Here is a 144179-nt window from a genome sequence, read left to right as displayed (position 1 = left end):
AGCAAGACCAGTATGGCCCAACTGTGGCACAGTTTTGTGTGCCCGCCACAAAAGTCTACACCATCACAGACGGCTCCAGTCAGCAGGAGGCAACGGTTCCGTCAGATGGTGACAGACTACATGTCTTGCCCTCTTGCTGTACTCCCAGACGGCTCTTCCCCTTTCAAGTTTTGGGTCTCAAAGCTGGATACCTGGCCAGAGCTAAGCCAGTATGCATTGGAGGTGCTGGCTTGCCCTGCGGCTAGTGTATTATCGGAACGCGTCTTTAGTGCTGCAGGTGGTGTACTAACTGACCGTCGCATGCGACTATCCTCCGATAACATTGACCGGCTTACTTTCCTGAAAATGAACCAGGCCTGGATCTTGCAGGAATTTGCCACTCCTCTTCCTGATTAAATAATTAGGTGACTGTCTACAGTATCCAGGTTTCCTGTTGTGTTCATCTTTCTACCACCTGAACTTTAATTCCTGGGCTCCAACACCGCCAGTTGAGGCTCAGAAGTGCCGTCTGCACAGTGAAAACATACGACCCAGTGTTATTGGGTGTCAGTAACGTCAGCTGATCCCCAGCTGTGTAGCCAGCAATGTGTCCTGCGACCGCCACGCTGACACAACAACTGAAATGTAAGGGAACCCGTCCCCCCCCCCAGACGTTTGTTACTGAAGAGCCACCTTGTGCAGCAGTAATGCTGCACAAGGAAAAGGTAGCTATTTTTTTTTAGCTCCTTGCACACGCAGAACTTAACACTTATAAAATGTGTCCACTGATACCGTAAAACCGTCCCGTAGGTGGGACTTTCCTTCGTAATGTGACGCAGCACAGCCGTCATTCCTACCCCCTTGGCGCCGTGCGCCGGCTCCTCAGCGTTGTTTGATTCTGTCCCGAAGCCTGCGCTGTTATGTTATCCCTTGGCCAGGCACACTTAGCGCTGCCCCTCTTCTGACATCATTTGGTGTCAACCTGACTGCGCCTGTGCGTCCGTGCTGGCCGAGATCCCGCCTCGCAGTGTCTTCTGATTTAATCACACTGCGGGCCTGGGATCCATGGGCATGCGCAGTGCATATCTTCACCTCCGCCTCTCACTCATCTCCCTACGCCTTCTTCAGACTGTGCGCTGTCAGCTGATCCCTAATAGCATGCCATGGCCGTGACACCGCACAGTCTGAAGAAGCCGGAGGGAGGGGAGTGAGAGGCGAGGATATGCACTGCGCATGACCACGGATCCCAGGCCCACAGTGGGATTACATTAGACGACACTGCGAGGCAGGATCTCGGCCAGCGCGGATGCACAGGCGCAGCCAGACTGACACCAAATGATGTCAGAAGATGGGCAGCGCTAAGTGTGCCTGGCCAAGGGATAACATAACAGCACAGGCTCCGGGACGGAATTAAACAACGCTGAGGAGCCGGGGCACGGCGCCAAGGGGGTAGGAATGATGGCTGTGCTGCGTCATATTACGAAGGAAAGTCCCACCTCCGGGACGGTCTCACGGTATCAGGGGACACATTTTATAAGTGTTTAGTTCTGTGTTTGCAAGGAGCATAATGAAAAGAGCCACCTTTTCCTTTTGCATCCTTTGTGCTGCACAAGCTGGCTCTTTCAGCTACAAATGCCTTGGGGGGGGTTTAAAGGTTCCCTTTCGACTTTCTCCAATCAGGCTTCGGCCTACACTGTGTTCCTCTGCTCCTCCTGCTGTCCCTGGGCTCCAACACCGCTAGTTGGTGCCCGGAAGTGCTGTCCGCACAGTCAACACTTGCTGCCGTGTTATTGGGGTTCAGTAACGTCAGCTGCTCCCCTGCTGTGTGTTCTGCAATACCTCCTATCTGCTCCTCCTTCTATCCCTGGGCTCCAACACCGCTAGTTGTTGCCTGGAAGTGCTGTCCGCACAGTCAACAGTCGTTCCTCTGTTATTGGGGTTCAGTAACGTCAGCTGTTCCCCAGCTGTGTGTGGCAATCCCTCCTCTCTCCTCCACCTCCTCCTCCTTCTGTCCCTGGGCTCCAACACCGCTAGTTGTTGCCTGGAAGTGCTGTCCGCACAGTCAACAGTCGCTCCTCTGTTATTGGGGTTCAGTAACGTCAGCTGTTCCCCAGCTGTGTGTGTGGCAATCCCTCCTCTCTCCTCCACCTCCTCCTCCTTCTGTCTCTGGGCTCCAACACCGCTAGTTGTTGCCTGGAAGTGCTGTCCGTACAGTCAACAGTCGCTCCTCTGTTATTGGGGTTCAGTAACGTCAGCTGTTCCCCAGCTGTGTGTGGCAATCCCTCCTCTCTCCTCCACCTCCTCCTCCTTCTGTGCCTGGGCTCCAACACCGCTAGTTGTTGCCTGGAAGTGCTGTCCGCACAGTCAACAGTCGCTCCTCTGTTATTGGGGTTCAGTAACGTCAGCTGTTCCCCAGCTGTGTGTGTGGCAATCCCTCCTCGCTCCTCCACCTCCTCCTCCTTCTGTCCCTGGGCTCCAACACCGCTAGTTGTTGCCTGAAAGTGCTGTCCGCGCAGTCAACAGTCGCTCCTCTGTTATTGGGGTTCAGTAACGTCAGCTGTTCCCCAGCTGTGTGTGGCAATCCCTCCTCTCTCCTCCACCTCCTCCTCCTTTTGTGCCTGGGCTCCAACACCGCTAGTTGTTGCCTGGAAGTGCTGTCCGCACAGTCAACAGTCGCTCCTCTGTTATTGGGGTTCAGTAACGTCAGCTGTTCCCCCAGCTGTGTGTGTGGCAATCCCTCCTCTCTCCTCCACCTCCTCCTCCTTCTGTCCCTGGGCTCCAACACCGCTAGTTGTTGTCCGGAAGTGCTGTCCGCACAGAGCCAAACACCTCGCCAATGTGTTAGTGGGGTTCAGTAATGCCTGCTGCTCCCCTGCTGTGTATACGGCAACGTGTCATGCGACCGCCACGCAGGCACAACAACTTAAATTTAAGGGAACCTGTACCCCCCCCCAGGCGTTTGTTACTGAAAGAGCCACCTTGTGCAGCAGTAATGATGCAAAAGGAAAAAGTGCCTCTTTTTGTGGTGCTCCTTGCACAAGCTGAACCTAACACTTATGAAATGTGTCCCCTCACACCGTTAAACCGTCCGGTAGGTGGAACTTTCATTTGTCATGTGACGCAGCACAGCCATCATTCTTACCCCCTTGGCGCCGTGCGCCGCCTCCTCAGCGTTGTTTGAATCTGTCCCGGAGCCTGCGCTGTTATGTTAGCCCTTGGCCATGCACACTTAGCGCTGCCCGTCTTCTGACATTATTTGGTGTCAGGCTGGCTGCACCTGTGCGGCCGCGCTGGACGAGATCCCGCCTCGTAGTGTCTTCTGATTTAATCCAACTGCGGGCCTGTGATCCATGGACATGAGCAGTGCATATCTTAACCTCCGCCTCTCACTCATCTCCCTATGCCTTCTTCAGACTGTGCAACATCAGCTGATCCCTAATAGCATGCCACGGCCATGACGCCGCACAGTCTGAAGAAGCTGTAGGGAGGGGAGTGAGATGCGAGGATATGCACTGCTCATGCCCATGGATCACAGGTCTGCAGAGTGATTACATTAGATGACACAGCGAGGCGGGATCTTGGCCAGCGCGGCTGCACAGGCGCAGCCAGCCTGACACCAAATGATGTCAGAAGACGGGCAGCGCAAAATATGTGCATGGCCAAGGGCTAACATAACAGCGCAGGCTCCGGGACAGATTCAAACAACGCTGAGGAGGCGGCGCATGGCGCCAAGGGGGTAAGAATGACGGCTGTGCTGCGTCACATGACAAATGAAAGTTCCACCTACCGGACGGTTTAACGGTGTGAGGGGACACATTTTATAAGTGTCAAGTTTAGCGTTTGCAAGGACCATAATTAAAAGAGCTAAGTTTACCTTTTTCAGCATTAGTGCTGTACAAGAAGGGTTCTTCAGCTACAAACGCCTTGGGGGGGGGGGGGATAAAGGTTCCCTTTCAACTTGCTCCGGTGAAGGCTTCGGCCTACACTCTGCTCTTCCTGCTGACCCTGGGCTCTAACACCGCCAGTTGGCGCCCGGAAGTGCTAGCTGCACAGAGCCAAACACCTCGCCAATGTGTCGGTGGGGTTCAGCAATGCCAGCTGTTCCCCTGCTGTGTAGCCGGCATCGTGTCCTGCAAAAGCCACGCAGACACAAGAACTGAAATTGAAGGGAACCTGTCCCCCCCCCCCAGGCGTTTGTATGTATAACAGCCACCTTGTACAGCAGTAATGCTGCATTTGTACAAGGTGGCTCACTAAGTTATTCTCCTTGCACACGTGGAACGAAACACGTCTAAAATGTGTCCCCCGAGACCATTAAAACGTCCCTGAGGTGTAACTTTCCTTTGTAATGACAGGCAGCGACCCCCTTGGTAGTGCAGCCCTTCTTCTGACATCATTGTTTGGCTGGCTGCGCCTCTGCGGCCGCCCTGCCCCACACAACGCCCCTCGGTGTCTTATTTATTTTGACTGTGAGGGTGTGATTGACGGGCATGAGCAATGCATATCTTCGCCAGGCTGTCACTCATCTCCTTCCGCCTTCTTCAGACTGTGCGGCTTCATGTCCGTGGCATGCGATAAGGGATCAGCTGACGCCGCACAATCTGAAGCAGGTGTAAGGACCCGAGTGTGAGAGGCGAACATATGTACTGCGCAAGGCCATGAATCCCAGCCCCGCAGTGTGAAACACTGTAAAGGCACTGCGGGGCTGAGATTCATGGGCATCGCGAACCGCACCGGCCGACATTAAATGATGTCCAGAAGATGGGCAGCGCTAACAGCGCAAGGCTAAGGGATAACACGACAGCGCAGACTCCTGTACAGCAAATAACGACGCTCAGGAGGCTGCGCCCAGCACCAAGGTGTGATTTTTGACAGCTGGGCTGCGTCTCATTAAGAAGGAAACTCCCGCCTCCAAGACAGTTTGACTGTATAAGGGGCTAAATGTTATACGTGTTTCTTCCAGCGTGTGCAAGGAACAAAATTTAAAAGAGCAACCTTGGACTTGTGCAGCCTTACTGCTGCCCAAGGTGTGGCTCTTCTAGTTTGTAACCCCTGAGGGGGGGTTAAAGGTTACCTTTAAAATTGGTTCAATTAGGCTTCGGCCTACACTCTGCTCCCTCTCCTCCTGCTGTCCCTGGGCTCTAACACCGCCAGTTGGTGCCCGGAAGTGCTAGCTGCACAGAGCAAAACACCTGCCAATGTGTCAGTGGGGTTCAGCACCGCCAGCTGTTCCCCTGCTGTGTAGCTGGCAACGTGTCCTGCAAAAGCCACGCAGACACAAAGCTGCCGCCAGTGCAGGCTTTGGCCTACCCTCTGCTCCCTCTGCTCCTCCTGCTGACCCCGGGCTCTAACACCGCCAGTTGGTGCCCCGAAGTGCTGGCTGCACAGAGAAAAACACCCGCCAATGTGTCAGTGGGGTTCAGCACCGCCAGCTATTCCCCTGCTGTGTAGCCAGCAACGTGTCCTGCAAAAGCCACGCAGACACAAAGCTGCCGCCAGTGCAGGCTTCGGCCTACACTCTGCTCCCTCTCCTCCTGCTGACCCTGGGGTCTAACACCGCCAGTTGGTGACCGGTAGTGCTAGCTGCACAGAGAAAAACACCAGCCAATGTGTCAGTGGGGTTCAGCAACGCCAGCTGTTCCCCTGCTGTGTAGCCGGCATTGTGTCCTGCAAAAGCCACGCAGACACAAGAACTGAAATTGAAGGGAACCTGTCCCCCCCCAGGCGTTTGTATGTATAACAGCCACCTTGTACAGCAGTAATGCTGCATTTGTACAAGGTAGCTCACTAAGTTTTTCTCCTTGCACACGCCGAACGTAACACGTCTAAAATGTGTCCCCTGAGACCATTAAAACGTCCCTGAGGTGTGACTTTCCTTTGTAATGACACGCTGCAACCCCCTTGGTAGCGCTGCCCGTCTACTGACATCATTGTTTGGCTGGCTGCGCTTCTGCGGCCGCCCTGCCTGACACAACGCCCCTCGGTGTCTTATTTATTTTGACTGCGAGGGTGTGATTGACGGGCATGAGCAGTGCATATCTTTGCCTGTTGTCACTCATCTTCTTCCGCCTTCTTCAGACTGTATGGCTTCATGGCCGTGGCATGCGATAAGGGATCAGCTGACGCCACACAGTCTGTAGCAGGTGTAAGGACACGAGCGAGAGGCGAACATATGTACTGCGCAAGGCCATGAATCCCAGCCCCGCAGTGTGAAACACTGTAAAGGCACTGCGGGGCTGGGATTCATGGTCATCGCGAACCGCACCAGCCGACATGAAATGATGTCAGAAGACGGGCAGCGCATGGCCAAGGGATAACGCAACAGCGCAGACTCCTGTACAGCAAAATGCGATGCTCAGGAGGCTGCGCAAAGCACCAAGGTAGTATTTTTGCCAGCTGTGCTGCGTCTCATTAAGAAGGGAACTCCCTCCTCCAAGACAGTTTTGACTGTATAAGAGCCTAAATGTGGTACGTGTTTCACTCAGCGTGTGCAAGGAACAAAATTAAAAGAGCAACCTTTGACTTGGGCAGCATTACTGCTGCCTGCCCAAGGTGTGGCTCTTCTAGTTTGTAACACCTGAGGGGGGGTTAAAGGTTACCTTTAAAATTGGTTCAATTAGGCTTCGGCCTACACTCTGCTCCTCCCGTAGAGCCTGGGCTCTAACACCGCCAGTTGGTGCCCGGAAGTGCTGGCTGCACAGAGCAAAACACCCGCCACTCTGTCAGTGGGGTTCAGCACCGCCAGCTGTTCCCCTGCTGTGTAGCCGGCAACGTGTCCTGCAACAGCCACACAGACACAAAGCTGCCTCCAGTGCAGGCTTTGGCCTACACTCTGCTCCCTCTGCTCCTCCTGCTGACCCTGGGCTCTGACACCGCCAGTTGGTGCCCCGAAGTGCTGGCTGCACAGCGAAAAACACCAGCCAATGTGTCAGTGGGGTTCAGCAACGCCAGCTGTTCCCCTGCTGTGTAGCCAGCATCGTGTCCTGCATAAGCCACGCAGACACAAGAACTGAAATTGAAGGGAACCTGTCCCCTGCCCCCAGGCATTTGTATGTATAACAGCCACCTTGTACAGCAGTAATGCTGCATTTGTACAAGGTAGCTCACTAAATTATTCTCCTTGCACACGCCGAACGTAACACGTCTAAAATGTGTCCCCTGAGACCATTAAACCGTCCCTGAGGTGTGACTTTCCTTTGTAATGACACGCTGCAACCCCCTTGGTAGCGCTGCCCGTCTTCTGACATCATTGTTTGGCTGGCTGCACCTCTGCGGCCGCCCTGCCCGACACAACGCCCCTCGGTGTCTTATTTATTTTGACTGCGAGGGTGTGATTGACGGGCACGAGCAGTGCATATCTTTGCCTGTTGTCACTCATCTCCTTCCGCCTTCTTCAGACTGTACGGCTTCATGGCCGTGGCATGCGATAAGGGATCAGCTGATGTTGCACAGTCTGTAGCAGGTGTAAGGACACGAGCGATAGGCGAACATATGTACTGCGCAAGGCCATGAATCCCAGCCCCGCAGTGTGAAACACTGTAAAGGCACTGCTGGGCTGGGATTCATGGGCATCGCAAACCGCACCAGCCGACATGAAATGATGTCAGAAGACGGGCAGCGCATGGCCAAGGGATAACGCAACAGCGCAGACTCCTGTACAGCAAAATGCGATGCTCAGGAGGCTGCGCAAAGCACCGAGGTGGTATTTTTGCCAGCTGTGCTGCATCTCATTAAGAAGGGAACTCCCTCCTCCAAGACAGTTTTGACTGTATAAGAGCCTAAATGTGGTACATGTTTCACTCAGCGTGTGCAAGGAACAAAATTAAAAGAGCAACCTTTGACTTGGGCAGCATTACTGCTGCCCAAGGTGTGGCTCTTCTAGTTTGTAACACCTGAGGGGGGGTTAAAGGTTACCTTTAAAATTGGTTCAATTAGGCTTCGGCCTACACTCTGCTCCTCCCGCAGAGCCTGGGCTCTAACACCGCCAGTTGGTGCCCGGAAGTGCTGGCTGCACAGAGCAAAACACCCGCCACTCTGTCAGTGGGGTTCAGCACCGCCAGCTGTTCCCCTGCTGTGTAGCCGGCAACGTGTCCTGCAAACGCCACGCAGACACAACAGACCTACAAATGCCTCCAGTGCAGGCTTCGGCCTACACTCTGCTCCCCCTGCTGACCCTTTGCTCCAACACCGCTAGTTGGGGCTCTAGGAAGACAAGTTTGAATAGGTCCCCATCCTGGTTCCAGCACCGTCAGCTGGTTCCGGGCAGAGCCTTTGGCATAGGTGCCTCCTTCTGGGTATCCGAGTTCCACCAACGTCAGGTGGTCCTTGGTAGTGCTTTCAGGCACGGGTACCTCCTGTTTAGTAACCGGGTTCCAGTAACGTCAGCTGGTCCTCGGTACTTCCATTGGCTCTTGGACCTTCGGCTACCCATCCGGGTTCCAGTACCGTCAGCTGGTTCTCGGCAGTGTCTTTTGCTCTTGTACCTTCTGCTCCCCATCCTGGTTCCAGTACTGTCAGCTGGTTCCGGGCAGAGCCTTTGGCTTAGGTGCCTCCCTCTGGGTATCCGAGTTCCACCAACGTCAAGTGGTCCTTGGTAGTGCTTTCAGGCACGGGTACCTCCTGCTTAGTAACCGGGTTCCAGTAACGTCAGCTGGTCCTCGGTAGTTCCATTGGCTCTTGGACCTTCGGCTACCCATCCGGGTTCCAGTACCGTCAGCTGGTTCTCGGCAGTGTCTTTTGCTCTTGTACCTTCTGCTCCCCATCCTGGTCCCAGTACCATCAGCTGGTTCCGGGCAGAGCCTTTGGCTTAGGTGCCTCCCTCTGGGTATCCTAGTTCTACCAACGTCAGGTGGTCCTTGGTAGTGCTTTCAGGCACGGGTACCTCCTGCTTAGTAACCGGGTTCCAGTAACGTCAGCTGGTCCTCGGTAGTTCCATTGGCTCTTGGACCTTCGGGTAGCCATCCGAGTTCCAGTTCCATCAGCTGTTTCTCGGCATTTTCTCAGCCTTCTTGTACCTTCTGCTACATTTCCAAGTTCAAGACCCTAAAGACGATGACCCGGAAGACCACCCCTAAGATGACGACGACACCAGAGACGACAACCACTGAGATGGCGACGACCCTGGAGACGATGACCCTGAAGACCACCCCGATGACGACGACCCCGGAGACGACGACCCTGGAGACGACATGGGACATGGGAGACCGAGAAGCAGAAGAACAAGAGGCTGCAGAACAAAGAGCAGAAGAACATTAAGCATAACACTAAATATCATAGCAAAAGATATTATCTAAATTATAAGCAGAAGAAGACTAAGCAGTGTATGGGGGTGAGTCCGTTCCTCCTCGTGGTGCCCCTGGATAAAGCCTGATGCTGCCGGCCAAACTGAACGCGGACAAATGTAACTCTTTTGTGACAGGCAGAACGGAAGGTGTAATCTTCAAACTTTTATAGATAACAACTACGGGAATGCCTGTCACAAATAAGAATATGATGAAGAAGTTGAATATGAAGAAGAATAATAGTTAAATAAAAAGAATATGAACAATGTAACAAAAAAAAATTATAGGTAGAAGATGAAGAAGAAGATGAATAAGGTGAAGAAGAACTTGATGTCAAAGATGCTGATGATGATGAAGAAGAAAGTGTGGGAGAAGTAAAAAAGAGGGTGAAGGGCGTGGAAGTAGTGAAACATCAATATCTGACAAAATAAAAAAAATCTTAACATAGTCAATATCTTTGTAACTCCGAACGTCTTTAAAAAAAAATTAAAATTCCTGCTATTCTATTTGATTGGGCTAAACCTCTATGCCTTTAATGTCTCCGCCACCTCCCCCAATACATCCTACATTATTCTTATTTGTTTTCCTTCATATAGAATGAACCTACAAGGAAAGAAAGGGTTTATTTTAATTCCGATATTTTCGTCCCATTGACTTGCATTGGGATCGGGTATCGGAATCGGCGAGATCCGATACTTTGCCGGTATCGGCCGATACTTTCCGATACCGATACTTTCCGATATCGGAAGGTATCGCTCAACACTACTCAGTAATCTTCCTGCACAAATGGTTTTGGGTTTTCCATGGTTATCTATGCACAACCCGGTGATTGACTGGAAAACTCAGGACATAATCCAGTGGAGCGGATTCTGCCAGGAGAATTGCCTGGCCACATGTGTGTCCGCTGTAACTCCTAGCATTCCTGAGTCACTGCTGGATTTCGCGGATGTGTTCTCAGAGAAGGGTTGCTCAGAATTGCCACCACATCGCCCCTATGACTGTACTATTAGGTTTAAACCAGGGGCCAAATTGCCGAAAGCAAGGATGTTTAACATCTCTGGTCCTGAGAGGCAAGCTTTAAAAGACTACATTGCTGAGAGTTTGAGCAAAGGGCACATCAGGCCTTCATCCTCGCCTGTGGCAGCAGGGTTCTTTTTCGTTAAGAAGAAAGATGGCGGACTACACCCGTGTCTGGATTTCAGGGAGTTAAACCAGACTACGGTTCGTGATCCATACCCTATGCCACTGATACCTGACTTGTTCAACCAGGTGGCTGGTGCTAAGTGGTTCTCCAAGCTTGACCTCAGGGGGGCGTGCAACCTCATAAGAGTCCGTCAAGGTGATGAGTGGAAGACGGCTTTTAATACTCCTGAGGGTCATTTTGAAAATTTGGTGATGCCATTTGGGTTGACAAACGCGCCTGCAGTATTTCAACATTTCATAAATGATGTGTTCTCGCATGTCCTGGGGAAATTTGTTATTGTGTACCTAGATGACATTCTCATTTATTCATGCGACCGTGATACTCATTTAGAGCATGTTAGGCAGGTGTTACAGCTACTCAGAGAGAATAAGCTCTATGCAGAACTTGAGAAATGTGTATTTTCGGTTCAGGAGTTGCCTTTCTTGGATTATATTGTGTCTGCTTCAGGGTTTAAAATGGACGGTGCTAAGGTGCAAGCGGTGCTGCGTTGGGAACAGCCTGATAACCTAAAAGCGCTTCAGCGGTTCCTTGGGATTTCTAACTATTATAGAAAGTTTATCAAAGATTATTCTACCATTGCTAAACCGCTTACTGACATGACGAAAAAGGGTACCAATTTCTCTGCCTGGTTTGAGACTGCTGTGCGCGCATTCGAATTTCTGAAGAACAGTTTGCTTCGGCCCCCATTCTGGTGCAACTGGACGTATCAAAACCATTTACCATGGAAGTCGATGCGTCTGAGGTTGGAGTGGGGGCGGTGCTGTCACAAGGCTCATCCTTGGGCGAGTTGCGTCCATGCGCCTACTTTACCAAGAAGCTGTCGCCCGCCGAACGTAACTACGATATCGGCAACAGGGAGTTGTTGGCTATCAAGTTGGCTTTTGAGGAATGGCGACACTTCTTGGAGGGGTCGGTCCACCACGTTACAGTTATCACCGACCATAAAAATCTGCTTTATTTAGAGTCAGCCAAGCATCTGTCCCCCAGGCAGGCTCGCTGGGCGTTGTTTTTCACGCCATTCAACTTTTTTGTTACTTACCGACCGGGGTCTAAGAACACTAAGGCAGATGTTTTATCCAGGTGTTTTCCGGGGGGAGAACCTCGGGAAGATCCGGTACCCATCCTCCAAAAGGGTGTAGTGGTCTCAGCTCTCATGACAGAGGTTGAGGCTGAGATTGCCGAGGCTCAGGAGGAGGTACCACCAGAGCTTCCCATTAACAAATCATTTGTACCTCTCCATCTTCGCCTAAAGGTGTTGGGTGAACATCATGATACTGTTCTGGCTGGCCATCCAGGGGTTAGGGGTACCTTGGAGTTGGTGTCGCGTCAGTTTTGGTGGCCCAAAATCTGACAGGATGTGGTCTCGTATGTATCAGCATGTACTACGTGTGCTAGGGCTAAGACGCCTCGCTCCGGTCCTGCTGGCACATTACATCCTCTAGGGGTACCAAGTAGGCCATTGACGGAGATCTTCATGGATTTTATTACAGACCTGCCCTCCTCAGCTTGGAACATGGTCATCTTGGTGGTTGTTGATCGGTTCTCAAAGATGTTGCACTTTGTGTCCTTGCCTTCGTTGCCTAACGCGAAGACTCTGGCGCAGGTATTTGTGCAGGAGGTGGTCAGACTTCACGGGGTTCCGTCTGACATCGTGTCTGATAGGGGTACTCAGTTTGTGGCAAAATTTTGGAAAGCATTTTGCTCACGGCTGGGGATCAAGTTATCACATACTTCGGCGTTTCATCCTCAGTCAAATGGTCAGACCAAGCGTATGAACCAGAATTTGGAGCAGTATTTACGCTGCTTTGTTTCTGACAATCAGGAGGAGTGGTCGACGTTCCTTCCGTTGGCGGAGTTTGCCATAAATAATCACCGCCAGGAATCGTCTGGGGAGTCCCCGTTCTTTTGTGTTTACGGGCATCATCCTCAATTTTGTACTCTGCGTCAGGGGGGGCTCTGCTGGCGTCCCAGAGGAGGACCAGTTAGGAGCACAACTGTCATTTGTCTGGAGGAGAGTGAAACAGCGCTTGTTGAGTGTGGGTGCTAGGTACAAACGTGTGGCTGACAGTAGACGTGTGCCAGGTCCGGACCTGAGTGTGGGTGACTGGGTGTGGTTGTCCACAAAAAACATAAAACTCAAAATACCATCCCTGAAATTAGGTCCAAGGTTTATTGGTCCATTTAGGGTCACCGCCATCATTAACCCGGTAGCCTACCGATTGGAGCTTCCTACGGTTTATAAGATACACAACGTGTTCCACAGATCGTTATTAAAAAAGGTGGTGGGTTCCGTGGACGCGACACCGACGCCATCTCCAGTTTTGGTGGATGGCGATTTGGAATTTGAAGTCTCCAAGGTGGTTGACTCTCGTGTAGTGCGTCGCACATTACAGTACCTGGTACACTGGCGTGGTTATGGGCCGGAGGAGAGGTCTTGGGTACCAGCCTCGGACATTCATGCGGACCAGCTGGTCAGTATGTTTCACCACCACCTATAAGTCATGAGGGCCCTTGGGTCCCTCATAGAAGGCGGGGTACTGTCATGTCGGACGCTATTCACACTAGGGCGTCCGGCAGACAGCGGTAATTCCGCATTCGTCCACTATACGCTCAGTGGCGCCTACTAGATTTTATCTAGGTTGTTGGGGTTTAATTTAGCTGGTACTCGGGTTGGAGGCTGGGTCACGCCCACTGCCTTTAAATAGTTCTGCTGGACTTTGGGCGTCGCCGATTATAGCTTGTGCCTCGTGCCTAGTGATTCCGGTCTGGAGTGGTGGTCTTGGAGTAGAAATATCGTATCTGGTGGTGTATTATCCTTTGTCATATTTCTCCTTCCTATATTTGTATTTGTTTTGCCCTGTGCACGTTATAGTGTTTTCCTGTGTGTCTGCGGCGTGGTGCGTTTTTAGTTTTCCCTGTCTGTGCTTTCTGTGGAGGTTGGTGTGTGGTCTAATCACTGGGTGGCAGGTGCAGGTTTCAGCATAGGGCTGAAACAGGAGTCAGGGTCAGGCGTGGTGGCCCAGACAAGGACACCATTAGTGTAAATTCTGGGAGAGGGACAGACAGGGTTTTCCCTAGTCTGAGGGATATCGCAGGGGCCCGGGTAATCAGCCTTAGTCTACCCAGTAACCCCGTGACAGTATTTTACCTCAGTATTTGTAAGTAGAGATGAGCGAATATGTTTGGCTCCCTCCTTATTCAGCAAGCTATAGTGCTTCACTGCTTACCGAATAAGCTGCAGCGGGAACCTGGCTACCTTGATTGCTTCTGATAATCAACTGGCATTTGAAATCACACAGGCCCATGTTGTCCCCGTCCCCATGAACCAGATGGGATATATTACTAATACTACCCTGGATTTGCTACAAGGCCAATATTTCTAATGATACCCGTGGCCTGCTGGGGTAAGTGCCAGAGTCAGCGACTTTGTGCTCCGTCACAACACTTAACAGTATGAGTGTTTTGAGAACACCGATTCTGTTAACAACATAGCAGGCAAAGCAGCCCATGAGCAGACAGGTCCTCTGGCATTTGCCAGAATTGCCATATGGCCAGTCCAGCCCTGGTTGTGACTGCCACATAGCCACATAAGAGAAAACCGCATGCACTATCCAGATATGGTGCCTTAGTAGGGTAGTTTGGCAGACTAGCGGTGGATACCGCGTCGCACTAGTACAAGCCGGCACCGGTCTCTTGATATCTTGCTGTGGACATTTTTACCAGGACTTCATTACCTCGAGCAGTTTACACTGCACTAGTGCCGTACATTTCACACCACGGCCAAGGGACGCCTCTATATCTTCCTTATGGAAATTGTTACTGAAGAAGGCCAGGCATTGAGGCCGAAACGTTTATTTTGATGACTACAATAAAATCACAAAAAACCTCATTTAAGTTGAGAGCCTAAGTTTATCTTTCTCTGTCACATAGCCATGACACATGCAGCTGCGGCTCGGAACAGCTGATTATCAGGAGTGATCCAGGTAGCCAGGTTCCCTCTGCAGCTTATTAGGTAAGCACTATAGCTTGCTGAATAAGGAGGGAGCCGAACATATTCGCACATCTCTACTTACAAATACTGAGGTAAAATACTGACCAAATACTGAACGTGTAAATGTGGCCTTAGACCAGGGGCGTTGCTATTGTCCTACAAGACCAGTGACCCAAGCCCCAAAGTGCATGTCTCCCCATACGACCCTTCTACAGCCATTTAAAAGAGGATATATACATATATAATTACAGTATACCACTGTTGCTAACCAATATACACTATACAAAGACCAATATTTTCAAAATACTATTATAAAAGGCCAAAACAATACGGCTGCACAACGCACACTACCATTACCACTACACAGAAAATACAGGTGCTTCTCACAAAATTAGAATATCATCAAAAAGTACATTTATTTCAGTTCTTCAATACAAAAAGTGAAACTCATATATTATATAGAGTTGTTACAAACTGAGTGATCTATTTCAAGTGTTTATTTCTGTTAATGTTGATGATTATGGCTTACAGCCAACGAAGACCTAAAAGTCATTATCTCAGTATAGAGATGCTTTGTAACACCAGCTTGAAAAATTATTTTAAAATCCAAAATGTTGGCCTACTGAAATGTATGTTCAGTAAATACACTTAATTCTTGGTCGGGGCACCTTTTGCATCAAATTACTGCATCAATGCGGCGTGGCATTGAGACGATCTATGGGGTAAGGTCAGGCGAGTTTGCTGTCCAATCAAGCACACTGATACCTGGTTTAAAAAACAACAGTATTGGTACTTTTGGCAGTGTGGATAGGTGTCAAGTCCTGCTGGAGTATGAAAGGGAAGCATGAAGTGCTCAAAAATTTCTTATTGGATGGCTGCGCTGACTTTGGTCTTGCTAAAACACAGTGGACCTACACCAGCAGGTGAAATGGCTCCCCAAACCATCACTGATTGTGGAAACTTCACAATAGACCTCAAGCAGCTTGGATTGTGTGCATCTTGACTCTTCCTCCAGACTCTGGGACCTTAATTTCCAAGGTCTACTGTGAAGTTTCCACAATCAGTGATGGTTTGGGGAGCCATGTCATCTGCTGATGTAGGTCTACATAATATTATTATATCACCATTACCTCTACATAGCAAAACACTCCATATAAAGACCAATGATACCACCATACACCTTTTACTACAGAATTACTGAAATACATTAAGCTGTTATTAAATAAAAAAATAAAGCTACTAAAGAAAGCAATATTACCACCATACAGTGGCATATAGTGGTAGATACCAGTCCCACAGAACATACATGTAATTACAGTACAGTTATAGATGATGACTTAAAGCTGACGTTGTTCAGGGGTTGTCCACTTTTCCCATCTTTTCCATCTGGTCCAAACCTCCATTACCACTTCTTTAAGCCAAGACTCGATTGCAGAAATTATAACAAAAGCACATTTGGCTTCACACATTTCAGCAGCTGTTTCCATCTATTCCCAAATTACAAAAACTCCCCATTCTGTGTACACCTGCGGCGTCGAACAGTGACCCCAATATTTAAAAAATTTAGTCATTACTGTGATTACCCCCAAAAAACAAATTAAATGGTATCCCATAGAAAGTATTAATGCACCTACTGTGCTACATAGAAAGGCCCTGTATGCTCCTTTGAAGGATATAATATTCCAAGTGCCCCCTTCCAGCAACAAATACACTTGAGTGTCCACTTAAAGTTAACAATACCCTCCCAAAAAATAATAATGGAACCTGAGTGCCCCTATCAAAACTAATAATGCCCTCATTTATAACAAATAATGTCCTCTGAGTGCCCACACAGCTCTGTATATACATACAAACATAATCAGAAAGCACTGATATATAATCAATTTGGGAGTATAAAACTCTCCCCGAATGCCCCAAGGGCATCCACTCAACTGGACAACTCCAGAGATAATGAAACAGAAGAAAATGGAGTAAAACAGTCCAAAACAACATAATTAAAAAACAGGTACAAAGTTTATTAATCAATAACAACTAACTCACAAATACATATGTATATCTGCTGTGTGCAGTATATACCAAACAGGAAAGTGAAATACGGAGAACATGACGGTACGTCAGGTGGCATGTGGTTTAACAGGATATCATCCCTAAAAGATGCACACAGTATAGATCTACAGGTCCTTCTCAAAAAATTAGCATATAGTGTTAAATTTCATTATTTACCATAATGTAATGATTACAATTAAACTTTCATATATTATAGATTCATTATCCACCAACTGAAATTTGTCAGGTCTTTTATTGTTTTAATACTGATGATTTTGGCCTACAACTCCTGATAACCCAAAAAACCTGTCTCAATAAATTAGCATATCAAGAAAAGGTTCTCTAAACTCATTACTCAAAACCCCCATCATGTGTAAGACTAGCGACCTGACAGATGTCAAGAAGGCCATCATTGACACCCTCAAGCAAGAGGGTAAGACCCAGAAAGAAATTTCTCAACAAATAGGCTGTTCCCAGAGTGCTGTATCAAGGCACCTCAATGGTAAGTCTGTTGGAAGGAAACAATGTGGCAGAAAACGCTGTACAACGAGAAGAGGTGACCGGACCCTGAGGAAGATTGTGGAGAAGGACCGATTCCAGACCTTGGGGAACCTGAGGAAGCAGTGGACTGAGTCTGGTGTGGAAACATCCAGAGCCACCGTGCACAGGCGTGTGCAGGAAATGGGCTACAGGTGCCGCATTCCCCAGGTAAAGCCACTTTTGAACCATAAACAGCGGCAGAAGCGCCTGACCTGGGCTACAGAGAAGCAGCACTGGACTGTTGCTAAGTGGTCCCAAGTACTTTTTTCTGATGAAAGCAAATGTTGCATGTCATTCGGAAATCAAGGTGCCAGAGTCTGGAGGAAGACTGGGGAGAAGGAAATGCCAAAATGCCTGAAGTCCAGTGTCAAGTACCCAGTCAGTGATGGTGTGGGGTGCCATGTCAGCTGCTGGTGTTGGTCCACTGTGTTTCATCAAGGGCAGGGTCAATGCAGCTAGCTATCAGGAGATTTTGGAGCACTTCATGCTTCCTGGCACCTGGTCACAGTGCCAAAACCACTGGTAAATGGTTTACTGACCATGGTATTACTGTGCTCAATTGGCCTACCAACTCTCCTGACCTGAACCCCATAGAGAATCTGTGGGATATTGTGAAGAGAAAGTTGAGAGACGCAAGACCCAACACTCTGGATGAGCTTAAGGCCGCTATTGAAGCATCCTGGGCCTCCATAACATCTCAGCAGTGTCACAGGCTGATTGCCTCCATGCCACGCCGCATTGAAGCAGTCATTTCTGCCAAAGGATTCCCGACCAAGTATTGAGTGCATAACTGAACATTATTATTTGATGTTTTTTTTGTTTGTTATTAAAAAACACTTTTATTTGATTGGACGGTTGAAATATGCTAATTTATTGAGACAGGTTTTTTGGGTTATCAGGAGTTGTAGGCCAAAATCATCAGTATTAAAACAATAAAAGACCTGACAAATTTCAGTTGGTGGATAATGAATCTATAATATATGAAAGTTTAATTGTAATCATTACATTATGGTAAATAATGAAATTTAACACTATATGCTAATTTTTTGAGAAGGACCTGTATATCGATAGGTCAAGGGAATAGAAAACAGCTCAGCAGAGCGTCAATAACGCATCAGACTATTCCCAAGATAGTGACCATACAACGCATAGTTGCGCTATCAATTGTGCACACTTACCCATAAATCAAAGAGAAACCCAACCACACTTCACCCGATTGCCCCGGATGCGTGTTTCGCGGTGAGCTTTTTCAACAGGGGTTAGTATAGTGCCCGTCTATTGTGCTTATATATCGATGATACCGGAAGTATGGCCGGTAAGGGGCGCATGCGCAATTGCAGCCCGTGCGCGTCCTCTCAGTGGCCGCCACAACTGAGTGTCCATGTGGGCGGAAACCTGCCTAGTGACGTCATCTTACATAGGCGCACTGTTCATGATGTTCATGTATGATGTTCCTACAGACCCCAAAACACAATATGATAGTTCCCAAAACCCTTCATTACACATTGAGGACCCCAGCGCTCCCTATATGTAGTAAAATGGATACATAGCCCCCTATATATATGACCCCTTCATCCCTATCCTTGTATGCATGGCCCCCTCTTCCCCATTCTGTTATGCATGGCCCCTCATCCTTATCTTGGTATGCATGCCCCCCTCATCCTGTTCTTGGTATGCATGGCCTTATCAGAAAAAGCATTAAAAAAACCCATAAACCATTCTACTTACCTTCTCTGCACAAAACCTACAAGAAACAAAGCGAGCAAAAAATCGCTCTGTAACTAAATAAGTAAAAAGCAAAAGTGCATTTGAATAACTCAGGGTTCTTAGTAATACTGTTTTTGATCAAAAATAACACTTTGTGGCCAGTGTCAACATGCATTTATGTGCTGCATGTATACCAACTTAATCCAAGCTCAATATGTGTGTTTTTTCTTTGTATTTTTGCATTTTGCGCAAGTTGGGGTGTGGCCTCCCTTTCCTGAGCTGGCAATTACATTTAAAAGCTTCCCCACACTGGAGTCCATAGATTGGGACTCGGTCCTTCTGTCTGCCCTTAATCACACACTGAGGTAAATTCCGACACATGGTAAGGTTTTTAATATTAGATAGTGTAGGTTCCGTCCCGATCAGGGGCACCTTAACGATGGTGGGATGGCTTTTATGCTATTTTTGATCAAAAACAGTATTACTAAGAACCCTGAGTTATTTAAATGCACTTGCTTTTTACTTATTTAGTTGCAGTGTGTTTTTTTGCTCATTTTTGTTTTTTGCAGCTTTTTTGTGCACTTTGTGGCCAGTGTGAACATGCGTTTATGTGCTGCATGTACACCAATTTAATCCAAGCTCAATTTTTGAGTTTCTTCTCTGCATTGCGTCTTCCTCTGATGCCAGCAGCTGATTTATGCTTGCTAGAAGCGCATGGCAATGACGTCATGAGCTGCTTTCAAGTAGACGACAGCTGTCAGAATACTCACTGCTCATCACGCTGGGACTATAGGAGTGGAGAGCAGTGAATATTCATTGCTCTTTAATAGCGGGCACAGTAGCCAGCTCCCATGGCCAAGCAATCATGTGTGCCCGCTACTTAAGGGAATGAATATTCATTGCGCTCCACTCCCATGGGTGTGGAGAGAAGTGAATATTCATTCTCTTTAGTAGCGGGCACATGTGATCGCCTGGCCCCTGTAGGAAGCTGGCGGCAGCGCTTACTGTGCCCGCTGTTAAAGAGAAATGAATATTCACTGCTCTCCCCTCCCAGGAGCATGCAGAGCCATGAATATTCATCACTCTTTCGCAGGGGGTTTGGGGGTTAGCTGGCTCCTGCCTCCTGTGACCCACAGCTCTGCCACTGCCGCTCCCTCACTGCCACATCCACATCCACAGCAGGTACATCATTTTGATTGAATGTGCATCTATGGATGCACATTCAGCTGAAATAAAACACTGCCATCGGTGGCCCCCTGAACCGGGAAGGTATTGCCAAGGGGTATACAGTGCCTGCAGGCGGCATGAAGCAGCCTCAGAGGCCGCATGGGCTGTGTATTTGAGACCCCTGGTCTATACCATATCTTAGAATTATGACCTTAAAGGGACTGTTGTAGCTATCTGTATTATATTGCTCCATTCCTCATTTAAATTCTTTAGGTCTAATATGTCAGTATGCTGCTATATATTTTCTCTTGGTTAACTGTGCTATTATGGTTACTCTCTAGTCACGTTCTGTGTCTTGTTATGTGTCAGTAGGCACTGCTTTAATTCCATTCTAACTGCTCTTCAGTATTATATAACTCAGGGGCGGACACACAGACAGCTTGGGGCCCCTGTGCAGGAAATGTGTCTGGGCCTCCCCTCCTTTTAAGGCAACAAAGCGATATATAAATACTGTATATATATATATATATATATATATATATATATATATATATATATATATATATATATATATATATATATATATATACATATATATATATACAGTGGGGCAAAAAAGTATTTAGTCAGTCAGCAATAGTGCAAGTTCCACCACTTAAAAAGATGAGAGGCGTCTGTAATTTACATCATAGGTAGACCTCAACTATGGGAGACAAACTGAGAAAAAAAAATCCAGAAAATCACATTGTCTGTTTTTTTATCATTTTATTTGCATATTATGGTGGAAAATAAGTATTTGGTCAGAAACAAACAATCCAGATTTCTGGCTCTCACAGACCTGTAACTTCTTCTTTAAGAGTCTCCTCTTTCCTCCACTCATTACCTGTAGTAATGGCACCTGTTTAAACTTGTTATCAGTATAAAAAGACACCTGTGCACACCCTCAAACAGTCTGACTCCAAACTCCACTATGGTGAAGACCAAAGAGCTGTCAAAGGACACCAGAAACAAAATTGTAGCCCTGCACCAGGCTGGGAAGACTGAATCTGCAATAGCCAACCAGCTTGGAGTGAAGAAATCAACAGTGGGAGCAATAATTAGAAAATGGAAGACATACAAGACCACTGATAATCTCCCTCGATCTGGGGCTCCAAGCAAAATCCCACCCCGTGGGGTCAGAATGATCACAAGAACGGTGAGCAAAAATCCCAGAACCACGCGGGGGGACCTATTGAATGAACTGCAGAGAGCTGGGACCAATGTAACAAGGCCTACCATAAGTAACACACTACGCCACCATGGACTCAGATCCTGCAGTGCCACACGTGTCCCACTGCTTAAGCCAGTACATGTCCGGGCCCGTCTGAAGTTTGCTAGAGAGCATTTGGATGATCCAGAGGAGTTTTGGGAGAATGTCCTATGGTCTGATGAAACCAAACTGGAACTGTTTGGTAGAAACACAACTTGTCGTGTTTGGAGGAAAAAGAATACTGAGTTGCATCCATCAAACACCATACCTACTGTAAAGCATGGTGGTGGAAACATCATGCTTTGGGGCTGTTTCTCTGCAAAGGGGCCAGGACGACTGATCCGGGTACATGAAAGAATGAATGGGGCCATGTATCGTGAGATTTTGAGTGCAAACCTCCTTCCATCAGCAAGGGCATTGAAGCTGAAACGTGGCTGGGTCTTTCAACATGACAATGATCCAAAGCACACCGCCAGGGCAACGAAGGAGTGGCTTCGTAAGAAGCATTTCAAGGTCCTGGAGTGGCCTAGCCAGTCTCCAGATCTCAACCCTTATAGAAAACCTTTGGAGGGAGTTGAAAGTCCGTGTTGCCAAGCGAAAAGCCAAAAACATCACTGCTCTAGAGGAGATCTGCATGGAGGAATGGGCCAACATACCAACAACAGTGTGTGGCAACCTTGTGAAGACTTACAGAAAACGTTTGACCTCTGTCATTGCCAACAAAGGATGTATTACAAAGTATTGAGATGAAATTTTGTTTCTGACCAAATACTTATTTTCCACCATAATATGCAAATAAAATGATAAAAAAACAGACAATGTGATTTTCTGGATTTTTTTTTCTCAGTTTGTCTCCCATAGTTGAGGTCTACCTATGATGTAAATTACAGACGCCTCTCATCTTTTTAAGTGGTGGAACTTGCACTATTGCTGACTGACTAAATACTTTTTTGCCCCACTGTATATAGCCACACACACATAGATGTATATATTACATAGTCTCCTTTATTGTGTATATTGCCATCCCTTATTATACAGTGCCCTCTCTTGTTATGCACAGCACCGTCCCTTACATATTGGATTTTATAGAGCCCTGTTTTTTTTATGACATACCGTCCTGTCTTGTTAGCTGTATAATGCAATGATGGCTGAAGGAGCATGGGAAAGCTTCTTTCCTAAAGGAGGAGCTGATGGACTGGTAGTCTGGTCACCGGCTCCTCTATCAGTAGTCATTTTATATCTAACAAGAGAGGGGACTATGTAATAAAAGAGGGCGCTGTGAATAACAAAAATAACAAGAATACACTATGCAAGAGACAGCACTGTACATAACAGCAGAGGAAGCTATACAAGGGAGGGCATCATATATAACTAGAGAGGATGGTACGTAATAAGGGACTATGTTTTACATAACAAAAGAGGAAACTATGTAACTAAGGATGTATTATACATAATAAGTAAGTACGCTATACATTAAGGGACTGTGCTATACATAAGTGAGTACACTATATACTAAGGGACTGTGCTATACATAATAAGTGAGTACACTTTATACTAAGGGACTGTGTTAGACATAATAATCAATAATAACGTCTTCTTCCACCTCTCCCTGTTCCTAAATACATTATAAATCCCACTTCCTCCCATCCCAATCCCCACACCCCTCATTGTCCTCCTCCTCCTGCATTTCATTATTGCCCTCTCCCCACCTCATGATTGCCCTCTTCAACACCTCCATCATTGCTTCTCCCCACCACCCCATTATTGCCCATTCCACCACCTCCATCATTGCCTCCTCCCCACCCCCATCATTGTCCTTTCCACTGCCATCATCATTGCCTTCTCCCTCATCACCACATCATTACCCATTCCACCACCCCCATCATTTCCTCCTTCCCCACCATCCCCATCATTGCCCTTTCCACTACTATCATAATTGTCTTTTCTTCACCACCCCATCATTACCCATTCCACCACCTCCATCATTGCCTCCTCCCCACCACCCCATCATTGTCCTTGTCCCCACCACCCCCATCATTGCCCATTACACCACCTCCATCATTTCCTCCTCCCCACCACCCCCATTATTGCCCATTCACCACCTCCATCAATTCCTCCCCCCACAACCCCCATTATTCCCCTTTCCACCACCCCATCATTGCTTTCTCCCCACCACCCCTATCATTTCTCTCTCTGTCAACCCAATCATTGCCTTCTGCCCCATCCTTGCCCTCTCCATCAACCCAATCATTGCATTCTGCCACATTACCCCCATCATTGCCCTCTCCTCCACCTACACACACACAGCACCATTCACCTCTCTGCATACACACACACACACCTCACCTCTGCATACGGTATCCTGAAGCCGCACCATTGCCGGCAGCCACCTGTCTTGCACATGATGATGTCATTCAGCCGCTGCTGTGTGAGACAGGGGCACAGGCAGGAAGCAGGATGGATCCATTCCCTGCCGTTTCACTGCCATTTTCTCTTGCAGGCAGCGGAGCTGAAGGTATTGCTCCCTGCCCACCAAACATGAGGGCAATCTGGCCAGGGGCCCCCCAGAGCCTCAGGGCCGGATAAACTGGCCAGAATGCCCTCATTAATAGCTGCTCTGTAGGGGCCCCACGGAGCCTCTGTGCCCCAGTGCAGCCGCACCGGTTGAACAGGCGTTATGTCCACCCATGATATAACTATACTATAGACTGTGTTTCTCAAGCTGATTACGATTATTTATATGATTATTTATATGAGGGGTAACTATACTGAAGCTATATAGAACCTCATCTGTTATTATGTATTCCACCAGTAGTTGTTGTAGTCAGTGCATAGTGGTCCCTCACTAGAAGCACTCATAGTTTATTACATTTAGATTTAAATGAAGATGTATTACTTTTTATCATGGCTCGCTTCTTATTTTTTGGGCTAATTAATGTTAGCCTTCATGTGTTTGTGAAATAGCAGTATGAATTGCCATTTATGTTACTTATTGGTCATTTGAGGTATACTAAGCCCTATATATATATAATATGATGGCCGCACATATATATAGTATGATGGTCAGTCCCCACATATATACAATATGATGACCCCACATATATAAAGTATGATGGCCCCCACATATTTAGTATGATGGTCCCCACATATATATGGTATGATGGTTGGTCCCCAAATATATATAGTATGATGTCGCCCACATATATACTATGATGGTCCCCACAAATATAGTATGACGGCCCCTACATATATTACGTAAGATGGCCCCCACATATATAGTATGATGGTCCCTACATATATATGGTATGATGGTCGGTCCCCAAATATATATAGTATGATGTCCCCCACATATATAGTATGATGGTCCCCACATATATATAGTATGATGGTCCCCACATATATAGTATAATGACACCAACATATATTGTATGATGGTCCCCACATATATAGTATGATGACACTAACATATATAGTATGATGGTCTCCATATATATATATATATATATATATATATATATATATATATATATATATATATAGTATGATGGCCCAGCCCCCACATTAATAATAGGATGGTCCTCACATATATATGATATGATAGCCCCAGTCCCCACATATTTAGTATGATGGTCCCCACATATATATGGTATGATGGCCCTAGACCCCACATATATAGTATGATGGTCCCCACATACATAGTATGAAGGTCCCCACATATATATATATAGTATGATGGCCCCACATATATAGTATGAGTGTCTCTACATATATATGGTATGGTGGCCCCAGCCCCCACACACAGTGGGTACGGAAAGTATGCAGATACCTTTAAATTTTTCACTCTTTGTTTAATGGCAGCCATTTGGTAAATTCAAAAAAGTTCAGTTTTTTCTCATTTATGTACACTCTGCACCCCATCTTGACTAAAAAAAAAAACAGAAATGTAAACATTTTTGCAAATGTATTAAAAAGAAAAACTGAAATATCACATGGTCATTATTGTTGAGCGATACCGTCCGATACTTGAAAGTATTGGTATCGGATAATATCGGCCGATACCCGAAAAGTATCGGATATCACCGATACCGATACCCGATACCAATACAAGTCAATGGGACACCAAGTATCGGAAGGTATCCTGATGGTTCCCAGGGTCTGAAGGAGAGGAAACTCTCCTTCAAGCCCTGGGATCCATATTACTGTGTAAAATAAAGAATTAAAATAAAAAATATTGATATACTCACCTCTCCGGAGGCCCCTGGACATCACCGCTGGTAACCGGCAGCCTTCTTTGCTTAAAATGAGCGCGTTTAGGGCCTTCCATGACGTCACGGCTTCTGATTGGTTGCGTGCCGCTCATGTGACCGCCACGCGACCAATCACAAGCCGTGACGTCATGGAAAGTGCTGAACGCGCTCATTTTAAGCAAAGCAGGCTGCCGGTTACCAGCGGTGATGTCCAGGGGCCTCCGGAGAGGTGAGTATATCAATATTTTTTATTTTAATTCTTTATTTTTTACATGGATATGGATCCCAGGGCCTGAAGGAGAGTTTCCTCTCCTTCAGACCCTGGGAACCATACACTGGGAACTTCCGATTCTGATTCCCGATACCACAAAAGTATCGGATCTCGGTATCGGAATTCCGATACCGCAAGTATCGGCCGATACCCGATACTTGTGGTATCGGAATGCTCAACACTAATGGTCATAAGTATTCAGACCCTTTGCTCAGTATTGAGTAGAGCCACCCTTTTGAGCTAGTACAGCCATGAGCCTTCTTGGGAATGATGCCACAAGATTTTCACACCTGGATTTGGGGATCCTCTGCCATTCTTCCTTGCAGATCCTCTCCAGTTCCGTCAGGTTGGATGGTGATTGTTGGTGGACAGTCATTTTCAGGTCTCTCCAGAGATGCTCAATTGGGTTTAGGTCAGGGCTCTGGCTGGGCCAGCCAAGAATAGCCACAGAGTTGTTCTGAAGCCACTCCGTTGTTATTTTAGCTGTGTGCTTAGGGTCATTGTCTTGTTGGAAGGTGAATAGTGTTGAGCATTCCCATACCGCAAGTATCGGATATAGGCAGATACTTGCGGTATCGGAATTCCGATACCGAGATCCGATACTTGCCGCATATCGGATACCGGAATCGGAAGTTCCCAGGATTCAAACTGCACAAATTCAGCCAATGAGGAATGATTCCAAGTGTGGGCACATCCTGTTCAGCATGGTGGGCATGAAACTACTGGCAAGGCTGTGATTGGCTGCTGAAATGATTTTAGGCTCACTCTGCTGTGAGTTCAGTTAGTGGCAGGACGCTGTGTTCTGACTGAGGGCCAGTTGAGATAGCGATTTGCTTCTTTGTGCTTTTCCCAGGCTAATTTAGCAACCGCTGTGTGTTCACCTTGCTTTTACCTTGCAGCGCTGTTTTCACAGCGATCTGCAAGGTCTCTGTGTGTGTGTGTGTGTGTGTGTGAGTGCAGCCCACTCTGTAGTCTGTGTGCAGCCATAGCTGGTTGTATTCAGGTCAGGGTGGTTCACTGCCTCATACTGTTCTATCCATTCCATTGTCCTTTTTTGCAAGTAGTGCAGGCTGCTGCACATTTTTTTCAAATAATTCCTATTAGTGACTTTCCACCCGTATCCAGCTAAATTGTGGAAAAACACTACATAGGATAACGTAGAGGAGGTTTTTGGGGCCTTGCAGCGCCGTTTACGGCTGTCTGCACGGTCTCCGTGTGAGTGCAGCTCGCCCTGTAGTCTGTGTGCAGCCACAGCCGGTTGTATCCAGCTCAGGGTGGTTCACTGACTCATACAGTTCTATCCATTCCATTGTCCTTTTTTGCAAGTAGTGCAGGCTGCTGCACATTTTTTTCAAATAATTCCTATTAGTGACTTTCCACCCGTATCCAGCTAAATTGTGGAAAAACACTACATAGGATAACGTAGAGGAGGTTTTTGGGGCCTTGCAGCGCCGTTTGCAGCTGTCTGCACGGTCTCCGTGTGAGTGCAGCTCGCCCTGTAGTCTGTGTGCAGCCACAGCCGGTTGTATCCAGCTCCGGGTGGTTCACTGACTCATACAGTTCTATCCATTCCATTGTCCTTTTTTGCAAGTAGTGCAGGCTGCTGCACATTTTTTTCAAATAATTCCTATTAGTGATTTTCCACCCGTATCCAGCTAAATTGTGGAAAAACACTACATAGGATAACCCAGAGAAGTTTTTTTGGGCCTTGCAGCGCCGTTTACGGCTGTCTGCACGGTCTCCGTGTGAGTGCAGCTCTCCCTGTTGTCAGTTCATCCCAAAAAAAATAAATAAAGAATAAAGTTCCCCAAACACACCACTTTACAGTTGTGTAGGCCACATTAGCTCAAGTCTAGTCCACACTTTAGAAAATTAGTGTTTCTTATACCTGTTAGGAGCTGTTCAGGAATAAGCACACTAAGCCGTTAGTACTTTTCTGCTTATCTTTATCAGTCAACCAAGATGAAGAAGGCAGGGAGTAAGGCACATGGGCGTAGTCGCGGAGCAGGGAGAGGACGTGGTGATTCTGTGCCTGCTGCGGGCACCGGTGACTCATCATCACCCAGTTTCAGCAGGGAACAGTCCTTCATGCGCAGCTTTGTCGGAGAGCGCCGTACACCGCTGCTGCGTGAAGACCAAATTGAAGCCATTGTCGGATGGATGGCAGCTAACGCATCAACTTCAATTAGTGCCACATCCTCTCAGACACAGAGCACTGGAGAGCACCCATCTGTCTCTTCGCCACCTGCCAAATTGCCCAGGCAGACAGAGAGTCCAGGACAGGAGCCGTCTCTACTTCTGTTCTCTGAATCTCTTGGCTTGGAAACAGGGGGCCAGCCAAGCAGTATTGGAGAAATGGAAGAAGAGGCAGTGTGCAGTGATGCCCAACAGCTTTTTCTCTCTGAGTCTGAAGAGGCGGGTGGGCCCGTGCCTCCGGTCACCACACCGCAGAACGCATCCGCTGATGACACTCAGGTGCCACTTTCTGGTGCGTGCTCTGCTGCTGAGACTACCCAGGAGGAGCAGTTGGTGGCAGAGGGTAGTGTAGATGATGAGGTCCTTGACCCATCGTGGCGTGAGGGACAGGAAGGTGGTGGGAGCAGCTCTGAGGAAGAGATTCCCCGAATGGGCCAAAGAGGGAGAGGGAGGGGGAAGACTGCGGATCCTGTAGCCTCCACTTTGGCACCCGTTAGGAGCGTGTCTCTTCCAAAAGCCAAAAAGGGCGCTCCCAAGACTTGCAGTGCCTGGTCCTTTTTTGACACAGTTGCAGATGACATTTGCTATGTCAAATGCAAGGTTTGTCATCACAAAGTCAAAAGAGGGAGAAATGTCAGCAACCTCAATACCTCCAACATGTGGAAACATGTGCGGACCAGGCACACGGCGGAGTTACAGAAACACACTGAAGAGCTAGGCCAACCAACAGCGGCAGCTACCACCTCTTCAGCTCGTGTTGCCTCTTCCTCCAGCTCAAACACAGCTGGTTCGGTTTCCTCCCAGGATCGCCATGGAAGAATCTCTGGCACTGTTGTCCAGAGACCCACTGTAATTCCACCCGCAGCACCACGTTATCAGTCATCCTCACACTCCCAGCCCAGTCTACAGCCATCGGTAGTACAGGCATGGGAGAAAAGGCGGCCTTTCTCGGCAAACCACCCACGAGCACAGGCTCTGACTGCAGGCATTGCCAAACTTCTGTCACTGGAAATGTTGTCATTCAGGCTGGTGGAGACTGACAGCTTCCGTGACTTGATGTCATTGGCAGTCCCACAGTACAATGTGCCCAGCCACTTTTATTTCAGCAGGCAAGCCGTCCCTGCCCTGCACAAGCATGTGGAGGGACACATAAAACATGCACTACTGAACGCCGTCAGTAGCAAGGTCCACCTCACCACCGATGCGTGGACCAGTCAACATGGACAGGAGCGATACCTTTCCCTCACTGCCCATTGGGTTAATGTTGTTGAGACGGGTACAGATCGTGCGAGTGGCGCAGGACATGTCCTGCCCACTCCAAGGATTGCAGGAATCCAGTCTGTACGCATTGACTCCTCCTCATACACAAGTTCCTCAGAATCATCGCTGCAGGAGCCGTCACAGTCCACCTCCACATGGACCCGTGAACATTTACCTGTTACGACCGACATGAGCACAGCCGTGGCCAAACTTCAACAGGCCGTCTTGAAAATAATTTATTTGGGGAATCGAAGCCCCACAGCGCAGGAGCTCTGGAATGCCATCAAGCAGGAGAGCGATGTGTGGTTTGTGGCAGCAAATCTCCAGCCAGGCATGGTAGTGTGTGATAATGGCCGAAATCTGGTGGCAGCTCTGGGCCTCGGCAACCTCACTCACATCCCATGTCTGGCACATGTGCTCAACTTGGTCATGCAGAGTTTTTTGAGGGACTATCCGGATCTTGATGCACTGCTGCACAAGGTCTGCCTAGAGTGTGCTCACTTGTGGCGTTCCAGCACGGCAAAATCGCGCGTTGCGGCTCTGCAGCGCCGATTCCGCCTTCCGGAACATCGCATCATATGTGACCTACCTACCAGGTGGAATTCCATGTTACATATGTTGGAGCGGTTGTGTGAGCAGCAGCAAGCAGTAATGGAGTACCAGCTGCATCAGGCGCAAAGAAGTCGCACTCCGCGCCGTTCAGACTTCACAACCACAGAGTGGGCCACTATGAAGGACGTCTGCCAAGTTTTGTGTCCCTTCGATTATTCCACGCGGATGGCGAGTGCAGATGATGCACTAGTCAGCATGACTGTCCCCCTTATCTGCCTGCTTGAAAAATCACTGCAAGCACTAAGTGATGATGTTGTGGAAGAGGTGGAGGATGAGGATTCACCATTTCCATCATCTTCTGGACAGTCAGCGCCACGTGGTTCCTCACAAACGCGTAGTCAGGGGACACTTTGTGAGGAAGATGAGGAGGAGTCAATGGAGGAGGAAGACATCCGTCCAGAGGAGGGAGTTACACAATTGTCCAGTAGTCAGTGTGTACAGCGAGGGTGGGGTGATGACGAGCGGGCAGAGATCACGCCTCAAGCAGGAGACAGCGTTTCTTGGCCAGTTGGCAGTCTGCAGTACATGGTTGATTACATGCTGCAGTGCCTGAGAAATGACCACCGCATCGCCCACATTCTCAACATGTCTGATTATTGGGTGTTCACCCTCCTCGATCCTCGCTACCGGGACAACGTACAAAGCCTCATCACACCGTTGAACCGGGAGCATAAAATGCGGGAGTACCAAGACACACTGGTTAATTCCATCATCTTCTCCAGTCCAACTGAGAGAAGTGCTGCTAGTGCTTTACAAAGCAGCTCAGTGCATCCAGGCAGTGGAGGAGGCTCTGCACAAAGAGGGAGCAGAAGCAGTGCCTCTGCCCAAAGCAAGACCAGTATGGCCCAACTGTGGCACAGTTTTCTGTGCCCGCCACAAATGTCTACACCATCACAGATGGCTCCAGTCAGCAGGAGGCAACGGTTCCGTCAGATGGTGACAGACTACATATCTTGCCCTCTTGCTGTACTCCCAGACGGCTCTTCCCCTTTCAAGTTTTGGGTCTCTAAGCTGGATACATGGCCAGAGCTAAGCCAGTATGCATTGGAGGTGCTGGCTTGCCCTGCGGCTAGTGTATTATCGGAACGCGTCTTTTGTGCTGCAGGTGGTGTACTAACTGACCGTCGCATGCGACTGTCCTCCGATAACGTTGACCAGCTTACTTTCCTGAAAATGAACCAGGCCTAGATCTCGCAGGAATTTGCCACTCCTGTTCCTGATTAAATAATTAGGTGACTGTCTACAGTATCTAGGTCTCCTGTTGTGTTCATCTTTCTACCACCTGAACTGTAATTCCTGGGCTCCAACACCGCCAGTTGAGGCTCAGAAGTGCCGTCTGCACAATCAAAACATACGACCCAGTGTTATTGGGTGTCAGTAACGTCAGCTGATCCCCAGCTGTGTAGCCGGCAATGTGTCCTGCGACCGCCACGCTGACACAACAACTGAAATGTAAGGGAACCTGTCCCCCCCCCCAGGCGTTTGTTACTGAAATAGGCACCTTGTGCAGCAGTTATGCTGCACAAGGAAAAGGTAACTATTTTTGTTTAGCTCCTTGCACACGCAGAACTTAACACTTTTAAAGTGTGTCCACTGATACCGTAAAACCATCCCAGAGGTGGGACTTTCCTTTGTAATGTGACGCAGCACACCCGTCATTCCTACCCCCTTGGCGCCGTGCGCCGCCTCCTCCGCATTGTTTAATTCTGTCCCGGAGCCAGCACTGTTATGTTATCCCTTGGCCAGGCACACTTTGCGGTGCCCGTCTTCTGACATCATTTGGTGTCAGGCTGGCTGCGCCTGTGCAGCCGCCCCGGACGAGTTCCCGCCTCGCAGTGTCTTCTGATTTAATCACACTGCGGGCCTGGGATCCATGGGCATGCGCAGTGCATATCTTCACCTCCGCATCTCCGGGATGGTTTTACGGTATCAGTGGACACACTTTAAGTGTTTAGTTCTGTGTTTGCAAGGAGCATAATGAAAAGAGCCACCTTTTCCTTTGGCATCCTTTGTGATGCAAAAGCTTGCTCTTTCAGCTACAAACGCCTTTTGGGGTGGGGGTTAAAGGTTACCTTTCGACTTGCTCCAATCAGGCTAAACGGTGTTCCTCTGCACCTCCTGCTGTCCCTGGGCTCCAACACACGCCGAACGCAACACGTCTAAAATGTGTCTCCTGAGACCATTAAACCGTCCCTGAGGTGTGACTTTCCTTTGTAATGACACGCTGCACCCCCCTTGGTAGCGCTGTCCATCTTCTGACATCATTGCTTGGCTGGCTGCGCCTCTGCGGCCGCCCTGCCCGACACAACGCCCCTTGGTGTCTTATTTATGTTGACTGCGAGGGTGTGATTGACGGGCATGAGCAGTGCATATCTTCGCCTGTTGTCACTCATCTCCTTCCGCCTTCTTCAGACTATACGGCTTCATGGCCGTGGCATGCGATAAGGGATCAGCTGACGCCGCACAGTCTGAAGCAGGTGTAAGGACACGAGTGTGAGAGGCGAACATATGGACTGCGCAAGGCCATGAATACCAGCCGCGCAGTGTGAATAAATGAGAAGACACTGCGGGGCTGGTATTCATGGGCATCGCGAACTGCACCGGCTGACATTAAATGAAGTCAGAAGACGGGCAGCGGTAACAGCGCAAGGCCAAGGGATAACACAACAGCGCAGACTCCTGTACAGCAAATAACGACGCTCAGGAGGCTGCGCCCAGCACCAGGGTGGGATTCTTGACAGCTGTGCTGTGTCTCATTAAGAAGGAAACTCCCGCCTACAAGACAGTTTTGACTGTATAAGGGGCTAAGTGTTAAACCTGTTTCATCCAGCGTGTGCAAGATTCAAAACTTAAAGAGCAACCTTTCACTTGTGCAGCATTACAGCTGCACAAGGTGTGGCTCTTCTTGTTTGTAACACCTGAGGGGGTGGTTAAAGGTTACCTTTAAAATTGGTTCAATTAGGCTTCGGCCTACACTCTGCTCCCTCTCCTCCTGCTGTCCCTGGGCTCTAACACTGCCAGTTGGCGCCCGGAAGTGCTAGCTGCACAGAGCAAAACACCCGTCACTCTGTCAGTGGGGTTCAGCACCGCCAGCTGTTCCCCTGCTGTGTAGCTGGCAACGTGTCCTGCAAAAGCCACGCGGACACAAAGCTGCCGCCAGTGCAGGCTTCGGCCTACACTCTCCTCACTCTCCACCTGCTGACCCTGGGCTCTAACACCGCCAGTTGGCGCCCGGAAGTGATAGCTGCACAGAGCAAAACACCCGCCACTCTGTCAGTGGGGTTCAGCACCGCCAGCTGTTCCCCTGCTGTGTAGCCGGCATCGTGTCCTGCAAAAGCCACACGGACACAAAGCTGCCGCCAGTGCAGGCTTCAGCCTACACTCTCCTCACTCTCCACCTGCTGACCCTGGGCTCTAACACTGCCAGTTGGAGCCCGGAAGTGCTAGCTGCACAATGCAAAACACCAGCCAATGTGTCAGTGGGGTTCAGCACCGCCAGCTGTTCCCCTGCTGTGTAGCCGGCATCTTGTCCTGCAAAAGCCACGCGGACACAAAGCTGCCGCCAGTACAGGCTTCGGCCTACACTCTCCTCACTCTCCACCTGCTGACCCTGGGCTATAACACCGCCAGTTGGCGCCTGGAAGTGCTAGCTGCACAGAGCAAAACACCCGCCACTCTGTCAGTGGGGTTCAGCACCGCCAGCTGTTCCCCTGCTGTGTAGCTGGCAACGTGTCCTGCAAAATCCACGCAGACACAAGAACTGAAATTGAAGGGAACCTGTCCCCCCCCCAGGCGTTGGCATGTATAACAGCCACCTTGTACATCAGTAATGCTGCATTTGTGCAAGGTGGCTCATTAATTTACTCTCCTTGCACACGCCGAACGCAACACGTCTAAAATGTGTCTCCTGAGACCATTAAACCATCCCTGAGGTGTGACTTTCCTTTGTAATGACACGCTGCACCCCCCTTGGTAGCGCTGCCCGTCTTCTGACATCATTGTTTGGCTGGCTGCGCCTCTGCGGCCGCCCTGCCTGACACAACGCCCCTCGGTGTCTTATTTATTTTGACTGCGAGGGTGTGATTGACGGGCATGAGCAGTGCATATCTTCGCCTGTTGTCACTCATCTCCTTCCGCCTTCTTCACACTGTGCGGCCTCATGGCCGTGGCATGCCATAAGGGATCAGCTGGCGCCGCACAGTCTGAAGCAGGTGTAAGGACCCGAGTGAGAGGCGGACATATGTACTGCGCAAGGCCATGAATCCCAGTCCCGCAGTGTGAAACAATGTAAAGACACTGCTGGGCTGGGATTCATGGGCATCGCGAACCGCACCAGCCGACATCAAATGATGTCAGAAGACGGACAGCGCATGGCCAAGGGATAACGCAACAGCGCAGACTCCTGTACAGCAAAATGCGATGCTCAGGAGGCCGCGCCAAGCACCAAGGTGGTATTTTTGCCAGCTGTGCTGTGTCTCATTAAGAAGGGAACTCCCTCCTCCAAGACAGTTTTGACTGTATAAGGGCCTAAATGTGGTACGTGTTTCATTCGGCGTGCGCAAGGAACAAAATTAAAAGAGCAACCTTTGACTTGGGCAGCATTACTGCTGCCCAAGGTGTGGCTCTTCTAGTTTGTAACACCTGAGGGGGGGTTAAAGGTTACCTTTAAAATTGGTTCAATTAGGCTTCGGCCTATACTCTGCTCCCTCTCCTCCTGCTGTCCCTGGGCTCTAACACTGCCAGTTGGTGCCCGGAAGTGCTGGCTGCACAGAGCAAAACACCCACCACTCTGTCAGTGGGGTTCAGCACCGCCAGCTGTTCCCCTGCTGTGTAGCCGGCATCGTGTCCTGCAAAAGCCACGCGGACACAACAGACCTCCAAATGCCTCCAGTGCAGGCTTTGGCCTACACTCTGCTCCCCCTGCTGACCCTTTGCTCCAACACCACTAGTTGGGGCTCTAGGAAGACAAGCTTGAATAGTTCCCCATCCTGGTTCCAGTACCGTCAGCTGGTTCCGGGTAGAGCCTTTGGCTTAGGTGCCTCCTTCTGGGTATCCGAGTTCCACCAACGTCAGGTGGTCCTTGGTAGTGCTTTCAGGCACGGGCACCTCCTGCTTAGTAACCGGGGTCCAGTAACATCAGCTGGTCCTCGGTAGTTCCATTGGCTCTTGGACCTTCGGCTACCCAACCGGGTTCCAGTACCGTCAGCTGGTTCTCGGCAGTGTCTTTTGCTCTTGTACCTTCTGCTCCCCATCCTGGTTCCAGTACCGTCAGCTGGTTCCGGGCAGAGCCTTTGGCTTAGGTGCCTCACTCTGGGTATCCGAGTTCCACCAACGTCAGGTGGTCCTTGGTAATGCTTTCAGGCACGGGTACCTCCTGCTTAGTAACCGGGTTCCAGTAACGTCAGCTGGTCCTCGGTAGTTCCATTGGCTCTTCGACCTTCGGCTACCCATCCGGGTTCCAGTACCGTCAGCTGGTTCTCGGCAGTGTCTTTTGCTCTTGTACCTTCTGCTCCCCATCCTGGTTCCAGTATCGTCAGCTGGTTCCGGGCAGAGCCTTTGGCTTCGGTGCCTCCCTCTGGGTATCCGAGTTCCACCAACATCAGGTGGTCCTTGGTAGTGCTTTCAGGCACGGGTACCTCCTGCTTAGTAACTGGGTTCCAGTAACGTCAGCTGGTCCTCGGTAGTTCCATTGGCTCTTGGACCTTCGGGTAGCCATCCGAGTTCCAATTCCATCAGCTGTTTCTCGGCATTTTCTCAGCCGTCTTGTACCTTCTGCTACATTTCCAAGTTCAAGACCCTAAAGACGATGACCCGGAAGACCACCCCTAAGATGACGACGACACCAGAGACGACAACCACTGAGATGACGACGACCCTGGAGACGATGACCCTGAAGACCACCCCAATGACGACGACCCCGGAGACGACGACCCTGGAGACGACGACTACATGGGAGACCGAGAAGCAGAAGAACAAGAGGCTGCAGAACAAAGAGCAGAAGAACATTAAGCATAACACTAAATATCAGAGCAAAAGATATTATCTAAATTATAAGCAGAAGAAGACTAAGCAGTGTATGGGGGTGAGTCCGTTCCTCCTCGTGGTGCCCCTGGATAAAGCCTAATGCTGCAGGCCAAACTGAACGCGGACAAATCTAACTGTTTTGTGACAGGCAGAACGGAAGGTGTAATCTTCAAACTTTTATAGATAACAACTACGGGAATGCCTGTCACAAATAAGAATATGATGAAGAAGTTGAATATGAAGAAGAATAATAGTTAAATAAAAAGAATATGAACAATGTAACAAAAAAAAATTATAGGTAGAAGATGAAGAAGAAGATGAATAAGGTGAAGAAGAACTTGATGTCAAAGATGCTGATGATGATGAAGAAGAAAGTGTGGGAGAAGTAAAAAAGAGGGTGAAGGGTGTGGAAGTAGTGAAACATCAATATCTGACAAAAAAAAAAATCTTAACATAGTCAATATCTTTGTAACTCCGAACGTCTTAAAAAAAATTTAAATTCCTGCTATTCTATTTGATTGGGCTAAACCTCTATGCCTTTAATGTCTCCGCCACGTCCCCCAATACATCCTGCATTATTGTTAGTTGTTTTCCTTCATGTAGTATGAACCTACAAGGAAAGAAAGGGTTTATTTTAATTCCGATATTTTCGTCCCATTGACTTGCATTGGTATCGGGTATCGGTATCGGGGAGATCCGATATTTTGCCGGTATCGGCCAATACTTTCCGATACCGATACTTTCCGATATCGGAAGGTATCGCTCAACACTAAAGGTGAACCTTCGGCCAAATCTGAGGCCCAGAGCACTCTGGAAGAAGTTTTCATCCAGGATATCTCTGTACTTGACCGCATTCATTTTTCCTTCAATGGCAACCAGTCATCCTGTCCCTGCAGCTGAAAAACAGCCCCATAGCATGATGCTGCCACCACGTTTCACTGTTGGTATTGTATTGGGCAGGTGATGAGCAGTGTCTGGGTTTGTCCACACATACCGCTTAGAATTATCACCAAAATTGTCTTTCTTGGTCTCATCAGACCAGAGAATCTTATTTCTCATAGTCTGAGAGCCCTTTATGTGTTTTTTAGCAAACTCTATGCAGGCTTTCATATGTCTTACACTGAGGAAAGACTTCTGTCAGGCCACTCTGCCATAAAGGCCTGACTGGTGGAGGGCTGCCATCATAGTTGACTTGGTGGAACTTTCTCCCATCTCCCTATTGCAACTCTGGAGCTCATCCACAGTGATCTTGCGTTTCTTCTTTACCTCTCTCACCAAGGCTCTTCTCCCATGATTGCTCAGTTTGGCTGGATGACCAGGTCTAGGAAGACTTCTGGCGGTCCCAAACTGCTTCCATTTAAGGATTATGGAGGCCACTGTGCTCTTAGGAACCTTGAGTACTGCAGAAATTCTTTTGTAACCTTGGCTAGATCTGTGCCTTGCCACAATACTGTCTCTGAGCTCCTTGGCTAATTCCTTTGACCTCATGAGTCTCATTTGTTCTGACATGCACTGTGAGCTGTGAGGTCTTATATAGACAGGTGTGTGCCTTTCCAAATCAAGTCCTATCAGTTTAATTAAACAAAGCTGGACTCCAAAGAAGGAGTAGAACCATCTCAAGGAGAATGGACAGCATATGACTTAAATATGAGTGTCTGAGCAAAGAGTCTGAATACCTATGACCATGTGATATTTCAGTTTTTCTTTTTTAATAAATATGCAAAAATGGCTGCAATGAAGCAAAGAGTGAAGAATTTAAAAGGGTCTGAATACTTTACATACCCACTGTATATACTACGATAGGCCCCACAGCCCTTTCATACAAAAAATAATGAAGTTTATACTCAACTCATCCTGATCCCTGGCGCCGCAGCTTCCGTCTTCTCTTCTGGACTGGAGAGCAGCACGATTAAATTACATAATTGCGACACTCTGCGTGACCACGCTGATGTCTTGTAAGTAGAGATGAGTGAATATCTTCGGCTCCCTCCTTATTCGGCAAGCTATAGCGCTTGCCTAATAAGCTGCATCAGGAACCCAGATACCTGGAGCGTGTCGGCTGATCAGCTGTCCGGCGCCGCAGCTGCATGTGTCGCGGCTGTGTGGCAATCACACCATATGCATGGAGAGCCCAACAAACAGACCGTCTCATCTGTAATGCAGAATAAAAGAAAATAGCAATCACCCTCGTCTCATTTTGTCATTCCCATACAGGTCATAATTGGGAGTCAAAAAATACAAAGCTCTGCCGTGTTAGATTCTGGAGCAGGAGGAAATTTTATGGATTTACAATTTACACTTGATAATAGCAAAGCAAGTAGAACTAAATCCATGCCAATTGATATGGAACCTGTGAATGGATCACCTTTATCTTGTGGACTTGTTACTCATGAGATAATTGAACTTGAAATCTGTATTGAACCGAATCATCATGAAGTTGTTCATTTACATCTTATTTCCTCTCCAAAATTTCCAGTTATTCTAGGAATTCCCTGGTTTTCAATCCATATCCCATCTATCAACTGAGCATCAAGGACCATTACCTTTCCCTCTGAGTACTGTAAGAACAATTGCCATCATAATTTATCTGTTCTCAAACAAATTCATATATCCGAGATTTTTCATCAGAATGATAATAAATTGTGGTAGTTTATTATCATTCTGATGACAAATCTCGGATACTTACATTTGTTTGAGAACAGTACTAGCAGTTCAGTGAGGTCTGCAGTAAGAAGAAAGCCAATCATCTGCCTCCTCATCGTTCTTACGACTGTCCCATCAAATTGCTTCCTGGAGCGTCCATTCTACTTGGGCAAATTTATAATCTTTCTGAACTGAAATTGAAATTACTAAAGGAATACCCAGATGAAAATTTGGAGAAAGGCTTCATTCAACCTTCTTCCTTGCCAGCTGGAGCACCCTTGCTGTTCGTAGAAAAGAAAGACTCAACCCTGCGGCCATGTATTGGTTACAGGGAACTAAATAAAAATACCATTAAAATCTCTACCCACGCCCCTTAATTCCTGAGTTACTGGACAGTCTGTGTTCTTCCAAGATTTTTACCAAACTCGATCTAAGAGGGGCTTATAATCTCATATGATTTCGCCCAGGAGAGGATTCTTCCTGGAAATGTTTTTTCACTGAATGGTTTGACCAAGGATACATGGAATACAGGATGTATTTTCAGGCTGTTTGGACATTTTAACAGCATAATTGGCCCCATATAATGCTCTATACAGTATAATGGCCCCATATAATGCTCCATACAGTATAAGGTACACAAGCTTCATAAAAGTTTGGACTCCTTTGCATCATTTTAGCAAATCCACCCATGGATCAACCGTCTTGATAAATAGTCCACCTTTCCCAACCTGATTCCATAAGGCATGTAAGAGATTACGTGCATGACATGGTCACTGCTTTGAATACAGTCTTAAATGCAAGTGCATAAATCCTAGAGCAGTAAACTGTGGCAAGACCCACAATGTCCACATACCAAAGGCATACAACAGACAGGACAGATATATGAAAAAATATCTATGATAACACAGATGCACCATTTTACACACGTTTAGCTTGTAATACTTCCTCAGAAACCCTGGGACTGTATTCAAAGCAGTGACCGTGTCATGCAGATAATCTCTTAAATGCCTTATGGAATCAGGCTTATAGCATTTATTGCTTACAATAATTTCTGAACATTTACATGAGCACTGTCATTTTATTAATTGATAATGTAATAATCAACTGTGTCTGAATTTTAAACCCATTTATTCTGTATCTGTGTTCATTAGGAATTACTACTGGCCACTAGGTGGAGACCTTGCACCAGAAATTTTCCATAATATGGCAGTAAATGGTATATAATTGTTACACTTTTTCCATATGGGCTTTTCCACTCAAAAATAAAGAAATACATATGAAAATGATTTTCTAAACCACACCTTGGTACAGATTTAAATACATTTTTGTATACTTACCCAGTGATTTTTCTCTGCATAACCTCTTCTTTTAAAATGCTTTTATGTGTTTGCTGATTGTGCTCCATAACGATGTGTTTTCATATTGGAATTTTGTTTATGGGAGTAATGTTTGTAGGCTGTTTTATTTATGTGGGTACATAGGATCTTGCTAAGATTAAAACGTCCAGAGGCTGATGGGTGGAGCGCTCAGTCAGAGATCCTATGTGTACAAATAGCAAAAGACTGACCATCCCTTCCAACCAGAAAAATGGTGAGAACAGGTGCATACTAAGAGTAGCCATCTCCATATATATCCAACAAATGAAGCTGAACTCTGTAGCACTGTAACATGAAAACAATGAATATATAAAATATGAATTATACTACTGGGTCACAATAAGCAGAGATGTAGCGACTGATGAGAACATTGTGTAGCTCAAGTTTCACGACATTATACCAGTAGTCCAGCTGATGCAACAACAATCTCAGTCAAAATTTCAAAATAATAAGAAAAAAGATGTAGAAGTTTGGCTAGGTTCTTCAACCACTTAAAAAGCAACACAAAAATCAGGTGAAAATGAAATCAGGAGATTGTCGAGATCAAACAAGGGTATACTAGCTAAGCATCTATCCTGCATTGTCAAAACACTACCTGAGTCAAAGCCGCAGTCATGGGATGAGATGCATCAACTACCTGTCTATGAACAACTGAGCTGGATTAATGCTGCTAATGAGGAAATGTAAATAGCATTTTATGTCCATGTTTTAAGACTCTGAAGGCATGTTTCACATATTTAAAGCAAGATTAGTCTCAAAAGGATAGTCCCCAAAATATGGTGAAGATTATGATGCCACATTTTCTCCAGTTGCTAAGCAGACCACATTCAGGACGATAATGGCTATTGTTGCTGTACAAAAAGATGTTTGCCAGACATTTGGACATCAAAGCCGGCCTTTTTAACCCCTTAACGTCCAATGACGGGCAGAGTCCGTCATTGGATGCCTCCCACAGTTTGGTGCGGGCTCCGGTGATGATCCCGCACAGTTTCCAGCACATAACAGCTGATCTGATCAGCTGACATCTGCCCCTATCAGGATTCACCTGCGGCTGTTACCATGTTAAATGCCGCTATCAATCTGACAGCAGCATTTAACATGCACACGCAGGAAGCGCATCATTACCTCCTCCCTTCGGCGCCCATGTCACATGACCGCAGGTCGCTGTCAACCCCTGTGGTTGTCATAGCTGGATAGCTATGAGTGCCGCCCAGCAGTCAGCACTCATAGCAAGTGAGCATATGTGGCATGAAGGGGGAGCTCTGAACCCGGTTTTCAGGGAACCTTCCCTAGATAATATACATTCTGGTCTGGAGGAGGAGTTAGTTAGTCTGGTGCAGACAAAGAACAGAGAAGGAGCACAGGAGAAGTCAGGAGCTAGAGGAGAGCTGCAAGTGGGCTCCCTCTAAGCTAGAGTAGAAAAACCGGGCACTGGGAGCCCGAGGCTGTGTGGAACTATAAGTCCCACTGCAGAACCGGAGGGAAGGATATTGGAAGTGACTTGTCCACATTACACCTGAAGTACAGCAACATATAGAGCCCAGAGTCACCGTGGATAGAGACCCCCAAGAAAACAGCTCGAGTTGCCTACCGTGCGGGTACTGTCCCAGGTCAGGAGAGAAAGAGGACCTTGTCAGGAAGCCACAGGCAGCAAGGTACTAAGATTCAGCGCATAGTGGAAGGCTCCCAATCTGACCTGACGAAGGGGGTTCAATTCATTTCCAGGCTGCCTGGACTCCACCGTCACCTGTTGCCCTGGACTGAGACTGTCTACCAACAGTAAACCAGGTAAAGAGACTGCAGCCCTGTGTCCTCTGTTTATTTCCGGCACCACACCATCCTTGCCCAAACACACCAGGAGCCCTGGGGACCCCGCTTCACCTGTGGGAAGCAATAGCATCTTTGCTGCAGTACTATCAGCCCCAGAGGACCCAACCACAGGTGGCGTCACAAACATTTCCTATTTTACAGACTTTATTCAAACCCCTTTAAATACTGTCCCTTTTACTTGGGCGCCCAGGGCCATGAACCGGGTCACCACTGCCGTGATACATCCCCTTTGAGGACCGGAACCGGTACCGAGTAACCCACAACCCTGGCGGGCGTTCCACATATATGCTACATAGAGCAGGGCTGCAGCCCTGCTCTATGTAGCACAAGCGATCGGATGATCACAGCTTCTAGTCTCCCGTGGAGACTTGAAGCAAGTAAAAATTTAAAAATATATGTTTTTTAAAATATATAAAAAAAAAATAATAAATAAAAGTTCAAATCACCCCCCTTTCGCCTCATTCAAAATAAAACAATAAAATAATTAAATATACATATATTTGGTCTCTCCGCATTCAGAAATGCCCAATCTATCAATATGAAAGAAGAATTAATCAATTCGGTAAAAGGCGAAGCGAGAAAAAAAATTGAAATGCCAGAGTTACTTTTTTTGGTCTCCGCAACTCTGCAATAAAATGCAATAACAGGCGATCAAAAGATCGTATACACACCAAAATGGTATCAATAAAAGCACAGATTGTAGTGAAAAATATAAGCCCTCACCCAACCCTGATCCTGAAAAATGGAGACACTACGTGTCTTGGAAATGGCAGCATTTGTTTTACAAACTTTGGAATTTTCTTTTCACCACTTAAATAAAAAAAACCTAGACATGTTTGGTGTCTGTGAAATCGTAATGACCTGGAGAATCATAATGGCAGGTCAGTTTTAGCATTTAGTGAACATGGTAAAGAAATATCCAAAAAACAATTGTAGAATTGCACTTTTTTTTGCAGTTTCACCGCATTTCGATTTTTTTTCCCATTTTCCAATACATGATATGGTGCCATTCAAAAGTACAACTCATCCCACAAAAAACAAGCTTTCACATGGTCATATTGATGGAAAAATTTAAAAGTTATGGCCGTGGGAAGAAGGGGAGCAAAAAATGGAAATGCCAAAATGGAAAAAACTCTGGTCCTTAAGGGGTTAAATGGCAACATCCGTGTGCCGCCCGTGTGCCGACTGGGTACCACACGGACCGTGCAGGAGACAGCGCTACAGTAAGCGCTGTCCCCTGCTTTGGGTGCTGAAGCCGCCATTCATTTCTTCTCTCCAGCAGCGTTTGCTGGAGAGAAGAAATGAAAAATCATTGCATTTTTGGTTTTTTTGCGGTAGAAATAAATATCTTTGTCTCCACCCCCCTCCCACCCCCTGTGCGCCCGACCGCTGGAAAGAAAATATTCCCACGGCTCCCTCGAAGCGTCCTCTCCGCGCCGCAGCTTCTCCTGTATGAGCGGTCATGTGGTGCCGTCCATTACAGTGATGAATATGCCGCTCAACCCCTATGGTGGAGACATAGATTTAGCCAAGAAACAGGTGATGTTGTCTGTGACATGCTGATGTAGCGTAGGCACAGCTTTTTTAGAAAAGTAATGGCGACTGGGCAATTGGTACTGGGGGACTGTGATGACCATCAGCTTTCGGAAACCATCTTTATCTACCAGGTGGAAAGGCAGCATTTCCGTGCCCAACAGATTGGAGATGGTGGCATTCAACCTCTTAGCTTTGTCATGCGTAGGAGGAAACAATCTTTTACGTGAGGTTTCCGAGGTTATGCAGTCAAAGACCTGCTTCTCAATAGCTGGCACGATAACAGAGGAGGAGGAAGATGCTTGTTGTACAGTTGTTCCTCCCTATGTCTGCCCTCCCCTATGGGAGGTGGAGCCGCATATTCATCACTGTAATGGGCGGCACCACGTGACCGCTCATACAGGAGAAGCTGCGGCACGGAGAGGACGCTTCGAGGGAGCCGGGTGAGTATTTTCTTTCCAGCGGTCGGGCGCACAGGGGGTTGGAGGGGGGTGGAGACAAAGATATTTATTTCTACCGCAAAAAAAACCAAAATACAATGATTTTTCATTTCTTCTCTCCAGCGAACGCTGCTGGAGAGAAAAAATGAATGGTGGCTTCAGCACCACAAGCTGTGGGGACAGCGCTTACTGCACAGCACACAGACGGCACACGGACAGCATCCGTGTGCGGTACGTGTTTTACACGGACCCATCGGCTTTAATGGGTCCGTGTGATCCGTGCGCTCCCACGAACACTGACATGTCTCCGTGTTTTTCAAACGGACGTACGGTCCATGAAAACACGCTGACATGTGCAGAGACACATTGATTTTAATGTGTCTACGTGTGTCAGTGTCTCCGGTACGTGAGAAAACTGACACCTCACGTACCGGAATCACTGACGTGTGAAACCCTTCCTAATGAACAGACAGAAAGTGGATGTATATTCTCTTTTATGTGGACAATGGGATTATGGTTCATCAAGTGGAAACTGAAATTGCAAAGATGACTAGAATTCTGAATCAACATTTTGAAACTAAAAAACTTGGAAATGTGGCATATTATCTAGGCATAAAGGTACAAAGAGAAGAACATGGATGCTTTCTTCTGAGCCAAAATGCAAAAATTAACTCAATTCTGAATCAGTTTGGAATGTTAGAAACCAAAGTCATATCAACCCCAATGAAATCATCCTACTTAAAGTTAAAGAAAGGAGAAGATAATTTGTTACCTAATAATAAAAAATACAAACAGGCAGTGGGGGCACTTCTATACATAGCAACTATGACTCGACATGATATCGCAGCAACAATTGGAATTCTCTGCAGATATGTGGAAAAACCAATCCAAAAAGAGAGTACTTCGATATTTGAAAGAGATTCAAGACATAAATTGAAGGATATCTGCAACAGGAGATCTAAAGCTCACAGCCTATGTGAATGCAGACTTGGATAATGACTTAAGTGATTGAAAATCAACAAGTGGCTATTTGATCGAGTTTGGAGAAAGTTCAATTTCTTGTTCTAGCAGAATACAGATGTCTATAGCCTTGTCATCTATTGAAGCAGAGTATATGTCTGCTACCCACACATGTCTCAAGAGGTCATTTGGTTAAACTAATTGTAAGGCAATCTTGGTAAGCCATCAACTCAACTTTTATGAAAATAACTAATGATGCATTAAACTTGCATACAGTGAGAATATCAATGCGAGAATCTAACACATTGATGTTAAACATCATCACCTGTGTGATTTGATAGAATGTGGCATAATTGAGTTTGGTTATTGCAAAACTGACCAGATGATAGCATATGTTATGCAAAAACATCTTCAAAGAGCCAAATTCAAAGAATTCAGAACCACTATGCAACTAATAGGATAAACAGTTGTTGAGTGGGAGTGTTGGAATAATGCTTATCATTGTATATATTGCAACAACTACTACTTACTACTGTTTAATAGTGCATTAGTTTCTGTCTCTAGCAATAGGGTTATATTGGCAATAATACATTGTTGAAAAAAACAACAAAAAAAACAGGATGTTCCTGTTCACTCACTGGAGCACATTTCACTTTCACTTTGTAAGCTGACCGACCAGATGCTAAAATCCTAAGCTATAAAAAATACCTTGTCTGGTCCAAACCAATAAGACTTCAGTCACTCAGTGTGACTGCAAACTTATGAATTTCCTTAGCGCACACACTGCCTCCTTCTGAGATGCAGAGATCGGTAGCCGGAACGCCGAGGTTGTAAGGACCTCAATTACTTACATCAGAGATGGGCAGGACAGCTGAACTCCAAGTTACCTGTCTGACCTGACACCCAGGAGGCACGGTGGCATCCCTCAGAGGCCGGGGCATGCTAGAGTCCCTATAAACAACCTCAAGCCACCAGTCACACAGGTTATGTCCTATCCTATCCGGGGGACAGAGAGAGAGAGATAACATCTGTGAGGACCTTATGTGAAGCCCTAAGCAGTAAGGGACTACAACACCACGGCGCTAGAGGAAGGTTTTTGATTTCCACCTGGATAAGGGGACCTTACTTGCCTCCAAGCCGGACCCTGCCTTCCCTGTGATCTGGTGCCCTGGACTGTGGCTGCCTGAAGTCGACAGTAAACAAGGTAAAGAGACTGCAAAACTGTATCCTCATTCTTTACTGCACCATTCACCATCTTCCATCTACACACCGGGAGCCCTGGGGATATACTTCACCTGTGGGAAGGTATACCATCTAGCTGCCATAACATCACCCCAGAGGACCCCTTAAAGCAGCGTCGGTCCCCACTGACTGAATACCACAGGTGGCATCACAAACACAAACTTTATACTCTTTAAGGACCTTTCCCTTTTACATGGGTGCCACCGTGACATCCTCCTGTGAAACAGCAGGACCCGGTACCGAGTACCCCATGGCCCTGGCGGGCGACTCAGCTCTTCCATAGCTTTTCTAGACTGTAGGTCTCAGATGTTCCAGGATATTCCACTGAACCTAGTCACTGCTGTTCTCATGCTGCTCCAGTTTCCTTGTATCCATGTGACTTTCAGCCTTATGGTCCTGAACTGTTGTTTCCTCTTTGAACTTGTTTCTGGATCAACCTCTCTGATCTCCATCCAACTCACTAACCGAACTAAACTAGCAGGAGTCCCAACTAACTCCTACTAACACCTACCCCACCCAACTGGGAAATTCCATATGCCTTACCTATTTCTGTACTGAACTTAACTAACTTTCTAAACCACAGTACCCTCCACTGTACTAACCAAACCAAACCAATTTTTTTTAAAGGGAAAATGCTAAGAAACATTTTTTCCTTTATAATTACATGTACATAACGCTAAATTAAAAAAAATGATACCTCCCCTTTAGCATATGTTCACACAAAGTGTTTTGACTTTAGTATTTCCTTTAAAATCTTTGAGGGATCTCACTTCTATATTTGAGAGGTCCCTCCCTCATGCCAAATACTTAGCAAGATAGTGGAATACATATTTCACATCCCTTTACAATGCCATTTTAACCCCTTAACGACCGCCGATACGCCTTTTAACGGCGGCCGCTAAGGGTACTTAATCCACAGCGCCGTTAATTAACGGCGCTGTGGAAAAAGTGAATTGCGCCCCCCAGAGTCGGATTTTCTCTGGGGTCTCGGTTGCCGAGGGTAGCCGAGACCCCAGAGAACATGATTCGGGGGGTTTTTACCGACCCCCGAGTTGCGATCGCCGGTAATTAACCGTTTACCGGCGGTCGCAACAAAAAAAAAAAAAAACGCGATTTGCCGTTTAATTTCTCTGTCCTCCGATGTGATCGCACATCGGAGGACAGAGAAATGTGGTCCCCGATGGCCCCCAATAGCCCCCCAATACTTACCTACCTCCCCCGGTGCTCCTCGTGTCTCCCCATGGGCGCCGCCATCTTTTTTCCGGGAAAAAATGGCGGGCGCACGCGCAGTGCGCCCGCCGCCCGGCACCCGGATGTTCTTTGGGGTCTCGGCTGCCGGGGGTAGCCGAGACCCCAAAGAACATGATCGGGGTCGGTTTGCACCGACCCCTGCTTTGCGATCGCCGGTAATTAACAGTTTACCGGCGACCGCAAAAAAAAAAAAAAACGATCAGTTATTTCTCTGTCCTCTGATGTGATCGCACATCAGAGGACAGAGAAATAGGGGGATTCGGGGACCCTATCATACTCACCCGGGGTCCCTGGGTCCTCTTCTGTCTTCTCCTGCCAGCCGGCTTTTTCATCATGGCGGGCGCATGCGCAGTGCGCCCGCCATCTGCTGCCATCTGCCGGCCGGCAGGAGAAGACAAGTTGGGGCTAAAATTAGGGTTAGGGTTAGGGGTAGGGTTAGGGTTAGAGTTAGGGTTAGGGTTAGGGTTAGAGTTAGGGTTAGGGTTAGGGTTAGGGTTAGAGTTAGGGTTAGGGTTAGAGTTAGGGTTAGAGTTAGGGTTAGGGTTGGGGCTAAATTTAGGGTTAGGGTTAGGGCTAGGGTTAGGGTTAGGCTACTTTCACACTAGCGTTTTTTGGCTTCCGTCGCAATGCGTCGTTGGAGAAAAAACGCATCCTGCAAAAGTGCTTGCAGGATGCGTTTTTTCTCCATTGGCTTGCATTAGCGACGCATTGCGACGGATTGCCACATGTCGCATCCGTCGTGCGACGGATGCGTCGTGCTTCGGCGGACCGTCGACACAAAAAAAACTACATGTAACTTTTTTGTGCGACGTGTCCGCCATTTCCGACCGCGCATGCGTGGCCGGAACTCCGCCCCCGCCTCCCCGCACCTCACAATGGGGCAGCGGATGCGTTGAAAAAACAGCATCCGCTGCACCCGTTGTGCGGCGCTTACAACGCTAGCGTCGGTACGTCGGCCCGACACACTGCGATGGGCCGAGTACGACGCTAGTGTGAAAGTAGCCTTAGGCTTCTTTCACACTTGCGTCGGTACGGGGCGGTCGCAATGCGTCGGCCCGATGTACCGACGCACGTTGTGAAAATTGTGCACAACGTGGGCAGCGGATGCAGTTTTTCAACGCATCCGCTGCCCAGTCTATGTCCTGGGGAGGAGGGGGCAGAGTTACGGCCACGCATCCGCGGAAATGGCGGACGCGACGTACAAAAAAAAGGTTACATTGAACTTTTTTTGTGACGACGGGGGCTAAAGTTATGGTTAGGGTTGGGGCTAAAGTTAGGGTTGGGGCTAAAGTTAGGGTTAGAGTTGGGATTAGGGTTAGGGTTTGGATTAGGGTTGGGATTAGTGTTACGTTTGGGATTAGGGTTGGGATTAGGGTTAGGGTTGGGATTAGGGTTAGGGGTGTGTTGGATTTAGGGTTTTGATTAGGGTTATGGTTAGGGTTGAGATTAGGGTTGTGATTATCGTTAGGGTTCTGATTAGGATTATGGATCGGGTTGAGATTAGGGTTAGGGCTGTGTTGGGGTTAGGGTTGGAGTTAGAATTGGTAGGTTTCCACTGTTTAGGTACATCAGGGGGTCTCCAAACACGACAGCCAATTTTGCGCTAAAAAAGTCAAATGGTACTCCCTCCCTTCTGAGCTCTGCCGTGCGCCCAAACAGTGGTTTACCCCCACATATGGGGCATCAGCGTACTCAGGATAAATTGGACAACAACTTTTGGGGTCCAATTTCTCCTGTTACCCTTGTGAAAATAAAAACTTGGGGGCTAAAAATCTTTTTTGTTGGAAAAAAATATTTTTTTTTATTTTCACTACTCTGCATTATAAATTTCTGTGAAGCACTTGAGCTTTCAAAGTTCTCACCACATATCTAGATAAGTTCCTTAGGGGGTCTAGTTTCCAAAATTTGGTCACTTGTGGGGGTTTCTACTGTTTAGGTACATTAGGGGTCTGCAAACGCAACATAACGCCCGCAGACAATTCTATCAAAGTCTGCATTCCAAAATTGTGCTCCTTCCCTTCCGAGCTCTGCCGTGCGCCCAAACAGTGGTTTACCCCCACATATGGGGTACCAGCATACTCAGGACAAATTGGACAACAACTTTTGGGGTCCAATTTCTCTTGTTACCCTTGTGAAAATAAAAACTTGGGAGCTAAAAAATCTTTATTGTTAAAAAATATATATTTTTTATTTTCACGACTCTGCATTATAAACTTCTGTGATGCACTTGGGCATTCAAAGTTCTCACTACACATCTAGATAAGTTCCATGGGGGGTCTAGTTTCCAAAATGGGGTCACTTTTGGGGGGTTTCTGCTGTTTAGGCACATCAGGGGCTCTCCAAACGCGACATGGCGTCCGATCTCAATTCCAGTCAATTTTGCATTGAAAAGTCAAATGGCGCTCCTTTGCTTCCGAGCTCAGCCATGCGCCCAAACAGTGGTTTACCCCCACATATGGGGTGTCGGCGTACTCAAGACAAATTGTACAACAGCTTCTGGGGTCCATTTTCTCCTGTTACCCTTGGTAAAATAAAAATTTGGAGGCAAAAAGATCATTTTTGTAGAAAAAATGCGATTTTTTTTTATTTTCACGGCTCTACGTTATAAACTTCTGTGAAGCACCTGGGGGTTTAAAGTGCTCACCACACATCTAGATAAGTTCCTTAAGGGGTCTAGTTTCCAAAATGGTGTCATATGTGGGGGGTCTCTACTGTTTAGGCACATCAGCGGCTCTCCAAATGTGACATGGCGTCCGATCTCAATTCCAGCCAATTCTACATTGAAAAAGTAAAACGACACTCCTTCTCTTCCAAGCTCTGCGGTGCGCCCAAACAGTGGTTTACCCCCATATATGGGGTATCGATGTACTCAGGAGAAATTGCACAACAACTTTTGTGGTCTAATTTCTCCTGTTACCCTTGTGAAAATAAAAATTTGGGGGCAAAAAGATCATTTTTGTAGAAAAAATGAGATTTTTTATTTTCACGGCTCTACGTTATAAACTTCTGTGAAGCACTTGGGGGTTCAAAGTGCTCACCACACATCTAGATGAGTTCCTTAAGGGGTCTAGTTTCCAAAATGGTATCACTTGTGGGGGTTTTCCACTGTTTAGGCACATCAGGGACTCTCCAAACGCGACATGGCATCCGATCTCAATTCCAGCCAATTCTGCATTGAAAAAGTCAAACGGTGCTCCTTCAATTCCAAGCTCTGCGGTGCGCCCAAACAGTGGTTTACCTCCACATATGGGGTATCGACGTACTCAGGAGAAATTGCACAACAACTTTTGTGGTCTAATTTCTCCTGTTACCCTTGTGAAAATAAGAATTTGTGGGCGAAAAAATCATTTTTGTGAAAACAAATGCGATTTTTTATTTTCACGGCTCTACGTTATAAACTTCTGTGAAGCACTTGGGGGTTCAAAGTGCTCACCACACATCTAGATAAGTTCCTTGGGGGGTCTAGTTTCCAAAGTGGTGTCACTTGTGGGGGGTTTCCACTGTTTAGGCACATTAGGGGCTCTCCAAACGCGACATGGCGTCCGATCTCAATTCCAGCCAATTCTGCATTGAAACAGTCAAACGGTGCTCCTTCACTTCCAAGCTCTGCGGTGCGCCCAAACAGTGGTTTACCTCCACATATGGGGTATTGGTGTACTCAGGAAAAATTGCACAACAAAATTTGTGGTTAAATTTCTGTTTTTACACTTGTAAAAATTAAAAAAAATGGTTCTGAAGTAAAATGTTTGCAAAAAAAAGTAAAATGTTCATTTTTTTCTTCCACATTGTTTTAGTTCCTGTGAAGTACGTAAAGGGTTAATAAACTTCTTGAATGTGGTTTTGAGCAGCTTGAGGGGTGCAGTTTTTAGAATGGTGTCACACTTGGTTATTTTCTATCATATAGACCCCTCAAAATCACTTCAAAGGTGATGTGGTCCCTAAAAAAAACATGGTGTTGTAAAAATGAGAAATTGCTGGTCAACTTTTAACCCTTATAACTCCCTAACAAAAAAAAAAATTGTTTCCAAAATTGTGCTGATGTAAAGTAGACATGTGAGAAATGTTATTTATTAACTATTTTTTGTGACATATCTCTCTGATTTAAGGGCATAAAAATACAAAGTTTGAAAATTGCAAAATTTTAAAATTTTTTGCCATATTTCCATTTTTTTCATAAATAATCGCAAGTAATATCGAAGAAATGTTACCACTAACTTGAAGTACAACATGTCACGAAAAAACAATCTCAGAATCAGCGGGATCCGATAAAGCGTTCTAGAGTTATAACCTCATAAAGTGACACTGGTCAGAATTGTAAAAATTGGCTCGGTCATTAAGTACCAAATTGGCTCTGTCACTAAGGGGTTAAACATGCCCACTTGAATTTTGGGCTTTGCCCGTCACCACCATGTCCACAGCCATGTCATTATGCAGTCCTCATTTGCAATTTGCAGAGTGCCAGCAGGTGCCGTGAAACATGAGCTTGGTAAGGGCCCTCAGGTGGCCCTGTATCATACATTTGGTAGAGCTCTCACGCCTACATTTGGGAGCCACTTCAAACATGCCCATTTGATACTTTTAGCTTCCAGCTGCCACCAAAAATCATACTACCAATTTAATTCCCTATGGGGAGTTAGTGCGAGCAAAATGATCTTGCTCAAATGAAAAAACATTTGATATGGAAAAGGAGAGAATTTTTTCAAGATTGGGAGATATTGGATATAATGTATGTATTATAAATTCAGCCTTGACTAAAGTGAATAAAAAAACTAGGGAGGAACAACTGTACAACAAGCATCTTCCTCCTCCTCTGTTATCGTGCCAGCTATTGAGATGCAGGTCTTTGACCGCAGAACCTCGGATTCTTTACCCACTCCAGTCACGCTGCTTGAGAGCCCGCTTTCAGCTGTAATGGAAGCGGACATGCCTGCTGTTTTTGACCGATCTCAAAGAACGAGCACACCACAACTTTCTCAATCCACCGTAACATCTACGCCTGCACCTCTCTCACGGTCCAGCAGTTTGTCCGGTTCACCATACTACCCCCTCTCTTAGCCCTGCAGCTAGCCCACGGTTCCACAGTTGTGGTCACGTAAAAGATTGTTTCCTCCTACGCATGACAAAGCTAAGAGGTTGAATGCCACCATCTCCAATCTGTTGGCCACGGAAATGCTGCCTTTCCACCTGGTAGATAAAGATGGTTTCCGAAAGCTGATGGTCATCGCAGTCCCCCAGTACCAATTGCCCAGTCGACATTACTTTTCTAAAAAAGCTGTGCCTATGCTACATAAGCATGTCACAGACAACATCACCCGTTTCTTGGCTAAATCTATGTCTGCCAGAGTGCATTTCACCACAGACACTTGGAGGAGTAAGCATTGCAAGGGCGTTACATCTTGCTGACTGGGCACTGGGTTACGCTGGTGGCTGTGAGGGAAGGCGCTGCTCCACAAGTCTTGGAATCCCCAAGGCTTGCAGGACAAACCTCTACATTTAACACTTCCTACACTGCTTCTGCCTCCTCATCTATCTCCTATAGTGCTTCCAACTGCACCCTCAATCTCTGCCTTAATGAGACACACATTCCAATAGTACAGAGTAGGGTTGAGCGAAACGGGTCGATCATTTTCAAAAGTCGCCGACTTTTGGCTAAGTCGGCGTCTCATGAAACCCGATCCGACCCCTGTGCTTGTCGGCCATGCGGTACGCGACTTTCGCGCCAAAGTCGCGTTTCAATGACGCGAAAAGCGCCATTTCTCAGCCAATGAAGGTGAACGCAGAGTGTGGGCAGCGTGATGACATAGATCCTGGTCCCCACCATCTTAGAGAAGGGCATTGCAGTGATTGGCTTGCTGTCTGCGGCGTCACAGGGGCTATAAAGGGGCGTTCCCGCCGACCGCCATCTTACTGCTGCTGATCTGAGCTTAGGGAGAGGTTGCTGCCGCTTCGTCAGAAGCAGGGAGAGCGTTAGGCAGGGTCCACTAACCACCAAACCGCTTGTGCTGCAGCGATTTCCACTGTCCAACACCACCTTCGGTGTGCAGGGACTGTGGAAGCTATTTTTTTTTTTTTTTCCCCTCAGCGCTGTAGCTCATTGGGCTGCCCTAGAAGGCTCCGTGATAGCTGTATTGCTGTGTGTACGCCACTGTGGAAACCAACTGCTTTTTTCAAAGCACATATCCTCTTGTTCCTTCCTTTCTGCACAGCTATCTTTTTTGTTTGTCCACACTTTTTATTTAATTTGTGCATCAGTCCACTCCTATTGCTGCCTGCCATACCTGGCTTACATTACTGCAGGGAGATAGTAATTGTAGGACAGTTTTTTTTTTTTTTTTTTTTTTTTTTTGTGGGAGATTAAGATTGGCATTTCTGCTACAGTGCCATCCCTGTGTGTGCCATCTCTCACTGAGTGGGCCATAGAAAGCCTATTTATTTTTTCCGTGATTTGTGTTCTAAAATCTACCTCAACACAAAAACACTACATCAATCAGTGGGAGAAAAATATTGGCCTCAGTCAGGGCTTGTGTGCCACTGCTGTGTGTGCTATCTCTCATTCAGTGGGCTATAGCAAGCCTATTTTTTTTTTTTTTTTTTTATATATTATTTGGTTTCTAAAGTCTCCCTGAAAAAAAAAAAAAACCTAAAAAAACAGTGGGAGAGTAATATTGCCCTTTCAGCTTGTGTGCCAGTCTTGACTCCTGGGTGTGCCACCTCTCTCCCTCTCATTCAGTGGGCCATAGAAAGCCTATTTATTTTTTTTAAAAAATATTATTGGGTTTCTAAAGTCTCCCTGAAAAAACAAAAAATACATAAAAAAACAGTGGGAGAGTAATATTGCCCTTTCAGCTTGTGTGCCAGTCTTGACTCCTGGGTGTGCCACCTCTCTCCCTTTCATTCAGTGGGCCATAGAAAGCCTATTTATTTTTTCCGTGATTTGTGTTCTAAATTCTACCTCAACACAAAAACACTACATCAATCAGTGGGAGAAAAATATTGGCCTCAGTCAGGGCTTGTGTGCCACTGCTGTGTGTGCTATCTCTCATTCAGTGGGCTATAGCAAGCCTATTTTTTTTTTTTTTTTTTTTTTTTTTAATATTATTTGGTTTCTAAAGTCTCCCTGAAAAAAAAAAAAAAACCTAAAAAAACAGTGGGAGAGTAATATTGCCCTTTCAGCTTGTGTGCCAGTCTTGACTCCTGGGTGTGCCACCTCTCTCCCTCTCATTCAGTGGGCCATAGAAAGCCTATTTATTTTTTTTTTTTAATATTATTTGGTTTCTAATTCTCCCTGAAAAAAAAAAAAAAAACCTAAAAAAACAGTGGGAGAATAATATTGCCCTTTCAGCTTGTGTGCCAGTCTTGACTCCTGGGTGTGCCACCTCTCTCCCTCTCATTCAGCGGGCCATAGAAAGCCTATTTATTTTTTTTTTAAAATATTATTGGGTTTCTAAAGTCTCCCTGAAAAAACAAAAAATACATAAAAAAACAGTGGGAGAGTAATATTGCCCTTTCAGCTTGTGTGCCAGTCTTGACTCCTGGGTGTGCCACCTCTCTCCCTTTCATTCAGTGGGCCATAGAAAGCCTATTTATTTTTTTTTTTAAATATTATTGGGTTTCTAAAGTCTCCCTGAAAAAAAAAAAAAAACCTAAAAAAACAGTGGGAGAGTAATATTGCCCTTTCAGCTTGTGTGCCAGTCTTGACTCCTGGGTGTGCCACCTCTCTCCCTCTCATTCAGTGGGCCATAGAAAGCCTATTTATTTTTTTTTTAAAATATTATTGGGTTTCTAAAGTCTCCCTGAAAAAAAAAAAAAAAACCTAAAAAAACAGTGGGAGAGTAATATTGCCCTTTCAGCTTGTGTGCCAGTCTTGACTCCTGGGTGTGCCACCTCTCTCCCTCTCATTCAGTGGGCCATAGAAAGCCTATTTATTTTTTTTTTTAAATATTATTGGGTTTCTAAAGTCTCCCTGAAAAAACAAAAAATACATAAAAAAACAGTGGGAGAGTAATATTGCCCTTTCAGCTTGTGTGCCAGTCTTGACTCCTGGGTGTGCCACCTCTCTCCCTTTCATTCAGTGGGCCATAGAAAGCCTATTTATTTTTTCCGTGATTTGTGTTCTAAATTCTACCTCAACACAAAAACACTACATCAATCAGTGGGAGAAAAATATTGGCCTCAGTCAGGGCTTGTGTGCCACTGCTGTGTGTGCTATCTCTCATTCAGTGGGCTATAGCAAGCCTATTTTTTTTTTTTTTTTTTTTTTATATTATTTGGTTTCTAAAGTCTCCCTGAAAAAAAAAAAAAAACCTAAAAAAACAGTGGGAGAGTAATATTGCCCTTTCAGCTTGTGTGCCAGTCTTGACTCCTGGGTGTGCCACCTCTCTCCCTCTCATTCAGTGGGCCATAGAAAGCCTATTTATTTTTTTTTTTAAATATTATTGGGTTTCTAAAGTCTCCCTGAAAAAACAAAAAATACATAAAAAAACAGTGGGAGAGTAATATTGCCCTTTCAGCTTGTGTGCCAGTCTTGACTCCTGGGTGTGCCACCTCTCTCCCTTTCATTCAGTGGGCCATAGAAAGCCTATTTATTTTTTTTTTTAAATATTATTGGGTTTCTAAAGTCTCCCTGAAAAAAAAAAAAAAACCTAAAAAAACAGTGGGAGAGTAATATTGCCCTTTCAGCTTGTGTGCCAGTCTTGACTCCTGGGTGTGCCACCTCTCTCCCTCTCATTCAGTGGGCCATAGAAAGCCTATTTATTTTTTTTTTAAAATATTATTGGGTTTCTAAAGTCTCCCTGAAAAAACAAAAAATACATAAAAAAACAGTGGGAGAGTAATATTGCCCTCTCAGCTTGTGTGCCAGTCTTGACTCCTGGGTGTGCCACCTCTCTCTCTCTAATTGTGGGCCATAGAAAGCCTTTTTTTTTTTTTTTTTTTATATTATTTGGTTTCTAAAGTCTCCCTGAGAAAAAAAAAAAAATAAATTAGGTGGGAGATTAATATTGACATTAGTGCTTGAGTGACAGTCCTGCGTGTGTGTCATCTCTGTGATTTTGTGCCACAGAAAACAGAGTGTGTAACATTGTGCCTGATTTTCCTTGTGGTCTCACCAACCTGTTAAGGGATATTGAAATCATACTGAAGTTATAGCTCACCGTGTAAGTTGTTTGACAGCAACAAATAAAGTTACTTTGGTTAAGATTTTAAAACAATGAGGAAGTCTGGTGCAAGAGGTCGTCGTGGGCGTTCATTGTCAGCTGGTAATGATGGTAGTGGTAGAGGAGCATCAGGTGGTCGTGGGGATAAAAATATTCCACCTAAGTCTGGAGCTGTGGAGCCAGTTTCGTCGTCAGGCTACACAAGGCCTCGAACGCTCTCTTTTCTGGGAGTAGGAAAACCGCTTTTAAAGGCGGAGCAGCAACAGCAAGTTTTGGCTTACATTGCAGACTCAGCCTCTAGCTCTTTTGCCTCCTCTTCCGAAACTGGTAAATGTAAAAGCAGCGCGTCGCTTGTGGATGTTCACGGTCAGGGACAAGTCGCTTCCTTGTCCTCCTCAGCAAAAACTACAACAAGAGAGAAGGATGCAGCAGGCGACACAACGGGTCACTCCATGGAGCTCTTTACACATACCGTCCCTGGCTTAGAAAGTGAAACATTTAACAGGCCATGCCCATTACAAGTATATTCTGACATGGAGTGCACTGATGCACAGCCACAGCCAGAGTACTATGCTGCTCCTTTGACTCAGACCACCACATTGCCCTCTCAGGGTACAGATCCACAATCAGACCCTGATGAGACTATGTTGCCCCGCCACGAACGCTATACCACCGACCGACACAGTGACACAGACGAAGTTGCACACGAGCTCGAAGAGGAGGTAATAGATGACCCAGTTATTGACCCCGATTGGCAGCCATTGGGGGAACAGGGTGCAGGCGGCAGTAGTTCAGAAGCGGAGGTGGAGGAGGGGCCGCAGCAGGCATCAACATCGCAACAGGTTACATCTGCCGGGCCCGTATCTGGCCCAAAACGCGTGTCAAAGCCAAAACCTGTTGGAGCACAGCGTTGCCATCCGGTTAAAGCTCAGTCTGCAATCCCTGAAAAGGGATCCGAGTCTAGGAAGAGTGCAGTCTGGCATTTTTTTAAACAACATCCAACTGATCAGCGCAAAGTCATCTGTCAAAAATGTTCAACTAGCTTAAGCAGAGGTCAGAATCTGAAAAGTCTAAATACTAGTTGCATGCATAGACACTTAACCACCATGCATTTTCAAGCCTGGACTAACTACCAAACGTCCCTCAAGGTTGTAGCACCCTCGGCCAATGAAGCTAGTCAGCAACGCAACATCCCTTCCGTCACTGTAAGGCCACCATTTTCCGCACCACAGGCAGTATCTGTGCAGGTTTCTTTGCCAGCCAAAAGCAGTCAGGGTCAGGGAATCACCAGTTTTGTAGGAGGAAATATTGCATCTAGGGCACCGGCGGAAACAATACCGTCTCCAACCGTCTCTCAGTCTGCCATGTACACCGGCACACCCGAAAGTTCCACGATCTCCAGCTCTCCAGTCCAGCTCACCCTACATGAGACTCTGGTTAGAAAAAGGAAGTACTTATCCTCGCATCCGCGTACACAGGGTTTTAACGCCCACATAGCTAGACTAATCTCGTTAGAGATGATGCCCTACCGGTTAGTTGAAAGCGAAGCTTTCAAAGCCCTGATGGAGTACGCTGAACCACGATACGAGCTACCCAGTCGACACTTTTTTTCCAGAAAAGCCATCCCAGCCCTGCACCAGCATGTTAAACAGCGCATCGTCCATGCACTCAGGCAATCTGTGAGTACAAAGGTGCACCTGACTACAGATGCATGGACCAGTAGGCATGGCCAGGGACGTTATGTGTCCATCACGGCACACTGGGTGAATGTGGTGGATGCAGGGTCCACAGGCGACATCAATTTAGGGACAGTTGTGCCTAGCCCACGGTCTAGGAAACAGTTGGCTGTAGGCGTTCGCACCCCCTCCTCCTCCTCCTCCTCGTCCTCCTGCAGAAGCTACAGCTCTTCCACAGAACGCAGTCTGCCAACCACTCCATCGGCAGATGACACTGTTGCACACCAGTTGTCCCATTATGGGCCAGCTACTGCCAAGCGTCAGCAGGCTGTATTGGCTATGAAGTGCTTGGGCGACAATAGACACACCGCGGAAGTTCTGTCCGAGTTCTTGCAACAAGAAACGCAGTCGTGGCTGGGCACAGTAGATCTTGAGGCAGGCAAGGTAGTGAGTGATAACGGAAGGAATTTCATGGCTGCCATCTCCCTTTCCCAACTGAAACACATTCCTTGCCTGGCTCACACCTTAAACCTGGTGGTGCAGTGCTTATTGAAAACTTATCCTGGGTTCTCCGACCTGCTCCTCAAAGTGCGTGCACTTTGCTCACATATCCGACGTTCGCCTGTACACGCCAGCCGTATGCAGACCTATCAGCGGTCTTTGAACCTTCCCCAGCATCGCCTAATCATAGACGTTGCAACAAGGTGGAACTCAACACTGCACATGCTTCAGAGACTGTGCGAACAGAGGCGTGCTGTTATTTATTTGTGGGAGGATACACGGGCAGGCAGTAGGATGGCAGACATGGAGTTGTCAGGTGTGCAGTGGTCTAAGATACAAGACATGTGTCAAGTCCTTCAGTGCTTTGAGGAATGCACACGGCTGGTTAGTGCAGACAACGCCGTAATAAGCATGAGCATCCCCCTAATGCGTCTGCTGATGCAAAGTTTGACGCACATAAAGGAGCAGGCGTCTGCACCAGAGGAAGAGGAAAGCCTTGATGACAGTCAGCCATTGTCTGGTCAGGGCAGTGTACAGGACGAGGTAGCGGGCGAAGAGGAGGTGGAGGACGAGGAGGATGATGGGGATGAGTATATTTTTAATGCCGAACCTTTCCCGGGGGCACAGGAATTTGGTTGCGTGTCACGGCCGGGTTCTGGTTTTTTGAGGGACACAAGTGACGTAGATTTGCCTGCAACTGCCCCTCAACCAATCACAACCGGAGATTTGACAACTGGAACTTTGGCCCACATGGCGGATTATGCCTTACGTATCCTAAAAAGGGACACACGCATTACGAAAATGATGAACGATGACGATTACTGGTTGGCCTGCCTCCTTGATCCACGCTATAAAGGCAAATTGCAAAATATTATGCCACATGAGAACTTGGAACTAATATTAGCAACCAAACAATCAACTCTTGTTGACCGTTTGCTTCAGGCATTCCCAGCACACAGCGCACGTGATCGTTCTCACACGAGCTCCAGGGGGCAGCAGACTAGGAGTGTTAGGGGTGCACACATCAGAAGTGGCATTGGACAGAGGGGTTTTCTGACCAGGTTGTGGAGTGATTTTGCTATGACCGCAGACAGGACAGGTACTGCTGCATCAATTGAAAGTGACAGGAGACAACATTTGTCCAGTATGGTTACTAACTATTTTTCATCCCTTATCGATGTTCTCCCTCAACCGTCATTCCCATTTGATTACTGGGCCTCCAAATTAGACACCTGGCCAGAATTGGCAGAATATGCATTGCAGGAGCTTGCTTGCCCGGCAGCAAGTGTCCTATCAGAAAGAGTATTCAGTGCTGCAGGTTCAATATTAACCGAAAAAAGGACTCGTCTGGCTACCCAAAATGTTGACGATCTAACATTCATTAAAATGAACCACAACTGGATTTCGAAATCTTTTGCCCCACCTTGCCCGGCCGACACCTAGCTTTCCTATGAAAAGCTCTTGCCTGTGAATTACTTTTCTAATGTCTAATTTGCTGCAGCTGATTGTACAGCATACGACATGTTTACACCTCCCTAAATGGCAAAACTCCCCACACGGGGCCGTGGTATCGCGACTTGGCGCAAGCACCCGTGAGACTGCTGTTTGTCTGAAGAGGTGGGTGTGCTCGCTTTTGGTTGACGGCATTGCTACTGGGTCCCTCATAGTACAATGTAGTGTCTCTGGCGGTGGTGGTGCGCACCCAACGTCAGACACACCGTTGTAACATGAGGGGCCCTGGGGCGGTCCCGCCGGCCTCAAGAGAGTTCCCCCCTACCCCAGCTCAAAATGTGCTCTACCACGTGCAAAATTATGTCGCACAGCTCCACCAATCTTTAGTCTATTCGCTGACATCATTCAATGTCTGGCACTGACAATACAAATTTGTAGACATCTATGATGCAACTTAAAGTAGTCTGTGTCTGTGTCCTATATTGGCACCATTAAATAGTTACTGCCAAATTACTATGTCAGAAACTCAGTAGATGAGCCCACCCCTGTACCTAAGTATGCCACCTTTTTTTTTTGTTTTGGTTGTTTTGCGAGACATTAACATCTATTTATATTTTGGGAGTACTGGGACAGACACTCCTTGCACTACTCCTCCACTCACCACCAAGCTGCCTGTGTATCCATGTAACCGCTGTAAAACTGCCATGAGCCTATTGTTTGTTATTTTAGGCCTTTGATAGCCTGTCTGCGGCCCCTACTTGCAATACTCCTCCACTGACCACCAAGCTGCCTGCCCGTGTATCCATGTAACCGCTGTGAAACTGCCATGAGCCTATTGTTTGTTATTTTAGGCCTTTGATAGCCTGTCTGCGGTCCCTACTTTAAATACTCCTCCACTGACCAGACCACTGCTGCCCGTGTACCCCTGGAACCAATTATAAAGTGCCTACAGCCAGCCCATTTTTTTATGTTAGGCCTTTGAAGCCTGTCTGCGGTCCCTACTTGCAATACTCCTCCACTGACCACAATGCTGCCTGGAGTGCCTGCCTGTGTATCCATGTAACCGATGTAAAACTGCCATGACTGCCTACTGTTTGTTATTTTAGGCCTTTGATAGCCTGTCTGCAGCCCCTACTTGCAATACTCCTCCACTGACCACCAAGCTGCCTGCCCGTGTATCCATGTAACCGCTGTGAAACTGCCATGAGCCTATTGTTTGTTATGTTAGGCCTTTGATAGCCTGTCTGCGGTCCCTACTTTAAATACTCCTCCACTGACCAGACCACTGCTGCCCGTGTACCCCTGGAACCAATTATAAAGTGCCTACAGCCAGCCCATTTTCTTATGTTAGGCCTTTGAAGCCTGTCTGCGGTCCCTACTTTAAATACTCCTCCACTGACCACCAAGCTGCCTGCCCGTGTATCCATGTAACCGCTGTAAAACTGCCATGAGCCTATTGTTTGTTATTTTAGGCCTTTGATAGCCTGTCTGCGGCCCCTACTTGCAATACTCCTCCACTGACCACAATGCTGCCTGGAGTGCCTGCCTGTGTATCCATGTAACCGATGTAAAACTGCCATGACTGCCTACTGTTTGTTATTTTAGGCCTTTGATAGCCTGTCTGCAGCCCCTACTTGCAATACTCCTCCACTGACCACCAAGCTGCCTGCCCGTGTATCCATGTAACCGCTGTGAAACTGCCATGAGCCTATTGTTTGTTATGTTAGGCCTTTGATAGCCTGTCTGCGGTCCCTACTTTAAATACTCCTCCACTGACCAGACCACTGCTGCCCGTGTACCCCTGGAACCAATTATAAAGTGCCTACAGCCAGCCCATTTTCTTATGTTAGGCCTTTGAAGCCTGTCTGCGGTCCCTACTTTAAATACTCCTCCACTGACCACCAAGCTGCCTGCCCGTGTATCCATGTAACCGCTGTAAAACTGCCATGAGCCTATTGTTTGTTATTTTAGGCCTTTGATAGCCTGTCTGCGGCCCCTACTTGCAATACTCCTCCACTGACCACAATGCTGCCTGGAGTGCCTGCCTGTGTATCCATGTAACCGATGTAAAACTGCCATGACTGCCTACTGTTTGTTATTTTAGGCCTTTGATAGCCTGTCTGCAGCCCCTACTTGCAATACTCCTCCACTGACCACACCAATGCTGCCCGTGTACCCCTGGAACCTATTTAAAAGTTCATAGAGCCTAGTTATATATTTTATTTACTATTAATAAGGCCATGATGGACTACGCTGTACCACGCTACAAGCTAACCAGTCGACACTTCTTTTGCGAGAAAAGCCATCCCAACCCTCCACCAGCATGTAGAAGACCGCATTGTCCATGCACTCTGGCAATCTGTGAGTACAAAGGTGCACCTGACAACAGACGCATGGACCTGTAGGCATGGCCACGGAAGATTACGTGTCCATTACGGCGCAATGGGTTAATGTGGTGGATGCATGGTCCACAGGGGACAGCCTACTAAGTCTGTCTGCAGTCCCTAATTCAAATTGTCCTCCACTGTCTAAATCGGAACTTCCACCTTCTGGCTTTCGGCCTATAGTATCAGAAATTAAACTGCATTTGGCCTTCAACTTTGGTTAGGGCCTACTAACGGCTTCTGCCCCTCCCTGGTGTTGCCCTCAACTAAATAAAGCTGAGCTTCAACCTTCCGGCTCTCATTATGTGGTTTAAAAAAAAAAAATGGTGGTTAGGGCCTACTAACGGCTTCTGCCCCTCCCTGGTGTTGCCCTCAACTAAATAAAGCTGAGCTTCAACCTTCCGGCTCTCATTATGTGGTTTAAAAAAAAAAAATGGTGGTTAGGGCCTACTAACGGCTTCTGCCCCTCCCTGGTGTTGCCCTCAACTAAATAAAGCTGAGCTTCAACCTTCCGGCTCTCATTATGTGGTTTAAAAAAAAAAAATGGTGGTTAGGGCCTACTAACGGCTTCTGCCCCTCCCTGGTGTTGCCCTCAACTAAATAAAGCTGAGCTTCAACCTTCTGCTCCAAATTACCATTTTAAAAAATGCAATAGGCTTTTCAGGCCTACTAAAGGTGTCTGTCTGTGTGCCCCTCCCTGGTGTTGTCCTCAACTAAATAAAGCTGAGCTTCAACCTTCCGGCTCTCATTATGTGGTTTTAAAAAAAAAAATGGTGGTTAGGGCCTACTAACGGCTTCTGCCCCTCCCTGGTGTTGTCCTCAACTAAATAAAGCTGAGCTTCAACCTTCCGGCTCTCATTATGTGGTTTTAAAAAAAAAAATGGTGGTTAGGGCCTACTAACGGCTTCTGCCCCTCCCTGGTGTTGTCCTCAACTAAATAAAGCTGAGCTTCAACCTTCCGGCTCTCATTATGTGGTTTTAAAAAAAAAATGGTGGTTAGGGCCTACTAACGGCTTCTGCCCCTCCCTGGTGTTGCCCTCAACTAAATAAAGCTGAGCTTCAACCTTCTGCTCCAAATTACCATTTTGAAAAATGCAATAGGCTTTTCAGGCCTACAAAAGGTGTCTGTCTGTGTGCCCCTCCCTGGTGTTGTCCTCAACTAAATAAAGCTGAGCTTCAACCTTCCGGCTCTCATTATGTGGTTTTAAAAAAAAAAATGGTGGTTAGGGCCTACTAACGGCTTCTGCCCCTCCCTGGTGTTGTCCTCAACTAAATAAAGCTGAGCTTCAACCTTCCGGCTCTCATTATGTGGTTTTAAAAAAAAAAATGGTGGTTAGGGCCTACTAACGGCTTCTGCCCCTCCCTGGTGTTGTCCTCAACTAAATAAAGCTGAGCTTCAACCTTCCGGCTCTCATTATGTGGTTTTAAAAAAAAAATGGTGGTTAGGGCCTACTAACGGCTTCTGCCCCTCCCTGGTGTTGCCCTCAACTAAATAAAGCTGAGCTTCAACCTTCTGCTCCAAATTACCATTTTGAAAAATGCAATAGGCTTTTCAGGCCTACTAAAGGTGTCTGTCTGTGTGCCCCTCCCTGGTGTTGTCCTCAACTAAATAAAGCTGAGCTTCAACCTTCCGGCTCTCATTATGTGGTTTAAAAAAAAAAAATGGTGGTTAGGGCCTACTAACGGCTTCTGCCCCTCCCTGGTGTTGTCCTCAACTAAATAAAGCTGAGCTTCAACCTTCCGGCTCTCATTATGTGGTTTTAAAAAAAAAATGGTGGTTAGGGCCTACTAACGGCTTCTGCCCCTCCCTGGTGTTGCCCTCAACTAAATAAAGCTGAGCTTCAACCTTCTGCTCCAAATTACCATTTTGAAAAATGCAATAGGCTTTTCAGGCCTACTAAAGGTGTCTGTCTGTGTGCCCCTCCCTGGTGTTGTCCTCAACTAAATAAAGCTGAGCTTCAACCTTCCGGCTCTCATTATGTGGTTTAAAAAAAAAAAATGGTGGTTAGGGCCTACTAACGGCTTCTGCCCCTCCCTGGTGTTGCCCTCAAGTAAATAAAGCTGAGCTTCAACCTTCTGCTCCAAATTACCATTTTAAAAAATGCAATAGGCTTTTCCGGCCTACTAAAGGTGTCTGCCCCTCCCTGGTGTTGTCCTCAACTGAACAAAGCTGAGCTTCCACATTCTGGCTTTCGCCCTATACTATCAGATATTAAACTGCATTTGGCCTACTAGTGTGGTTAGGCCCTTGAAACAGTGTCTGCTGCTCTTGGGTTTGCTACTCCACTGAACAAAGCAATGCCGCCTGTTTAGTCCTGTTACCAATTTTGAACTGCATGTAGCCTACTTTATTCTTTGGCCCTATATCTGTTTCCTCCTCATCCTGCCCATTGCCCAGCCACTGCTAAATGAGTCTGCTGGTACATTGACCTAGACCACTACATTCCCCTTGTACTCTACACAGCCAGAATCTGTCCCTGCTGAAAGTAAGGTTCCCCTTCCCGCATGTTATACCACCTTACACAGGGACAAAGAGGAAGGTGCAGATGAAAGTGCAGGTTCCTTCATCAGGTGGGGGGGCATACTCGTTGGCGACGTCACTGGCACAGGGCCCCTCAGAGTACGCAAAAGTGTCGCTGCTGGTGGGAGGCGCCCCCGCCATGCAAACACACCGCCGTACTTTGAGGGGCCCTGTGCCAGTGGCAATGCGAACGAGTGGGCCCCCCCCCTGCTTGCTCAGGATCACAGCACTTGCAACTTTTAAATACTTACCTTTCCCTGCAACACCGCCGTGACGTAGTCCGCATTTCCTGGGCCCACGAAAAACTTGAGCCAGCCCTACTCCCCCCACAACTTTCACCCAATTCCCTATGCCCAACTATTATTATACAGTTAATTAAGATTGGCAAGCTTCAGAAACAAGAATGGATGTTTTTGGCATTAAAATGGGCACTGTAGGTGTTTTCCTGGCCTCCACTCACTGCCGACTATGCTTCCCCATTGACTTGCATTGGGTTTCGTGTTTCGGTCGATCCCCGACTTTTAGCGATAATCGGCCGACTGCACTCGACTCGACTCTGGACAAAATCGGGTTTCCCAAAACCCTACTCGATCTTAAAAAAATGAAAGTCGCTCAACCCTAGTACAGAGCGAATCCCCCACCTCCATACTGCATAGCCAGGGCTCACCGCAATCAGGCAGTTTTAAATTTGATATGTCTTGGAGATCGCAGTCATACAGCTGAAGAGTTGTGGACAGCTCTTCAGACTGAATTTGATCAATGGCTGTCTCCATTGAACCTGCATCCAGGGAAGGCCATGTCCAATAACGGTGCGAACCTGGTGATGGCCCTATGGTGAGGCAAGCTCACACACGTGCCTTGCATGGCTCATGTCCTCAACATGGTGGTACAGCATTTTCTCCGCCACTATCCTGGCCTGGGTGAGCTGCTCCAGAAAGCACATAAGCTGTGTGCTCATTTCCGCCATTTGCACCCCTCAGGTCATCAGCTTGCATAGATACAGAGGTCTTTGTCTATGCCAGTTAACAGGTTGATATGCAATGTGCCGACATGGTAGAACTCCACTCTGCACATGTTGCAGCGACTGTGGCAGCAGCAACGAGCCCTGACGCAGTATGTCATGTTGTATAGCCAGTATGGTCATGGTGCATATCACGTTTACAGAGTGGGCACAGATTAAGGACCTCTGCACCCTTCTGCACAGTTTTGAAATGGCTACTAAGATGGTTAGCTCTGACGCCGCCATCATCAGCATCACTATTCCGGTCATCTGTATGCTGGAGCAGACTTTGAATAGACTGCGAGAGGAGATGGTGGTCCCAGAAGAAGAGGAGGAAGCAGAGGAGGATGCAGAAGGGATAACATTGTCTCTAAGTTCCAGACTGTCGTCACACAGGCGGGTGCCAAGGGAGGGTGGATTATGGTGATCGAAGTTGGCTAGTGATAATAGACAAACTGTTATTGAAGGTGTGAGATCTGAGGAACAAATGGGGGAGGAAGAGGTGATGGGCAAAAACTGTCAGATGAAGAGGATAATCCTACCCTCTCTGTTGTTTGTGGTTGGTAGGAAGGGATGGAGGAAACAAGACTCATTGTTACCCAGCCACCAGCAATGCATGGGTTTGGACCACAGGGTAGAGCCTGACATATGAGTGCCTTCTTGCTGCACTATCTGCAACATAATCCCTGTATAGTTATGTTTAGGAATACTGCTGACTACTGGGTTGCCACTCTGTTAGTTCCACTTTATAAAACCAAATTTTGCCAGATGCTTCCCGCCCTGAAAAGGGACCCGCAAATGCAGAAGTATCGAAACAACCTTAAGAGAGCTTTTCCCCAAGACAGCAGTGAAGCACACAGTTCGCATAGCAGCTCTAGACTTCCAACCTCCGGCATGTCATTTCGTTAATGCCAAAACATTAGCAGCAGCAGTGTAAGTGGAAGAAGCAATTTCTGTGAGTCCTTTGACACTTTTTTTAGACCAGCTCGTGCACCAGCACAACAGAGTCCAAGTCTTACAAGTGGTCAATGAATGGAGAGGATGGTGCAGGAGTATCTAGAACTGAATATATACCATCAGGGAGGGTTTGGACCCTTTCACATGTTGGTCTACCAAAATGGATGAGTGGCCTGAGCTTGCCTCACACGCCTTGGAAGTTTTATCGTGGCCGGCAGCCAGCGTTCTCTCAGAACAAGTATTTTGCGCTGCTGGTGGTGTCCTGATGGATAAGCACAGTTGGCTGTCCCCTGAAAGTGTATACCACCTAACTTTCATCAAGATGAACAAGTTATGAACCTCCAAGGACTTTTGAACCCCAATCGCAGATTGTACAGACTAGGTGATATTGCATTTTTAGTGTGATGCATTAATGTCACGTAACTGCAGTCTGTGATATCTTTAGTGTGGTTTTTGTGCCTGCTGTTGCTGCTGCTGCTGCTGATAACACAAATTTGTGGAAATGTGAACAGTCATGGTTGGTCTACATGTGCTGGGTTAGCTGTAGTGGAAGACGTGTTGGTTCCAATTAGACTATTTCTATTCTCGTGACAGTTATTCCACTTCGGTGATGTCAGGCCCTCATTTTTTAAAATGTGAAAACTGCAGGTTTGGTGTCCATCTGCTGGACTGGGTGTAGTGGAAGACCTGTCGGTCCCTATTATACTATTTATACTGTGGTGAAATTGATGCCACTCCTGTGGTGTAAGGCACTCATTTCTTTAAATGTGAACACTCATTATTGAATGTCCATCTGCTGTGTTGGGTGTAGTGAAAGACCTGTCGGTCCCTATTATACTATTTATACTGTGGTGAAATTGATGCCACTTCTGTGGTGTAAGGTCTTCATTTGTTTAAAGGGAACCTATCACCCCGTTTTTTTCGGTATGAGATAAAAATACTGTTAAATAGGGCCTGAGCTGTGCATTACAATAGTGTAGTTTGTGGACCCCGATTCCCCACCTATGCTGCCGAAATACGTTACCAAAGTAGTCATTTTCGCCTGTCAATCAGGCTGGTCAGGTCGGATGGGCGTGGCTTCTTCCCCCAGATATTGCGTAGTTTTCCGTTGGTGGCGTAGTGGTGTGCGCATGTCCAAGGTCCCCAATCCTGCACGGGGGGGTGAAAATAGCAGCGATGTCCGTTATTCCATTGGTGGTCGGTGGGCGCGGCCATCTTCCTTTGGCCGCGCGTGCGCAGAAGCGGCGCTCTGCTGGCCGCGGCTTCAGGAAAATGGCCGCGGGATGCCGCGCGTGCGCAGATGGAGATCTGCCAGTAATTTCTGGAAATTTGAGCACTCCTGGTTGGGTGACCATCTGCTGGATTGGGTGTATTGGAAGACCTGTTGGTCCCTATTATACTATTTCTACTGTAGTGAAATTGATGCCACTTTTGTGGTGTCTGCCAGTATCTTTTGAAAATGGGAACACTCCTGGTTGGGTGTCCATCTGCTGGAATGGGTGTAATGGAAGACCTGTCAGTCCCTATTGTACTATTTATACTGTGGTAAAATTGATGCCACTTCTGTGGTGTAAGGCCATCTTTTGTTTAAATGTGAACACTCCTGGTTGGGTGTCCATCTGCTGCATTGGGCATAGTGGAAGACCTGTTGGTCCCTATTATACTTTTTCTACTGTGGTAAAATTAATGCCACTTTGGTGATGTCTGCTAATAATTTTTTGAAAAGTGAATACTCCAGGTTGGGTCTCCTTCATACGTGTTGCCTAAAGCAGTAGGCCTCCAAGACTTTCAGGTCTCCACTTCCTTGGACTCAACTACCCGCGCTACTATTCTTAAATTTTTATGACAATGGTAGTCTACAAAACTTATATTTGTGCCACCTGAATGTGGCTCAGCATGAAAGCAAGTAGAAGTGTTGCATGTGGTCTCATTGCTTCCAGAAAAGGAGGCCTACACCGATTCCTCCCCCACCTCGTCTTACTGTGATGCTACAGTTTGTACTGTGGGTGAATTGAGGCCACTTTCCTGGTGTTTGTCCAGGGGTGGGCTGGGCCAGGTGGCAGAGAGGCATTTGCCCCCGGGCCAGTTAATTATCATCAGACAGGGCCGCGCCGCCTGCTCACCCCGCAGAGTATACATTACAATGAAGGAAAACATGGCTGCGGCCGCCGCAGCGCAACCCGCGGTGGTGGAGAAGAGAGCAGCCGATCACACACAGCTGACAAAGCTGCCACAGCTGACACAGCGGGGCGGGCGGGACTCACTGCAGGCTGAGACCGCCTTGCCTTGGCAGCCGGCGGCGCACTGGGATTGGAGGATCCGGCCGGGGTTCAGACAGGGTTCAGAGAGGCATGTCATGTACAACGTGCTATGTAAGCACGCCTCTGAACCCTGTCTGAACCCCGGTTAGATCTGAGGCTGAGAGCTGAAGACAGGCAGCGGCCGCCATTGCTCCCACAGTCCACTCACAGTGCTCACACCATTCAGGGGTCCCATGTGTCCTCCGGGCTCCAGCCATCAAGTTTGGGAAAAGTTCGTTTTAACCATCAATAATGTGGATGTGACCCTCTGTAATGGGGATGTGACCCTCTAAAATGTGGATATGGGTCACATTCACATTTTAGAGCATCACATCCACATTTTAGAGGGTCACATCCACATTTTAGAGGGTCACATCCCTATTACAGAGGGTCACATCCACATTGTAAAGAGTCACATTCACATTTCAGAGGGTCACATCATGACAATATCATTTTTATGATATGGTGTACCTGTGCCGCACATGTGCTATACTCAAGTGCTACTACAGGAGACCCAAGCCTTAAGATGGGCCACTGCATTGTGCTTGCCCCCCAGGCTAAAATTTGCCAGCCAGCCCCTGTGTTTGTCCCTCATTTGACGTGTTTTGGCAGCATTTGGGGCCGTTATAAGGTGTTGTGCATGTGTTTGTTTTTGCCTCCCATTGACATGAATGGCGCATGGTTATGTTTGGTAAATATTCAATGAATTAATTGGCGAATATTGCAAATTCAGTGATAGTAATCTGAACCGAACGTTGAAATATTCACTCATCTCTACTGCTGAATACAAAGGCACATCACAATTTTCTGATTTATATTTTTAAAATATTTAGAAAACCAAGTATCATTTTCTTTACACTTCACAAATACTTACTACTTAGTGTTGCTATATAATTTAAGGTTGTTGTGAGTGTAACGTGAAAAAATGGAGAAAAGTTCAAGGCACTGCATATATGAGAAGTGCCTTTGGGCCCTACAGACACGAATACCTTCGTGCTTCTGCATTCCCTTTTAGCTATGCCGCTGATTGTGTGGCATCCAGTATAAGCAGTATTGCTAGACAATATTGTGATTACATATAGAGAAAATAATAATCCTACAGTGAAGAAGGGGCTCTCAGTAGAGGGAATGATGGATTTTAGAGATGAATCTGCTCTAAATCATAATTAAAGGGAACCTGTCACATGAAAAAAGCTTTTAACCTGCAAATATGGAGTTAATCTACAGGTTAATAGCATTTTGAAGATGCCCAGTGCCTGCACTTAGAGCCCCTCTCTGCAGAGTTCAGCATTCAGTCATAGTGGGGTGACGGCGTAGTTTCAGTCACCACTCTCTGTATATAGAGTGACCGCTGTAACCGCACCCTGCACTGACTGACAGCCAGCTCTAATGATGACCGAGCTGTCAGTCAGTACTGGGGGTGCCATTTCAGTCACCGTTCTATATACACAGAGTGATGACTGTAACTGTGCTGCAACCACCCCTATGACTAAATGCTGAATGCTGCCTGAAGGAATAAAGTTAATTTCCTCCCGGCAGCAGGGCTACTAACCTGTAGATTAACCCCATATTTGCAGGTTAATAGTGTTTTTTCACGTAACAGGTTCCCTTTAAGATTTCTGTCTTAGGATAGGTCATCAATATGGGCTCGGTGGGGGTCTGACACCCAGCATCATCTCCGGCAGCTCCAGCTGCCGCAGGGTATGAGCACAATGAGTGGAAGTGTTCTGCACTGCCGGATTCTATCTTGATGACCTATCCTACAGATATGTCATGAATATTATTTGACCTTACAATCCCTTTAGGGTATGTGCACACGTTGCGGATTTGGCCCTAGGGATCTTCAGCAGTTTTCCATGCGGTGTACGGTACAATGTAAACCTATGGATAACCAAATCCGCAGTGCGGAAAATTCTGCTCGGAAACACTGCAGTTTATTTTCCACAGCATATCAATTCTTTGTGCAGATTCCGCAGCGTTTTACACCTATTCCATAATAGGAAGCCGCAGGTGTAAAAATGCAGGCGAAATATGCACAAAATCTACATAAAATCCATAGATAATCCGCGCGAAAAAGTCCGCAATGGAATCCGCAACGTGTACACATAGGTGGATTATTGACTTCAAAATATATTATCCGTAAATACGGGCATTTTTCAAATCACTGTTTTGACAATGCCGTATGTAGATGTTTCTATATATTCACGAACTACACGATACTGTTATCGGTGGCACTTTATTGTGTGCATTTAGTGTGCATTGCTCACATTCAAGTTTTCAATGGCACCTGAGACTCATAGGGACGATAAAATAACATGGTAATGGCTGGGTTTCTGATACAGGGGAAGTGTTGATATGCTTTTTGTTTCCTCAGCCCTTTCTATTCTTAGCCCCATATCATTTGGGTACTTGCTGCGTAAAATCAGCATGACTTGGTCTAATCCTTGGCTCACACCCTCTGCCTCACATTCCCCCTCCTTCTCCCAGTGTAGTTACAGTCTAATCTACACAAGTACCAGTGAAAGGGAAGGAATGTACTGATTTGTCTAATAACACTCTCACTTCCAGTGCTAGGAGAAAATCCACCTGCAGAGTCTGACTGGTTTGTCCAAACATCCTGCAAGAGTTCCTTCCCTACAGATAAGATTTTACATTCAGAGCACAAGTGAAAATTCCAAGTTGAGTTGAGAGCAGCAGGAAAAAAAAAAGTTATAGCTCATTCTCAAGAAAGCCATGCAGCTTGGAAAAGGAGAAAGAGATCTCATTCTTGGAATGCAATGAACTGAAAAGATAGGCTATTATGATGGTAAGTCTGGGGGAGCTGGAGAAGCAGCATCATCAATCAAAAACAAACATTACTTTACATGTCACTCGTTCTGCATGCATAGTCTCAAAGGTTCCTTGGTTTTGCTTGTATGGAGCTAATAGGTTATTTTTTCTGGATGCGACTGTGAAATAAAGACATTGTTAAATGAAGAGGACTTGATGGACAAGCATCATTTTTAATCAACTCTGGAGGGCAGAGGAAGAACCCGCTAGGATTGTGTCAGATCTGGATGTTTGAGGTCTGCTTTAAATCTGAATGCAGCACCTATTGTTTCTATCCATACTGTCTATATCTGTGATACATATGAGACCTGACAGAACTGACTGAGTGACATTGGCTAGGAAACATGAATCAGAGGCCAAATTCTGGCGTGCCACCTGTCACCTCCCTATACCTACAAGCAACTATTGAAGGTGGAGCACCATGGGGCTTCTCACTCAAAGGAGGACTAGAGCGTGGACAACCACTAACCATCTCCAAGGTAATCAGAATACTTTAGTGTATTTAGTGTCTTTTGTGCTCTGAAGAGAACAATAGCTTAAAGGGGTTGTCCGGTCGTAAGCTACAAGTCTGCAGTCACTGTATTTGACTGCAGACATGTGAATCCTCACATCATACACACTGCATACTTCCAGCCACATTCCGACTAGACTGTATCCTGCCTCGCTGAATCAACTTTACTGAGCCCATTAAGTTGCCATATGACCACATGCATGTAAATTGCACAGTTGTGGTCACGCGCCCACCGCTTCCAGCATAGGCACCGAAGAATCATCACATTATATAGTGGATGAGATGTGAAGATTCACAAGTCTGCAGTCACATAGGGTGACTGCAGACATAGTTTAAGAGCAGGAAAACCTATTAAGCCTAAGTTCTCACAATGGTTATTTGGTAAATTTGACGTTACGTATTTTTGACATGCAAAAATACCCCACCGAATAGCATACTTCAAGCAAAATGAATGGGACTTGGAGAAATTTCATGCCCACTGTGCTTTTTTTTGCGCAGTGTAAAGTTGCCTGTGCTACATTTTTTAAATCTGCAACATGTTAATTTCTCTTTTTACCACACAACGGAGGGCACCATCACCTGAATTATATCATATCAGAGGGGATCAACCTGCAGTATGTCCAAATTTAACCAATATGAAACCAAAAAACAAGAAGACATACAAAAGCAGGGATACCCATGTAATATAACAATTTTATTGCACTAATGCACACTAAACCACAAAAAACACACAAAAATATTTTAATAACATTTAAAATTTACAAGATGGTACAAAACATCAGGAGCTACGGTATTGCCTTAAATATCAAAAAGGAGTAGGCGAATGGAAATGGAATTCAAATGGAAAGCTCTATATAAGAGCATTGAGGGTTGGCACCAAATATAATACAAACAAAATATAGATGAAAATGCTAATGAATAGCAGCAATAATACTAATACAGACTATATAACTGGATACCAGTGCCCCACATTTAAATCTAAAAACTCACATGCATCAATCTACACACAAATCCATGTGGATCATGAAGCTCACTAAGAGCAAGCTATGTGAAGAAATCCATTGCAAACCTAATCACCCTATTCGTAATAGTTTCAAGTATCAACAGAAAATAATGAAGCTAGACAACCTTAGAGAACACCCTCTATAGTACCACACATGAGGTGCAGTCTAGTAAGTACTGGCATGGATGGCTCCTGAGTAGTGTTGAGCGATACCTTCCGATATCGGGAAATATCGGATCGGATTGGATCGGACCGATACCCCAAAAATATCAGGTATCGCCGATTCCGATACCGGAAACCAATGCAAGTCAATGGGACACAAATATCGAAATGAAAATAAAACCTTTCTTTCCTTGCACATCCAGTTCCGGAGTGGGGAAGAGTGTGGGCAGTGCGTGGGCGGAGACTGCATGTCTGTGCGGGACTGTGGGGGGTCTGTGCGGGCCTGCCGGGGGTCTGTACAGGCCTCTCGGGGGTCTGTGCGGGCTGCCGGGGGTCTGCGCGGGCCTCTCGGGGTCTGTGTGGGCTGCAGGGGATCTGTGTGGGCCTGCCGGGGGTCTGTGCAGGCCTCTCGGGGGTCTGCGCGGGCTGCCGGGGATCTGTGCGGGCCTGCCGAGGGTCTGTACGGGTCTGCCGGGGGTCTGTACAGGCCTCTCGGGGGTCTGTACGGGCCTCTCGGGGGTCTTTGTGTATGTGTGCAGGCATCGTCTGATGGGACTACAAGTCTCATTGGGCTATGCCTACTACAATGACAGTGATTGACACATTAACCAATGATGGGACAGTAGTTGTCCCATCATCCGGCTAATATGTTGAATGTAAAAAAAAACCCACAAACATACATACTACATACATACAACATACATACAACATACTATATACTACATACATACTACATACATACATACATACAACATACTACATACATACTGCATACATACAACATACATACAGCATACCACATACATACAACATACATACAACATACATACTACATACATACATACAACATACATACTACATGCATACTACATACATACATACTACATACAAACTACATACATACATAAAACACACATACATACTACATACATACTGCATACATACATACATACAACATACATACTACATACATACAACATACTACATACATACAACATACTACATACATACTATAGACATACAGTACATATAACATAGAGTACATACTCACCATCATTTGTCACTTTGTTCCCCGAAGCCAGTGTCATCTGTAAAAAATATTAAAATAACAAACAAACAATATACTCCCTGATCCGCAGAAATTCACGAGTGTCCCACGACGATCTCCCGTGGAGAACGGCAGAATCAGCTGATGCGACCGCTCTCTAGGGGCTCCAGGAATACAATGACGAGAGGAAGGTATTCTTCCACACTGTATTCCTCCGCCGCTGTAAAAAAATAGTCCCTAGTGTCACTTTTGGCATTGCTGTGTGAGAAAGGTCCCACGCAGCTTTTGCCATAAAGTGAGACCAGTGAACTATAGTAACCTCTCAGTGATGCACTGCAGGAGCCATTGTCTCCTGTCAGTGTGTCACTGAAGGTCCTATAGAGCATTGACATCCTGCTGTGGACAGAGGTGGACGCCGCGACAGCAGCCAGGACACAGGTTGCATTATCCCCTTTTTGGATTACTACTAAGCATCTACCATCCACCCTATTGGCCTAAACAGCCATTTCTGAATATAACACATTCTTCTATATGTAATTGATGAAGGTCCCAGGCTGGGATCGAAATGTCTTACCATACATTGGGATTAAAAAATCACCTTTAATCTCACCACAAAGTTGAGTGCCGGGTTCTGTTTTATTCATTGGTTATTTTTTAAAGACTCTGCTGATAACCCCAAACATGCCATTTGCAGCACATGAGATGCCCACATCAGCAGGGGTAGCAAAACTACAAGCCTGACCACCACCAGCATGATTAGGTTCATGGCAGCAAAGCACCTGACTTTGTGGGCTGAAACCCAGGCTCCAGGAACACTGTCTGCAGGTGACAACACTGCTTCTTCCACTGTTTTGCGTAAAAGCCAATGCCTGTGAAGATGCCTCGGGCCATGCACTTGTTGTTGCCCACAGTCACCCAGCACCATCATCAAGCCCGTCCACTTCCTTGTCCCAGCCCAGCCTTCAGTTGTCTATATCCCAGTCATTGGAGCGCAAGCGGAAATACGCAGCCAATGCCCCACAGTCCACAGTACTTAATTCGAACATTTCTAGTCTGCTTGCACTCGAAATGTTGCTTCTTAGGCTCGTTGATATGGAAGCTTTCCAAACCTGATGGCGGCGGCCATCCCAAGGTACTCAGTCTCCAGTCGCCACTATTTCTCCCGCTGTGCCATACCGGCATTACACCAGCATGTGTCCCACAACATTACCCGTGCCCTCAATAAGGCTGTTACTGGGAAAGTCCACCTAGTGCTTGTGGGCAGGGATGGTACATCTCACTGACGGCACACTGGGTTAGCATAGTGGAAGACGGGACCTTGGGATGGGACACATCCTCCCCACGCCGAGGATTACGGGCCCTACGTCAATCAGGGTTGCCCCCACAGTCTACAGCTCCTGCACCTCCTCCTCCTCCTCCTCTTCTTCAGCCTCCATCTCTGAAATCAACACATCAGTCAGAAGCTGGAAGCACTGTAGCACTGCCTCAGCCAAGAGGCAACAGGCTGTGCTGAAGCTAATCTGCATAGGTGACAAACTGCACAATGCAGAAGAGTTGTGGACAATGCTCAAAGAGCAGTAAGATATTTGGATGACACCGCTGAACCTACAGCCAGGCAAGGTCATGTGTGACAATGGCCAGAACCTGGTGGCAGCTCTGAGGCAAGGTGAGCTCACACATGTACCTTGCCTGGCCCATGTGCTTAACCTCGTGGTTCAACATTTTCTGAAAAGCTACCCGGAGCTGCCAGATCGGCTACTGAAAGTATGCCATCTGTCTTCCCATTTTAGAAAGTCATCTACAGCTTCAGCCGCCCTTGCCATGCTTCAGCAGCGTTTGCAGCTTCCGGCTCACCGACTGGTGTGTGATGGTCCCCCCCGTTGGATCTCTACACTGCATATGTTGGAAAGGGCAGTTGTTGACTACCAGCATTAACAAGGCTGTCGATATTCAGTTCAGACTCCACACATAAGACTTCAGGAGTAGACATGGATTTCAGACATATGTACCATACTCCAGAACTTTGAGGGCTGCACCAAGATGGTGAGCGGCGATGAAGCCATAATTAGCATCACCATCCTGCTTCTCAACATTCTGAAAACCTCTCTGCTCACAATTAAAGAAAATGCATTGCAGGCGGAGCAAGAGGACATGCAGCAAGGAACCATACAGGGTGGTTACACTCAGCCCAGCTTCATGTCGTCGCAACGTGGATTGGTAGACAATGAGGAGGAGGAAGAACAGGAGCTACTTTCATGCACTATAGATGGTATGACAAGCACAGCTGTCATACCATCACATCAGCGGGGATGGCCTGAGGACAGGGAGGAGGAGGAGGATGATGAGGTGGAGGACAGCATGGTCAGTCGTCCTATTGGTGAGGACACGGAAGACTTGCCTGTTAGCAGTCTGGCACGTATGGCTGACTTTATGTTGCGCTGCGTTTCCCTGACCCTCGGATTATTAAAATTTTTGGTGACACTCATTTCTGGTTGGTGACACTTCTAGACCCACGCTACAAGGAGAACTTTATGTCTCTTGTTCCAGAGGCAGACAGGTGTACAAAAATGTTGCTGTATCAGAGGGCCCTTGTAGCAGAATTACTGAAAAAATTCCCATGTGAGAATGCTGGCAGCAGACGTCAGAGTTTGTTGTACAACCAAGGAGTCCAAGCGAGAGACAGAAGTAAAATCCAGCTCAGGCAGGGGAACAATGGCAAAGTTCTGGGACAGTTTTCTCAGACACTTCCATCGTGCCGGCACAGAGGCAAGGGGTGCTGGCACAAGAACTGCAATGTTTGGGAAGATGCTGAGGGATTACCTTGCAGATCGTACAAACGTTCTACGTGATTCCTCTGTGCCTTTTAATTATTGGGTATCCAAGCTGGACACATGGCATGAACTGGCTCTCTACGCCTTGGATGTCCTGGCCTGCCCTGCTGCTAGCATTCTGTCAGAGCGGGTTTAAAATGCCGCTGGTGGAATTATAATAGATAAGTGCATCCGCCTGTCAACTGACAATGCTGACAGGCTGACTCTTATAAAAATGAACAAGGGCTGGATTGGGCAAGACTTCTGTACACCACCGAATGAAAGCAGCGAAACATAACCTCAAATACTGCATGACCAGCTCTACCCTCACCTACTGTATTCTCACCCATCCCTTGTAGATTGTGAGCCTTCGCGGGCAGGGTCCTCTCTCCTACTGTACCAGTTATGACTTGTATTGTTCAAGATTATTGTACTTGTTTTTATTATGTATACCCCTCCTCACTTGTAAAGCGCCATGGAATAAATGGCGCTATAACAATAAATAAATAATAATAATAAATAATAAAAATACATTGTCTTTTTTGTAAAGGTGTCTTGTCATGCACCTCTTCCCAACCACACATGGGTATCCACTTCCTGATTTGGTCTGTTTGGTGTTATCCTCCTCCTTATCCTCATCCTCATCATCCACAACCAGTACAACACCAGGGTGAACGTATTCCATGATGCAAAAGTCACTCAATTTTTGTGCAAGGGTGTTTTTATGATGCCCGTTACTAATTAGAAACCAAAACAAATGTTATTAGGGAGAACTGTCATCAAAATGAGATGTACTGTATGTATATTCTTCCCATTTATTCTTATATTTTCCAGTTTTACTATCTCTGGACCATCCTCTTATGACCTAGTGTATACCTCTGCAATAGAAAAACATTGAAATACTTTTATATTAAATTTTTATTTATATCCCTGTCTCTGAGCTGTTGCTAGGAACAAACATATCTCATTGGACACATTCTGGCTTCATATCTAGGAACCTGTGTTCGCCCCTCCCTTTTGTTATTTTCTTTCATAGGTGTACTAACATCCTTTATTCATTTTTTGGATTTCAGTATGATTGATCATTCATTATGTCTCCTCATTCTCCGACTCTAGATCACCAGGGTTAACGGGTTCTGTGCTGCTTCAGCCAGTCACATTTTTGTCAAGGGTATCTATAATGCCCATAAAATATTTTTAACAATTTTACTCCCCCAGGGGGAAATGCTTGTCAGCCCATACACTAATTGTATGGGCATTACAAGTCTAAGAGACCCACTCCTTAACATTGGGCCTAGTTTTTGAAAAGGCTTTCCTCCACATCTCATCATTCTCCGCCACTAGAACAGCATGGTGTACGTGTTGTATGCTGCTACAGCCATTCAATTTTTGGGCAAGGACGTCTATGATCCCCATAAATAATTTTTTAAAAATGTATCCCCCATGCGGAAATGTTTGTCAGCCCATGCACTTAGTGTATAGGCATTACGAGTCTAGGAGACCCACTCCTTTGTAATGGGAATTTTTTTTTTTATGAGGCCCTCCTCCATGATTATTCCAAAGGGGGATTGTGCTGCGTGCAAATTTGGGTCAAGGTGGCCCTTGCATTCAATGCATAAGGAAACAGTATGGCAGGACCAACTGAATAATGTGAAGTGGGTTTTCCTGTGGCCACCCAGTACCTGGGTTCATAGGCTTATTGGGGTGCATATGACTTGGTAGCAGGGCAGGCCTTGCAGTTAATATATAAGAAAACAGTATGGGATTACAAAATGAATAATGTGAAGTGTATTTTCCTGTGTCCATCTAGTTCCCGGGTTCAAAAGCTTATTGGGGTGCATATAACTTGATAGCAGGGCAGGCCTTGCATTCAATGCAACTTTTTTTCAGGAGGGTCACCTGTACCTCTCGTGAAAGGGGTATTGGGGTGCATTGTAATTCTTGGCAGCCCAGCTACTCACTGCATTGGCAATAACAGCATAGGAGATCCAATGATTAATGATGTCCCTTTAAGAATATTAATGCCATCTGATGCCCCTCTAAAAATAGGCTTTGTGACTTTCAGAGTCCCTCCTTCAGAAATGAAACAAGATGTGTCTGCTTATGTGTCACACACCACTGGCCAGCATAGGGTTGTTAAATGTTACAATGACATTTCCCAGTGAATGCATTTGTATTGTTTGAAAGCAAAGTGAAAGTTGAAAAACGCATCAAAAACGCTGCATGTGAACATACCCCAAGTGGTGGAGGAACATTTCGGTCTGGGGTAAATTATTTTGCCTTATATAGAAGTCATTGCAATGGAAAGGATATACCATAACCTATTTCCCAGCAAAATCCATTTTGGTTGCTTTTTTGTATGTTTTTTGGTGCACCTGTAAAAATGGCGTGAAACTCTGACAGCATTGCCTACAGCGGTGACCTAGGAGTCAGAAATGCTTCCACTACTGACAATGTTATGAATCTATGAAAATGCAACACAAGCATTTTTTTTTTTTTTACAAATTTCTGAATTCTTTTTACCACTTAAATATAAAGAAAAAAACTCTAAGGGTATGTGCACACGTTGCAGATTTGCCTGTGGATTTTTCTGCACTAATTCCACAGCTCTTGGCAGAAAATGCAGGTGCATTTTTGATGCGTTTTTTGCACGTTTTTGATGCGTTTTTGTGCGGTTTTGATGTGTTTTTGAAAGCTAAATAAAGATGTATTATTGAACAAAAAAAAGATTTGTGATGTCATGTCTTGTCCAACCTCGTCTTTTACATTTGTCCAACCCACACTCCATTACACACATAGATAGATAGACAGATAGATAGATAGATAGATAGATAGATAGATAGATAGATAGATAGATAGATAGATCTATGGATAGATGGGGATAGTTAGGCTACTTTCACACATCAGTTTTTTTCCGTCAGGCAGGATCCGGTGAATTTTTGAAAAAACGGATCCGTTGCAAATAGTGAAAAACTGATGCAACTGATCTGTATTTTTGAGAGAGAGATAGAAGGGAAAATGTGCATGATTTGAATGGAAACATGCATGAAAAACCGGATTCGCAGGCCGGATTCCTCATCATTTCACATCTCAGTTTCATACGTTTTTCGCCGGATCTGTCGCTGTGCGTTTTTTCGCAGGACAGTGAAAATGTTCTTCTGTACGTTTTCTCTGTCCGCGGAAACAGCTTTTCTGATGGATCCGGCAAAAAACGGATGAAACGTGTGGCGATTAGGCACAATCCGGCACTAATACAACTCTCTGAGAAAAAAACAAATCCGGTGGAAAAAAAAACGGATCCATTGTTTTCAAAACTCGCCTGACGGCAAAAACCTGATGTGTGAAAGTAGCCAGATAGATATATTGATAGATATATCTATGTATCTATAGAAGTCCAAAAATCAGAGGCAGCACACCATTGTGGATAAGATTATGAAGGTATTCAAATTTAATAGCCCATCATGGCGAAGTTTCGGCCCGTGAAAGCTCTTCACGGGCCGAAACGTCGCCATGATGGGCTATTAAGTTTGAATACCTTCATAACCTTATCCACAATGGTGTGCTGCCTCTGATTTTTGGACGTCTATGACAAGGTTTGGTACATGCCTGAGGGGCCTTGCACCCTGATTTTTGTTTTTCTTTTCTGTGCTGCTCTCACATTTTTGCAATTATGTATCTATAGATATATCTATCTATAAATATATATTTATAGATGGATAACTATGGCTATATCTATCAATATATATATATATATATATATATATATATATATATATGAGCAAGGCCTATGTTTATTAATGAACGTTTAAATTTAAAAAAAGGGAAAAAATGGCGTGGGCTCCAGCGCAATTTTCTGCGCCAAAGAGGGAAAGCTGATGGCTGGGGGCCAATATTTGTAGCCTGGGAAGGGGTTAATACCCATGGCCCCTCCCAGGCTATGAATATCAGCCCCAGCTGTCTGCGTAGCCTTTACTGGCTATTAAAATAGGGCGACCCCCCCAAAAAATGACGTGGGGTTCCCCTATATTTTATAGCCAGAAAGGCTGAGCAGACAGCTGCGGGCAGATATTCATAGCCTAGAGAGGGGTCATGGATATTTGCCCCTCCCCGGCTACAAATACCAGCCTGCAGCCACCCCAGAAATGGCGCATCTGTAAGATGCGCCAATTCCGGCACTTAGCCCCTCTCTTCCCACTCCCCTGTAGCAGTGGGATATGGGGTAATAAGGGGCTAATGTCACCTTGCTAATGTAAGGTGACATTTAAGCCCGGTTAATAATGGAGAGGCGTCAATAAGACGCCTATCCATTACTAGTCCGATTGTGTTAAAAGGGTTAAAAAAAAATAAAGAAACAGCCAGAAAAAAGTATTTTAATGGCTCCTGCAGTGCATCACTGAGGTTACCTTAGTTCAGGGTCTCACTTTATGGCAAAAGCTGCGTGGAAATTTTCCCACACAGCAGTGCCACAAGTGAGACTAGGGACTATTTTTTACAGTGGCGGAGGAATACGTTGTGGAAGGATACCTTCCGTCATTGTATTCCTGGAGCCCCTGGAGAGCGGTCGCATCAGCTGATGTGTCTGCTCTCCACGGGAGATTGTCGTGGGACACTCGTTTTAATTGGATATCTGCGGATCAGGGAGTATATTGTTTGCTATTTTAATATTTTTTATAGGTGACAATGGCTTCGGGAATCAAGGTGACAAGGTGATGGTGAGTATGTACTCTATGTTGTACAGTTAAGTCCATATATATTTGGACAGAGACAACATTTTTCTAATTTTGGTCATAGACATTACCACAATGAATTTTAAACAAAACAATTCAGATGCAGTTGAAGTTCAGACTTTCAGCTTTCATTTGAGGTATCCACATTAAAATTGGATGAAGGGTTTAGGAGTTTCAGCTCCTTAACATGTGCCACCCTGTCTTTAAAGGGACCAAAAGTAATTGGACAATTGACTCCAAGGCTATTTCATGGACAGGTGTGGGCAATCCCTTCGTTATGTCATTCTCAATTAAGCAGATAAAAGACCTGGAGTTGATTTGAGGTGTGGTACTTGCATTTGGAAGGTTTACTGTGAGGTAAACATGTGGTCAAAGGAGCTCTCCATGCAGGTGAAACAAGCCATCCTTAATCTACGAAAACAGAAAAAACTTATCCGAGAAATTGCTACAATATTAGGAGTGGCAAAATCTACAGTTTGGTACATCCTGAGAAAGAAAGAAAGCACTGGTGAACTCATTAATGCAAAAAGACCTGGGCGCCCACGGAAGACAACAGTGGTGGATGAACGCAGAATAATCTCTATGGTGAAGAGAAACCCCTTCACAACAGCCAACCAAGTGAACGACACTCTCCATGAGGTCGGCGTATCAATATCCAAATCTAACGTAAAGAGAAGACTGCATGAAAGTAAATACAGAGGGTTCACTGCACGGTGCAAGCCACTCATAAACATCAAAAATAGAAAGGCTAAACTGGACTTTCCTAAAAAAAAATCTTAAAAAGCCAGCATAGTTCTGGAAGAACATTCTTTGGACAGATGAAACCAAAATCAACCTTTACCAGAATGATGGAAAGAGAAAAGTATGGCGAAGGCGTGGTACAGCTCATGATCCAAAGCATACCACATCATCTGTAAAACAAGGCGGAGGCAGTGTGATGGCTTGGGCATGCATGGCTGCCAGTGGCACTGGGTCACTAGTGTTTATTGATGATGTGACACAGGACAGAAGCAGCCGAATGAATTCTGAGGTATTCAGAGACATACTGTGTGCTCAGATCCAGCCAAATGCAGCCAAACTGATTGGTCGTCGTTTCATACTACAGATGGACAATGACCCAAAACATAAAGCCAAAGCAACCCAGGAGTTTATTAAAGCAAAGAAGTGGAATATTCTTGAATGACCAAGTCAGTCACCTGATCTCAACACAATTGAGCATGCATTTCACTTGTTAAAGACTAAACTTCAGACAGAAAGGCCCACAAACGAACAGCAGCTGAAAACCACCGCAGTGAAGGCCTGGCAGAGCATCAAAAAGGAGGAAACACAGCGTCTGGTGATGTCCATGAGTTCAAGACTTCAGGCAGTCATTGCCAACAAAGGGTTTTCAACCAAGTACTAAAAATGAACATTTTATTTAAAATTATTGAATCTGTCCAATTACTTTTGGTTCCTTTAAAAACAGGGTGGCACATGTTAAGGAGCTGAAACTCCTAAACCCTTCATCCAATTTTAATGTGGATACCCTCAAATGAAAGCTGAAAGTCTGAACTTCAACTGCATCTGAATTGTTTTGTTTAAAATTCATTGTGGTGATGTCTATGACCAAAATTAGAAAAATGTTGTCTCTGTCCAAATATATATGGATGTAACTGTATGTACTGTATGTCTATATGTATGTATTGTATGTATTGTATGTTATATGTTGTATGTACTGTATGTTGTATGTTCTGTTATATGTTGTATGTACTGTTATATGTTGTATGTACTGTTATATGTTGTATGTACTGTTGTATGTACTGTTGTGTGTTGTATGTACTGTTATATGTTGTATGTACTGTTATATGTTTTATGTTGCATGTTGTATGTACTGTTACATGTACTGTTATATGTTGTATGTTCTGTTATATGTTGTATGTTGTATGTACTGTTATATGTTTGTGTTATTTTTTTTGTTTTTGTTTTTTACATTCAACACATTAGCCGGATGATGGGACTACTACTGTCCCATCATTGGGTAATGTGTCAATCACTGTCACTGTAGCAGTCATAGCCCAATGGGACTTGTAGTCCCATCGGACGATACCTGCACACACACACCCCCGACATACATGGCAGACCACAATCTGTTTGGCCCAGGTACACCCGGATAGCCAGAGACAAGGTCGCTTCAATGGAAACAGGAGTCTCATACAGGGCTAAGGCATCATTCACCCTTTCTGACAGCCCTTCACAGAACTGACTATGGAGCATGGGATAATTCCACTTAGTGTCAATAGACCACCTCCGAAACTCGGAACAATACTCCTCATCCAGCCGGCCTCCCTGACGAAGCCAGGGAGACATGGACAGGGTTGTTGTATATATGACCCAGTAATAGAAAAAATTCCTGCACCATCTGGAGCGACTGAGAATCAGATGGGAGAAAGAATGACCATGCTTGGGGGGCACCCTGAAGGAGAGAGATTATTATCCCCACCTGTTGTTCCTCGGTTCCTGAGGAACAAGCATGTAACCTGAAGTATAGTTTACAAGCCTCACTGAAAGCAACAAATTTTTCATGCCTCCGACAGAACCTGTCAGGCAAAGCAAATTTGGGCTCCAGTAAGGGTTGCCTGAGAGTCATGGTCTCTAAACCTGATGTATGGTCCTGTAAAAGGACAGTGTACTGCGTAGATCTGCCACCTCCAGGCTGAGCTGCTGCAGTTGCCCTGCTAGAGCAGTGATAGGATCCGTAATAGATAAAAAAATGATTTTGGTCAGATATAACCTCATGACTCTGTTGTCGAGTGTCTTGGATCCTTCCCTGTCCCTAACACTAGGGGCACCCTAGCTCACCCTGTTTCCTGGGTAACTTCTGATGATGAAGACGCCAGGTCCACGTGCCTTGCATTAGCTCCTGAATCTGCCCTTTTTCTGTACCCTTTCCAAACATAGGGAAGAGGGGAGCAGTAGTGTCCCAAAATACACCAACCAGACTAACAAGATAATACGAACTGGGTTAAAGGAAAATACCAATCATATAAAAATACTCACACAAACAACAGAGGTATACACAGGGAGTGGAGGAGGGGGTTAAACGAAACAGTCAAAGATAAATCCACCAAACGCCTTCTCAAATAGCAACAACCAACAAACTCCAGCCATGCAGCAAAAACTATCTGACAATGAGTGCTATCCAGGGCCCAGATTATATAGGAGATGGGAGTGGCTAACAGTGAACAGTTGAGCCTTAATGCAGTAAAGCTTCCAGGAGCTCTCAGCTGAGCACATTAACCCCTGCAATACTAAAATAAACCTGCACCATTTAATATGAAGGTGAAGTGCTTCTACTCAGTGCAGGAGTAGAAGAAATAAGACGCTGTGGTTTTCTGGCTCCTCTCTGTCATGGTAAACCTGTGACAACATGTCTGTGGGTATTTCACACAGACACGCGGTCCTGTGAGAAACCTGATGTGCGCACCACCATTGAATACAATAGGCATGTGTCTGTCCATATTTTAGTCCCTTAAAAAACAAACCCCAAATGGATATAAAAAAACATACATGTGTAGGGACTTAAGGCTGTGTGCACACTTTGCGGATTTTGATGCGGATCAGCAGCGTTTTTGGACTCGCGGAATTGCATCAAATCCGCAGTGTAGTGCACAGCCAATGCTAATCTATGTGAAAATAAGAATTGTTGTGCACTTGCTGTGGAAAAATCTGCCCATATTTCCAGCATTTAATTTTCCGCAGCATGTCAATTACTTTTGCGGATCTGCAGCGTTTCTGCACCCATTGACTTCCATTAAGTCAGGCACATCCGCATCAAAACCACAGGTGTAAAAAAGATCTGCGGATTTGCTGCGGATGTGGGTGCAAGAAACGCTGCAGATCGTGAGGAGGGAAGTGTGTGGGTGGAGTGTGGGCAGAGACTATGTGCGTGTCTTTGTGCGGGGGTCTGTGTGTATGTGTGTGTGGGTCTGTGTGTGTCTCTGTGTGGTGTCTGTGTGTCTCACTGTGTGTGTGCGTGTCTGTGTAAGCAGCCATTGTCTGATGGGAGTAATGCTCCCATCTGGCTATGAACATACAGCAGACATACAGGACATACAATACAGACAGTACATACAACATATAACATAGAGGACATACTCACCAATAACCTAGTCCCCGAAGCCTTTGGTCTACTGTAATAAAAATAACATTATAAACCAACCTATACTTACCTTTCCGCCATAGTCCAGTTAATAATGAGTGTCCCACGATGCCAGGGGGTGCAGCTTCAGTGAAGGCACCAGGGCCGGCGTTTGGCACAGGCAGACCAGGCAGACGCCTGGGGCCCCCACCTACAAGGGAGCCCCCTGCATCTGCAACCCCTGTATGAAGTGCTCAGAGGGTTTTCAGCAGTGAATAATGCTGTGCATTGCTCTGTCCAAGAACGTGTCTCCCAAACCCCCCTTGAGACCCCCTCAGTGCAGTGATTTACTCATGTGGTCCCGGAGCTCTGTGCTGTTTGCTGTAGGATGAGGTTTCACAGTCACATACAGCAGCCATTAGCATCGGCTCTGACCACAGTCACTGAATCATTGCTTGTAATCTGACAGGGCGACCTCCTGTCTCTACTGTCTGGATGACACAAGACAGGAATATTGTCTGCTGAATCAGGGCATTTATTATAGAGAAATAAATGAATTCCCACGTGAAATAATAAGGGTAAACCATACACGTATATAGTACAGGTGTGCATAGGAATCAGCGTTTTTGGTGCATTTTTTCTGCAGCCAAAGCCTGCTTTCTTGGCAGTAAAACACTGCTTTCAAAGCACCCATTTTTTTAGGGTATGTGCAGAGGATCCGGAAATAGCAGCACTTTGGATGCAGCGGACATCATGCTGCGTCCAAAGTGCTGCCATCTTTTGAACACAGGTGACTCCGCGTATGTTCATTGATCTGTGCGGAATCCCTGCATCCTATACATTGCAGGGGTGAGATTTCTCTGGTGGAGACTCGCGTCTCTGCCAGATAAATTGGCATGCTGCAGCCTGGACAGACGCGCCCCATGTCCGTCTCTGCAGGTGAGGTGCGGGTGTCGGTGCGCGCATAGCAGAGATGGAATTTCTTGAAATCCCATCCACTATACTGTATCATCTGGCCGCTGCGGGTTGGACGCTGAACAAGTACACAGCAGCCGATCCGCAGCGTTTACTGATTGTGGGCACACACCCTTAGAGCTTTTGCTGTTTGTTTTTTGCAGTTTGCATTTTGTCTACAGTACATGTTTAATAAAGTTAGTGTTATTCACAAAAAATGCAGCGAAAAACAACATTGCAACATTTGCAGCATTTTTTAAACTTTTTCATTGCTTTCTACGGGTGAAAAAAATTGCTGAAAGAAGTGACACGCTGAAGATTTAAAAAACGCTGCAGTTGTGAAATTCAGTCAGGGTAAAATAAAAGGGTGTGCAGGAGATTTCTGAAAATTTCAGTTTTTGCTTGTGCTGTAAAATGCTGTAAACTTCTTATTTGCAGAAGAAAAAGCTGCAAAAATTCTGCATATGAACATGGCGAAAAGCTGCCTTTCAAAGTGCCAGCAAAACATATGAGATTTTCGAAATCTCCTGCAGGCGCTTGTTTTTTTTCTGACTGGATTTCAGAACTGTAGCACTTTTTAAATCTGTAGCGTGTCACTTCTTTCAGTGTTTTCACCTGTAGAAAGCAATGAAAGAATAAAAAAGCTGCAGATATTACAACAGCATTTTTCACTGCAATTTTTTAAGTGGTTTTGGTGAATTAAACTATTAGGTCTCGTTCACATGTTCAGTATTTCACATCAGTATTTGTAATGCATAAACAGCAGTGAAACAATGAGGTTATGTGCACACATTGCGGAATCTGCTGTGGATTTTTCCACGCAGATTCCTAAAAATGCAGGGCGTTTTACCTGCAGATTTACGGCGGAATTACCGCGTTTTTGTGCATTTTTCAACAGCGTTTTTACCCCTGCAGATTCCTATAATGGAGCAGGTGTAAAACGTTGCGGAATCTGCACAAAGAATTGACATGCTGCAGAAAATACAACGCAGCATTTCTGCGCGGTATTTTCCGCAGCATGTGTACGGCGGATTTTGTTTTCCATATGTTTACATGGTGCTGTACAACGCATAGAAAACTGCTGCAGATCCACAGCAAAATCCGCAGCGTGTGCACATACCCTGAGAAACATGTCACCACTTCGGTATTTATCACCCTCCTGGTTTTGGCTTACACATACTGATGTGAAATACTGACCAAATACTGATCGTATGAATGTGGTCTTAAACATATTGTAGACAAAGCAAACATCCTCACTCCAAAAAAAAGCTGAAAAAAGTGTGAAGAACACCACAAAACAAGCTGATAAACAGGGGTTTTGAACGCAATGTTTTTACTGCTAATAGAAAAGGTTGTGGCTACTGAAAAAAATGCTGCATGTGAACATAGTCTTACTCTGAAACGCTATGTCTATCTCTGGTGTTACATAGGACTGCAGGTGACATCTACTAAATTATCTGTACTCAGAGATATCACTGTATTATCTGTGGTGTTAAAAAAAAATTAAGAGGGGTCGGGGGCAACTCTTTGTCTTGGGGCTTGGGCCCCCAATCTTTTCTGACCCTAGCAACGCCCTTGCATACAGCTAATAGTGGCAGACCTGTTGGCCGATATAAGGCCCCTAAATATGGGGGCCACAGTGTGAGCACTGGCTCCAGGCCCCTCCACCAAATGTATCCGCATCCTGCTAATGTAAAGTAACTTAAATGTTTGTGTGATTTTACACTGTTAGCATTTGGGGCCCCACTTTAAATTTTTGCCTAGAGCCCCACTTTGTCTAAAACCGGCCCTGGACGGCACCGCTAGTTACTGAAACTCCGTTCCCTGGATTTCATTCATTCCCCAGTATTTTACAGCCAGGAGTGGCAGCATTAGCAGCGCTCCTGGTTGTAAATGTATTTAACCCTTTGAGATGGATTTACAGCTTGGGACTTGATTGTACGGCGGACAGGTATGGGATATTGCTGCTTTTTTATTTTGGAATTTTTTGCAGGGAACAAGGGTCTTCAGTTGGATTGAGAGTACAATAAAGATAATGAAACCTGTGTGTTTATTTCATTAAAATACTTTATTCTTAATGTGTGTGTGTTTTTTAACCCTTTCAGACTAGTGGCTTAATAATGGATAGGTGTCTTATTGACACCACTCCATTATTAACCAGGTTTAATGTCACCTTGCAATAGCAAGGTGACATTAATCCCTTAATACCCCATATGCCAATGCCACAAGGCAGTGGGAAAAGAGATACGCCTTTTCTGGGGTGACGGGGGACAGATGTTTTTGGCCCGGAGGGCCAATAACCATGATCCCTCTCTAGGCTATTAATATCTGCCTTCAGTTACTGGCTTTCCCTCTCTGGCGGAGAAAATTGTGCGGGAGCCCACGCCAGTTTTTTCCCGTGAATTAACCCTTTAATTTAACACCTAAAGCTCCCACATTTTGCACACGCACACTACTAACATTATTAGTGAGGGATATATAAAAATATAACGAATATGCAATAGTTTCCTTGTTGGAAACCATGTCTCCTATCCTGTCGGGCTTGGTAAGGATTTAGCAAAAGCCGGCAATTGAATTACCGGCTTTTCTGTTATCTAGCTCTGTATGAAATATAAATATATACATATATACTGTATATATATATATATGTGTCTCACTGATATATATATATATATATATATATATATATATATATATATATATACATACACAGTATAGGCCAAAACTTTGGACACACCTTCTCATTTAAAGATTGTTCTGTATTTTCATGTCTATGAAAATTGTACATTCACACTGAAGGCATCAAAACTATGAATTAACACATGTGGAATTATATTCTTAATAAAAAAGTGTGAAACAACTGAAATTATATCTTATATTCTAGGTTCTTCAAAGTAGCCACCTTTTGCTTTGATGACTGCTTTGCACACTCTTGGCATTCTCTTGATGAGCTTCAAGAGGTAGTCACCGGGAATGGTTTTCACTTCACAGGTGTGCCCTGTCAGGTTTAATAAGAGGGATTTCTTGCCTTATAAATGGAGTTGGGATCATCAGTTGTGTTGTGCAGAAGTCTGGTAGATACACAGCTGATAGTCCTATTGAATAGACTGTTAGAATTTGTATTATGGCAAGAAAAAAGCAGCTAAGTAAAGAAAAATGAGTGGCCATCATTACTTTAACAAATGAAGGTCAGTCAGTCCGAAAAATTGGGAAAACTTTGAAAGTGTCCCCAAGTGCAGTGACAAAAACAATCAAGCGCTACAAAGAAACTGAGGACCGCCCTAGGAAAGGAAGACCAAGAGTCACCTCTGCTTCTGAGGATAAGTTTATCCGAGTCACCAGCCTCAGAAATCGCAGGATAACAGCAGCTCAGATTAGAGATCAGGTCAATTCCACACAGAGTTCTAGCAGCAGACACATCTCTACAACAACTGTTGAGAGGAGACTTTGTGCAGCAGGCCTTCATGGTAAAATAGCTGCTAGGAAACCACTGCTAAGGACAGGCAACAAGCAGAAGAGACTTGTTTGGGCTAAAGAACACAAGGAATGGACATTAGACCAGTGGAAATCTGTGCTTTGGTCTGATGAGTCCAAATTTAAGATCTTTGGTTCCAACCACCGTGTCTTTATGTTACGCAGAAAAGGTGAACGGATGGACTCTACATGCCTGGTTCTCACCGTGAAGCATGGAGAAGGAGGTGTGATGGTGTGGGGGTGCTTTGCTGGTGACACTGTTGGGGATTTATTCAGAATTGAAGGCATACTGAACCAGCATGTCTACCACAGCATCTTGCAGCGGCATGCTATTCCATCCGGTTTGCGTTTAGTTGGACCATCATTTATTTTTCAACAGGACAATAACCCCAAACACACCTCCAGGCTGTGTAAGGGCTATTTGACCTAAGGAGAGTGATGAGGTGCTACGCCAGATGACCTGGCCTCCACAGTCACCAGACCTGAACCCAATCAAGATGGTTTGGGGTGAGCTGGACCGCAGAGTGAAGGCAAAAGGGCCAACAAGAGCTAAGCATCTCTGGGAACTCCTTCAAGATTGTTGGAAGACCATTCCCGGTGACTACCTCTTGAAGCTCATCAAGAGAATGCCAAGAGTGTGCAAAGCTGTCATCAAAGCAAAAGGTGGCTACTTTGAAGAACCTAGAATATAAGATATAATTTCAGTTGTTTCACACTTTTTTGTTAAGTATATAATTCCACACGTGATAATTCATAGTTTTGATGCTTTCAGTGTAAATGTACAATTTTCATAGTCATGAAAATACAGAAAAACCTTTAAATGAGAAGGTGTGTCCAAACTTTTGGTCTGTACTGTATACTGTATGTGTATATATATATATATATATATATATATATATATATATATATATACTGTATATATGTTTTCACGAATATTTGACCCCGTGGATCTCGTCGTACGGATGCCATACGGATGCCATACGGATACTTTTTGAAGAAAAAAAATCGCATCCTTGCATTGAATATGGATGACATAGGGATCACTGTTCATGAACATTTCTGCGTATCTAGGCCGTAAAAAATGGACCGTATTTTTATATGTTAGGTGTGACGCCGGCCTTACCATGGTATATGATATGTAACATAAAAACTGCCTTCCACAACTTCACCTTTGTAGCAGAGTTTGGCAGTTTCTCACCCTTCTTGAAGTCTCCTACACAGCTGCTTCTGTTTCAGCTAATGAGTGTGTTTCAACCTACATATGAAAATCGTGATCATCATTGTTTGGTTACTCCTAAAATTTCCCCAACTTTTTATAAGTGTACCTAAAAGAACTGATCCTCTTTTGAAGGCAAAAAATATGTATTTGATTTACATTTAACTTTTGTTCATTCACTTTGCATTTTGTTTATTGATAAAAAATAAACTGTTACCACTTTTATTTCTTACTTTGCAGCATTTTTTTACACCTGTAGAAACATTTTTACAGCACTGTATGTATATTCATATGCGTATCACATTAAATGCTCATTGCACCATGAACATTCGTTTACATGACATATTGGTATGAAAGTTGCTTAATGTGGCCTCTCTAAGCACAAAGTAAATGGCTGGCTGTACTATGCATATTGCTTAAGTGCACTGTACTATAGCACCCCTTCTAATTTCTGCTATGTCTGTATTGTGCACAGTAAGGGCTGTCCCACACGTCCAGATAATTCCGGTACCGGAATAAATCGGTACCGGAGTTATCCGTGTCCGTGTGCCTGGGAACTCACGGAGGCCATACGTGCGGCACACGTGTGCCGCCCGTATGGCGAGTGGGTACCACACGGAGCGTGTGGTACCCACTCTGCATGGTGCTGAAGCTGCGATTCATATCTTCCCTGCAGCAGCGTTTGCTGCAGAGAAAATATGAAGAAAAGTGTTTAAAATAAAGATCTATGTGTCCGCCGCCCCCCCCCACCCCCTGTGCGCCCCCCCGCTGGTCAGAAAATACTTACCCGCCTCTCTCGCTGCTTCCTGGTCTGGCCGCGGCTTCTCCTGCATGCGGTCACGTGGGGCCGATCATTTACAGTCATGAATATGTGGCTCCACCTCCCATAGGGGCGGAGCCGACTATTCATGATTGTAAATGATCGGCCCCACGTGACCGCATACAGTAGGAGGCGCGGCCAGACCAGGAAGGAGCGAGGGAGCGGGTAAGTATTTTCTGACCAGCGGGGGGGCGCACAGGGGGTGGGGGGGCGGCGGACACCTAAATCTTTATTTTTAACACTATTCTTCATATTTTCTCTACAGCAAACGCTGCTGCAGGGAAGATATGAATACCGGCTTCAGCACCATGTGGGGGGGACAGCGCTTACTGTAGCGCTGTCTCCTGCACGCACACGGACCCCAGACGGAGAATGTCCATGTGAGGTCCGTGTTTTACGCGGACCCATTGACTCTATTGGGTCCGTGTAAAACGTGCGCTCCCACGAACACTGACATGTCTCCGTGTTTGGCACACGGAGACACGGTCCGCAAAAAATCAATGACATCTGAACAGATGCATTGATTTTTATGGGTCTACGTGTGTCAGTGTCTCCGGTACGTGAGGAAACTGTCACCTCACGTACCGGAGCCACTGACGTGTGAAACCGGCCTAAGAGTATGTAGTTACGAAATACACATCTGCACTGTTGTCATTTCTTCAGCAGGACTGATAATTACCAGTCAGCCATGGCTATAGACTTATCTGTAGTGAAGCTTACTTTAGTGGTGACAAGCAGAATAGTGACTGCAACTTTGAACTGTAAGGCCTTATGCACATTTAGTACCTGTATTACGTAGATAAGTCAGTTCATTTATATTCAGGTCACTTCTACTTCATAATCGTGTCTCTTTTTGTAATTACTTTGGATGTTGCAAAACCATATTGAAAGAATCAGCAAAGGCTGCGCACAAGTCGTCACTTTGCTAAAGGTGAAGAGAGCTATTCAACTGTTCTAAAATCTACAGCACAGAGGCGAATTATGATTAAAGCTAATCTTGTGACTATGTTTTTATGCTCAGTATGGGGTGTATAAGCTTGTCATTTCAGCAGGAAATACAAAAGAACTTTGTCATTACTTCCCACCTCCCTACAGACTGAGAGCAATGGGGATATTCATTAGAACTTGCTTATTGTGTTGAATCTGCGTGAATTCTGAATGTATAATTTGTTGACTATCCAGCTATTTCCAGAAATTGACACAGTCTGTAGGGGGCTTTATAGTTCAAAAATAATAACACAATCAGATCATCGTAAGCTGGAACATAAAACACTGCAGCCAGAAACTACTCCACAATCTGAATCTTCTTCATATTACATACACCCAATACAAGACCTGGGTTCTATCGGCCTGTAAGTGGATGGAAAGTGGAAGAAGAAGTTACTCAACGTTCCATGGCACTCATGACCAAATGCCACCACCTGCTGGTTGAGCTGAACAGATGAGAACTGAAAATAGGGATGGTATTCCAGGTGGGAAGAGCTTGAAGGGGACACCGAGGCAGGTGACAGCTGTGGCTAAGTTGCTAAATATAAAAGGCAGGGATGGTAAAGCGGTAACTCAGTAGGCACCAAGATTTGAGAAGGGGAGGACACATGAGCAGTGCAAAGAGTTTATGGGAATCCCCAAAGTAGAGTCACCTGAGAGCGGCTGGATGCCAGAGCAGGCGAGATGTAGTTGGTCAAGCATTGAAGTCCAGACATCACCGTCAAGACCTAATGTCCAGACTTTGACGGTCAAGATTCAATGTCCAAACTTTGCCGATCAAGACCCAGTGCACATACTCTGCCAGTCAGACATCGAAAGTCGGACGCTGATCCTTGGATGGAACGGAACGTCTGTCTTGCCGAGGAAGAGTAATGGATGAATCGGGCCATTATTTCCAGTGTAGCCGTACGGTACAGGGTGTGGGCCATGGCCGTACTTCTCAGAATAAAGGTGTTTAGTGTGAGGAATGCACTGGGTACTATGTGACTCACATAATGGGGACCTGCAGCCTAACAGGAAGTATCGATGACGTCAATTAAGGCCAGTTTAACAAACAGAGGTGCCAATGAGAGCATGCGCTAGTGATGGCCCTAGTTTTGGAAGTGACATCTGTTAAAGGGAATCTGTCAAAAGAATTGTGCACAGTAACCTACACACAGTGTCAGGTCGGAGCCATTGTATTGATTGAAGTGATACCTTGGTTGATGAAATTCATCTTGTGGTTGTTGTTTAACCCCTTCATAACCCAGCCTATTTTGACCTTAATGACCTGGCCATTTTTTGCAATTCTGACCAGTGTCCCTTTATGAGGTAATAACTCAGGAACGCTTCAATGGATCATAGCGATTCTGAGAGTTTTTTGTGACATATTGGGCTTCATGTTAGAGGTAAATTTAGGTTGACAATTTTTGCGTTTATTTGTGAAAGAAACGGAAATTTGGCGAAAATTTCGAAAATTTTGCAATTTTAAAATTTTGAATTTTTATTCTGTTAAACCAGAGAGTTATGTGACACAAAATAGTTAATAACTAACATTTCCCACATGTCTACTTTACATCAGCACAATTTTGGAAACAACATTTTTTTTGCTAGGAAGTTATAAGGGTTAAAATTTGACCAGCGATTTCTCATTTTTACCTCAAAATTTACAAAATCATTTTTTTAGGGACCACCTCACATTTGAAGTCAGTTTGAGGGGTCTATATGGCTGAAAATACCCAAAAGTGACACCATTCTAAAAACTCCACCCCTCAAGGTGTCCAAAACCACATTCAAGAAGTTTATTAACCCTTCAGGTGTTTCACAGCAGCAGAAGCAACATGGAAGGAAAAAATTTACATTTAACTTTTTAGTCACAAAAATGATCTTTTAGCAACATTTTTTTTATTTTACAAAGGGTAAAAGGAGAAACTTGTTGTCCAATTTGTCCTGAGTACACCGTTACCCCATATCTGGGGGGAAACACTGTTTGGGCGCACGACAGAGCTCGAGAGGGAAGGAGCGCCATTTGACTTTTTGAATGAATAGTTGGCTCCAATCTTTAGCGGACACCATGTCGCGTTGGAGAGCCCTGTGTGCCTAAAGATTGGAACTTCCCCACAAGTGACCCCATTTTGGAAACTAGACCCCCCCAAGGAACTTATCTAGATGCATAGTGAGCACTTTAAACCCTCAGGTGCTTCACAAATTGATCCGTAAAAAAGGAAAAAGTACTTTCTTTTCACAAAAAAAGTTCTTTTAGCCTCAATTTTATCATTTTTACATGGGCAACAGGATAAAATGGATCCTAAAATTTAGTAAAACCAAGAAGTAACACTGGCGCTCACCCTAAAAAATAATCATCTCCAGCTGCTGGAATCAAATCGGGTAGTGCCCACCCGTATATATGAAGCTAATAAAACCAAGTAGAAACCTCGCTTGAGGAAAAAGAAACAGGACAAATAGAGTGACCCCGAGGATAAATGTCAAACAGAGCAACAATGCAACAACACTGCTTCAGCCGATGGAATAGTGAAATGAAATATTTCAATAAACTGCCCACATAGTAAGTTTATAGTGCTAGCATCCAAGAGGGACCGACAGCCGTCGGCTTACCTATATAAGTTGTGAGCTGCGGCGTGCGGTGCTTTGCAGGGAAGTTGCTTGTAGGTTGCAGATGACCGGGGCTGTGGCACTATTAGTGCCGGGTGGAGGACCGCAGTGTGGGACCAGGGGCGCTCCGGCCGGTAGCACTTCCTGGAAACCACGAGGAGTGAAAGAAAAAACTGGCCGATAGGATCCTCTTACTTGTGATGTCACTTTCAGTATGGAGCGCTGAGGCGCTCAAAATGGGGAAAGAGAAGGAGATTTAACCAGCTCGTGCTCTGGGGAAGTGTTATGACCCCAATGGCAGAGGGTCTCAGAAATAATTACTAAGTCTGCAAACACAAAAAAACAGCTCATAGGGCAGTGGTAACTGAGCTGACCATATATCTAATCCTAGCACCACAAATAGCAGCAGCCGGGGAACGTGCCTACGTTGGTTCTAGACGTCTCGCGCCAGCCGGAGAACTAACTAACCCTAGAAGGGAAAAGAAAGACCTTTCTTGCCTCCAGAGAAAAGACCCCAAAAGTTGGATACAAGCCCCCAACAAATAATAACGGTGAGGTAAGAGGAAAAGACAAACGTAAGAATGAGCTAGGTATTTAGCAAAGAGAGGCCCACTAGCTAATAGCAGAATAAGTAAGATGACTTATATGGTCAGCAAAAACCCTATCAAAATATCCACACTGGATATTCAAGAACCCCCGAACCGTCTAACGGCCCGGGGGGAGAACACCAGCCCCCTAGAGCTTCCAGCAAAGTCAGGAATCATATTTAGTACAAGCTGGACAAAAATAAGAGCAAAGCAAATAACCAAAAAACAAAGAAGCAGGACTTAGCTTAATTTAGCATGAACCAAGACCAGCAGACAGGAGCAAACAGAAAGGATCTGATTACAACGATGCCAGGCACTGGACTAAGGATCCAGGAAGCTTATATAGCAACACCCCTGGACTAACGACCCAGGTGGGTGCCAAACTGAGGAAAGACAATCCCAGAGTCATATCACAAGTAACCACAAGAGGGAGCCAAAAAGTCTAATTCACAACAGTACCCCCCCCTTAAGGAGGGGTCACCGAACCCTCACCAAGACCACCAGGGCGATCAGGATGAGCAGCGTGAAAGGCACGAACTAAATCGGCTGCATGCACATCAGAAACAACCACCCAGGAATTATCCTCCTGACCATAGCCCTTCCACTTGACCAGATACTGAAGCCTCCGTCTGGAGAGACGAGAATCCAAGATCTTCTCCACCACGTACTCCAACTCGCCCTCAACCAACACCGGAGCAGGAGGCTCAACAGAAGGAACCACAGGAACAACGTACCGCCGCAACAAAGACCTATGGAACACGTTGTGAATGGCAAACGACACCGGAAGATCCAAGCGAAAGGACACAGGATTAAGGATTTCCAATATCTTGTAAGGACCAATAAAGCGAGGCTTAAATTTAGGAGAGGAGACCTTCATAGGAACAAATCGAGAAGACAGCCATACCAAATCCCCAACACGAAGTCGGGGACCCACACCGCGGCGGCGGTTGGCAAAACGCTGAGCCTTCTCCTGTGACAACTTTAAGTTGTCCACCACATGATTCCAGATCTGCTGCAACCTATCCACCACAAAATCTACCCCAGGACAGTCAGAAGGCTCCACATGTCCCGAGGAAAAACGAGGATGGAAACCAGAGTTGCAGAAAAATGGCGAAACCAAAGTAGCGGAACTAGCCCGATTATTAAGGGCAAACTCAGCCAACGGCAAGAAGGTCACCCAATCATCCTGATCTGCCGAAACAAAACACCTCAAATAAGCCTCCAGAGTCTGATTAGTTCGCTCCGTTTGTCCATTAGTCTGAGGATGAAAGGCAGACGAAAACGACAAATCAATGCCCATCCTAGCACAAAAGGATCGCCAGAACCTGGAAACAAACTGGGATCCTCTGTCAGACACAATATTCTCAGGAATGCCGTGTAAACAAACCACATTCTGAAAGAACACAGGAACCAGATCGGAAGAGGAAGGCAGCTTAGGCAAAGGCACCAAATGGACCATTTTAGAAAAGCGATCACATACCACCCAGATGACAGACATGCCCTGAGACACCGGGAGATCTGAAATGAAATCCATGGAAATGTGTGTCCAAGGCCTCTTCGGGACAGGCAAGGGCAAGAGCAACCCGCTGGCACGAGAACAGCAAGGCTTAGCTCGAGCACAAGTCCCACAGGACTGCACAAATGACCGCACATCCCGTGACAAGGAAGGCCACCAAAAGGACCTAGCCACCAGATCTCTGGTGCCAAAAATTCCCGGATGCCCTGCCAACACCGAGGAATGAACCTCGGAAATGACTCTGCTGGTCCACTTATCAGGAACAAACAGTCTGTCAGGTGGACAAGAGTCAGGTCTACCAGCCTGAAATCTCTGCAAAACACGTCGCAAATCAGGAGAAATGGCCGACAAGATAACTCCCTCTTTAAGAATACCAACTGGTTCTGCGACTCCAGGAGAGTCAGGCACAAAGCTCCTTGAAAGAGCATCAGCCTTCACATTCTTTGAACCTGGTAAATACGAGACCACAAAGTCAAAACGGGAGAAAAACAATGACCAGCGGGCCTGTCTAGGATTCAGGCGTTTAGCAGACTCGAGATACATCAAATTTTTGTGATCAGTCAAGACCACCACACGATGCTTAGCACCCTCGAGCCAATGACGCCACTCCTCAAATGCCCACTTCATGGCCAGCAACTCCCGATTGCCAACATCATAATTCCACTCAGCAGGCGAAAACTTCCTAGAGAAGAAAGCACATGGTCTCATTACCGAGCAACCAGGGCCTCTCTGCGACAAAACGGCCCCTGCCCCAATCTCAGAAGCATCCACTTCGACCTGAAAGGGAAGTGAGACATCAGGCTGGCACAAAACAGGCGCCGAAGTAAACCGGCGCTTCAACTCTTGGAACGCCTCCATGGCTGCAGGAGCCCAGTTAGCAACATCAGAACCTTTCTTGGTCATATCCGTCAAAGGTTTAACAACGCTAGAAAAATTAGCGATAAAACGACGGTAGAAGTTAGCAAAACCCAAGAACTTCTGAAGACTCTTAACTGACGTGGGTTGAGTCCAATCATGAATAGCTCGGACCTTGACTAGGTCCATCTCCACAGCAGAAGGGGAAAAAATAAACCCCAAAAAGGGAACCTTCTGCACACCAAAGAGACACTTTGAGCCCTTAACAAACAAAGCATTCTCACGCAAAACCTGAAACACCATCCTGACCTGCTCCACATGTGAGTCCCAATCTTCAGAGAAAACCAGAATATCATCCAGATAAACAATCATAAATTTATCCAGATACTTCCGGAAAATATCATGCATAAAGGACTGAAACACTGAGGGAGCATTAGAGAGCCCAAAAGGCATCACCAAGTACTCAAAATGACCTTCGGGCGTATTAAATGCTGTCTTCCATTCATCTCCTTGCTTAATGCGCACAAGGTTGTACGCACCACGAAGATCTATCTTGGTGAACCACTTGGCACCTTTAATCCGGGCAAACAAGTCCGACAACAGAGGCAAAGGATACTGAAATTTAACAGTGATTTTATTCAGAAGCCGATAGTCAATACAAGGTCTCAAAGATCCGTCCTTCTTGGCCACAAAAAAGAATCCCGCACCAAGAGGAGAAGAGGATGGACGGATATGCCCCTTCTCCAGAGACTCCTTGATATACGAACGCATTGCGGCATGCTCAGGTACAGACAGATTAAACAGTCTTCCCTTAGGAAATTTACTACCTGGCATCAAATCTTTGGCGCAGTCACAGTCCCTATGAGGAGGCAGAGCACTGGACCTGGACTCGCTGAATACATCCTGATAATCAGACAAATACTCAGGAACTTCCGAAGGAGTAGAGGAAGCAATAGACACCGGCGGGGAATCAGCATGAATTCCCTGACAGCCCCAACTTGACACAGACATTGCCTTCCAATCCAAGACTGGATTATGGGCCTGTAACCATGGCAGACCCAAAACGACCAAATCATGCATTTTATGCAGAACAAGAAAACGAATCACCTCCCGATGTTCAGGAGTCATGCACATAGTTACCTGCGTCCAAAACTGCGGTTTATTTTCCGCCAATGGCGTAGCATCAATACCTCTAAGAGGAATAGGATTTACCAACGGTTCAAGAACAAAACCACAGTGCTTGGCAAATGACAGATCCATAAGACTCAGGGCAGCACCTGAATCCACAAACGCCATAACAGGGTAAGAAGACAATGAGCAAATTAAAGTCACAGACAAAAAAAATTTAGGTTGCAAATTACCAATGGTGACAGGACTAACAACCCTTGTTAGGCGTTTAGAGCATGCTGATATAACATGTGTAGAATCACCACAGTAAAAACACAACCCATTCTGACGTCTATGATTTTTCCGCTCATTTCTAGTCTGAATTCTATCACATTGCATTAAATCAGGTGTTTGTTCAGACAACACCACCAGAGGATTAGCGGTTTTGCGCTCCCGCAAACGCCGGTCAATTTGAATAGCCAGCGCCATGGAATCATTCAGACTTGTAGGAATGGGGAAACCCACCATCACATTCTTAATGGCTTCCGAAAGGCCATTTCTGAAATTTGCGGCCAGAGCACACTCATTCCACTGAGTAAGCACGGACCATTTCCGAAATTTTTGGCAATACACTTCAGCTTCATCCTGGCCCTGAGAAATAGCCAGCAAGGCTTTTTCTGCCTGAACTTCAAGATTGGGTTCCTCGTAAAGCAATCCGAGCGCCAGAAAAAACGCATCAATATTTGCCAATGCCGGATCTCCTGGCGCAAGCGAGAAAGCCCAATCCTGAGAGTCGCCCCGTAAAAAAGAGATAACAATTTTAACTTGCTGAGCTGAATCTCCAGATGAACGGGGTCTCAGAGATAGAAACAATTTACAATTGTTCCTAAAATTCCTAAACTTAAATCGGTCTCCAGAAAACAGTTCAGGAATAGGTATTTTAGGTTCAGACATTGGACTACTGGTAACAAAATCTTGTATGCCCTGCACACGAGCAGCAAGCTGATCCACACTTGTAATCAAGGTCTGGACATTCATGTCTGCAGCAAGCACAAGCCACTCAGAGGTAAAGGGGAGGAAGAGAGGAAAAAAAAAAAAAAAACTCAGAATTTCCTTTCTTATTATCCCACTTCTGCAATGCATTAAACATTCAATGTGGGCCTGGCATACTGTTATGACCCCAATGGCAGAGGGTCTCAGAAATAATTACTAAGTCTGCAAACACAAAAAACCAGCTCATAGGGCAGTAGTAACTGAGCTGACCATATATCTAATCCTAGCACCACAAATAGCAGCAGCCGGGGAACATGCCTACGTTGGTTCTAGACGTCTCGCGCCAACCGGAGAACTAACTAACCCTAGAAGGGAAAAGAAAGACCTTTCTTGCCTCCAGAGAAAAGACCCCAAAAGTTGGATACAAGCCCCCAACAAATAATAACGGTGAGGTAAGAGGAAAAGACAAACGTAAGAATGAGCTAGGTATTTAGCAAAGAGAGGCCCACTAGCTAATAGCAGAATAAGTAAGATGACTTATATGGTCAGCAAAAACACTATCAAAATATCCACGCTGGATATTCAAGAACCCCCGAACCGTCTAACGGCCCGAGGGGAGAACACCAGCCCCCTAGAGCTTCCAGCAAAGTCAGGAATCACATTTAGTACAAGCTGGACAAAAATAAGAGCAAAGCAAATAACCAAAAAACAAAGAAGCAGGACTTAGCTTAATTTAGCACGAACCAAGACCAGCAGACAGGAGCAAACAGAAAGGATCTGATTACAACGATGCCAGGCACTGGACTAAGGATCCAGGAAGCTTATATAGCAACACCCCTGGACTAACGACCCAGGTGGGTGCCAAACTGAGGAAAGACAATCCCAGAGTCATATCACAAGTAACCACAAGAGGGAGCCAAAAAGTCTAATTCACAACAGGGAAGCCTGTGGGGGGTCTTCATGTGGTGCTCTGATTAGGTATTCACAATGAAGACTGCTGACAGGTCACTGATCCCTCACTGACCTGCCCTCTAGTTTACATAATGAATATATGTACATACTTTAAAAAAAAACCTTCTGCAGACAGGTGCCAGCCGTGGCACCTTAGCTGCAGCATAGTAACATGTTTAATGTGAAGTTAATAAATGTACTTGATGTTTTTCTGAGGTGTGTATATATATATATATTAAATAAATCCATTTTAAAATGGCATCTGCCACTCCTGCGCAGTAGCAGCTATCGGTGTATATAGAGGTGATCCGATAGCTGTTACTGCACATGCGCTGGCGGCACTATCTTAGAGGAAGAATTTTCTTTTTATTCTCTAACAAGATGGCGCCCCGGCACCTTGGTGAAACGGCAACAGGTTCTGCTGAAAGTAAATTGTTTGGATGACAAACAGCATACTGCCACACAGTTGTGAAAAGGTATAACAGACCAGAGAGATCTGTGGCTCTTGCCGTTGAACCTACAACCAGGCATGGTCATATGTGATAATAGCTGTTAGCTGAGGGTAGCTCTAAAGCTTGGCAACCTCGCACACGTACCATGCCTGGCCCACGTGTTCATCTTAGTGGTTCAGCGGTTTTGGAAAATGTTCCAAGATTTGACTGAGTTTCTTTTAGGGTATGTGCACACGTTGCATTTTTTGTGCGGTTCCGCAGCGTTTTTTGAGGTGCAGAAACGCTGCAGATCCGCAATTCATTTACAGTAGGGTTGAGCGAAACGGATCGGTCATTTTCAAAAGTCGCCGACTTTTGGCAAAGTCGGGTTTCATGAAACCCGATCCGATCCCAGCGTGGGATCGGTCATGCGGTACACGATCTTCGCGCCAAAGTCGCGTTTCCTATGACGCTTAAAGTGCCATTTCTCAGCCAATGAAGGTGCACGCAGAGTGTGGGCAGCGTGATGACATAGGCCCTGGTCCCCACCATCTTAGAGAAGGGCATGGCAGTGATTGGCTTGCTTTCTGCGGCGTCACAGGGGCTATAAAGGGGACGTTTCCGCCGACCGCCATCTTACTGCTGCTGATCTGAGCGTAGGGAGAGGATGCTGCCTCTTTGTCAGAAGCAGGGATAGCGTTAGGCAGGGTAAATTGACCCCAAAACCGCTTGTGCTGTAGCGATTTCCACTCTCCAACACCACCTTTTCTTTGCAGGGACAGTGGAGGCTAGATTTCTCTTCATCAGCTCTGTGGGTTATAAGGCTCCCTGATAGCTGCGTTGCTGTGTGTACGCCGCTGTGCAAACCAACTGCTTTTTTCAAAGCACAAATCCTGTTGCTCCTTCCTTTCTGCACAGCTATCTTGTTTGTCCACACTTTTGACTTTTGTGTGCAGCAGTCCTTTTTATTGCTGCCTGCCACACTTTTCTGAGATTACTGTAGGGAGATAGTAATTGTAGTACAGTCCCTTTTTTTTTGGTATATCTCTTCAAGCCACTTTCTGCCACAGAAAATATACTGTAATACAGTGGCCCAGATTTATTCACTAGTCTCCCTGAAAAAAAAAAGGGGGCAGATTGAAATTGGCAAATCTGCATTAGTGCCAGTCCTGTGTGTGGCATCTGTCTTTGTTTTTCTGCCACAGAAAACCTACTGTATAACAGTGTGCCTGATTTCTTCCTCATTCTCCCATAAAAAAAAATAAAAATTGGGAGATTAAGATTGGCAAATCTGCATTAGTGCCAGTCCTGTGTGTGGCATCTGTCTTTCTTTTTCTGCCACAGAAAACCTACTGTATAACAGTGTGCCTGATTTTTTCCTCATTCTCCCATAAAAAAAAATTAAAATTGGGAGATTAAGATTGGCAAATCTGCATTAGTGCCAGTCCTGTGTGTGGCATCTGTCTTTCTTTTTCTGCCACAGAAAACCTACTGTATAACTGTGGACCTGATTTTTTCCTCATTCTCCCATAAAAAAAAAATAAGTGGGAGATTAAGATTGGCAAATCTGCATTAGTGCCAGTCCTGTGTGTGGCATCTGTCTTTCTTTTTCTGCCACAGAAAACCTACTGTATAACAGTGTGCCTGATTTTTTCCTCATTCTCCCATAAAAAAAAAAAAAAAAAAAAAAATTGGGAGAATAAGATTGGCAAATCTGCATTAGTGCCAGTCCTGTGTGTGGCATATGTCTTTGTTTTTCTGCCACAGAAAACCTACTGTATAACAGTGGCCCTGATTTTTACTGCATTCTGCCACACATAAAAAAGGGAGATTAACATTCACAACAAGTTCACGTACACATTCTACCTGATTTTACAGGACCACCTAACGGTTGTTAGTGTTCGGTTACATTTTTCAAATAATGTGGAAGTCTGGTGGAAGAGGTCGTGGCCGTGGGCGTTCATTGCCAGCTGGTAATGATGGTAGTGGTGGTGGTCGTGGAGCATCGGATGGTCGTGGGAAAAGCAATATAGCCCCTAAGTCTCGAGTTGTTGAGCCTGCGTCATCGTCAGGCTCCACAAGGCCTCGAAGGCTCCCATTTCTGGGAGTAGCAAAACCGCTTTTGAAGCCAGAGCAGCAGGAACAAGTATTGGCTTTCATTGCTGACTCTGCCTCTAGCTCTTTCGCCTCCTCCTCGGAAAGTGCCAAATGTCAGAGCAGTGCGTCGTCAGTGGATGCTCCCGGTCAGGAACAAGTCGCTTCCTTGTGTCCTTCACCAAGAACAACAGTGAAGGATGCGTCAGGCGACACAACTGGTTACTCCATGGAGCTCTTTACACATACCGTGCCTGGGTTAGAAAGGGAAATTGTTAACAGGCCATGCCCATTACAATGTGAATCGGACATGGAGTGCACAGATGCACAGCCACAGCCAGATTATTATGCTGTTCCTTTGACTCAGATCAGAACATTGCCCTCGCAGTGTACTGATCCAGAATCTGACCCCGATGAGACTATGGAGCCCCATCACGAACACTATAGCACCGGCTTACACAGTGATCCAAAGGAAGGTGCACAGAACATAGAAGAGGAGGTCATAGATGACCCAGTTGTTGACCCCGATTGGCAGCCATTGGGGGAACAGGGTGCAGGCGGCATTAGCTCTGAAGCGGAGGAGGAGGAGGAGCCGCAGCAGGCATCAACATCGCAACAGGTTCCATCTGGCAGGCCCGTATCTGGCCAAAAACGTGTGGCAAAACCAAAACCAGTTGTAGGACAGCGTGGCCATCAGGTTAAAGTAGCTCAGTGTGCAATGCCTGAAAAGGTATCCGATAGGAAGAGTGCAGTCTGGAATTTTTTTAACCAAGATCCCAATGATCAGCGCAAAGTTATCTGTAAGAAATGCTCAAGGACATTCAGCAGAGGTCAGAATGTTAAAAATTTAAATACAAGTTGCATGCATAGACATTTAACCACCATGCACTTGCAAGCCTGGACAAACTACCAAACATCCCTTAACGTTGTAGCACCCTCTCACAATGAAGCTAGTCAGCAACACGACATCCCTTCCCTCACTGTAAGCCCACCGTTTACCACACCACCTGCAGGTAATGTGGCGGTTTCGTCGCAAGGCCAAAGCAGTCAGGGAATCACCAGGTTCGTGATCGGAAAAATTGTATGTAGGGCAACATCAAGAATACCATCACCAACCCTCTGTCAGTCACCCATGTCCACCGGCACCCCCGCTAGTTCCACCGTATGCAGCTCTCCAGTCCAGCTCACCCTACATGAGACTCTCGTTAGGAAAAGGAAGTACTCATCCTCGCATCCGCGTACACAGGGTTTGAACGCCCACATTGCTAGACTAATCTCGTTAGAGATGATGCCCTACCGGTTAGTTGAAACCGAAGCTTTCAAAGCCCTGATGGACTACGCTGTACCACGCTACGAGCTACCCAGTCGACACTTCTTTTCGAGAAAAGCCATCCCAGCCCTCCACGAGCATGTAAAAGACCACATTGTCCATGCGCTCAGGCAATCTGTGAGTAGATAGGTGCACCTGGCAACAGATGCATGGACCAGAGGGCATGGCCAGGAGCGTTACGTCTCCATCACGGCACACTGGGTTAATGTGGTGGATGCAGGGTCCACAGGGGACAGTAATATTGGGACAATTCTGCCTAGCCCATGGTGTAGGAAACAGTTGGCTGTAGGCGTTCATCCTCCCTCCTCCTCCTTGTCCTCCAGCAGAAGCGAGAGCTCGTCCACAGACCGCAGTCGCACGACCACTCCATCCGCAGCTGCCACTGTTGCACACGAGGTGTCCAATTATGGAACAGCTTGTGGCAAGCGTCAGCAGGCTGTATTGGCAATGAAGTGTTTGGGCGACAACAGACACACCGCGGAAGTTCTGTCCGAGTTCTTGCAGCAAGAAACTCAGTCATGGCTGGGCACTGTACATCTTGAGGCCGGCAAGGTAGTGAGTGACAACGGAAGGAATTTTATGGCTGCCATAGCCCTTTCACAACTGAAACACATTCCTTGCCTGGCTCACACCTTAAACCTGGTGGTGCAGTGCTTCCTGAAAAGTTATCTGGGGTTACCCGACCTGCTGCTGAAAGTGCGCAGACTTTGCTCTCACATCTGCCGTTCACCCGTACACTCCATCCGTATGCAGAACCATCAGCGGTCTTTGAACCTTCCCCAGCATCGCCTAATCATCGACGTTGCAACAAGGTGGAACTCCACACTGCACATGCTTCATAAACTGTGCGAACAGAGGCGTGCTGTTATGTACTTGCGGGAGGATACACATACACGGGCAGGCAGTTGGATGGCAGACATGGAGTTGTCAGCTGTGCAGTGGTCGAAGCTCCAAGACCTGTGTCAAGTCCTTCAGTGTTTTGAGGAATGCACACGGCTGGTTAGTGCAGACAACGCCGTAATAAGCATGAACATCCCCCTAATGCGTCTGCTGATGCAAAGTTTGACGCACATAAAGGAGCAGGCGTCTACAGCCGAGGACGAAAGAAGCCTTGATGACAGTCAGCCATTGTCTGCTCATGGAAGTGTACAGGACGAGGTGGCGGGCGAAGAGGAGGAGGACGAGGAGGATGATGGGGATGACTATTTTTTGGATGAGGAAGCTTCTCAGGGGGCAATAGAAACTGCTGGCGGTGCAAGGCCGGGTTCAGGGTTTTTGAGGGAGACAAGTGACGTTGATTTGCCAGAAAGTGCTCCTCAACCCAGCATATGCACTGACTTGACAACTGGAACATTGGCCCACATGGCGGATTATGCCTTGCGTATCCTCAAAAGGGACCCACGCATTATAAAAATGATGACCGATGACGATTACTGGTTGGCCTGCCTCCTTGATCCTCGCTATAAATGCAAATTGCAAAATATCATGCCACATGAGAACCTCGAACAAATATTGGCAACCAAACAAGCTACTCTTGTAGACCGTTTGATTCAGGCATTCCCAGCACACAGCGCCGGTGATGGTTCTCACACGAGCTGCAGGGGGCAACAGGGCAGAGGTGTTAGAGGTGCACAAATCAGAAGTGGCGTAGGACAGAGGGGTTTTCTGACCAGGTTGTGGAGTGATTTCGCAATGACCGCAGACACGACAGGTACTGCAGCATCAATTCAAAGTGACAGGAGACAGCATTTGTCCAGTATGGTTACTAACTATTTTTCCTCCATTACCGATGTTCTCCCTCAACCGTCATTCCCCTTTGATTACTGGGCATCCAAAATAGACACCTGGCCTGAATTGGCCGAATATGCACTTCAAGAGCTTGCTTGCCCAGCAGCTAGTGTGCTATCAGAAAGAGTATTCAGTGCTGCTGGTTCTATACTGACCGAAAAAAGGTCTCGTCTGGCTACCCAAAATGTTGATGATCTAACCTTCATTAAAATGAATCACTCATGGATTTCTGATTATTTTGCCCCACCTTTCCCGGCTGACACCTAGCTTTTCTGTAAAAAGGTCTTGCTTTGGGACTGGTATTACTGACTGTTCCAATCTCTTAATTTGCTGCTGCTGTTTGTCCAGCATACGACATGTTTACACCTCCCTAAATGACCTAACTCCCCCCACGGGGCCGTGGTCTCGCCACTTGGCGCAAGCACCCGTCAGAGTGCCGTTTGTCTGAAGAGGTGGGTGTGCCCACTTTTGGTCGACGGCACTGGCACTGGGTCCCTCATAGTACAATGAAGTGTCTCTGGCGGTGGTGGCGCGCACCCAACGTCAGACACACCGTTGTAACATGAGGGGCCCTGGGCTTGTACCGCCGTCCAGAAGAGAGTTTCCCCCACCCAGGTCAAACTGTGCTCTACCACTTGCAAAATTATCTCTCGATGCTCCACCACTGTTTAGTCTATGCGCTGAAATCCTTCAATGGCTGGCACAGACAATAACAATTTGTTGACATGTATGATGCTAGTTAAAATAGTCAGGGGCCCTGTCCTACATTTACACCAGTAAATACTTTGTGCCAAATTACAATGTCAGAAAGTCAGCATAGGAGCACACCCCTGTACCTAAGTATGCCATTTTTTTGGGGGGGTTTGTTTTTTTTGGGAGACATTAACATCTATTTTGTTTTTGGGAGTACTTAGTGTGTCAGACACTCCTTCCAATTGTCCTCCGCTGACCACACCAATGCTGCCTGTGTACCCCTGCCACCTAATGGAAGCTGCATAGAGCCTATTTTATTATTTTAGGCCTAGGAAGTCTGTCTGCGGTCCCTCCTTCCAATTGTCCTCCGCTGACCACACCAATGCTGCCTGAGTACCCCTGCCACCTAATGGAAACTGCATAGAGCCTATTTTATTATTTTAGGCCTAGGAAGTCTGTCTGCGGTCCCTCCTTCCAATTGTCCTCCACTGACCACACCAATGCTGCCTGAGTACCCCTGCCACCTAATGGAAGCTGCATAGAGCCTATTTTATTATTTTAGGCCTAGGAAGTCTGTCTGCGGTCCCTCCTTCAAATTGTCCTCCACTGACCACACCAATGCTGCCTGTGTACCCCTGCCACCTAATGGAAGCTGCATAGAGCCTATTTTATTATTTTAGGCCTAGGAAGTCTGTCTGCGGTCCCTCCTTCAAATTGTCCTCCACTGACCACACCAATGCTGCCTGAGTACCCCTGCCACCTAATGGAAGCTGCATAGAGCCTATTTTATTATTTTAGGCCTAGGAAGTCTGTCTGTGGTCCCTCCTTCCAATTGTCCTCCGCTGACCACACCAATGCTGCCTGTGACCTACCATTGTCTGTCTGCGGTGCCACTCAATCACGCTGTCCTCCACTGAAAAAGCTGAACTTCAACCTTCAGGCTCTCATTAAGTAGTTGTTTATATAAGACAGCAGTTGCCCTACTACTTTGGTTGGGGCCTAGTAACGGTGTTTGCCGCTCCTTGGTGTTCTTCTCCAGGTTTCCTTGTCTGAGCTTCAACCTTCAGGCTCTCATTAAGTATTTTTTAATGTCACACTGCAGTTGCCCTACTACTTTGGTTGGGGCCTAGTAATGGTGTCTGCCGCTTCTTGGTGTTCTCCTCCTCCTTGGTGTTCTCCTCCAGGTTTCCTTGTCTGAGCTTCAACCTTCAGGCTCTCATTAAGTATTTTTTAATGTCACACTGCAGTTGCCCTACTACTTTGGTTGGGGCCTAGTAACGGTGTTCTCCTCCTCCTTGGTGTTCTCCTCCAGGTTTCCTTGTCTGAGCTTCAACCTTCAGGCTCTCATTAAGTATTTTTTAATGTCACACTGCAGTTGCCCTACTACTTTGGTTGGGGCCTAGTAACGGTGTCTGCCGCTCCTTGGTGTTCTCCTCCAGGTTTCCTTGTCTGAACTTCAACCTTCAGGCTCTCATTAAGTATTTTTTAATGTCACACTGCAGTTGCCCTACTACTTTGGTTGGGGCCTAGTAACGGTGTCTGCCGCTCCTTGGTGCTCTCCTCCTCCTTGGTGTTCTCCTCCAGGTTTCCTTGTCTGAGCTTCAACCTTCAGGCTCTCATTAAGTATTTTTTAATGTCACACTGTAGTTGCCCTACTACTTTGGTTGGGGCCTAGTAACGGTGTCTGCCGCTCCTTGGTGTTCTCCTCCACTGAACAAAGCAGTGCCGCCTGTTTACTCCTGTTACCAATTTTGAACTTCATTTGGCCCACTTTATTACTTGGGCCTACTAACTGTGTCAGCCTCTCATTACAGTTGTCCTCCACTGAACAAAGCAATGCCGCCTGGTTAGTCCTGTTACCAATTTTGAACTGCATTTAGCCTACTTTATTCTTTGGCCCTATATCTGTGTTTCCTCCTCATCCTGCCCATTGCCCAGCCAATGCTAGATGAGTCTGCTGGTACATTGACCCAGACCACTACATTCCCCTTGCACTCTACACAGCCAGAATCTGACCCTGCTGAAAGTAAGGTTCCCCTTCCCGCATGCTATACCACCTTACACAGGGACAAAGAGGAAGGTACAGATGAAAGTGCAGGTTCCTTCATCAGGTGGGGGGGCATACTCATTGGCGACGTCACTGGCACAGGGCCCCTCAGAGTACGCAAAAGTGTCGCTGCCGGTGGGAGGCGCCCCCGCCGTGCAAACACACCGCTGTACTTTGAGGGGCCCTGTGCCAGTGCCAATGCCAACTAGTGGGCCCCCCCTGCTTGCTCAGGATCACAGCACTTGCAAACTTGACATACTTACCTCTCACTGCTCCACCGCCGTGACATAGTCCACGTTTCCTGGGCCCACTAAAAACTTGAACCAGCCCTACCCCCCACAACTTTAGCCAAATGACCCCCAATTTCCAATGCCTATCTATTATTATAAAGTAAATTAAGATTGACAAGCTTCAGTAACAAGAATGGATGTTTTTGCCATTAAAATGGGCACTGTAGGTGTTTTCCTGGCCTCCACTCACTGCCGACTATGCTTCCCTATTGACTTGCATTGGGTTTCATGTTTCGGTCGATTCCCGACTTTTCGCGATAATCGGCTGATTTCACTCGACTCGACTTTTGACAAAGTCGGGTTTCGCAAAACCAGACTCGACCCCCAAAAAGGAAAAGTCGCTAAACCCTAATTTACAGTACAATGTAAATCAATGAGAAAAAAAAGTGCTATGCACACTTTGCGGAAAATCCGCTGCGGAAACGCTGCGGTTTAAAAGAAGTAGCATGTCACTTCTTTTTTGTGAATCTGCAGCGTTTTTGTACCCACTCCATTATAGAAAACCGCAGGGGTAAAAAACGCAACAAATCTGCAAGAAAACCGCAGCAAAAACACGCTGCAGAACTGCACAAAAAAACGCAGGTGCGTTTTCTGACAGGAGAGGCAGAATCCGCACCAGAAATTCCTAAGCCTAATCCGCAACGTGTGCACATAGCCTTAAAGTTATGCTGCATGTGCACCCATTTCCGCAAGTCAGCGGTCTGACAATGCGGCAGCAGCAATTGCATGTGGACCAGGTATAGATGTTGGAAGAAAGGACAAAGGGTTATACTATCCAGCCCAACCTCCTCTCATATTCTTAGTGGGGATTTGGCGAAAAAGAGGAGGAGGAGGCTGAAGAACAGAAGATGGTTGCCTGAGCTACAGAAGGTACTATCCACACCAGCTTCATCCCCTTTTGTTATGATTTTCCCAATGGCAGGGAAATCAAAATAACAACGGACTAGCTCTCGGGTGATGGGAACTAAAGTAACCGTGACCTGAACCTGACACGACACTGGAAGTAGCCGGGGAGTGTTTCCTACGATGCCCTAGACACCACGCGCCAGCCGGAGATCTAACTACCCCTATCAGAGGAATATACAGGCCTGCCTTACCTCCAGAGATGAACCCCAAAAGGAGATAGCAGCCCCCCACAGATATTGACGGTGAGTCAAGAGGAAAAGACATACGTAGGATGAACAGCAGATTTAGCACAGTGAGGTCCGCTTACTAGATAGCAGAAGTACAGGAAAGAGTCACTTCACGGTCAACTTCAAAACACTACTCAAAAACACCATCCTGAAATTACTTTAAAACTCCAGTGACAACTCATGCCACTGGAGTGGCAATTCCAGTCCACGAGAGCTTCCAGCTACAGAGAGTCACATTGCAAATAGCTGGACAAAAATAGAATAAACTAGAAACAAAATTCAACTTAGCTGAACAGGATCTTGAGGCAGGAGAATGCAACAGAATGCTACTGATACATTGTTGGCCGGCATCAGACCAGCAGCCAAGCAGCCTTAAATAGGAAACTCCCCTAATGGGTGTCAACAGGTGATCATGGATAGAAGAAGGCAAATAAGTGGCACTACCATAAAACACCACCGGGGGAGCCCACAAACAGAATTCACAACAGTACCCCCCCCTTAAGGAGGGGGCACCGAACCCTCACCAGAACCACCAGGGCGATCTGGATGAGCACTATGAAATGCACGAACCAAATCAGGAGCATGAACATCAGATGCTGTCACCCAAGAATTATCCTCCTGACCATAGCCTTTCCACTTAACCAGATACTGAAGTTTCCGTCTGGAAACACGGGAGTCCAAGATCTTTTCCACCACATACTCCAACTCACCCTCAACCAGCACAGGAGCAGGAGGATCAGCAGACGGAACAACCGGCACCTCATACCTCCGCAACAATGACCGATGAAAAACATTATGAATAGTAAAAGATGCTGGGAGGTCCAAACGAAAGGACACAGGATTGAGAACCTCCAGAATCCTATAAGGGCCGATAAACCGAGGCTTAAACTTAGGAGACGAGACCTTCATAGTAACAAATCGAGAAGACAACCAAACCAGGTCCCCAACACAAAGACGAGGACCGACACGCCGATGACGATTAGTGAACTGTTGAGTCTTCTCCTGGGACAACTTCAGATTGTCCACAACCTGTCCCCAAATCTGATGCATTCTATCAACCACAGCATCTACTCCAGGACAATCCGAAGACTCCAATTGACCGGACGAAAAGCAAGGGTGAAACCCTGAATTACAAAAAAATGGAGAAACCAAAGTGGCAGAACTGGCCCGATTGTTAAGGGCAAACTCTGCCAATGGCAAAAAATCAAGCCAATCGTCCTGATCAGCGGACACAAAACACCTCAAGTAAGTCTCCAAGGTCTGATTAGTACGCTCAGTCTGGCCATTAGTCTGAGGATGGAATGCAGACGAAAAAGACAAGTCGATGCCCATCCTGGCACAGAACGCCCGCCAAAATCTAGACACAAACTGAGTACCCCTGTCAGACACTATATTCTCAGGAATACCATGCAAATGCACAACATTCTGAAAAAATAGAGGGACCAGCTCAGAGGAGGAGGGCAATTTGGGCAAAGGTACCAAGTGAACCATCTTGGAAAAACGGTCACACACCACCCAGATGACGGACATCCTACGAGAAACAGGAAGGTCAGAAATAAAGTCCATAGAGATGTGCGTCCAAGGCCTCTTAGGAATAGGCAAGGGCAACAACAACCCGCTGGCCCGGGAACAGCAGGGCTTAGCCCGAGCACAAACATCACAAGACTGCACAAAAATACGCACATCTCGAGACAAGGAAGGCCACCAGAAGGACCTAGACACCAGATCCCTGGTGCCAAAAATTCCAGGATGACCTGCCAACGCGGAAGAGTGAACCTCCGAAATAACTCTACTGGTCCAGTCATCAGGGACAAACAATCTACCAGGCGGACAGCGATCAGGCCTATCCACCTGAAACTCCTGCAAAGAGCGCCGCAGGTCTGGGGAGACAGCTGACAATATCACCCCATCCTTCAGGATGCCAGTAGGTTCGGAATCACCAGGCGAGTCAGGCTCAAAACTCCTAGAAAGGGCATCCGCCCTCACATTCTTAGACCCAGGCAGATATGAAACCACAAAGTTAAATCGAGAGAAAAACAACGACCAGCGCGCCTGTCTAGGATTCAGACGCCTGGCTGACTCAAGATAAATTAGATTTTTGTGGTCAGTCAAGACCACCACCTGGTGTCTAGCACCCTCAAGCCAATGACGCCACTCCTCAAATGCCCACTTCATGGCCAAGAGCTCCCGATTTCCAACATCATAATTTCGCTCAGCGGGCGAAAACTTTCGAGAGAAAAACGCACATGGTCTCATCACTGAGCAGTCAGGACCTTTCTGCGACAAAACTGCACCTGCTCCGATCTCGGAAGCATCTACTTCAACCTGGAACGGGAGCGAAACATCAGGCTGGCGCAACACAGGGGCAGAAGAAAAGTGGCGCTTAAGCTCCCGAAAGGCCTCCACAGCCGCAGAGGACCAATTAGCAACATCAGCACCCTTCTTGGTCAAATCAGTCAAAGGTTTAGCAATGGCAGAAAAACCCGCTATGAATCGGCGATAGAAATTAGCAAATCCCAAGAATTTCTGAAGACTCTTTAGAGAAGTAGGTTGTACCCAATCACAAATAGCCTGAACCTTAACAGGGTCCATCTCCATAGATGAAGGGGAAAAAATATATCCCAAAAAGGAAGTTCTCTGAACCCCAAAAATACACTTTGAGCCCTTCACAAATAGAGAATTAGCTCGTAAAACCTGAAAAACTCTCCTGACCTGTTGAACATGAGATTCCCAGTCCTCCGAAAAAATCAAAATATCATCCAAATACACAATCATAAATTTATCCAGATATTCACGGAAAATATCGTGCATAAAGGACTGAAAAACGGAAGGGGCATTCGCGAGACCGAAAGGCATTACCAAATACTCAAAATGGCCTTCAGGCGTATTAAATGCGGTCTTCCACTCATCCCCCTGCTTAATCCGCACCAAATTATACGCACCACGTAGATCGATCTTAGTGAACCACTTCGCCCCCTTTATGCGAGCAAAAAGATCAGTCAGTAAAGGTAACGGATACTGGTATTTAACTGTAATCTTATTCAGAAGTCGATAGTCGATACAAGGTCTCAATGAACCATCCTTTTTACCCACAAAGAAAAACCCTGCCCCCAGTGGAGACAAAGAGGGGCGAATATGACCCTTTTCCAAAGATTCTCTGATATACTCCCGCATAGCAGTATGTTCAGGTACAGACAAATTAAACAAGCGACCCTTAGGAAATTTACTACCGGGAATCAACTCAATAGCGCAGTCACACTCTCTGTGAGAAGGGAGAGAATCAGTTTTAGGCTCCTGAAAGACATCATAAAAATCTGACAGAAATGCTGGGATCTCAGAGGGAGTAGATGAAGAAATGGGAACCAAAGGTGCATCCCCATGAATCCCCTGACATCCCCAGCTCAGCACAGACATTGATCTCCAGTCCAAGACTGGATTATGAATTTGTAACCATGGTAATCCAAGTACTAATACGTCATGTAGATTATATAACACAAGGAAACGAATAATCTCCTGATGGTCTGGGGACAGATGCATAGTCACTTGTGTCCAATATTGTGGTTTATTGCTAGCCAAAGGTGTAGAATCAATACCCTTTAAGGGAATAGAAACCTCCAGAGGCTCTAAATCAAACCCACAACGCTTGGCAAAGGACCAGTCCATGAGACTCAGAGCGGCGCCAGAATCCACATAAGCATCCACAGTAACAGATGATAAAGTACAAATCAATGTCACGGACAAAAGAAATTTAGACTGCAAGGTACCCATAGAAAAAGATTTATCAACCTTTTTATCAACCTTCTTTATGCGTTTAGAGCATGCTGATATAACATGAGCTGGATCTCCACAATAGAAGCACAACCCATTTTTGCGCCTGTAATTCTGTCGTTCGCCTCTAGACAATACACTATCGCATTGCATATGCTCTGGTGCCTTTTCAGAGGTCACCGCCAAATGATGCACAGGTTTTTGCTCAGAAGATACCGCCATATGGTGCACAGGTTTTTGCTCAGAAGATACCGCCATATGGTGCACAGGTTTTTGCTCAAAAGATACCGCCATATGGTGCACAGATTTTTGCTCAGAAGATACCGCCATATGGTGCACAGATTTGCGCTCCCGTAAACGCCGATCAATCTGGATAGCCAATTTCATGGCATCATTCAGACCTGTAGGCACAGGGAACCCCACCATGACATCCTTCACGGCATCAGAGAGACCTTCTCTGAAATTAGCTGCTAGAGCGCACTCATTCCATTTAGTAAGCACCGACCATTTACGAAATTTTTGGCAGTATATCTCAGCTTCATCTTGCCCTTGAGAAAGAGCTATCAAGGCTTTCTCAGCCAAAATCTCTAAATTAGGTTCTTCATAAAGCAACCCCAAAGCCAGAAAAAACGCATCTACATTTAATAACGCAGGATCCCCTGGCGACAATGCAAATGCCCAACTTTGTGGGTCACCCCGCAATAGAGAAATAACAATTTTAACCTGTTGCGCAGGATCACCAGCAGAGTGAGATTTCAGAGACAAAAACAATTTACAATTCTCTCTGAAATTCAAAAAACGGGATCTGTCTCCGGTAAAAAATTCAGGCATAGGGATCTTAGGTTCAGACATTGGAGCACGTATAACAAAATCTTGTAAGTTCTGGACCTTTGTAGCCAGGTTATTCAGACCTGCAACCAAACTCTGTGGATCCATGATTCAAACAGGTGTAACCAAAGCCATTCAGAGATTAAGAGGAGAGGAAAAAAAAAAGGCTGAAGACTGCAGTTTAAGCAAGGAGTACAAATAAGCACTAAGGTGCACTTTCCAAACACAGAAGGAAAAAAAACCTTTTCATATCCTTTCCTGCTTTAGTGCATAGTTTTAACACATGGGGCCGGCCAAACTGTTATGATTTTCCCAATGGCAGGGAAATCAAAATAACAACGGACTAGCTCTCGGGTGATGGGAACTAAAGTGACCGTGACCTGAACCTGACACGACACTGGAAGTAGCCGGGGAGTGTTTCCTACGATGCCCTAGACACCACGCGCCAGCCGGAGATCTAACTACCCCTATCAGAGGAATATACAGGCCTGCCTTACCTCCAGAGATGAACCCCAAAAGGAGATAGCAGCCCCCCACAGATATTGACGGTGAGTCAAGAGGAAAAGACATACGTAGGATGAACAGCAGATTTAGCACAGTGAGGTCCGCTTACTAGATAGCAGAAGTACAGGAAAGAGTCACTTCACGGTCAACTTCAAAACACTACTCAAAAACACCATCCTGAAATTACTTTAAAACTCCAGTGACAACTCATGCCACTGGAGTGGCAATTCCAGTCCACGAGAGCTTCCAGCTACAGAGAGTCACATTGCAAATAGCTGGACAAAAATAGAATAAACTAGAAACAAAATTCAACTTAGCTGAACAGGATCTTGAGGCAGGAGAATGCAACAGAATGCTACTGATACATTGTTGGCCGGCATCAGACCAGCAGCCAAGCAGCCTTAAATAGGAAACTCCCCTAATGGGTGTCAACAGGTGATCAAGGATAGAAGAAGGCAAATAAGTGGCACTACCATAAAACACCACCGGGGGAGCCCACAAACAGAATTCACAACACCCTTTGTTCTGGATAGGCTGAAGAGGAGCAAGATGAGAGAGAGGAGGAGGAGATGGAGAGTCACCCTTCTAGTGGGGCAGTCTTTCCTGTTAGGAGTAGAGATCAGCAAACTTGTTCAGAAAACGTTCGTCAATCTCAAATTCGGCATGAACATAGCACATTCAGATTTGTGTTTGGACTCTCGAGCATTTTTACAAAAAATGGGCAAAATTCGTTCAGTTGAGCTGTCATAAACCTTAACACCTAACCCACCTACAGCTCCAAATTTATCTACTCTTGAGCGTGGGAAAATCAGCTGGCATTTTCCCAGGCTGAAGAGTTCATTTGAGTTCATGCCGCCAGGGGGCGCAGCTTCGGTGACAGCACCGCTAGTTGCCGAAGCTCCGCTCCCTGCATTTTATTCATTCCCCAGTCACTTACAGTCGGGAGCAGCTGCATTAGCAGTGCTCCGGGCGTAAAATTTAAATGCCCCCAGATATGGATTACTGCGTGGGACTTGACTGTACGGCGGACAGGTATGGGATATTGTTGCTTTTTTATTTTGCTTTTTTTTTTTTACAGAAGGAGGGCTTCACTTGGATTGAGCATACAATAAAGATGTTAAAACTGTGTGTTTCATTATTTCATTAAAATACTTTATTATTAATGTGTGTGTGTTTTTAACCCTTTCAGACTATTGGATTAATAATGGATAGGTGTCTTATTGACACCTGTCCATTATTAACCAGGCTTAATGTCACCTTACAATAGCAAGGTGACATTAACCCATTATTACCACATATGCCAACGCTACAGGGCAGTGGGAAGAGAGAGGCTAAGTGCCTGAATAGGTGCATCTTACAGATGCGCCTTTTCTGGGGTGGCAGGGGACAGATTTTTTTAGCCAGGGGGGCCAATTACCATGGTCTCTCTCTAGGCTATTAATATCTGCCATCAGTCACTGGCTTTCCCTCTTTGGCAGAGAAAATTGCGCTGGAGCCCACGCCAGTTTTTTCTGCGAATTAATCCTTTAATTTAACACCTACAGCTCCCAAATTTTACACACACACACACACGCACACATACACACACACACACACACACACACACACACACACACACACACACTAACATTATTATTGAGGGATATATAAAAATAAAACAGATATGCAATGGTTTACTGTGTGTAAACCATGTCTCATATCCTGTCGGGTTCGGTAATGATTTAGCAAAAGCCGACAAATGATTTATTACCAGCTTGTCTGCTATCTAGCTCTGTATGAAATATAAATATATACACTCACCGGCCACTTTATTAGGTACACCATGCTAGTAACGGGTTGGACCCCCTTTTGCCTTCAAAACTGCCTCAATTCTTCGTGGCATAGATTCAACAAGGTGCTGGAAGCATTCCTCAGAGATTTTGGTCCATATTGACATGATGGCATCACACAGTTGCCGCAGATTTGTCGGCTGCACATCCCAAAGATGCTCCATACAAGGCAGGATGGATCCATGCTTTCATGTTGTTTACGCCAAATTCTGACCCTACCATCCGAATGTCGCAGCAGAAATCGAGACTCATCAGACCAAGCAACGTTTTTCCAATCTTCTACTGTCCAATTTCGATGAGCTTGTACAAATTGTAGCCTCAGTTTCCTGTTCTTAGCTGAAAGGAGTGGTACCCGGTGTGGTCTTCTGCTGCTGTAGCCCATCTGCCTCAAAGTTCGACGCACTGTGCGTTCAGAGATGCTCTTAGGCCTACCTTGGTTGTAACGGGTGGCGATTTGAGTCACTGTTGCCTTTCTATCAGCTCGAACCAGTCTGCCCATTCTCCTCTGACCTCTGGCATCAACAAGGCATTTCCGCCCACAGAACTGCCGCTCACTGGATTTTTTTTATTTTTCGGACCATTCTCTGTAAACCCTAGAGATGGTTGTGCGTGAAAATCCCAGTAGATCAGCAGTTTCTGAAATACTCAGACCAGCCCTTCTGGCACCAACAACCATGCCACGTTCAAAGGCACTCAAATCACCTTTCTTCCCCATACTGATGCTCGGTTTGAACTGCAGGAGATTGTCTTGACCATGTCTACATGCCTAAATGCACTGAGTTGCCGCCATGTGATTGGCTGATTAGAAATTAAGTGTTAACAAGAAGTTGGACAGGTGTACCTAATAAAGTGGCCGGTGAGTGTATATATATGTGTGTGTCTCACTGATTTTCATGAATATTTGAGCCCATGAATCCATTATATGTCCATTTTGCAAGACGGCGAGAAAATCTCGCCATACGGATGCCATAGAGATGACACACAGATCATTTTTTTAGAAAAAAATCACATCCTTGCATTGAATACGGATGATATACGGATCACTGTTCATGCGTATCTCGGCCGTAAAAAGCGGACAGTATTTTTATACGTTAGGTGTGATGCCGTCCTAAAATACAATATATGTAAAATATTTGTGTAGCAGTTTATATAAAAGGCAAGCACTAGATGCTTTTTATTTTGGTCCATTGCATTGAAGGTGAATTCACATATAGAACACCCATACATGGTTTTGGCTTAAGTATTCAATTTAATCTCCGACTTTTCACAACATTATTAAAAAGGGGCCCAATCTACTTGCTGCATGCATTCCTCATTATGTTTGTTACATTACCCAGTGCAATTCACATTTTAGATCTTATCTTTGACTATCTCCTTTCACGTGCATTTAAGTAAATTAAAAATGCTCCAAAGTCTTCAGGCTTATTAACCACCTTCATGAGTTGGACTAGAAATTTACTTTCTACTTTTTTTTTTACAAAGGCGCAATTTGCTCTCTGAATTTGTACAAAATGAGCACATGCTTGATACATAGGTTACAATTTATTTAAAAACATGAATTGTTTAAACTTGATTAACCACTGAGAAACAAGTACATTTAAATGAACAAGTAAATTTATTTTTTTTGCATAAGCTAGTATGAATTTTTTCAATTTTATTACCAGAGGAAGCTGTTAGCTGTTAAATTTTAATGCTGATTAAATCCTTACCTTTCTTGTTGATATCTGTTTTACTGTTTTTGAGAAACCCTTAGTTGAAATTGTATGCTAATGAGTTGTAATTACAGTGGGCGGGCTCTACACATACAGTTCTCCAATCTCTCTCCCTATTCCTGGTTGCCCCCTATCTCTGTCATTCATTATTCATTGACCTGTTAATCACAGACAAGAGGCAGGCAGTGGGCAGGTAATAGGTTGAGGAATAGGAGAGCTGTAAGTATAGAGCCCACCCCACCGCACTTGCTACTCATTAGCAAACAATTTTCAACTATGGATTTCTCTAAAACAGCAAAACAGATTTCTATAAGAAAGGTAAGAATTTACTCAGAATTAAGCACCTTTATATCCATGCCATTAGTTTGGGATATAAAATCCTGATGACAGGTTCTCGCTAAAAACATATTAATACAAATGACAAGTCTACTTCATATAGTTATTACAGTCATGGCCAAAAGTATTCACACCCCTGCAATTCTGTCAGATAATACTCAGTTTCTTCCTGAAAATGATTGCAAACACAAATTCTCTGGTATTATTATCTTCATTTAATTTGTCTTAAATGAAAAAAACACAAAAAGAATTGTTCTGAAGCCAAATTGGATATAATTCCACACCACACATAAAAAAGGGGGTGGACAAAAGTATTGGCACTGTTCGAAAAATCATGTGATGCTTCTCTAATTTGTGTAATTAACAGCACCTGTAACTTACCTGTGGCACCTAACAGGTGTTGGCAATAAATCACACTTGCAGCCAGTTGACATGGATTAAAGTTGACTCAACCTCTGTCCTGTGTCCTTGTGTGAACCACACTAAGCATGGAGAAAAGAAAGAAGACCAAAGAACTGTCTGAGGACTTGAGAAACCAAATTGTGAGGAAGCATGAGCAATCTCAAGGCTACAAGTCCATCTCCAAAGACCTGAATGTTCCTGTGTCTACCGTGTGCAGTGTCATCAAGAAGTTTAAATGGCACTGTGGCTAACCTCCCTAGATGTGGACGGAAAAGAAAAATTGACAAGAGATTTCAACGCAAGATTGTGCGGATGTTGGATAAAGAACCTCGACTAACATCCAAACAAGTTCAAGCTGCCCTGCAGTCCGAGGGTGCAACAGTGTCAACCCGTACTATCCGTCGGTGTCTGAATGAAAAGGGACTGTATGGTAGGAAACCCAGGAAGACCCCACTTCTTACCCCGAGACATAAAAAAGCCAGGCTGGAGTTTGCCAAATCTTACCTGAAAAAGCCTAAAACGTTTTGGAAGAATGTTCTCTGGTCAGATGAGACAAAAGTAGAACTTTTTGGGCAAAGGCATCAACATAGAGTTTACAGGAGAAAAAAAGAGGCATTCAAAGAAAAGAACACGGTCCCTACAGTCAAACATGGCAGAGGTTCCCTGATGTTTTGGGGTTGCTTTGCTGCCTCTGGCACTGGACTGCTTGACCGTGTGCATGACCCTATGAAGTCTGAAGACTACCAACAAATTTTGCAGCATAATGTAGGACCCAGTGTGAGAAAGCTGGATCTCCCTCAGAGGTCATGAGTCTTCCAGCAGGACAATGACCCAAAACACACTTCAAAAAGCACTAGAAAATGGTTTGAGAGAAAGCACTGGAGACTTTTAAGGTGGCCAGCAATGAGTCCTGACTAGTGTTGAGCATTCCGATACTGCAAATATCGGGTATCGGCCGATATTTGCTGTATCAGAATTCCGATACCGAGCTCCGATATTTTTGCTATATAGGAAATCGGAATCGGAAGTGTGCGGTGCATATGGTTCCCAGGGTCTGGAGGAGAGGAGACTCTCCTTCAGGCCCTGGGATCCATATTCATGTAAAAAATAAATAATAAAAATAAAAAATATTGATATACTCACCCCTCCGGCGGACCCTGGCTCTTAGCGGTGCCTCCGTTCCTAAGAATGCAGGGAGTGAAGGACCTTCGATGACGTCGCGGCTTGTGATTGGTCGCGTGACCGGTCACATGAGTGGTCACGCGACCAATCACAAGCCGCGACGTCATCGAAGGTCCTTCACTCCCTGCATTCTTAGGAACGGAGGCAGACGCGCTTGGACCGGTGAGAGCCGGGGCCGTCTGAGGGGTGAGTATATCAATATTTTTTATTTTTATTCTTTATTTTATACATGAATATGGATCCCAGGGCCTGAAGGAGAGTTTCCTCTCCTTCAGACCCTGGGAACCATTCCGATATTTTGTGTCCCATTGTGATCCAATCCGATACCGATACCTTTGCATATCGGAAGGTATCGCTCAACACTAGTCCTGACCTGAATCCCATAGAACACCTGTGGAGAGATCTAAAAATGGCAGTTTGGAGAAGGCACCCTTCAAATATCAGGGACCTGGAGCAGTTTGCCAAAGAAGAATGGTCTAAAATTCCAGCAGAGCATTGTAAGAAACTCATTGATGGTTACCGGAAGCGGTTGGTCGCAGTTATTTTGGCTAAAGGCTGTGCAACCAAGTATTAGATAATTAGTAAAACACACCAATGTTGACAGGGTATCATAAAATAATTATTACAATAAAAATAGACTATATAAAAATTGAATAAAAAATACCCGGAAAAACACCCAGTGTGTTAATAGTGTAGTGAGACACTACATTTAACTAGAGAAATCATGCTCATCACATAGCAAGGTCACGAAAGTAATCACAACAGGGACTGTAATTATATGAATATCCGTTTATTAGGTACCAATTATTAAAATATACCATACAATATTAAAATCAAGAATAATTGAATATATGTGTATATGATATACTAGTGCCCATAACTATCTGGCTGCCATAATAAATAATATATCACTATCCATAAGGTCATTAAAAACCGTCCAATATAAAAAAGAATTAAATAAAAATGTATTATATATAAAAATGTGCCACAATGTGCATAATACAACATAGGATGGACAAGCAAAAAAATCAAGTTATAGTGCAATAGATATTAGGTGCAAACCAATGCAAAAAGGTGCTTAAAGTGTTAATTAATAGGTTCTGTAAAAAGACACTTACTTCAAATATATATAGGTAGATAAATATGGACCACCAGTAGGATATAGGGCACCCCGACGCGCGTTTCGGATGCACTGTTCCTTCGTCACCCCCTGACGAAGGAACAGTGCGTCCGAAACGCGTGTCGGGGTGCCCTATATCCCACTGGCGGTAGGAGGAGTGGGTGATAAATGCAGAAGTGGTGGTGTTTTACTATACTTTTATGAATATGTGCGCGTGGCTTTACTGTGCCGGAGGGAGTCTGTGGTAGTCTGATCTCTATCCTCTGTTGTGTCAATGGTTCTGGTTGCTGCTGTCTCCTTTGAAGCTCTGCCTCTTCAGGTTGACTGCTGTATAAAAGTCAAGTTTATTAAATACTCAGTAGAAACTCAATGAATGGAAAGCTGATTGTAATCCAAAGGGATAAAATGTTGAATACATAAAATTTTAATCATTTTGGGGGAAAAAGGCTTAAAATATGATACATTTCATATTTTTTATATCAAGCTTATAATTGATTTGATCAAAATTTGATCATATTGCCCCATTATATGATAGTTTTTATATGTGTTTTTGATCTAAATATATAAGGTGACACTGATGGCAGTTTTAAAGGCTACTTTGGTCACTTTACAGAATAAAATACATTCAAATCTCCACTTTATTTGCCCAAAATTCTTTCAAAAGAATATAAACATTCATCAACCGTTTGAAGTTGCCTATAATAAAAATAAAACATTCAAACTGGAAAACCACCACACAAATATATTCCTAAGGGCGTGCCATTTTTACTTTCAGTTTATCTATAGCCGTCATTTCCTACAACAGACACATATTACATAGTACAATTTGTCCCATCCCAAACAATGCAGAGAAGATAATGGGGTATTTTGATGATATAATGAGGGATGTCAGGTTTAGAGGACACAGAGGTGGTGCAAAGTCTTTATTTCTGATCTCCCAAGGAATATCAAGTTTTACAGTATACTATAAGGCAACCTTCAGGTTCTATACCAGAACATGGAAACATTTGACTTACAGTTTCTCTAATCAACAATAGATGGACAGAGGATTTGAAGTATCCCAGAGTTCTCTGTCAAGACAATCATTATTTTAATTGCATATCTGAAATGAAGTGTCCAGACCACTTATACCCCAGTCCTGAGCCTCTCACCTAGCCAAATTAGTTCCAACAGCCCAAAACACCGTGTCTGCGAATTGAGATACTGATTTGGCTTTTATCCTAAGTCATATTGCACGACTCGTTAAAGGGTTAATTGTGACTTGTAGGATCGCTACTTCCAACAGGTGGCGCTATAGAGTTAAGTCCTCTTTTTCTCAGAAGAGGCAATTTGCAGACCACTTATAGCCAGTTTAACCCTCAGGTTCCCTTTAAAGAAGCATTCACAGTTCTTTCATAACAGCACTGACCACCTAATTATATCTGTCACAATCTGCACTTTTCTTATTCAGTATATAATGTACTTATTTCCCTGTAGTTCAGCCTCCTATTTTTTTTCTCCCTCAGCCTCCATCTAGATTCCAATCTTTCATTATGTATTTTATCCTCTATGCTCTAAATCAAATGTTGCATCAGTATAAGATCAAGACCAGCTACAGCAAGTAGCATCTCTGACTGCTGTGGTGACAATCTTATTATTCATCCTTTTGATATTCTAGTGAATAAGCTACCGTAGTAGATTATAAAAATAAAGTCAGAGAATCTAAACGGTCATCTTCATTGTAACATTATACAGTTGTGCTCAAAAGTTTACTTACCCTGGCAGAATTTTGGCTTTCTTGGCCGTTTTTCAGAGAATAAGAATGATAACACCAAAATTTTTTCTCCATTCATGGTTAGTGGTTGGGTGAAGCCATTTATTGTCAAACTACTGTGTTTTTTCTTTTTAAATCATAATAACAACCCAAAACATCTAAATGATCCTGATCAATAGATCACATACCCTATTTCTTAATACTGTGTATTGTCCCCTCTAACATCAATGACAGCTTGAAGTCTTTTGTGGTAGTTGTGGATGAGGTTCTTTATTGTCTAAGATGGTAAAGCTGCCCACTCTTCTTGGCAAAAAGCCTCCAGTTCCTGTACATTCTTGGGCTGTGTAGCATGAACTCTGCGCTTGAGATGTCCCCAGAGTGGCTCAGTGATATTGAAGTCAGGAGACTGAGCTGGCCAATCCAGAATCACTTTGTTCTGTTGTAGCCAATGACAGGTCGACTTGGCCTTGTGCTTTGGATCATTTTCATGTTGGAACATCCAAGTATGTCCCATGCGCAGCTTCCGGGCTGATGAGTGCAGATTTGCCTCCAGTATTTGCTGAGAACGTGCTGCATTCATCTTTCCTTCAATTTTGACCAAGTTTCTTGTGCCTTTGTAGCTCACACATCCCCAAATCATCAGCGATCCACCTCCCTGCTTTACAGTTGTAATGGTGCTCTTTTCATCAAAGGCCTTGTTGACCTCTCTCCAAATGTAACAGTTATGGTTGTGGCCAAAAAGTTCAATTTTAGTCTCATCAATCTAAATTACTTTGTTCCAGAAGTTTTGAGGTTGTCTCTGTGCTATTTTGCGCATTGTAGGTGGAGCGCCCCATAGGGCCGTGGGCTACTCGGTACCGGGTCCAACACAGTTCTTAAAGGGGAAGGTCATGGCAGCAGTGACCTGGTCCGTGGCCCTGGGCGTCCATAAATAAATAGTTGTTAAGTGGTAAAGAGGTTATGGGGAAAATTTTTGTGATGCCACCTGTGGTGTTCGGCCAGGATGGCCGATGCTGCTGAAAGGGACCGCTGGGGCAGATAGTAACGCAGCGAGGATGGTTCTGCTCCCCATAGGTGGAGCGTGGCCCCAGGACAGCCGTAGGTGAATGTAGTAATGTTATGTTGGTGGAGGTGGTGGTGCAGGGCAGGCATCACAGGAAAGAATTGGAAGAACACAGCAAGATACAGTTTTCAAATTTTACTTACAGTTCAGATGTTACTCCCCAGCCGGGGTGCTGTGTCCTCCAGGTGAGTGGTCCAGGAAACTCTCCAGCAATTTAGGGCTCCTGTCCAGAACCCCTTTTTTGTATGCCTTTCCTGGCCGTCTCTTTACGCTGGCTGCCTCCTCTCCTGCCCTGCGTTTCAAACCCAGTGTCCCTAGCCGATAGACGTGGGTCCTGTCGGGTGACGTCTTCTCTGTTCCCTTGACCCTCTATGTCCACCTTTTCAGTGAAGTAGGTGTGAGATCGACTGCTGCTCTTACAGACACGACAGCCTCCGGGTTCCTAGTTGAGACCTGTAGTTCTTCCTCTAGATCAGGGTTTGGTTCACCTTACTGCAAGCTGGTCCCTCCACCTGATGCTGGTCAGCCTGGATGCTGGCCCCTCGGGTGGCTCCTGCACTTCCCGTGCCCCTAAGACCCTTTCTTCTTCCTGGGAGCTACTCTCTCTTTTTTTCTCTTTCCTGCTGGGATGAGCTTCTCCCAGCTCCAGTTCCCAGCTCAGCTCTTTAACACATCTGCTCTCTTCCCTTCCTTCCCACAGACTCCTCTACTCCTCCCTCTTGTTTCCCCTGACAACTCCTCACTCTACACCCACACCTTCCATCTAATCCCTCCCTGGCCTGGGGAGATCTACTGTTGGGTGTAAGTGTTAGGGTTCTGTACAGTGTCCCCTCCTTACCATATAGTTGGGGTACCATACCTCTGGCTGAGATGCAGTACCTCTGTGGTGACTGGACCTGCAGGGGCGCCACATAAGCAAGATACTTTGTGGCATTTGCACACTAATGGCTTTCTTTTTGCGACTCGACCATGCAGTCCATTTTTCTTCAAGTACATCCTGACTGTGCATCTTGAAACAGCCACTGTTATGGTTTCCAATGGCAAGGAAACATCAGAAGCATAGACTAAACGGACAAGCTCTCGGATGATGGAAACTAGAGCTGACCGCGATGCTAAACCTACACACCACACTAGAAGTAGCCAGGGGGCATTCCTGCGTTGTCTCTAGATGCCGCACGCCAGCCGGAGAACTAACTACCCCTGGTAGAAGAAAACACAGTCCTGGCTTGCCTCCAGAGAATGACCCCACAGGAGATAGCAGCCCCCACATATAATAACGGTGAGAGCAGATGAAAAGACACACGTAGTATGAAAGCAGATTTAGCACAGAGAGGCCCGCTAACTAAATAGCAGAAAGATACAACAGAGGACTTCGCGGTCAGCTGCAAAACCCTTCAAAACACCATCCTGAAATTACCTTAACTCATGTGACAACTCATGCCACTGGAGTGGTAATTTCAGCCCAACAAGAGCTTCCAGCTGCAGAGATTCACATAAGTGCAAACTGGACAAAACATACAAAAATAGACTTAAGGACTAAAGTGTCCAACTTAGCTGAGCAGAAAACTGGGAGCAGGAACATGCAACAGAATCACTCTGGATACATTGATGGCCAGCATTAGAATGACTGAGGAGCAAGGTTAAATAGGATACTCCCACATCCTGATAGGAACAGGTGAACTGAGAAGGCAAAGCTTGCAGGACACCAGTACCACAAGAGACCACCGGGGGAGCCCACGAACCGAATCACAACAGTACCCCCCCCTTAAGGAGGGGGCACCGAACCCTCACAAGAACCACCAGGGCGATCTGGATGAGCCCTATGAAAGGCACGGACCAAATCAGAAGCATGAACATCAGAAGCTGTAACCCAAGAATTATCCTCTTGACCGTAGCCCTTCCATTTCACCAGATATTGAAGTCTCCGTCTGGAAACACGGGAGTCCAAGATTTTCTCCACCACGTACTCCAATTCACCCTCAACCAGCACAGGAGCAGGAGGCTCAACAGAAGGCACAAGTGGTACCTCATACCTCCGCAATAATGACCGATGGAAGACATTATGGATAGCAAAGGATGCTGGGAGGTCCAAACGAAAAGACACAGGGTTAAGAATTTCCAAAATCTTATAAGGACCGATGAACCGAGGCTTAAACTTAGGAGAAGAGACCCTCATAGGGACAAAACGGGAGGACAACCACACCAAGTCCCCAACACGAAGACGAGGACCAACACGACGATGGCGATTAGCAAAACGTTGAGTCTTCTCCTGGGACAACTCCAAATTGTCCACCACCTGCCCCCAAATACGATGCAACCTATCCACCATGGTATCTACTCCAGGACAATCCGAAGACTCCACCTGACCAGATGAAAAACGAGGATGGAACCCTGAATTGCAAAAGAAAGGGGAGACCAAAGTGGCAGAACTGGCCCGATTATTAAGGGCAAACTCAGCCAACGGCAAAAAGGAGACCCAGTCATCCTGATCAGCAGACACGAAACACCTCAAATAAGTCTCCAAGGTCTGATTAGTACGTTCCGTCTGGCCATTTGTCTGAGGATGAAATGCAGACGAAAAAGACAAATCAATGCCCATCCTGGCACAAAACGCCCGCCAAAATCTGGACACAAACTGGGATCCCCTGTAGGAAACGATATTCTCCGGAATACCATGCAGCCGAACCACATTCTGAAAAAACAGGGGCACCAACTCAGATGAGGAAGGCAGCTTGGGCAAGGGCACCAAATGAACCATCTTAGAAAAGCGGTCACACACCACCCAAATGACGGACATCTTCTGAGAAACAGGGAGATCAGAAATAAAATCCATAGAGATGTGTGTCCAAGGCCTCTTAGGAACAGGCAAGGGCAACAACAACCCACTAGCCCGAGAACAACAAGGCTTGGCCCGAGCACAAACATCGCAAGACTGCACAAAAGTACGCATGTCCCGAGACAGGGAAGGCCACCAGAAGGACCTAGCCACCAAATCTCTGGTACCAAAAATTCCCGGATGACCTGCCAACGCAGAAGAATGAACCTCCGAGATGACTCTATTGGTCCACTCATCCGGCACAAACAATCTACCAGGCGGACAACGATCAGGCCGATCCGCCTGAAACTCTTGTAAAGCACGTCGCAGGTCTGGGAAGACAGCAGACAATATCACCCCATCCTTAAGTATACCCGTAGGTTTAGAATCACCAGGGGAATCAGGTTCAAAACTCCTAGAAAGGGCATCCGCCTTCACATTCTTAGTACCTGGCAGATACGAAACCACAAAATCAAACCGGGAGAAAAACAACGACCAGCGCGCCTGTCTAGGATTCAGACGTCTGGCCGACTCAAGATAAATCAAATTTTTGTGATCAGTCAAGACCACCACCTGATGTTTAGCACCCTCAAGCCAATGACGCCACTCCTCGAATGCCCACTTCATCGCCAAAAGCTCCCGATTACCGACGTCATAATTTCGCTCGGCGGGCGAAAATTTTCGAGAAAAGAACGCACAAGGTCTCATCACTGAACAATCTGAACTTTTCTGCGACAAAACCGCCCCCGCTCCGATCTCGGAAGCATCAACTTCCACCTGAAAAGGAAGAGAAACATCAGGCTGGCACAACACCGGAGCAGAAGAAAAACGGCGCTTAAGCTCCCGAAAGGCCTCCACAGCAGCAGGAGACCAATCTGCAACATCAGCACCCTTTTTAGTCAAATCAGTCAAAGGCCTGACAATGCTAGAAAAACCAGTTATGAATCGACGATAAAAGTTAGCAAAGCCCAAAAATTTCTGAAGGCCCCTAAGAGAAGTCGGTTGCGTCCAGTCACAAATAGCCCGAACCTTCACAGGATCCATCTCAATAGAAGAGGGGGAAAAAATGTACCCCAAAAAAGAAATCTTCTGAACCCCAAAAACACACTTTGAACCTTTAACAAACAGAGAATTGGTCCGCAAAACCTGAAAAACCCTCCTAACTTGTTGAACATGAGATTCCCAGTCATCCGAAAAAATCAAGATATCGTCCAAATACACAATCATAAATTTATCCAGATATTCACGGAAAATATTGTGCATAAAAGACTGAAAGACCGAAGGGGCATTTGACAGACCAAAAGGCATCACCAAATACTCAAAATGGCCCTCGGGCGTATTAAATGCGGTTTTCCACTCATCCCCCTGCTTAATTCGCACCAAATTATACGCACCGCGAAGATCAATCTTAGAGAACCACTTCGCCCCCTCAATGCGAGCAAATAAATCTGTCAGCAATGGCAAAGGATACTGATACTTGACTGTGATCTTATTCAAGAGTCTATAATCAATACAAGGTCTCAAAGAACCATCGCTTTTAGCTACGAAAAAGAACCCCGCTCCAAGAGGAGACGAAGAAGGACGAATATGTCCCTTTTCCAAGGACTCCCTAATATACTCTCGCATGGCAGCATGTTCAGGTACAGACAGATTGAATAGACGACCCTTAGGAAATTTACTGCCAGGGATCAAATCTATGGCGCAATCGCAATCTCTGTGAGGAGGAAGAGAATTAAGAGTAGATTCCTCAAAAACCTCACGATAGTCAGACAAAAACTCAGGAATTTCAGAGGGAATAGATGAAGCAATGGAGACCAAAGATGTGTCCCCATGATTTCCCTGACATCCCCAGCTTAGTACAGACATTGTTTTCCAGTCAAGGACTGGGTTATGAGTTTGCAACCATGGCAATCCCAGCACCAACACATCATGTAGATTATACAGTACAAGGAAGCGAATCACCTCTTGATGGTCTGGAGTCATACGCATAGTCACTTGTGTCCAGTATTGTGGTTTATTACTAGCCAATGGTATAGAATCAATACCCTTTAAAGGTATAGGAACTTCCAGAGGCTCTAGATCAAACCCACAGCGCCTGGCAAAGGACCAATCCATAAGACTCAAAGCGGCGCCAGAATCCACATACGCATCTGCAACAATAGAAGATAACGAACAAATTAGAGTTACAGACAAAATAAACTTGGACTGCAAAGTGCCAATAGCAGAGGATTTATCAACTTTCTTTGTTCGTTTAGAGCATGCTGATATAACATGAGTAGAATTTCCACAATAGAAGCACAAATGATTTTTGCACCTATAAATCTGTCGTTCGCTTCTGGACAGAAAGCTATCACATTGCATACTCTGTGGTGCCTCTTCAGAAGACACCGCCAACTGGTGCACAGGTTTGCGTTCCCGTAAACGCCGATCAATCTGAATTGCCATTGTCATGGACTCATTCAGACCAGTAGGCGCAGGAAACCCCACCATGACGTCTTTTACAGCATCAGAGAGACCTTCTCTGAAAATTGCCGCCAGAGCGCACTCATTCCACTGAGTAAGCACAGACCATTTTCGAAATTTTTGGCAATATATTTCGGCTTCATCTTGCCCCTGAGAGAGGGCTATTAGGGCTTTCTCAGCCTGAATCTCCAAATTTGGTTCCTCATAAAGCAACCCCAAAGCCAGAAAAAACGCATCCACATTGAGCAACGCAGGATCCCCTGGTGCCAATGAAAATGCCCAATTTTGGGGGTCACCCCGCAGTAAAGAAATAACAATTTTTACTTGCTGGGCAGGATCTCCAGCAGAATGAGATCTCAGCGAAAGAAACAATTTACAATTGTATTTAAAATTTAGAAAACAAGATCGATCTCCAGAAAAAAACTCCGGTATAGGAATTTTAGGTTCAGACCGAGGAGCATGTAACAAAAAATCTTGTATATTCTGAACTTTAGAGGCAAGATTATTCAAATTGGTAGCCAGACTCTGGGGATCCATATTTCAACAGATAAAGTCTAAGCCATTCAGGGGTTAAGAGGAGAGGAAAACAGGAGACTGCAATTAGAGCTGGAGTGCAACTTCAGAGGAAGGAAAAAAAAAAAAAAAAAAAAAAAAAAGGTTTCACACAGTTCCTTTTCTCTCCTGCTTCAGCCTATAGATTAAACATTTTGGCTGGCCATACTGTTATGGTTTCCAATGGCAAGGAAACATCAGAAGCATAGACTAAACGGACAAGCTCTCGGGTGATGGAAACTAGAGCTGACCGCGATGCTAAACCTACACACCACACTAGAAGTAGCCAGGGGGCATTCCTGCGTTGTCTCTAGATGCCGCACGCCAGCCGGAGAACTAACTACCCCTGGTAGAAGAAAACACAGTCCTGGCTTGCCTCCAGAGAATGACCCCACAGGAGATAGCAGCCCCCCACATATAATAACGGTGAGAGCAGATGAAAAGACACACGTAGTATGAAAGCAGATTTAGCACAGAGAGGCCCGCTAACTAAATAGCAGAAAGATACAACAGAGGACTTCGCGGTCAGCTGCAAAACCCTTCAAAACACCATCCTGAAATTACCTTAACTCATGTGACAACTCATGCCACTGGAGTGGTAATTTCAGCCCAACAAGAGCTTCCAGCTGCAGAGATTCACATAAGTGCAAACTGGACAAAACATACAAAAATAGACTTAAGGACTAAAGTGTCCAACTTAGCTGAGCAGAAAACTGGGAGCAGGAACATGCAACAGAATCACTCTGGATACATTGATGGCCAGCATTAGAATGACTGAGGAGCAAGGTTAAATAGGATACTCCCACATCCTGATAGGAACAGGTGAACTGAGAAGGCAAAGCTTGCAGGACACCAGTACCACAAGAGACCACCGGGGGAGCCCACGAACCGAATCACAACAAGCCACACTGCTAGTTTTCAGAGAGTTCTGTATTTCAGCTGATGTTATTTGTGGGGTTTTCTTTGCATCCCAAACAATTTTCTTGGCAGTTGTGGATGACATTTTTGTTGGTCTACCTGACTATGTATTTGTTTTTACAGAGCCCTTGATTTTCCATTTGTTAATCACAGTTTGAATGCTGCTGACTGGCATTACCAATACCTTGGGTATCTTTTTTGAATCCCTTTCCTGTTTTATACAGTTCACCTACCTTTTACCGTAGATCCATTGACAATTGTTTTGCTTTCCCCATAACTCACAATCCAGAAACATCAGTGGCTTGATGAAAGATGCAATAGTCTGTCTGGATCCCAGAAACCCACTCAGCTTTTATGAACACACACTGATTAAAAGCAAACAGGTCACAGTTGAGGATGTTACCTTTAGCAGCCATTCAATCCCATTTATGTCAACTCCTGTACATGTTATCAGGCCAAAATCACCAGGGTATGTGAACTTTTGATCAGGGTCATTTGGATGTTTTGGGTTGTCATTATGATTTAAAAAGAGAAAACACAGTAGTTTGACAATAAATGGCTTCACCCAACCACTAACCATGAGTGGAGAAAAAGTTTTGGTGTTATCATTCATATTCTCTGAATAAAAGCCAAGAAATTGAAAATTCTGCCAGGGTATGTAAACTTTTTAGCACAACTGTAACTATGTGACAAGCCCTGTGCAGGCACCATTATTATCTTTGATATAAGCGTCTATTGACTGAGATGGCAACCCTCTTTAGAGACCATAAAGTCTTATCATTCCCATCATCGTTCTCATCATGTGGAGTAACAGTAGAAACACATTTATCAATATCGCAGTAGAAACACATTTATCAATATCGCACTAGAATATAATTTTAATAGAACTCTCTGCACGTCTCGTGTTATAATTATATCTTGTACCTTGAATGAATACATCCCATGCAGTCATATAGACTTATGAATTTTCCAGCGCAGTGAGTATTCTTTGCAAATATTAACATGTTCCAGCTACCTACCACATGATTTAAAAATCAAGAGAGCAAAAGTAGATTTTAACAAGTGGCGTACTGCTGCTTCTGGGTTGGCATTGAAATGCCAAGCTCATTCGAGTTAACTGACAGTGATGTCTCTAATTCTTACAAGTTAGCTTACACAAGGTTTCATTTTTATGCCTGCAATTTCCTGGCTTCTCATTAATTAACTGCAAGAATGGAATTTCTTTCCTGGTGTAAGCGGGTATATTTTGTGGGGCATTCCTAGGGTTGCGCGAGGACAACTATTTCATGACCGTGAAGCTGTACAGCCTTTCCGTTATCCTCTTTTTTGCCATGTAGTGAGATTAGAAATTGGAACAATTGAAATAGGGTTAAGCTGTCCAGTGCGTGAGTGTACTAATGAGGTCTAGATGTAATGCCAAGCCAAACATTTCTGACGATATGTGCACATGACTGAAACAAGAATTTGCAATTTACATCAATAATAAGCTAACAATTTAATGATTCTCATTATGACCTGGAAAAAAAGGAAATGTCAGTTGTACAACTTAATGTCTGCTGGTTTTGACGTTTTTAGAATTTATGCTGAAGTTTTGCAATCCTGCTTAAGGATCCTGTTTAAGTAAACTACACTCCTCAATGGTAAGATTGCAACACCAATAAAAACAAGCCATAAGGTTATGCAAATCTAAGAAATAGCAAGTGTTACTAAGATCTGCAAGTTATCACATTTTCAAGCACCTAGCTCTGTGGCATGTGGGAAGGCCATAAAAACCATACTGAAAGCAAATTCTGTTTAGAAACATCAAAACCTTAAAAATCGGATAGTTTTATGGGATGATTATGCAAAGTCTTCTTCCCATCGATGTTCCAGTTATTGCCAATTGTGACAGACTCAGGCTAGCATCTATAGTCATGTATAGTGGCACATATAGGCTAGAGATGAGTGGATCAAGTACAATTCAAATTTGACTGTTTATGACGATTTCTCAGAAAATTCCATTTCCAGAGAAGTTATTTGCCACAAATGTAATGTCCCTTATTATACTCTGGGGACTCTCTATATCTCATAATAAATGCAAGATATTAAAAATAAAAAGATCTTTCCACTCGTCTGTCTGGCTTCATGACTCTTCGCCATCCAGTCCTCACTGCATCTTTTCATAACAGCCATGAGCACTGAAATCCTCTCATGCTAGACCAGGAATTCTGGTTCTGATAAGGCCTGGGAGGGCTCTGCGCAAGCGTGTGGAAGGTCATGCTGTCATGACATCATAAGTAGAGATGAGCGGTGTTCGAGTCGAACTGTTCGCCAATTTTTTGGGGCGGTGTTCGAGCCGTTCGACGAACCCGAACAATTTGCTTAAAATTCGGCTGTTCGAGTTTCTGTTCGATAACTGTTCGTTCACCAAAAGCCTAGCTTGATTTGCACATTAAAACTGTTTATCATTGTTAATGAACTGTTTCAGTGTATAGTGGGAGGGGGGGCGGGGGATAGATCTGTGCTGAAATAACGCCGATCTCCATTTTTTTTTCTTTCCCGCATTTACAGAGGGGCGGTGCAGTCTCTCAGCCTATCAGCAGTGCACACACAAAGTGCATGTGATGCACACAAGCAAGGGCATGTGTCATTGGCTGTGTATGTCACATGTACTTGCCCTATAAGAACCAGCCATTTGCCCCATCGCCACCATTTCCTCACTGCTGCAGCTTAGTGTTAGACGGCACCGCTGCTGCTGTGGGCGCTATACAGACTAAGAGTGTTTTTTTGCAGCGAATTGTCAGAGAGATAGGTTTAGGGAGTTAGGACTAGTTGTAATATCAGCCCTTTTCAGGATAGGTTACAGCAGTTCATAGCACTGTTTGCCAGGCAAGTCTGTGCCAGTGCTGTGCAAGTGTTAGTCACAGCATTTGGTGTAATCTAGCTCAGCCAATCCTTTTGGGCTAGTAGCATTGTCTGGTAGTCATCTGAGTAGCCCGCCTGTAAAGCTAGCTACACCGCCTATGAATCTCAATTTTTACTGCATCTAACCCAGTAAATCGTTTTGGGGTTTTGGGCTCAGTAGCAGTGTCTGCACGTCAGCAGAGTAGCCCACCTGTGAAGCTAGCTACACCGCCTGTGTATCTCAATTTTTACTGCATCTTACCCAGTAAATAGTTTTGGGGTTTGGGGGTTAGTAGCAGTGTCTGCACGTCAGCAGAGTAGCCCGCCAGTGAAACTAAGTACACCGCCTGTGTATCTCTATTTTCACTGCATCTAATCCAGTTAACAGTTTTGGGCCTAGGAGCAGTGTCTGCACGTCAGTAGAGTAGCCCGCCTGTGAAACTAACTACACCGCCTGTGTATCTCAATTTTTACTGCATCTAATCCAGTTAATAGTTTTGGGCCTAGGAGCAGTGTCTGCACGTCAGCAGAGTAGCCCGCCTGTGGAACAAACTATAACACCTGTGTATCTTAATTTTTACTGCATCTAATCCAGTTAATAGTTTTGGGCCTAGAAGCAGTGTCTGCACGTCAGCAGAGTAGCCCGCCTGTGAAACAAACTATACCGCCTGTGTATCTCAATTTTTCCTGCATCTAATCCAGTTAATAGTTTTGGGGTTTTGGGCTTAGTAGCAGTGTTTGCACATCAGCAGAGTAGGCCGTCTGTGAAACTAACTACACCGCCTGTGTATCTCTATTTTCACTGCATCTAATCCAGTTAACAGTTTTGGGCCTAGGAGCAGTGTCTGCACGTCAGCAGAGTAGCCCTCCTGTGAAACAAACTATACCGCCTGTGTATCTCAATTTTTACTGCATCTAATCCAGTTAATAGTTTTGGGGTTTTGGGCTTAGTAGCAGTGTTTGCACGTCAGCAGAGTAGCCCACCTGTGGAACAAACTATACCGCCTGTGTATCTCAATTTTTACTGCATCTAATCCAGTTAATAGTTTTGGGCCTAGGAGCAATGTCTGCACATCAGCAGAGTAGCCCGCCTGTGAAACAAACTATACCACCTGTGTATCTCAATTTTTACTGCATCTAATCCAGTTAATAGTTTTGGGCCTAGAAGCAGTGTCTGCACATCAGCAAAGTAGCCCGCCTGTGAAACAAACTATACCGCCTGTGTATCTCAATTTTTACTGCATCTCACCCAGGAAATCGTTTTGGGGTTTTGGGCTTAGTAGCAGTGTCTGCACGTCAGCAGAGTAGCCCGCCTGTGAAACTAACTACACCGCCTGTGTATCTCTATTTTCACTGCATCTAATCCAGTTAACAGTTTTGGGCCTAGGAGCAGTGTCTGCACGTCAGCAGAGTAGCCCTCCTGTGAAACAAACTATACCGCCTGTGTATCTCAATTTTTACTGCATCTAATCCAGTTAATAGTTTTGGGGTTTTGGGCTTAGTAGCAGTGTTTGCACGTCAGCTGAGTAGCCCGCCTGTGAAACAAACTATACCGCCTGCGTATCTCAATTTTTACTGCATCTAATCCAGTTAATAGTTTTGGGCCTAGGAGCAGTGTCTGCACGTCAGCAGAGTAGCCCGCCTGTGAAGCTAGTACACCGCCTGTGTATCTCAATGTTTACTGCATCTAACCCAGTAAATAGTTTTGGGGTTTTGGGCTTAGTAGCAGTGTTTGCACGTCAGCAGAGTAGCCCTCCTGTGAAACAAACTATACCGCCTGTGTATCTCAATTTTTACTGCATCTAATCCAGTTAATAGTTTTGGGCCTAGGAGCAATGTCTGCACATCAGCAGAGTAGCCCGCTTGTGAAACAAACTATACCACCTGTGTATCTCAATTTTTACTGCATCTAACCCAGTAAATCGTTTTGGGCTTAGTAGCAGTGTTTGCACGTCAGCAGAGTAGCCTGCCTGTGAAACTAACTACACCGCCTGTGTATCTCTATTTTCACTGCATCTAATCCAGTTAACAATTTTGGGCGTAGGAGCAGTGTCTGCACATCAGCAGAGTAGCCCGCCTGTGAAACAAACTATACCGCCTGTGTATCTCAATTTTTACTGCATCTAATTAAGTTAGTAGTTTTGGGGTTTGGGGCTTAGTAGCAGTGTTTGCACGTCAGCAGAGTAGCCCGCCTGTGAAGCTAACTACACCGCCTGTGTATCTAAATTTTTACTGCATCTAACCCAGTAAATCCTTTTGGGCCTAGTACCACAGTTTGGCCACTCAGCTCTCCTCGGTTTTCATCCATCGTTTTTTGTGCCAACAACTACAGATCAGATACAGAGTTGCCAGTTAGTTAAGCACCAAAATGAGTGGCAAAAGGCCTGCTGCTGGTGGAAAGGGGAATAGGCGTGTTGGAAAGGGAAAAAAAGGTTGTGTCCGTGGGGTAGGTGGTAAAGCAACAGTAACATCTGCAGAAGAAAGACCATCTTCCTGCCAAAGTAAGATGTCTACTTCTTTTCGTGGACAATCTGATATGATCCCTTTCTTACGACCATCGCTACAAATTCCAGATGAGGCTCAAAAAGAGCAGGTGCTTGAACGGATATCAAGTGCTCGTTCAAGTGGGCTCTCCTCCATGTCAACTTCAACATCACAATTACTCCAGTCCTCAGAGGTGTCACCCCAATCGCACTTGCTTCCTCACAGCTCCCAAGTCTCCAGCTGCCTGTCTGAGCATGGGGTAACACACATGGTTGAGTCTGTAGAGCTGTTTACGCATATTATAGCCTGGGAATCAGAGGTCTGCTCCAGAGCTTCTGTGAATCCAGACGAGGAAATGATCTGCACTGATGCCCAGAATCTTTGTGAGTCGGATCCAGGCCCAGATGAAGAAGGTTCTGAGCATAATGTAGACCCTCGTTCCCAAACTGTAACTCCTGTTGGTGGAGACAATGAGGAAGATGATGATGAGACTGAGATACCTGATTGGAACGAAAACTTGACTTTTCGGTCGGGGCAAGAAGAGGTTGGCTCTGAGGACGACGGGTGTGAAAACACACAGGATGATGATGACGAGGTTGTAGACCCCACTTACTGTCAACCCCCAGTCCACCAGTCCATGAGGTCAGCAGAGGAGGTGGAGGAGGATGCTAGTGACGAGTCTGACGACGAGGTAACGGAGCGCCTTCCTGGACAGAGACGGAGTACTGGAAGCACGTCAACAACTGCATCCTCAACCCCAACTGTGCCTCAGACCAGAAGTCATGGTGGCTCTTCAGGTCGCACGGGCTCTAAGCCTTGCATAGCCTGGGCATTTTTTGACATTGCAGAGGATGACCCAACTCATGTTGTCTGTAAGATTTGTCAACAAAATCTCAGTAGAGGCCAAAAAATCACTAGCTTGAGTACTTCATGCATGAACCGTCACATGGATATAAGGCATAAGTTGCAGTGGGAAGCTCACTGTGCTACAATGCGGCCTAGTGGGCCAGGTCAACCACCGTCTGCCCCATCAAGTGCATCCGCGTCCTCTACATCCTCTGTGACTGTGGGGACAGCAGTCGTAGTTCGTTTTGGATGCAGACCTTCCACCTCTATACCCGCAACAGCCAGTGTGATTGGCAGGTCATCAGGACATTTGCAAGTGGAAACACCTGCTGGTGTTGAGCACTCTCCGACATCAACACCACATTTTGATCAAGGCAACATAACATCTCCGCCTGCACCTTCCTCACAGACCAGCAGTTTGCCGGGGACACCCTACTCAACTCCGTCTAAGCACGGCAGCCAGCCCTCAGTCCCTCAAATGTGGACAAGTAAAAGACCATTTCCTCCTAGCCATGATGACAAAGCTAAGAGATTGAATTTCTCCATCTGCAAGCTGTTGGCTACAGAAATGCTGCCTTTTGCCTGGTGGACACAGAGGATTTTCAAGACCTTATGTCCGTCGCAGTGCCCCAGGACCAGATGCCCAGTCGCCACTACTTCTCAAAGAAAGCTGTGCCTGCGCTATACCAGCTTGTCGCACACAACATCACCACTTCCTTGAGAAACCCTGTGTGTGACAGGTTGCATTTCACCACAGACACTTGGACGAGTAGACATGGACAGGGGCGCTACATGTTGGTGACTGGGCACTGGGTAACTACGGCGACATCAGGAGAAGGAGCTGCTGTCCAAGTCTTGCCGTCCCCACGAGTTGCTTGTCGATCCTCTGCATCTAGAAGTTCCTCCACTGCTTCTGCCTCCTCAACCTCCTCTCGGTCCTCCACCTGCACCCAAAGCCTGTCTGGTAATGCCACCCACGTTGTAACTGCGCAGAAGGAATCTTGCACACCTCCTCACTATGCTGTCACCAGGGCTCAACGGCATCAGGCGGTGTTTACATTGAAATGTCTGGGAAATGTGAGTCACACAGCTGAGGAGTTGTGGTCAGCTCTAGAGACTGAGTTCCATCAATGGTTGTCTCCACTCAACCTGAAGCCAGGGAAGGCTGTGTGCAACAATGCTGCAAACCTGGGTGCGGCCCTTCACCGGGGCAATGTCACACACGTGCCTTGTATGGCTCACGTTTTTGAACCTGGTTGTCCAGCAATTTTTATCCCACTATCCCGGACTAGATTGGCTTCTGCAGAGGGCACGGTCGCTGTGTGCTCACTTCCGCCGTTCGCATCTCGCAGCTCGACGACTTGCATCTCTACAGAAGTTATTGGGCCTGCCAGTTCACTGGCTGAAATGCGATGTGCCCACACGGTGGAATTCAACTCTGCACATGTTGCAGCGACTGTGGCAGCACCGACGAGCCCTGGTGCAATACGTTATGACTAGTGTTGAGCATTCCGATACCGCAAGTATCGGGTATCGGCCGATATTTGCTGTATCGGAATTCCGATACCAAGATCCGATACTTTTGTGATATCGGGAATCGGTATCGGGATCGATATTAATGTGTAAAATAAAGAATAAAAATAAAAAATATTGATATACTCACCTCTCCGACGCAGCCTGGACCTTACCGATGTAACCGGCATCTTCCGTTCCTAAGAATGAGCGCTTGAAAGACCTTAGATGACATCGCGGCTTGTGATTGGTCGCGTGGCGGTCACGTGACCACCACGCGACCAATCACAAGCCGCGACGTCATCTAAGGTCTTTCAAGCGCTCATTCTTAGGAAAGGAAGATGCCGGTTACATCGGTAAGGTCCAGGCTGCGTCGGAGAAGTGAGTATATCAATATTTTTTATTTTAATTCTTTATTTTACACATTAATATGGATCCCAGGGCCTGAAGGAGAGTTTCTTCTCCTTCAGACCCTGGAAACCATACAGGATACCTTCCGATACTTGGTGTCCCATTGACTTGTATTGGTATCGGGTGTCGGTATCGGCGATATCCGATACTTTTCGGGTATCGGCCGATACTATCCGATACCGATACTTTCAACTATCGGACGGTCTCGCTCAACACTAGTTATGACGTATAGCCTGGGCCAACGAGATCAAGAGGTAAGGCAAATCACGCTGCAGGAGTGGTCTCAGATCAGGGACCTATGCACCCTTCTGCACAGTCTTGAAATAGCAACGAAGATGTTTAGTGCTGACAATGCCATTATCAGCATGACCATTCCGGTGATTTACATGCTGGAGCACACCTTGCACAGTGTTCGGAGTCAGGTGGTGGAACAAGGAGGAGGAGGAGGAACAGGAGGAGTCGTATGCGGAAGGGATCATATCTCCAAGGTCAAGAAGGTTGGCAGCACCAAGGCGGCTGGCATTGGAGGCTGGGGGAGAGGGATTACCTTGGGCGCATGGTAGCAGCCAAACTGTTGAGGAAGGTGCAGGAGGCGAGGAAGAAGTGGAGGAAGAACTGGAGCTGGGCATGGAAGACTCATCAGTAGTGTTGAGCGATACCTTCTGATATCGGAAAGTATCGGTATCGGATTGGATCGGCCGATATTCCAAAAATATTGGATATCGCCGATACCGATACCCGATACCAATGCAAGTCAATGGGACCAAAATATCGGAATTAAAATAAACCCTTTTTTTCCTTGTAGGTTCATTCTACATGAAGGAAAATAACTAAGAATAATGTAGGATGTATTGGGGGAGGTGGCGGAGACATTAAAGGCATAGAGGTTTAGCCCAATCAAATGGAATAGCAGGAATTTTTTTTTTAAGACGTTTGGACTCGGACTTATAAAGATATTGACTATGTTAAGATTTTTTTTATTTTGTCAGATATTGATGTTTCACTACTTCCATGCCCTTCACCTTCTTTTTTACTTCTCCCACACATTCTTCTTCATCATCCTCAGCAGCAGCATCTTTGACATCAACTTCCTCACCTTATTCATCTTCTTCTTCATCTTCTACCTAATTTTTTTTTTGTTACATTCTTCATATTCTTTTTATTAAACTATTATTCTTCTTCATATTCTACTTCATCATATTCTTATTTGTGACAGGCATTCCTGTAGTTGTTATCTATAAAAGTTTGAAGATTACACCTTCCGTTCTGCCTGTCACAAAAGAGTTACAACAGGATTTGTCCACGTTCAGTTAGGCCTGCAGTAGCAGGCTTTTTCCAGGGGCACCACGAGGAGGAACGGACTCATCCCCATACACTGCTTAGTCTTCTTCTGCTTATAATTTAGATAATATCTTTTGCTCTGATGTTTAGTCTTATGCTTAATGTTCTTCTGCTCTTTGTTCTCCAGCTTCTTATTCTTCTGCTTCTCGGTCTTCTGGGTCGTCGTCTCCAGGGTCATCGTCTCCAGGGTCTTCGTCTCAGGGGTTGTGGTCTCTGGTGTCATCGTCATCTTAGGGGTGGTCTTCAGGGTCGTCGTCTTTAGGATCTTGAACTTGGAAATGTAGCAGAAGGCACAAGAAGGCTGAGAAAATGCCGAGAACCAGCTGATGGAACTGGAACCCGGATGGCTACCCGAAGGTCCAAGAGCCGATGGAACTACCGAGGACCAGCTGACATTACTGGAACCCGGTTACTAAGCAGGAGGTACGCTTGCCAGAAAGCACTACCAAGGACCACCTGACGTTGGTGGAACTCGGATACCCAGAAGGAGGCACCTAAGCCAAAGGCTCTGCCCGGAACCAGCTGACGGTACTGGAACCCGGATGGGTAGCCGAAGGTACAAGAGCCAATGGAACTACCGAGGACCAGCTGACGGTACTGGAACCCGGTTACTAAGCAGGAGGTACCCGTGCCAGAAAGCACTACCAAGGACCACCTGACATTGGTGGAACTCGGATACCCAGAAGGAGGCACCTAAGCCAAAGGCTCTGCCTGGAACCAGCTGACGGTACTGGAACCAGGATGGGGAGCAGAAGGTAGAAGAGCAAAAGACACTGCCGAGAACCAGCTGACGGTACTGGAACCAGGATGGGTAGCCGAAGGTACAAGAGCCAATGGAACTACCGAGGACCAGCTGACGTTACTGGAACCCGGTTACTAAGCAGGAGGTACCCATGCCAGAAAGCACTACCAAGGACCACCTGACATTGGTGGAACTCAGATACCCAGAAGGAGGCACCTAAGCCAAAGGCTCTGCCCAGAACCAGCTGGCAGTACTGGAACCAGGGGGACCTATTCAAGATTGTCTTCCTACAGCCCCAACTAGCGGTGTTGGAGCCCAGGGTCAGCAGGAGGAGCAGAGTGTAGGCCGAAGCCTGCACTGGAGGCAGTTTATTATCTGATGGAGTGTCAGCGTGGCGGTCGCAGGACACATTGCCGGATACACAGCAGGGAGCAGCTGACGTTACTAAACCCCACTAACACAGGAGCAAGTGTTTTTCTATGTGCAAACAGCACTTCTGGGAAGCAACTGGCGGTGTTGGAACCCAGGGTCAGCAGCAGGAGCAGAGTGTAGGCCGAAGCCTGCACTGGAGGCAGTTTAATATCTGATGGAGTGTCAGCGTGGCGGTCGCAGGACACATTGCCGGATACACAGCAGGGGAACAGCTGGCGTTACT

Source organism: Ranitomeya variabilis, chromosome 1 (genome assembly GCF_051348905.1).
Source record: "Ranitomeya variabilis isolate aRanVar5 chromosome 1, aRanVar5.hap1, whole genome shotgun sequence".
Classification (NCBI taxonomy): Eukaryota; Metazoa; Chordata; class Amphibia; order Anura; family Dendrobatidae; genus Ranitomeya; species Ranitomeya variabilis.
The sequence above is the reverse complement of the archived record's forward strand: the minus strand, read 5'-3'. Positions refer to the sequence as shown.